This window comes from Vigna angularis, chromosome 2 (assembly GCF_016808095.1).
Source record: "Vigna angularis cultivar LongXiaoDou No.4 chromosome 2, ASM1680809v1, whole genome shotgun sequence".
NCBI lineage: Eukaryota > Viridiplantae > Streptophyta > Magnoliopsida > Fabales > Fabaceae > Vigna > Vigna angularis.
In genome coordinates this window covers 1,782,506-1,925,527 of record NC_068971.1, presented here as the reverse complement: position 1 = coordinate 1,925,527, position 143,022 = coordinate 1,782,506, and the positions used below count along the sequence as shown (strand labels likewise).

The 143,022-nt window shown below is 34.1% G+C and overlaps 10 protein-coding genes across 21 annotated transcripts; 5 read left to right on the top strand and 5 right to left on the bottom strand.

Annotated features, from left to right (window-relative positions):
* Window positions 1-11,461: 11,461 nt before the first annotated feature.
* LOC108328153 (uncharacterized) lies at window positions 11,462-15,491 on the top strand. Of its 4 annotated transcripts, XR_008246860.1 has the most exons (3): window positions 11,462-12,443; window positions 14,206-14,288; window positions 15,397-15,491. XR_008246860.1 is itself a non-coding variant. In XM_017561969.2 (2 exons), the coding sequence occupies exon 1, from the start codon at window positions 11,612-11,614 to the stop codon at window positions 12,410-12,412; it is 801 nt and encodes a 266-aa protein (XP_017417458.1). In that variant the 5' UTR covers window positions 11,462-11,611; the 3' UTR covers window positions 12,413-12,443; window positions 15,397-15,491. The 4 variants fall into 4 exon arrangements, 3 of the variants coding, with proteins under 3 accessions (XP_017417458.1, XP_052728764.1, XP_052728763.1); XM_017561969.2 differs by lacking the exon at window positions 14,206-14,288; XM_052872804.1 differs by lacking the exon at window positions 14,206-14,288 and having other exon boundaries at window positions 15,348-15,491.
* A 1,528-nt stretch (window positions 15,492-17,019) lies between these two features.
* LOC108328516 (protein LAX PANICLE 2) lies at window positions 17,020-25,832 on the bottom strand. Its single transcript, XM_017562393.2, has 4 exons — window positions 24,522-25,832; window positions 24,276-24,326; window positions 24,037-24,109; window positions 17,020-17,633 (listed from the first exon to the last, which is right to left on the bottom strand). The coding sequence occupies exons 1-4, from the start codon at window positions 25,433-25,435 to the stop codon at window positions 17,472-17,474; spliced, it is 1,200 nt and encodes a 399-aa protein (XP_017417882.1). The 5' UTR covers window positions 25,436-25,832; the 3' UTR covers window positions 17,020-17,471.
* A 14,514-nt stretch (window positions 25,833-40,346) lies between these two features.
* Window positions 40,347-42,010, top strand: LOC108328254 (dirigent protein 24). Its single transcript, XM_017562086.2, has 2 exons — window positions 40,347-40,604; window positions 41,078-42,010. Exons 1-2 carry the CDS (start codon window positions 40,347-40,349, stop codon window positions 42,008-42,010), a joined length of 1,191 nt encoding a protein of 396 aa, XP_017417575.2.
* A 2,220-nt stretch (window positions 42,011-44,230) lies between these two features.
* LOC108329210 (histone-lysine N-methyltransferase ATX2) lies at window positions 44,231-57,842 on the bottom strand. 2 transcript variants are annotated; one of them, XR_001832202.2, is made up of 26 exons: window positions 56,885-57,842; window positions 56,218-56,269; window positions 56,051-56,125; window positions 55,688-55,910; window positions 55,013-55,136; window positions 54,777-54,881; window positions 54,072-54,277; window positions 52,613-52,702; window positions 52,342-52,439; window positions 51,739-51,909; window positions 51,170-51,313; window positions 50,731-50,778; window positions 50,498-50,609; window positions 50,353-50,418; window positions 50,211-50,272; window positions 49,972-50,028; window positions 49,220-49,288; window positions 48,942-49,137; window positions 47,375-47,659; window positions 47,150-47,211; window positions 46,987-47,064; window positions 46,553-46,648; window positions 45,371-45,474; window positions 45,092-45,234; window positions 44,684-44,742; window positions 44,231-44,594 (listed from the first exon to the last, which is right to left on the bottom strand). XR_001832202.2 is itself a non-coding variant. In XM_017563317.2 (25 exons), the coding sequence occupies exons 1-24, from the start codon at window positions 57,481-57,483 to the stop codon at window positions 45,093-45,095; spliced, it is 3,264 nt and encodes a 1,087-aa protein (XP_017418806.1). In that variant the 5' UTR covers window positions 57,484-57,842; the 3' UTR covers window positions 44,231-44,594; window position 45,092. The 2 variants fall into 2 exon arrangements, 1 of the variants encoding a protein (XP_017418806.1); XM_017563317.2 differs by lacking the exon at window positions 44,684-44,742.
* Window positions 57,843-78,761: 20,919 nt separating this feature from the next.
* LOC108328942 (importin beta-like SAD2) lies at window positions 78,762-99,211 on the top strand. 2 transcript variants are annotated; one of them, XM_017562851.2, is made up of 22 exons: window positions 78,772-79,154; window positions 79,549-79,681; window positions 79,771-79,858; window positions 80,075-80,224; window positions 81,171-81,333; window positions 83,147-83,331; window positions 83,424-83,597; window positions 91,250-91,395; window positions 91,475-91,598; window positions 91,667-91,847; window positions 92,476-92,635; window positions 92,723-92,764; window positions 92,850-92,968; window positions 93,123-93,321; window positions 94,214-94,345; window positions 95,109-95,212; window positions 95,339-95,518; window positions 96,573-96,712; window positions 96,854-96,993; window positions 97,140-97,300; window positions 98,153-98,279; window positions 98,372-99,211. In XM_017562851.2, the coding sequence occupies exons 1-22, from the start codon at window positions 79,065-79,067 to the stop codon at window positions 98,530-98,532; spliced, it is 3,099 nt and encodes a 1,032-aa protein (XP_017418340.1). In that variant the 5' UTR covers window positions 78,772-79,064; the 3' UTR covers window positions 98,533-99,211. The 2 variants fall into 2 exon arrangements, with proteins under 2 accessions (XP_017418341.1, XP_017418340.1); XM_017562852.2 differs by lacking the exons at window positions 96,854-96,993; window positions 98,153-98,279; window positions 98,372-99,211 and having other exon boundaries at window positions 78,762-79,154; window positions 97,140-97,282.
* A 2,467-nt stretch (window positions 99,212-101,678) lies between these two features.
* On the top strand, window positions 101,679-115,700 carry LOC108329118 (aspartic proteinase 36). Of its 2 annotated transcripts, XM_052873330.1 has the most exons (11): window positions 101,679-102,065; window positions 102,167-102,296; window positions 103,952-104,199; window positions 104,365-104,406; window positions 105,022-105,249; window positions 106,795-106,957; window positions 107,229-107,302; window positions 112,904-112,991; window positions 113,922-113,997; window positions 114,754-114,825; window positions 115,213-115,700. In XM_052873330.1, the coding sequence occupies exons 1-11, from the start codon at window positions 101,818-101,820 to the stop codon at window positions 115,356-115,358; spliced, it is 1,515 nt and encodes a 504-aa protein (XP_052729290.1). In that variant the 5' UTR covers window positions 101,679-101,817; the 3' UTR covers window positions 115,359-115,700. The 2 variants fall into 2 exon arrangements, with proteins under 2 accessions (XP_052729290.1, XP_017418656.1); XM_017563167.2 differs by lacking the exon at window positions 104,365-104,406 and having other exon boundaries at window positions 101,681-102,065.
* A 1,855-nt stretch (window positions 115,701-117,555) lies between these two features.
* Window positions 117,556-126,088, bottom strand: LOC108328075 (putative disease resistance RPP13-like protein 3). 4 transcript variants are annotated; one of them, XM_052873329.1, is made up of 4 exons: window positions 124,762-126,088; window positions 122,267-122,338; window positions 122,105-122,176; window positions 117,556-120,329 (listed from the first exon to the last, which is right to left on the bottom strand). In XM_052873329.1, the coding sequence occupies exon 4, from the start codon at window positions 120,310-120,312 to the stop codon at window positions 117,682-117,684; it is 2,631 nt and encodes an 876-aa protein (XP_052729289.1). In that variant the 5' UTR covers window positions 120,313-120,329; window positions 122,105-122,176; window positions 122,267-122,338; window positions 124,762-126,088; the 3' UTR covers window positions 117,556-117,681. The 4 variants fall into 4 exon arrangements, with proteins under 4 accessions (XP_052729289.1, XP_017417354.1, XP_017417353.1 ...); XM_017561865.2 differs by lacking the exon at window positions 124,762-126,088 and adding an exon at window positions 122,431-122,498 and having other exon boundaries at window positions 122,263-122,338; XM_017561864.2 differs by lacking the exon at window positions 124,762-126,088 and adding an exon at window positions 122,431-122,498.
* A 255-nt stretch (window positions 126,089-126,343) lies between these two features.
* Window positions 126,344-131,347, bottom strand: LOC108329190 (probable protein phosphatase 2C 33). Of its 3 annotated transcripts, none has more exons than XM_017563283.2 (7): window positions 131,196-131,347; window positions 130,857-131,116; window positions 130,410-130,742; window positions 129,187-129,564; window positions 128,982-129,099; window positions 128,295-128,518; window positions 126,344-126,980 (listed from the first exon to the last, which is right to left on the bottom strand). In XM_017563283.2, the coding sequence occupies exons 2-7, from the start codon at window positions 130,863-130,865 to the stop codon at window positions 126,735-126,737; spliced, it is 1,308 nt and encodes a 435-aa protein (XP_017418772.1). In that variant the 5' UTR covers window positions 130,866-131,116; window positions 131,196-131,347; the 3' UTR covers window positions 126,344-126,734. The 3 variants fall into 3 exon arrangements, with proteins under 3 accessions (XP_017418772.1, XP_017418771.1, XP_017418770.1); XM_017563282.2 differs by having other exon boundaries at window positions 130,857-130,962; window positions 131,117-131,340; XM_017563281.2 differs by having other exon boundaries at window positions 130,857-131,320.
* Window positions 131,348-133,384: 2,037 nt separating this feature from the next.
* On the top strand, window positions 133,385-136,240 carry LOC128195643 (uncharacterized). Its single transcript, XM_052873931.1, has 11 exons — window positions 133,385-133,417; window positions 133,503-133,822; window positions 133,946-134,129; window positions 134,217-134,342; window positions 134,442-134,926; window positions 135,020-135,101; window positions 135,189-135,278; window positions 135,363-135,485; window positions 135,574-135,641; window positions 135,964-136,054; window positions 136,139-136,240. Exons 1-11 carry the CDS (start codon window positions 133,385-133,387, stop codon window positions 136,238-136,240), a joined length of 1,704 nt encoding a protein of 567 aa, XP_052729891.1.
* A 2,052-nt stretch (window positions 136,241-138,292) lies between these two features.
* On the bottom strand, window positions 138,293-139,401 carry LOC128195642 (uncharacterized). The gene is made up of 5 exons (XM_052873930.1): window positions 139,143-139,401; window positions 138,921-139,057; window positions 138,723-138,824; window positions 138,560-138,625; window positions 138,293-138,469 (listed from the first exon to the last, which is right to left on the bottom strand). Exons 1-5 carry the CDS (start codon window positions 139,399-139,401, stop codon window positions 138,293-138,295), a joined length of 741 nt encoding a protein of 246 aa, XP_052729890.1.
* Window positions 139,402-143,022: the final 3,621 nt, after the last annotated feature.

Here is a 143,022-nt window from a genome sequence, read left to right as displayed (position 1 = left end):
GTCGCGATTTGAGCTGAATGACGAGCGTTGTTGTTGATGAGCATTGCTATAGTAGATAGAGCAATCGATCTTAGATACTAACCCGTCGGCCTAGATATCATACTATACACTATTTATTTTTTATTAGTAGTTTGTTTAAAATAATACTTTCACATCTAAAAGGTTTTTATTTTTATTGACACTATCTTCACTCTATCATTCTTTTATCATTGATTGGTTTTTATTTCATTTGTAACTAAATCCAAAATTTATATTTGTTTTTTTAAGATAAAATATTCGAGATTTTTCCTTTATACTTCTCGATATAATTTTAAATGCTATTTTCTTTCGTAATTATTTGAGATAAATGATTTAATTTTTTTTTCTAACAAGAGTATGGAAAAAGATGTTGATTTTAACACTGGAAGAAAAACATTATTTTACTTTATTCAAAGTATTTCGGTTTATTTAAAATCGATGTAAATATCAATGTGATCACATTATTGTGATTATAAGAAGTAAATTTTATATGTGGTCATATAATTGTATTTTTATATGCAAGAGATTTTTTATATTTGTATATTTATTTTTTATTTAAAGGTAAAATATCCAAGAGTTTTGTTTTATGGTACACAATATAATTTTAATGTTATTTTTCCCGTAAGTATTTGAGAGAAATAATTAGGTTTTCCGACATAATAGTGTAGTAAAATATGTCGATTTTAACACTCAGTCAAAAACAATATATTACTTTATTTAAATAATATCTGTTTACTTGAAATCAGTAAATATAAATCCGACCCTATAATGTCACGTGTGATGTCCATATATAAATATAAGGACCAAGCTCAAGAGTTTCTTTCAAATTGAACTGCGTTAAACTTTTTTTTATTTAAAAACATTATATTACTTTATTTAAATAATATTACATGTAAGAACCAGTAAAATCCACGCACGTATCGTTTTAATGGAGTTCACGTGTCAAAAGGGGGACTCGACACTCAGATGACGGACGCCAGGTATCAAGCGAAGAGGATCCGGAAATCAGTTAGTGAAAAATAGGTGTCGACAGATGAGGGGACGTTCGTTTTGACGTGGGAAGCAAAACTTGGACTTTCAAAAAATCTACTCCACTCTCTGCATGCACCCTCTTTTCAATTTCTGAAGAATCTCATTCTCTCCTCCTTCTCTCTACATCCTCTTCATCTTCTCTCTAAGAACATGCATACTTTCCCTTCTCCGATCTCCATTCAGCCACCGTAGAAGCACTTCCGGCGTCAAGAGCTTCCAGATAAACCGTTCGGTTTGTGAAACTGAACTGGTAAGTCTTTCTTTTCACTCAGTCATTTGTTTCCTAAACATGCAAACCCAGTTCTGGGTTCTTGTGTTGAACACCATTCTCAAAATAAGTGATTCTGATAGTGTTGGGTTGTCACTTGGTGTAGTTGGAATTGTCGAGCGTTGACGGTAGGGAATCCGGTAGTGGAAATTGTATTCTGCCTCTGGGAACGTTCGTTCACACTCAGAGGTAAGGGAAGCTTATTTAATTTAATTTAGTATGTTTCTTGTGCTGCATGAACGTTCGTTGAGTTACTAAATTAAAGTGAAGTATGATTATTGTGATATTTGACTATATGATATATGATGGTTGTCATGTCTGATGTATGAAATATATGAAACTTATATGATATGAATTGTATGAAGTATGAAAGTTGATTATGATATGAATGTATAAAGTTATGAAACTATATGTTAAGAAATGAGTTTGAAAATAAATGAGTCTGGTATGAAATTTCTCATATAAAAGTGTATGTTCGTTACTGAACGGTCATTGACCGTTCGGTTTTCCTGGTGAACCTAGTTGAAACGGGATTCTTTCATTTGGAGAGAATCCTAGTTGAGGACGAGCGTCCTCGGGTGGTAATACTATGCTTGAGCGTTCAGCCAAGCACAGTTGTATCTGGGTATCCTATGATAAACTCAATATATATATATATATATATATATATATATATATATATATATATATATATATAATGGTATATTTCCGTTGTTCGTAAACACTACTTCGATAGTATCTTATTATATTTATCAAGCCTTTTATTATAAGTTTAGTAGTGCTCGGTCTTACACCTAGTGCTCGTACTGAGTAGTGCTCGGTCTTACACCAAGCGCTCGTACTAAGTAGTGTTCGGTCTTACACCAAGCGCTCGTACTCGTTTCTTGTATAATCAATCTTGATGAAAATAGTGTTCGTCTAACTTCAATAGAATTTTCTTCTCTACTGTGCTCGGTCATTTACTGGCATTCGGATTTCTTGATGTAAAATCAAATAAGTTAAATATTCATAAGTGTTCGGTTTCTTCATGAGAATTCTTCTAAGTATTATTATTGGAATATCTTGAAGTGTCTGTATCAATTGGTTCCAGCATAGAGTCGTAGCCTTTGGCGAGGTCTTTTCAGCGTTCGGTCAGAGTTATCAAGAGTCAGTTCATATAATTGATTCACTTTGTAATGAACGTTCAGTTCATTCGTTCCTTGCTATATCTATTACACTCGGTTTCTCTCTCAAACCGACAGTAAACCTCTCTGTCTTATTCTATTCTGGAACTGGAGACCTATCTGTCTCGTCTCAAGTGTTCGTCCTCGTTCTGAGTGAGGATTGACGTTCGGTATATGGTGTCTTTATAAATCTTTGAACAAGGAGGAAATTGACATGATTAATAATGAAAGATGAAATTGAGATGCGGATTAATGAAAGATGAAACTGAGATAATTGATAATGGAAGATGAAAAGAATATGATATGAATGAAATGTGTTGGAATTATGAACGAGCGTTCCGGGGAGGAACGACTCATGTATGAATATTGGAATTTGTAAAGTATGACTGTGGTAATGCTAAGCTGTCGATTCATCCTGATGTTCCGTGAGTACTCGTCCTCACGTAGAGGGGGTATGTCATGTGTGGGAACGACAAGAGGTCCTAGTCCTTAAGGATACTTTGGACAGATAGGACTAACCTCAGGTGGCAGCTGATGAGAGTATTCCAATTACTACATCACCTGGGTGCACGAACGTCGTAGCTACACAGATTTCATACAGTCCGGACGGTCGGTCTAGTATATTAGGCTTTGTGTGAATGAACTATGAATTATTTTGTTTGGGTGATTTTGTGAAATGTATGTTATGCATGAATTAAATTACATAAGCTTACCCTTTGTTTTCCTGTGTTGTCTGGTTTTGTACGTCCGTCTTTGTCATTGCAATGATCATCCGTGTGGATGTGAGCATGAGGAGGCGAGCTGCTGGAAGAGGCACTGGAAGAAGAAAATTTGGAAGAAATTGGAGTAAAGACCGAACAGTAGGACGTTCGGTCAATAGTCTAGTTATAGTAATGTGGTCGTTCGATCACCTTCATTTTGTTAAGTATGATCGTTCGGTAATTTTCTTTTGTAAACCGTTCGGTCAGGTTTGCTTATCTGGTATGGCTTAATTTTGTAACTCTTTCTGTAAGGTCGTTCGGCCATAAGCGTACGCTCGACTCTAGTGTAAGAATGATCTGGTTTATTATTAAATGTAATAATTCTATGATATAGTTAAAGGCTGTATTTTGGGGATGTTACATTACACAATTTACAGATCATCCAAGCAGTCAATGTTGTTATTAATTTTGATTTTTCCAAGAACTCAGAAACCTACCTACACAGGGTATGCTCTATGCTCCATTTTTGCTTTCTCTCCACTGTGATATTGGTTGTGTTCTTATGGATGTTCTGTTATGCAGATTGGTTGAGAGGTGACTTTCATTCAAAATTCCTATAGATTTCTCATTGGTTTCCATTTATTTTTTCCAGATATAGAATTGAACAAGAACTTGGCACTGAAATAAAACAAATTTCGCACCAATAATCATATTTCTGACGCGCACAAACCTACAAACACAACCAGAGAAATGCAGAATCTTAATTTGATTTCTAAAAATAAAAGCAACACGTGGCATAGAAGCTGACATCATATGTGGGCTCGCCGTTTGTCACGTCAAAGAAAACTTAACGTCGTTCAACTTTAAGGCATAAGAGTTTCAAAACTAAGAGGACTAAAAACATATTTAACCCAAAAATATGTATGGTATATAAACGTTAGGTTTTTTATTTTAAAAGTAATATATTTATTATATTAAATTGAATTTATAAAAATATAACTACAATTTAATATAGGTATTTTATTTTATAAAATTAAATAATAATATTTTGATTGTTTGGAAGAATGTATTTAAGTTATATATATATATATATATATATATATTTAATATGGTATATAATCATTTTAAACGATGTATTATAATAAAGTTAATCAAAATTATGAATTCAAATTCAATTTTAAGTGGAATAGATAATGTATAAAAATGTGAATAATATACTCTACAATAAAATAAATAGATAATGTTGAATAAATTTTGTAAAAATACAAAATGTTAGATGATAAAAACATATAAAGAATAGATGATATAACTATAAATGATAGATCATAAAAAATATCAATGGTAAATTTTGTAGAAGTATAAAAGCAACTATACAAATAAAATATAAAAAATAAATCTAAAACCACAAAGATGGATTATGTAGAAAAATATAAAAAAAATAAACTCTATAAAAATACAAAAATTAAACGTATAATGGACTTATCTACTGGAATAGTCATATTTTATAGTACAAATTTATATTTTAAATTTTTATTTACATTTTTTTTCATAAGTAGTTTAATAATTAATTTAGTGAAAATATGTAACATTTCATTTTAATAGTATATAACTACTAAAATAAAACATTACATAGATGATAACTTACAAGAAATTATAAACTATCTATGAGTGTAACATCCCAAAATTATACAGTCATCAACTATATACTTAGAATAATCACATATATTAATATGTCAAAACAGTTTTAAAGTAAAGGGAACAACAATAACGAAAGTGGCCGAACGACCTTTCATGTAAATAATTTAACGAGCGTTCACAATAAAAAGAGGACGAACGGTTTACAAAAACTAATACCGAACGGCCTAACATTTACAAAATCAGAAAGAGCGCTCGCTCACAGCCGCTCAGTATTCTAGCTACACTAACTAAAAACCGAACGCCTTTACTGTTCGGCCTTCACTTCTACTTCTACGAGATTGGCGTCCTCCAAATTTTCTTCTTCCAGTGTTTCTTCAAGTAATGCCTCTCCGTCTGCTCACATCCACATGGATGATCATTGCATAGACAAGACGAAAGTTCATGGACGAACGACAACACAAGGAAATAACACAGGGTAAGCTTATTGAATTTAATTCAAGCCAAAACATACATTTCACACATATCACATGTATCAAGTGAATCATAACACATACATTCAATTCATCCATAACTCAATCAACATTCTGATACTAGACCGACTGTCCGGACTGTATGAATTCTGTGTAGCTACGACGTCCGTGCACCCAGGTGGGATAGCTGTAATACTTGTCAACAGCCACCTAAGGTAAGTCTGTTCTGTCCAAGTTACAGTTATGGACTAAGACCTCCTGCCATTCCCACGCATGACATACTCCTCTCTACTTGAGAACGAGCACTAACGGAATATCAGGATGACCCGCCAGCTAAGCTTGCCACATTCATACTTTACAAATCTCAATTTCCAACCAAGAGTCGTTCCTCCCTGGAACGCTCGTTCAATTTCAATAATCGTAATTTCCTCTCTTACACCATTCACACATCTTAATCTTTCCTCTTAGTCACACTTTCATTCTTAGTTCCACTTCCATAAAAAGACGAACGTCCAGCCCTCTTTGTAATAGAGGACGAACGTCAATAGATCGATTGGACGAACGCTATTTAAATCAGGACGGACGCTATTTCAATTTAGGACGGACGCTATTTCAATTCAGGACGGACGCTATTTCAATTCAGGACGAACGCTATTACCGCTCGTTTGATAATTACGAAAAGAACGAGCGTTCGGTGTAAGACCGAGCGCTACTTATTATTTACACTTTTTGGACGAGCGTTCGGTCTGAGACCGAACGCCACTTAGAACGTACGCTTTTAGGTCGAGGTTATCCACTGATTCAAAATCATAGAAAATTTGGAGTTTACATAAGATGGGATAATTAAAGTTTATGTTCTAATAATTTGATCAAGAGTTCAAAGGTATATTTTCAGGCTTTCCAAATTCTCACAAACACTCCTGATGTTCACGTTTGGCCGAACGCTCAAACGTAAAGCTAGATAAAAGGGGGCATTCGTCCTAACAAGGAAATCCTTTCCAAATGAAAGGGTTCGACTACCTCAATGAATTTACTATGAATACCGAACGGTCAATGACCGTTTCGCTAATGAATGTTCATTTTTCATATGATTTTCATATTCAATTTCAACATACAGTAACCATATTTTTCAATACAAATTCTCATACATTTTCTAAATCAAATCATAGTATAGTTCATAATTCTCATACAAAATCTCATTATCAAAATCATATAGTAAAATCGGATACTATAATTCATACTCCATAATATTCACAGAACATGCGTCCAACACATTATACATCACAGATCATTCATGCAACACAGCATAACTCAAGAATGAAATTTAATAAGCTTCCCTTACCCGGATTGTGCGTTCGTTCTACGGAAGGAAAACCAGATTCCAGTACACTCTTCTACCCTTAACGTTCAGCCCAAAACTCCTTAAGCTAAAATTACAGAAAACCAATATTGGTTCAGAGAGGGTGCATGCAAATTTCAGAACGAGGCTTGCATGTAGCTAAGGAAGAACAATGAAGAACGTGAAACTTACCCGTTTCAGAATCCAAAACCGTTCGGTTCCAGACGAAGCTCACGGTGCAGGGATCGTTCTCACGGTGCTGAAACGTGAACGGAGCAGAGAATGGTGAGTTGCGGAAGAGAGAAGGAGAAGAGTTCTAGAGAGAAGATGGAGAATTTGGGATTCAGAAATTTTGGGGAAGAAGATGAATCGTGTAGAGAAAGGGGAAGAGTTTTCCAGAAATCAATTTTCTCTTCCCAGGCAGGACGTGCGTCCATTCTTTTGCTGCCACCCGTCTTCCATTAACGTTTTGGAACGTTCCAAAAATGACATTTGGCCGTAGCATGCAAGTGAGTACGTGCGTGTCGTTAATGGCACTGAACACGTGTCCCGGGCGTTAATGGAAGCAGAGTGGTGATTCAGCAGTGAATTTAATGGACGTGACAATGAGTAGCATTTGTAGAAGAAATACACATAGAAAACAATGTTTTTCTTAAGCTCACACCATTTAAGGTGATCATCGCAAAAGAAAAAATACACAAAGACAAAAGTAAGGGTAAACTAAAGTACCAAAATAATATACGTATCTTTTTTAAAACATTAATAACAAACATCCATGTTATAAATCAAGCAACACATAAACTAGTCTCATCAAACTTGAACTTATTATTCGGATAGAAGTATTAATGTCAGACTCATGGGGGACCTACGCTCGTGTACAGTGATGCAACTTGTTCAAAAATAATAATAACCATAACTTCAACCATGATACCATAAAGTCATACACCACGGTTAATCCGTCAAACATTTATGGTCAAAACCAATGATCATAGACTAGGACCTCCTACTACTCTCCACGACATAATCACTCATCTCTACTTGAGATTGAAGTTATTAAGAGTGTCAAGATCATCCCCCAATCTAGCAGCCCCTACTTCAATACATTACACAACATAACAACATAATGATATTCTTCCATGGAATTCCTTTTTACATCATACTTAAATCTACACCTTCCATTTCATTTGAACATCATCATACATGTCTACCATATGTTTTTACCATACTTAATCATATACATAATCTTATGAAAACATTATCATACAATTCAATAGATACCACCAAACAAGTATTAAAGTACCAATTACAATCTCAAAACTTAACAAAAACAAAAGAACACAAACAAAAACTGCACTTATGGCGCTCAACGCGCAACTTTTTAGCACTCAACACTATCCTTACTGGAAAATTGGCACTCGACGGTACTTTCCTGATGCTCAGCCCCAGCACCACTGGAAAGTGGCGCCCAATCCCTGTACCAAAAAATCAACAAATATAAACCTAGTTTTGGTTGACCCTAATACCTATCAAAGTGATCAAAATGACATCCTAGTCATTGGGGATGATAAAAAAAACACAGGATTATAATAGATACCAATTGGATGATTTGGTCAAGAATTCAGGTTCAACCAATCAACCCACAACTAAAACTCATGAATCATGATTATAATGCTTTAAACCAAATTTTTCAATGCATTAACTGGCCAATTAAGTCTTAAATGGCTTCAAGATACACGTTAAACGATAACTTTGCTCCTAAGACCCTTCCTTCAAGATTTCACCTATTAAAACCCCTTTTTCTTAGCTAAAACTGATCCCTTCACTATCCTATTAATAAACCAACATTCTAAGAGCTCATATACCATATTTTATACAATTCACATTAGATTTTGTTTAACTAAAAAGCTACACAAGTCTTAAATGGTCCAGACACCAACCTCAAACATCAGATTTCCCTCCAAAACCACTCTTATATAAATTCACCTAACAAAGCTCTTTTAATATTAGACAAAGCATTTTTTTAATCAAATTCACACAATTATACTATAATACAACATGATTTCAACAAACTCAATCCATTAATTCGTTCAACCATATCAACTCATATTATCACAAATACTTCAAACTTAAAACAAGGTATTTAATTTCCCTTACTTGTTTAGGAACTCAAAGCAGCTCTAGAGAACCCTACTCTGCTCAAAGAGACCAAAGAACACTCACAGATAACGAAAACATGATTAGGGTATACCATTAAAATCATTAATCAGTAGAGAACCCAAAGGAAGACTCATACCACACATGTAATAGAAAGAAATCTCATATGCATTGAAGAACGTGAAACTAGAGAAAGAGTAAAAAACTAACTTACTCTGTTTGAGAAACTGATCAGATAGACTAGAAGATCTCACTGCCAGGATTATACAGGCGGTCTCTGATATTCAAACAGATAAATAGAATTCAAAAACCCTTAGAGAAAAGACATATAACTATAAAAAATAGTTTATAAGGAGAAGATGCGTTTTAAAGTAAAGAAACTCATTTATAACAATTTTTTTATATTAAAACATTTTAATATTATAATAATATACTCTCACTATTTTTAATTCAGTACCATTTCTAAAATACAATTTCTACGTTTTTACAAAATACGATTACAAACTATTTTGACAAATTCATGAGTTTTATTTTGTTGTCATTTTGTTTAAATTATTTGTATGAAGTCAAATTCTATTCGCCAATGTATTAATATCGTCTAATTGACGGAATATGTCACATTGAAATGCATTAACATACATATATTATTGACATTGTCATATAATAATATCTATTATATCAAAATCTGAGTGTAAATTGAAATTCAAATGAATTTGAGATTGAGTATGGAATGAAATGAAATCGAAATTAACTTATTAAATTGGAAATGAATTGTCAAAATGCAAACACGTTTCAATATGTTTAAAAGATTTAAATGCACTAAGGTGACATAAATTTCCACTTTGCAATATACAAAACAATAATTGAACATAATTTCTTCATTGAATGCTAGTATAAAGATTGAATTAATACTTTAATAATTATTTAAAAGATTGAACTAAAAAAATGTGAATAATATATATATATATATATATATATATATATATATATATATATATATATATATAATACAAATAGTATTATTAATATATGAATGAAAAAAATTAAAAAACGCCTGAATTTGTCATGTAAAAAACGTAATCAATCGGGTGGATTCATTTATATAATTTTCGAAAAAATAAACTTTTTAGAAAGTAATGATATAGCAAGTCATGATAAAGTTTTCAACATAGAATAGAAAAGATATAAAGTATATAAAAACAACATAGCACAAACAACATAAAACATATAAATTAAATATAATTACTTCACATATTTTCTAAAGTCCAATGCGTCTTTGTAAAAGATAACGTGCCCTTAAAATGGATTTCTTTTACAAAAATAACTATGAATAGTGAATGTAAATGAAAATGGTGAATGAAACTTAAATAAGGTGAATGTAATGCATGCTCATTACATCCATTACAAATATTAAAAGAAAAAGTTAAATCTTTAGAATCATTCACTTTGAGAAAAGGTACAACCAAGATGGTAACTCAAAATTTGAAAAGATCAGAACTTCAAAAAGAATAATATTAAAGCTTAAAACTTAACATAAAAAAAAAAATACCATTTTCAATATATTTTCAGCTTTTATGTTTTGTTGACCAATGTTTTTTAATTTTGAATACTAACTTCATATAATTAGAGACACAATTTTAATTTGGTTTTCTTGTGGCTTATTAACATAATTTTAGGTTTATTAGTGTGTCCAAACCCTGGTCGAAACCTCATCATTTTCTACTTGATGCATTATAATTGATTTAAGGAATTTTTGAAATTTAGCTCAAAAGAATACGTATTTAATATTTAATATCTCTCGTGATTGTGTATAACTTTTTGTAATTACATAGATGAAGCTCGGAGTAAAAGAAATTAGTTAAAAAGCCAGATACATTATCTGGCTTATATTCACATCACTTAAAGATTTGGAATTTAATTTACATGAAACAATGGGGCAAATTGCAACAACTTATCAAGAATCCCCATCGAATCCTAGTTATCATAACTTGTTGGATAATTTGGAAGTTAATGTGAATATAGTAATGTAATTGCAATTAAGCTCGTTAAGGACCCTCTTGCAATATCATTAAGATTGGTGGGTCATATTTCAACATACTGTTACAGAAAGCAATGTTTCCTCAATCTGGGTGACAAAGTTTGACTCTTCTTCCTTTTCTTCTTTCTTCTTTGACATTATTGTCCAATCGTAACTAACACTCTCTATTTTAGCTCATGCAACTAATATCTTCAAAATGACAACAAAGAATAATAAAATTATTTATAATTATAAAAATAAATAAAAGCAATAATTTTATTTATATGTACATGATATTTTTAGTATAAAAATTTATTTTACTTTTAGAAAATAATAAATTTTAAAAAAATAGTCAAATAAAAAATATTAAATTTAAAAATAAAGTACTTAAAATACATATTTAAAGGTAAAGTTTGAAAAAAAAATGTAAATACGAAATAAGATAGTATATACATTTAAATTAAACAACTTCATTTATATTGAATTTAAGGTGAATAAAAATCTAGGGTTACACCTGTTAATTTTTTATAAGTAATTAAAATTAATTAATTAGTTTAGTGATAATTTGTCAACATTCAGTATAGTAGGTACACAGGTGGCATGCTGGATCTATTTCAAATATTCAATTCAGCGACTTGACCAGAAGACCGCCAGAGTCTATTTGGCTCCATCCACACTGTTCACCAATCCGTATCATAACCATCCAACGGCGCAAAATCTTAGAAGGTGATTGCAGCGTTGCACCCGAACGTACCAGAAAGCTACCTGTCTCCCTTATCCTGCGCACACCGCCCCTGCCACTGTAACCACAATGGCCGAAGAGCCCGAAACTAACCCACCACCGCCGGACCCTCCAATTCCCTCTGCACCGGAGGTTGAGGCGGAAACGGCTCCGCCGGCTGCAGCAACTGCATCGCAGCCGAGCATCGAGATCGCCGCTCCTCCGGCGTTAGCTCCGAAGCGGCAACGCCGTCCGAGCGTCCGTCTAGGAGAGATCGGCGACCAACGTGCCGCCTTACATGGCCACGACTCGCATACGCGCCGTCCGAGCATGCCGCCATGGAGCTGGCGGACTCCGAAGGAATCTTCAAGAACTTCGAAGGCGCGTTCCGTCACGAACCTCGCGAACGGCGGCGAAGAGTTCGGAAGCACCAACAACCGTAGGGGAAAGGCGAAGCGAGGAGGACCAACGGCGAAGCGGTTGAGATCAAACTGGACTCCGCGAGCAACGATGGACGAAAATGGTGAGGAAGAAGGTTTTAGGGATTTCGAACATGATCTTGAACAGGATCAGAGTCCGGTGCACTCGGTGGAAGATAACGGTGTGGATTATTGGCACGTGGATCGGAGCGAGGATCCTAGAGTTAGGGTTTCGGATAACGACGGCGTTGAATCGGAATCGCGGGAACGGAGGAAGAGCGACGGAGTTAGGTCCTGGCTTTTCGAGTTAGGTCTTAGTAGGTATGCGCCTATGTTTGAGATCCATGAGGTCGATGATGAGTTGCTTCCTATGTTGACATTGGAGGATCTCAAAGATATGGGGATCAACGCTGTCGGGTCCAGAAGGAAAATGTACAATGCAATCCAGAAGCTGAGGAAGTGCTTTCCGTGATCGTGGTGTAATGGGATCAAGATGAGTTAATGTATGTATCTATATGTATTATGTATGTGTAGCTTTTCATAGTTTCTTTCTTCTGGTTTTAAGTTGTGGATAGAAAATGCAGTATGTATAAGGAATTTTTTTTATCTATGGTGAATGAACAATAGGGGCTTAGTGATTGTTATTGTCTCTTTTCTTTGTTGAAACTTCTTGTCTGTCCTGTTTTCTTTCCCATTTTTTCTGTGTGATTTTGTTGCCATAATTGAAATATCTGTTTATCTGATCCCATGGTTTCTTTAACATGGGAGAATAATGAATCTGATGCTTGGCCACTTAATCAATGCACCACCCATATATGGTCAATGTAGGTTTCGATCTTTTGTTCAAAGATTGTTCATATGTTATTTTGAAGTAATGTGCAATTTAATGCTCCTGAAACTTCTGGTTAAGTTGAAGAGTGACGTGGTTTTTTGAAATGGAATTATTACGGAATCATGATTTCAGAAATATGTAGAGTCATTAAGTTGCCCAACAATTGATGATAATGATCTCTTGATTATACTAATATTTTTCCATCAAAGCATTCTCTTTTAGAGTAAGACTTCAAGCTGTTACTTTCCCCTGGTTGTTATGAAATGAATTAGTCGTTCATTTTCCTTACTTGCCTTTAAGCATGTATGCTGATTGACTTTAAGCCATGCACTGTGAAGTTCTTGTGCACTAAATTGAATTGCATTCTTTATGTAGCCTGACTTCTTGTTTGATTCTTCCATCTCTTGTTCCCCCATAGACTAAACAACTATGTTGATAAACTGCAAGCTTAAGCATCTCCTCTTCCAGTAGAATTCTTCTGTCTGTAAAATATAAGATTGCTGGCTGGACAGAATTTTGTTTCTGTATACTGATTAACCTTTCAGCTACTCTATATGTGTATGCTAACTATGATACTGCAGTAGGGGGTGATCTTTTTTATTTTTTTATGAAATAAGGAACAGACGGTCAGATATGATGTTGTACTTACAATTTATACTGATAAGATTTCATGATCCTCAGATAATTGTGTTAATGTTTATATTCTGCAAAGTAAATAGTCATAACTTATGGTGGTTGTGGAGGCATCTTTTTTTCCTTTTTTTCTTTCTCATTGTATACTTTGTAATTTTGCATTCTTATGTAAAAAATGACATAGTGGATGGTATATTGTCTATATGTTATGATCAGTATTCCAACTACTTGATCCTTATCGTAACTACATTTTGCAATGCCTTAGCTGGTTTGTGTTTGTAATGATTCAATGAGTTGGGTCATAGTTGAAACCACTGCCACAGTTTGCTTGAGTGGAAAGTCTCAATAGTAGGATCTCATGTGGAAAAATTATAGCCACAGTTTACTTAATACGGGAATTCTAGAACAGGAATTGACTACAGTGCCACTTCAGTTGGCTTCAATCAGATCTTGGCAGTGAAAAGCAAGGGAGATAAGCTGGAAAATGGCTTATAGTGATTAGATTTGATCCGTCTTTTGCATAGATTGGTATCATTTCAGCTACCTTTAACTTTAAACTGGCCAATGTGCTTGTGAAGCTAATCATGGTTTCAAACATACTTTTTGAATTAAGGGTATGTACTCATATTGCTTTAAATGCATTGCACTATATGATAAAACGTTTTGCCACCTAAGAAATCCGTATTCTATTTGATTGATTTAAAACGTTCCACCTTGCAAACAAGTTAAGAATCTATTCAGTTTGCTTGATTTGTCATGACTGATTAAGGTTTACCATTTGTTCTCTTTATTGTTGTTAGAGGTTCCTCTTGAATTCCATTTGCTTGCGTGGTACCCTGTCTCTAATATCCTTTAAGTCACAACCACTCTTGCGAGAATGGAAGTATGTTATCTTTTCTCTCAACTAAGGGGCTTCAATTCTCATAAAATATGAATATAGATGTTTATGATCACCACCCTCTTCTAACATGCTGTGAAAGAGAGGTCCTGGTCCAGTCATTCAAGGTTAAACTTTTTGACGGTATACGTCGGTCTCAAAATTATCTATTTGAAAATTTGAATTCAAGCACCTTTCTTTATTGGTAAATTACAATTAACATCCTTAATATATATATATATATATATATATATATATATATATATATATATATATATATTACTATTATATTAGCCTTCTAACTTAAAAAGAACAACTGCAATCTCTGATATCTCAATTGAATTTTTAAATTAATCACTGAATATTAATTTTTATCCATAAATATATGTTAATATTACAGTTTTAGTCAGTCATTTTTTTGGAGTTTTTGAATAATGCCATTGATGAAATTCACTACCCATCTAAAAACTAAGATGAAAGGGCTATTTCATCCTACATCTCTAAGTATTTCATCGTGCATCTCTAATTTCTTTTTAAATTCTAAAACTGTTCTTACAATTCAAAAACTCCTGCACCCCATTACTTATGCATTCAAGAACTCCTACACCCCATTACTTATGCTTCATCAGATATCGAAATTCTATGAATTTTTTTTTTATTAGGTTTTGAAATGCAATGAAAGATTCTTTTATTCTTTTCATCGAATGAAGAAAAATGTAAAATTATTTTCGAAAATTGGATGAAAGATTCTTTTATTCTTTTCATCGAATGAAGAAAAATGTAAAGTTATTTTCGAAAATTGGAGGTGTAGAATGAAATAATTAGAAGTATAGAATGAAATAGCCATAGAATGAAATCATTATAGGTACAGGGTGAAATAGTCATATGAAAGTTGTACGGGTGTTACTCCCTCCACCTCCCCAATTCTATTATATATTTTTTGAATTACAAAACTAACCTTTTATAATTACAAAAATAACCTTTATACTTTTTAATTTTAATTATTTACTTTAACTCTAAAATCTATATTTTTACCCCTTCTCACCCACCTCCCAACCTTCTCAGATTCTCACCCAAACACCATCATTCTCATCTTCCATTTTTCTTCCATAAGGGTTTTCTTCCTCCTTCAGCGGTGGGCGGTGTGCGACGGTGCGGCGGTGTTGCAGTGGTGCGACGGTGAAGTGTGGTGGTGCTTTCTCCCACAAGGTTAGTGATGATATTTTTAAAAAATTTTTTAAATGTAATGTATATATTTTTGCTCTGGGCTGCTCCTCTGCTTTTTTTTCTGCTGTGTGAGTGTGTTAGGAGAAAGGAAGAAGATAATCAGGAAAAACGGAGGTCGAACATCCGTTTGAATCTGAAACGGATGTCGAGATCCGTCGACGGATGTCGACATCCGTTTCAGATCCAAACGGATGTCCGACCTCCGTTTTTTGCTTGTATATTTAACGGTTGGGTCACGGTTGGGTCGTTTCAATTAGCGTTGTAACTCTCTCTCTTGTTTCGAAAATTGTTTCTGCAGAAAAAAGGGGATAAAGTGAAAAACAGAGTTGCTGCTATGGCAGTGTTTTTAGATTTTGCTGACGGTGAAGGAAGAGAACTGCCCGTACATGTTGATAACAGCCGCACTACTTTAACATATCTCTATTTTCTCTTTTATGACTTGTAACTTTAAGGCATACATGTTTAAATTTTCTAATTTTAATTTATGTTTCCTTGTATATTGATATGAAGTTTAAATTTGCAATTTGAAATAAATTATTCAGATAAATTGCTTCTGATAATTTGAAAAAAAATGGCCCAGTTTGTTTGTCAGAAGTTTACAGCCTTACACGCATTAAACTAAATCAATATTATTTAATTAAAATTAAAAAGTATAAAGGTTATTTTTGTAATTATAAAAGGTTAGTTTTGTAATTCAGAAAATATATAATAGAATTGGAGAGGTGGAGGGAGAAAATGTGGTGGTGGAGGGAGTAACACCCAAGTTGTACACACCTTGTTGTCCATACAATGGGCTTCTCAAACTAGTAGAAATGAGTCCAGTCCATAGTCTTCGTAAACGCAAACGCTCTTAAAGGAAGTAGGACGCTGGCCCAAGCAAACCAGAAAACTAAGGCAAATACTTCCTACACTTCCATAGTTTCTTTCTGCACCCCAATGAATATAATTTTTTTCATTTTTTTAGATTGCGCAATCCTGTCTACATCTTGTTAAGTTCGTTTCAGTATTTACAAGAACTTCTAAACTACAATTGCTAAATCTTTAAAATATTTTTATTATTAATAAGTTATTTTTCCTATTAAAAATAAATGAAAAATTGTACTTTTCTTAATTTATACTGTTAATGCTTAATTTTTATCATTCACGACTCAAGTCCTTAATTTTTTTAATGAAAGGATTTCTACACGTATTTTCCTCTTGAATAACTGTCTTCTTTTTTTTTACATGCCTACTGACCTTTCATCTGATTCTATATTTCTCCTAATAATCTTTTAACGAAAGATTTTTGCTTCCATTAATATATTTAACGAATACCAAACTTGTCTCTATCAACATCGGATACAATGTCGATATTTTCAAAAATAAATTTCAATTAATTAAAATAAATTTGACCAACTAAATTTTAAATGTTGGTGTACATACTTGTAGCCGACACAGAAATATTTTATGATAAATTTTAGATACAATATCATACTTAATCAGAATTAAATTCACTCATCAAGAACCATAATAATCATAATATAAGTTATTTTATTTTTCTCTTTTTGTCTATAAGCAGAAGAAAATATATATAAATGAGAATAAAAAGAGAGTAAAAGGGGAATAGGGTTAGTGGATAAAATTAGATTGAGTTTTGTGCCTGAAAATACATTTGATGGCAATTCCTCACCCACCCCGTCCAACATGGGAATACAATTTAGGGTAATTCTACCCACCCCAACCAAAACCCTAATGGAATAAACACTGTTTTGGAGGGACATATATATATGTGACTTTTTCCATAATCTCCATGTCAATTAAGAAATATAGAAGGGGAAGAAAAATCAAAATAAATAATAATCAAAACCCATTAGAATAGAAAATTAAATCGAAAAAAAAACTAAAAAAAAAAAGAAGAGGTTGAGGAAGTTTAGATAAGTTAACAAGGATACAATTAACAGCATGGAAGTTAATTAGTTGTTCTTAAGCAGTGGTTCTACCATAATGGAGCACCATGACATGATCCGAGGTTGAGGAATCTGAAAGCAAAGATGTTGTGGTGTCTCTGAGACTCCATATGTTATCCCTCACATGCTGCAACGTCAAGAAAGGTAAAAGTTGCTGCCCTCTGCATGTTATCTCTATCTGCAACACTCACATTTATTAATATTACTGTTATTATCATTCTCCATTATCATCTTCCACACACACCATCACGTGGCCACACAGTGATATATCCACCACCACAACAAAACAAATATATATATATATATATATATATATATATATATATATATATATATATATATATATATATATATATATATCTATATGATTTCAAGCAAAAAAGAAATACACAGTACATGCATGACCTTATTGCCCATGGTTAAACTCATTATACATATCATCATCACAACTTTTCATCCAGTGCGTTATTATAACAAATTATACTTTTTATAATAATCTTCATTTTCCTTCTTATTCCATTTTCCCAACTTTTTTTTTCTTTTACCTTTTTTATCTTCATTATTCTCATATACTATAAACCATCATCATGTTTACTTTTTCATATATAATCCCTCATCCCGATATTTATATCTCCCTTTACGCGACGCCTCGCTTTAGCTTGCTTTCAAGTAAAGACTCCACTGTTTAAATCATATATATATATATATATATATATATATATATATATATATATATATATATATATATATATATATATGATGTTTTATTTTCTGATTTCTACCTATCTTATTTCTACTAGAACTTAGACTCGTAATTGTAAAAAATGAAGCATTAATGTGGAGTTTGTAATCCATTGGAGTAATAGTAGTGAAGAGAAATGATGTTGAAAATGGTGATAGAGTTTGGTAAAAATGAAAACAGTGGTTGAGGATGAATATATGAAATCAGAATGAAGTCATGCTTTGTCAGTGGCTTACGTCTAGGGCCTACTTAGGAAGGCATAAGATCTTTGTAACTTCTACTTTACGCATAAGATTGTTCCACACAGGTCTCCACTTTGGTATTTGATTTTAATGTTTGAGAAAAGCAAATTTCTTTAAGGCAAGAGATTCCTAAATCCTTAAGCATGCACGCATATTTGGGTCAGCGGGCAATCGTGGAAATGCCCACCCAACCCACCTTCTCAAAAACTGCCCTATCTTTAATCATTATGGGGGCCCATTCAGACTTTCCTCCCAAGCCATAATCATCATCTCTTAGACTTCAGTCTTTTCTTTTCCATTCTATTCTATATTTCATATTAACATCTCACTGATCACCTCTTTTTATTCTATTAAACTAACATTAACACCATAACGTACAATATTATTATTATTATTATTATATCATGCAACGCTCGATCCATCAACCACGCCGAACAATAGGCATACCCACAATCTAAACTATTCTATCTTTTTATTCTCTTCTTCTTTTTTCCTCCCTTCAAGAGACCTAATCACGCCTTTATATTACTAAATTTTTCATCCTCGTCATGCACGTCTCCATCACGTTGCAACACCCAAACCCTAATGCATGCCACCGTCAACGTTACCACTGCCCTTTTGGTTTTTCATCATCGACTGTGGCTAACTTGTTTCGTCTGTCATATATAAAAACTAACTCCATATATATAAATATATATGCTTTATTTAATATCGTACGACAGGTTTGAACTCGACAAAGTATATTAATAAAGAAGTGATTAAAGTGGCGTGGTTCTTTATATATACTTCCAACTGTTTCTTTTTTAATGGTGCACGGAAATCAGTCAGCAAGTTTTGGTGTTTTTAAGTGAGTTTTGATGGTGAATTGGGGAGATTTATTAGAGTGTTTATACTGTGGTTGGTGGAAGATGCTGCGTACACATAATGCGATTCTTTCTTTTGGTTCCATTCCATGAGAGTGCAGCACTTGACAGTTTGATGGAGCTTTTGAGCCAAATATTCCGTAGAAAAGGAGAGAGAGAGAGAGAGAGAGAGAGAGAGAAAATGGCAATGGGAAGAAGGGCCTACATTTGAAGCGAAAGCGTGACGAAAGAGGAGAGAGAAAATCGAAGGCATGCAGATAGGTATTGAGTGGTGAGAATGACAGGGTCCACGTGTGATTTTGGAAGCCCTAGGATATGATGTTTGAGTTAAATTAAGAACAAATATCTGGTAACCTTTTTGTATGAGTAGTGCTGTCAACTAAGTAGGCCAAGATAAAGATATATCCAACTTTAAGATTATGTGTTTTTACATCTTAAAGTCAATGCACTCTTTATAAATTACAAAAGCAACAAGAAAAAGGGAAAAACAATTAATAAAACCCCTTCCACAATGAAACACATCTTTTTGCTTTCTTCCACTCATTATTCCCTTGACTATCTATTATATATACATATCCATGTTCATATTATGCCCTATATAAAACAAACCACCTTCTTCTTTTCTATTAACCTATATATATATATATATATATATATATATATATATATATATATATATATATATATATATATATATATATATATGCTTCTCCCTATTTCTTACATTAAATAACTTAGAGGAGAAAATTAACTCACAAATAATACAGCTAATCTGGATGTATGCTAATGCTAATAATAATATATACTTAAAATCTTTACAAACTATCTGAAACTTTTCCAGAATTTACGATCAGAAACTGATAAATAAACTGTTTATATATACACAGAAGAAAGAGATTAAGGTATATACATATACATATATATATATATATATATATATATATATATATATATATATATATATATATATATCTCCCTTAGCTTAAGTTATTGGATGTAACACACTCATTATAAACCTAATGATTAGGTCTTTATAGTTCGAAACCAAAATCATGTGTGAATTATATATATGTTCCGGGCGGCATGGGAACTACATGCAAACCAGCTAGCATATTCTTATATATAATTTTATGATGTCTGGTATACAACGGAGGAGTCTTAGGTTGACTTCTCGTAACAAACAAACAAACAACATCAAATTGGAAACCAGCAGCCAGAGAAGTTATGTTGAGTGCGTCACACATTCTAATTAAACTATGACAAACTTATTATATATTAATCTAATGATAATCAATAACCAGCACGTTTAAACTTTCAGTTCACGCAACTCATTCCCAGAATAATCTTCTTATATCAGAAACTAAATTTTGATAGATCGTAGATTTTTTCAGCCGAAAATAGTTTTTCAGAAAAGGTAAGTCGGCACTAAAGTAAATATATGTGAAACATGTGCCAATATATGAGCAATATTCAGACAAATAGCTATCCTCTTTATAACAAGCAAACATAAATTTATTCATTGAAGTAGTTGTCTTCAAATACAGTGTTTTATAATAAACAAATCCCACATACAACTCAATGACACCTCCCTGTGCATCTACTTATACTTTTTTTTAATAAGAAAAACAAAATCCTAACCATATATTTAAATTACTTTATTTCAATATTACTTAATATAATCATAGTCAAAGTTCATTCCTTCACGATAATATATTCTCATTTAATATATATATATATATATATATATATATATATATATATATAGTATAATATAAAAAAAAGAATACGAGGGGGTTGACCGAAAAAGCAACTTGCATGAAAATCTGACGAACAATGGAATGTCGATTTTATGTATTCTGCAATCTCGCATGACTTATTTTTTTAGAGAAATCTGGTAATGCATACCATGAACGTATACGAAAATTTGCGTGCTGGACTACAAAATTAAATTAAACAAATGGGTTTCTGAATGAAAGTTGTAATGCATGTTCGATACATTTGACACTGATGCTTCTGTTTCTTCGTGTCAGTTTGGCATGAAAGGTCTAAGACCATTATTCTATTCGTAAACATGTTCCTTGGTTTTTGTTGTTTAGTGGATAATGCTTCTGTTGTTGCCAACACAGACAAAACTGGTATTCAAGATAAACAAAACCTAAACATAATATATGACCATTGATACATATGCATATATATATATATATATATATATATATATATATATATATATATATATATATATATATATATATATATATATATATATATATATATCACATATTTATCATACATATATTACTCTTAATCCACTCATTATTTTTAAAAACTTATATTTCCTTCTACCTAAACCCATTCCATGTACATTCTAATATCAAACTCAAACGAAATAATTCTTATAAAAATTTGGCTTTTGTGGAAAAATAAATATCAAAGCAGATATTACATACAGATTGTTTTATTTGAAAAAAAAAATCCTATATTTTAGAAGTAAATAAATCATCAATTTTTAGTTACAAGTTCTTTATAAAACCATGTTTAGAAAAGCTTATCTTTACCAAAAAATTAGGTTCTTCGATTGAATTTTAAGGAAAAAAAAAAACGTTTTTGACCCCAAAAATCAGTCAATTCCATAACATAGCAAAGATCAAATGCGATAAACATTGATATTGAAAACACTTCCTGAAAATTCTTGTGGGTAGCAAGAATAAGAGAGGATTTAATACCTAAAATGGCTTAAATCTCCATGATAGGAAAAAGAAAGGTTAACATTTAAAAAAGAGCAAAGATTTAACTATTAAAGTCACTGAAATAAAAGTTCTTGAATATGTTTCTCGTTGCCGAAGCAACAATACTGATGTCAAAGTACGTTGTGATAACCTCAGACGTACAACGACATAAAGAAAAAAAAAATCAATCTCAAAAAATATGTCAAAAATAATTAAAAAGAGTAAAAGCAATGGAAGCTCCTTTACTAATTTTCGTAATCATTCAGAGTTAAAAAATTCACCTTGTTTATAAATGTTTCCATCATGCTAAAACTGAGTATGGTATGATCGACTTAGTGCAAATGATAAACGAGTGGGGTGAGCACCTAATCATTGTACATATATATAGATCTGAATTTTTCTCCTAGGTCATCAGATCTAGTAATTTCAAGGGCATGCATGAATATTATGATATAGATTTATGCGTTGCTTCGTTTTCTCTAAGGATTCAAACCTTTTTTTAGTAATTATTAGGCAACAAGTAGTAGTGGTGTTCGATGATGAAGTGTGCATGAAGTATTATAAAGTTCTGGGTCGACACACTATAATGCGCACATTCTAATAATATCACTCAATGCATATATAGCCTCGTGCACATGTTTCATAATGAGCGTAGATCATAAGTATCTCAAAGTACACCTAAATTTCAATACTAGTTCTGTACACTCTATCATTCAGTTTCCACACAAACTTAACATGCACAATCTCAACAACATACTTGCATTATTAATACTAGGGTTATACATACATATATACATACAGTATATATATATATATATATATATATATATATATATGTAAACCTATTTCTACTCTACAATCTTTGTGCTGTGACAGATGATGCAGACTGGTTATTCTTAATCCTGCTTAGTATATATAAATATGACCTTTTTCTTGTAAATTAAATCCTAGGTTACCAAGGGTTTTCTTCTAATCTACCCATTAGTTTACGGTGTGCATGGCCAACATTTCAGTGATCAACTATCTCTTATCTACACGATGAACATTCTACTAATGTTTAGTTTAAATCTTAATCTGGTTTAGTTCTTCAAAAGATTTCAATTTTTTTAAACAAGTTCCTACACATATGTTGTGTAGACCATATTTAAAGTTACTTTCATGCAAATCAGTGATAAGTCTGAAATCATGAACTACTCGAGCATATACTCGTGGGTGATTATTACGATGATACTGGGTATGTAGAGTATTCTAATCTGCAACAGTGAAACCAATTGCTTCAATGAAACTGACTTTTGGTTAGAAAGAAAATATATGTTATTTTTTTGCCGTGAAGTGATTAATTAGTAATTATGATATATCTTTAATTAAGGTTCTCCTTTTGAACAGTTGCGGTACACCTAACTAATAATACCCCAATTCCCACCACCAAACACGACACAAAAATAGAAGGTTCTTGGGATCCTATGTGGAAGCTCCATATATATGTAGTTATGTTGTGTTGGTGGGATGGACAAAAAACACCATGATTCTAATGAAGTCATGTTACACCATGACACAGAATGAGTATGAAATGTAATGAAAACGGAAATGCAAGACCAGTTTCGAGAAATATACTTCTCACCTGCATACTTTTTTTAATGATTTTAAGGGAAGAAACATATATTTGGTCCATCACTAGATAAACCTGCTTTAGTTCTGCTGTATCTTTCATCTTTCTAACCCCACTAGGTTTCTATTTTAATGTACTTTGGTACTTTTGATGAAAACGTAGTTCTATTTCCTTTTCGGACACTCCTATGTAATCCGCTATGTTCATTTTCATCTCGCTAATTACATGCCTAATAAAGGAGCAACAGATAAATGGGATTAGCAAGGTGCATGAGTAAGAGAGCAACGATGGAAAATCCCTAGCTTTTGCTACTTCGCACATATATATGAGCAGGTAGATTAATTATTAATTTATATATTTATATAAAAAGCTAAAGAGATGGTTGAAAGTCGAAAGTACCTCTGATTCGCTTTCCAGTCTGAGTTTGCTAACCAGATACTTCAATAGCAACCGAACTGTCATCCTTCCGTCTCTGAAAGTTCACAAAGTCAAAAAGAAATGATGAGTTTGCAGCTCCAAATACGATCAAATCATGATCAAAACGACATTGATTGCACACTGACAAGAAAAGCCCCAAGCTGCTCAAGAAAGAGAGAAGAAACAAACAAAAAAAGAAAGAAAGAAAGAAACCCGCTTACTTAATTCTAAGGTAGTTCTTAGGTATTTGTGGCAAGAATGGTTCTTTCGCTCTGCATTGTGCAAATTAAAACAAAGTGAGTTTCATCACAAAAACCCAATTAAATTGCACTAGCCTCGCTAGCTAGATGCATATAGCTAGATATAGCTAGATGCATGCACACACACATGTATTATATAGTGGATAAAAAGAAAATAAAAAATAGAGTACTGGAAACAAGTATTAATCTGCATTTTAATTGGCTTACTGATTCTGAGAGGCTTGTAACATGAACCATATTCCAGAATGAGGTCTTCTGGGAGGATCAACAACTCGAACAGTGACATCGGAGCTTGGTCCTGCCCCGGCCACGTCGTATTGATTAAATCCAGAAGAAGAAGAAGAAGGAAAGTGATGAAAGGGTGTGGGAAAGTAGGATCCTAAGGGAGGCCTGAAAGAGGAGTGACAGGTTTGTGATGAGGAAGAAGAAGAAGAAGAAGGCGGAGGTGGAAGAGGAGTGAAAGAGGACGAAGAGGGCATAATAGACATCGAAGGAGGAAGCAGTGGACCAAATGCCCAGTTCATCATCTCTTGATGACCAAAGGTTGAGGTAATTGGACCACTAGCCATGGACATGGACATGGACATGGAAGAAGGCGACGTCGTTTGATGCTCGAAAACCAAAGAAGAAGAACCACCAAAACTAGACCCTCCTCCTCTCCCGGAAGTCACCACCGGAAAAAACGCCGCCGGCTGATCGAACCTCCGCCGTGAGGGCAGCAAGTCTAACTCCACAGGCCCTGAGGCGATTGTTGTTGGAACGGTTCGATCAAGTTCTTCCTTTGTGCTCGTCAAACCTATGCCTAATTGAAGCCAGTTATTGTTATTATTGTTGTTGGTGTTGGTGTTTGTGTTTGCTCCTTCTACTTCTTCATCCTTTGAGGTCGAACCACAGCCACCAGGTTCAGCTTCCTCGTTGTTGTTGTGTCTGGACGATTCTTCCGCCTCAGCCATGATGTGCCTCCTCACCACAAAATCAGATCCTAGTAAGCAATTGTAGCCTCCTTCAACTTCAATGATCTGGTTCATAGCACTACTCGTTGTCGTGCTACCGTAAATAACATAATCACCACTCCTGTTAATGTTCTGATGTTTCCCGTTTTGAGAAGGAACCATGGTCATATTGAACTCACCCTACAGACCAAGAAACCAAATCCGATGATGTCGAAGCTGGACACGTGTCTGATCTCAGCACAACCCATTAGAAGAAGAAGCGGAAGAAGAAAAAGAAGAGAAGGGGTGTGGAATCTCGGGTTTATATTGTGCAAAAGGGTGAGGAACAGGAGTTGCATAGTGGTCTGCCATCATCGATATCATGATCAATAAGGAAGAGAGTTAACAGTAACAAGACAGCCATGAACTATGCAAATAATCCTCAGTAGCCGCAGCAAGAACAACAAAGAGAACTAAATAATTCTTTCTTGCAAATCTCACTTTCCATTAATTCTCTTTGTTTGGACGCTTGTGGGATAGAACTGTTTGCAGAAGCTATGAGAGAAAATAGAAAGAAAGAGAGAGAGAGAGAGAGAGAGAGAACGAGAGATGGTGGTCTCTCTGTCAGTTGAATAAATAAATAATTTTTTTTTATATTTTATATTTCCATACATGTCTTTCAGCATTATTCTATAACAAGAGTTTGTGTGCCTGTATAATTTGATAATTTTCTTAAACTCTAATGACGATGACTGTGTGATTAAACAAAAAATTATCATTAAGTTGAAATTCCAAATTGTTTAATTAATGATCAATCTCAGAGAAGATGGGGTAGCTTTTGGTATAATTAAATTTTAAAGGCTGATCATGTAAACACAATTCCTCTTGTAAGGGTGACGTAATTATTTAGTTGGGTATTTAAAACCTTGATTATTCTTAATTTTTGAAAAAACGAGAAATGTGATAACTTTCTGCTCTTTTTCAACAACTTTTTTTGCAATGTCTATTAATTAGTGTTTATTTTAATATGGGGGTGAACAAAGAGAAGGGTACTGCCAGCGAACAGTTTTGGGCCATGTTCCGAGGAGAAAATGACTGCAAAGGGACTCACCCTTTTTGTTATGTCCCTAAAAGCTCCTTTTTAGCCCTAATGACCTTCTGGTCGGGTTACCCTAATTATTAACATTTTAAATCCTCGTAAGTAATATTCGACAGACAAAAAATAATAAAAAGTAACTAATATACCTTTTTAAAATATATCTTGATTTATCTGGTTGTTTTGTTTTTCAACTCTAACAACTTTTACAGAGAAATAGTACAACTTTATAATAAAGTGATTTATGTATGCATGAATGAATGGCTTGTTGAAATAAATTTCTTCTTGTTGTTCTCTCTTTTGGAAAAAATATTCGATGGTTGTCATCTTGTAGTATTTTTGCATGTTCATTTTGAACTTTTTTGGTTTATATGTCCGATGTGATCCTGATCAATGGACTTGCTCTGAACATTCAACTGCATGCTTTTTGAATAATGCAACTTTTGAAAATGTTGTTGTCAAAAGTTTACTTTTACAGTGACTCTTATTACAAGTTTTCGAAGAAGTAACTCTAAAGGTATAGTTTTTAAAGAGTGGCATGGCAGCAATACCAAACTTAATTAGCCCACACACATTATTATTAATATTTTAGCCTCATATTGCCCATCCTTTCTGCATAATTAAATGTGTGACACAGATGCTCTTAGAGATCATATTGTAATGAATCTGATCACTGATCATGCAAAATGGCTACAACAAATTGTTGTTTAAACAAAAGGGTATTGAAATACTAAAAAGTCCACATTAAATAAGGAAGCAGCAGAGAGATCAAACAAAGTGCAGTTTTTTGGGTGTTTTGTTGTTATGTGTGTTTTTTTTCTTTCTCTTTTTCTGCTATGGGAATTGGGGAAGGAGAATATAAGTAATTTAAGTGGGAGGGCATGATGACCTACCTGTCAAGAATGGCATAAAATAGAAGGACACATATAATAAAGAAGGGCAAAGGACACATTGGACACAAGTCATTAATTCATTATTAAGATGCAATTATAAAGAAATAAATAGAATAGGAGTTTCATTTGGGCATGCATGATGATGATGGTGTCTCCACACAACCCAAGAATCCAAACACTGCGACGTGGGCTTTTACTGTAAGACATTCGTTGCAAAAGCCATGTGCTTCCCACCCTCCTTGCATCTATCTGTACGGTCTCTCTCTCTTTCTCTCTGTGTCTCTCTTAATTTGTGTGATATGTTCTGTTATATATACTATATTTTTTCTGTTTCTTGGGAGGACCAATATCAAGAGACTCTTCAAAATCAATTTTTCACTGATGTTCCAAACCAACTCTATCAGACACTATCGTTAGATCAATTGTTACAATTGAAGTATATATGGTTTGTGTTAAAAAGGTATTCTGAAGGATCGAAAGAAAAAGAGATATTTAAACTGTTCTTTATCTTTAACTAAACAATATGAAACTACTGAATGGAACATCTGATAATGCTAATCATATTGATTTCATATTTATATTTCAATTTTCAATGTTTAAAGATGAACAATGAGCTTGGCTGAACATTGCTGAAAAGCTGGTCCTTTCTTTCCAGCCCATATAGAACATGGTCTCTCTCTATATAAAGCAAAACAGCTTTATTTCGAAAGAAAATTTCAAAGGGTGAGGGGGGTCAATCGACCAAATTCCCTTGCTTAAACTATGTTGGAAAATTTTACAAGTTCCAACTCTTACAGAAGGTTTTGGAGAAATTCTCAGTAAATATATAGAGAGAGAGAGAGGTTTATCAGAAAACCTTGCACGCATTAAGTGTATAAAATAAACAGTACATGGCAAAGAACTTGTGTTGATTAGAAGATTTGGGAAAGTTGGATATGTACTAGAGTTTATATTTTCTCCCTGAGGAATTGAATCTTGATAATGATTAGTTTGGTTTTGTATGTGATGGTTGTATGAAATGCTGCAACCTCATTTTTTCTACAAAGAAAAAGCGTTTGCCAAATGGAGAAAATAAGATATAATGTGTCATGCGCTTATAAAGGCAGCAACCAAAAGAGATGAGAGGCGTGACCTCTGGTGGCAGTGCATGGATTGGAATCAAAGGGACACTTTGTTCATGATGGCGATATGTTTCTACCCTCAAATTTCACCCTCAAGATACATGCATAATATTTTACTCCAAATCAACAACTCAAACCATGTTATATCAATGCAATGTGTGACAAGGGTCAACACATCACCGTAATAATAACGATAAGATATTGTCAGTTATAAACCAAATTTTCACGAATTTATGTTAATTATTTTTCAAAATAACCTTTTACTATTGAATGTATTTTATGTTTATATAAATATATGTTCATATATTGTTTTATCTCATGTGTTTGTATCCTAACAATATTTTTTTTTAATTTTGAGTATAAAATATAAATCGTGAGTCTCATTTTGATTATAAAAATGAAAAAAGAAAGAGGAGGATCTCCACTTTACCACCTAAAATTCTTGCTGGTAATGATGTAAGAGTATATTTCATAAGCACAAAATCTTAATATATATCTTTAAGTGTGGACAAACTAAGTTAGACGTAAGTCGTTAATTTAAAATAATATATAGTAGCGACCAATTAGGAGTTTATTGGTAAAAAAGTTGACGCTGAAAACAACTCCAGATTAGGAGTTTGTCTCTTTGTGTTTCTTCTTCCTTTATTATGGCTTTTCCATTTTTCATCATGAGTTTCTTCCATCTGTCCTTTTGTCCAAAATTTTACTGACCCTTTTCAACATACATAAGTTGCATTAATTTACCATGAAAAAAGAAGACACGAGACGATCGAAGAAGCCATGAAATGTCAAAGGAAGAGAAAATAAAAAGGCTTTTAGTAAATATATATATATATATATATATATATATATATATATATATAGTGAGCGTATACGTAATAATCATGCATGGGATGGTGGCATGACTTTTAGTAAATGAAAGAGATTCCATGGGGTATGTGATTTTGATTTAGCAGGGTACTAAGGGAAGGGGACCAAACAATGATAGCATTTGCAATGTAGATGTTCCCATTAGAGAAAGTGGGTTAGCTAGAGCCATGGTGTCTTTTTCCCACTTTCAAACATGAGTGGACAATTGAAGAGAGACAAGTTTCACTGTATAAATTGTTTTTATATCTTCAAAAACAATTATCTTCTTTATTATCGTCATCATGCCATCATCAATACGACCATCATCACCAACTCCATCCATCCACACAAACACATACATAATAATACATTACAAGACAACATCAAGAGTAACAAACAATACATACATGTCTGTCTACTTAGGTTTTTTGTTGAAACACTTAATTAACCTCTATAGTGTTAGGGCATTGACTGTTGACTTTTTGAAAAGAGAGAGAGAGTTGCATGTGCATGTGTTATGATGAGTGGGTATGTCAGTGCATGCATGTGAGAGTGTGGGGGATAACTGTAAGTTTGGGAAACCGAGAGGGAGAAAAGAGAATATTGCATGGGTTATGGGGGGTTAAAAATTTGTCAGATTCGTGTGCACGGTCCACTTTTAGGCTTTAAGATATGTAGGAGTGCCATGCCATGTGATATCCTAATTTATAGCCCTAGTACTTTCAATCCACTCTTCAAATTTTAATCATCTCTCTTTTTCAAATATGCATCTTTTCCAAATCATTCACTACAATACCCTAATCACACTCTTCTTCAATCTATGTCACCACATTTTCTTCTCTTTTTCACTTATATACGCTTAAGATATAAACAAAATCTCATATAAAATAAACTTAAATTTATATATACATAAAATATCTTTATTAATAAAAGATTTTATATAATGATATTCAAAATAAATTTGTGAAAGTTTAGTTCAGAATAGATAATATTGTAAGATTTACGATGTGTGTTGACCCTCTCTACCAATAAGTACTTTTCTATTGCATATATTAGTATCTATTCTCAATACAAATAAGTACTTTTCTATTTCGTATTGTTTAAGCCTTCTTTACTCGTGTGTGTTTTCTTTGCCATACAACAAGTACTTTTGTATTTCATCTTCTTTAAGCTTTTTCTTTCTTTCTTTTTGGTTTGGTCGAGGGAAATAAAGTCAATGAAAGGAGGACATAAATGTATGAAAGAAAAAAGTTCATCATTTCTCTTGGATGAAACGTAGGAATGAAAGAAAATGTTTAGTGTCCACTAAAAACTTCCCCACCTCTCTTCAAGGAAATCATGAGGAGACTGATTACTCTATTTTGTTTTTTTGATCGTAAAATTAATATAAAACTAATTGTAATAGTAATAAGAGTATAAATTATAAATCTTTTAAATATACATTTTACCTAAAGAATAGTATGACATTTCTCTTTTATGAAAAAGGTTTTTATAGATCATTTGAAAATATTTCATTCAGTTTGTATGATAAAGTAACCAGTTGTTATTTTCGGTTTTACCAAGAAACAAAAATGATTGAGTTCTCAACTATATTTTAGAATGATTCTTGTTAAAGATTGATTTCTCATACCCGTTCTTTAAGAAAATTTATTTTTCTTTAAACATGTAACGATTTGACCCATAAAAAATAAAAAAGAAGCTAAAATAAAAGTAAACTTATTCAGATTTATTATAAGAAACTTGGAGTTAGCTCACCAAATGGACTGTTTGACAAGATAGGTTGTAAAAGCCAAAGGACCTGAATTTCTTAGAAGTACTTACTTATCATTATCTTACTCCATTTAACTTGTAAAGATGGATCAAATCGGTTTATTTTTATTTCAACATAAACAGATTTAAAAAGGTTAAAATGAAAATATAAAATCTAATAGTTCAGATCATGATTTCAAATGCCTTGTCTAGTACACCATGTCAGACTCAATTAGTCCTTTTTTTAGTCTCAATTTTGAGAACTCAACATAGCCTTTAGTAGTAGAGTGGCTCAAGTTTTAAGTTTTTCTGTGTCTATTTTTTTACTCTGATATAAGCTGAAATATAAGTTATGACATGACATTTTAATGTTATGGTTGGTAAGTAAACAAGGTCTGCATAGTGAAGAGAGAAACTCTCAATTTTTTTGCAATAGTTTGAAGTGAAAATTCTGGTTCTGCCCACCTGAAACATGATTCAACAGTATAACAAACTGGCACAACTTTCTTTTATATCCTTCATTGAGATACTGTTTTTGGGGAAATGATAATGGTGATAACTTTTGTGGTATTTTTATTAAATATTTAGATTTAAAATTGATTGAGAAGAAGCAATATTTAATTAAAAAAACTTAAAAAATGTGCAGATATTACGAATGAGGCATCCATCATCCATATTCTTTGTTTCTTTCACTGTGGCTCTTGGGAACACGGAAGTTAGAAAAATGATGATTGCTAGTCTAATCATCCTACACACTGCATAGTGCACACATAGCTTTGAAAGTGAGAAAATAGATACATATAGGGCATGTCCTCCACTGCAAACTATGCAAATTACAGACCGTATTGTCATCACCATGCATGCACATATAAATATAAATATATGTATATATATAAAATATTATATAGAGTTGATTAATAATGGTGGAGGAGGAAATGACATGGCCTCCAAGTCAGTCATGGAAGTAAAGATTCTTCATCTTTTATAGAAAACCATTATTTCCCTATACAGTGCGCAGCGTAGCTTCTAAGCTCAGCAAATAAAAGGTGCAAGACACTTCTAAATCAAACAAAACATTTTCTATGAATTTGCACATCCATATCCAAATGCACTGACAAACAATATTGTTGGGAAGGAACCAGATACAAACAATCAAATTCACCATAAACATTATTCATTGAAAACAACAGAGTCTCAATATCAGCAATAAAAAGTATATTAGTTAAAATATTCCAGCTAAAAATTTATATACTTAAGTGGCAGAAATTAATAAGTACAGCAATATGAATTTTACTGTCTTAATGGGTAAGAATTTTCAATAAATAAGTAAATTCATTATACATCAAAATTAGGTTTACCTTTTCATTCATATAAATGTAAATGTAATAATTCAAATAGCATCTTTCACATATACATAACCAAGAAATAGGTATATGTAAAATTTGCACTGCACCTTGTAATATTAAAACTCTTTTGACTTTGCAATTAGAGAATAATTAATACAAATATACAATGTTTGATTAGATTCAGATAATTGATATATTTACCTTCAAACAAAAAAGTACAAAAAATTTATATATAAAACTAAACATCAAAATATAGCTTTCGAAACTTGATGTATAATCTAAATTCATGTTTAGAATCAACATCTAATAGAGGAATTTAAACTTTCTAAAGGTCTCAGACAAGGAGATCCTCTATTATCATCGTTCTTGTTCTTGTTCCTTATTGTAGTCGAAGGTCTAGGTTGCAATTGTTAGACAAACCGAAATCAAAGAACTTTTGGAAAGGATAGAAGAAGGTAACCCAAAAAATTGCAATTAGTATGTTACAATTTGATGATTATAGTGGCTAAAAGCTAATTTAAAAAATATTATGACTATAAAGAGCATCTTAATATGTTTTGAATCGGCGTTAGGACTGTTAATTTCCACAAAAGCAAGTTAGTACGTATAGGAGTTAGCAAATAATGTTTGAAAGGTTTTCAATGGTTTTAAATTGTATAATCATGAATATATCATTCAAGTATTTAGGTATTTCAACAGGAGGAAATTACAGAAGGAAATTACAATGTGAATGTGTTAAAGCAAGGTTAATTATAACCTTTATTAGAGGGTTAATGGTGGCTACTGGAGAAGAACACATGTGGAAAAAACAAACTGTACTAACTATTATTTGTCCTTCAACTTTTGTTGAATATAATAATCATTGTTATAATTAAGAAAAGCTGTAAACTAGGTACTGTGACATGAGTACAATATTCTGTGCCATGCTCTTTTCTTTCCCGTCTGTGCAGAGCCTACAGTGCTAATTTTTCATTTCTTTTCGGATGAGAGGAGTACAAACACAAACACAAACATGGTGTCTTTATTGTAATCCTGTGACAGAGACTAGTCTGTATATGGGTGTGGTTGTTTAGGGTTCATGATATCAATAAAGAAAATTGAGATTAATAATGGTTATTTGAAACACGTAAAATTTTTACATTTATTTAATACTATCTTTTATTACTTTTGTATTTTATTTTTTATTGAAAAAATACAAAAAATTATTTTTTTACGATTATTTTACCTATCAAATGAACGTAAAAACTCGCTTGAGAGAGAAAGATGCCTTTTGTAGGTTTTTGTTGATCCCATTTGTATTGGGTGATGGAATTTGTGGGCTGGTTTTACTCATCTTCCAGGGTGAAAAGGGGGCCAACTTTCTATAAATTCCTCCTTTCGGCTTACCACTTTCCATTGTTGCATGTCCCCTTAGAACACAAGCAAACCCTCTTTCATCACTTCAAGAATATTCTTCTTCAACTTTTCTTTTTTAATCTTTTCTCGATCATTATCATTACTCATCTTATATATAACTATTTCTCATCTTTCTATGTATTGGGCAGCCCCTCCGTTAGGAGGGACCAACATTCTTAAAACCAAATGTCTACTTCATTAATTAATGTCTGTCCTATTAAACCCTTTCACACATATTAACCATTATGCAAATTTAACTTAAAATTATATAAGTGAATGTAAAACTAATTTATAGAAACCTAATTTTATTAACTAATTTTTATGAGTTGAATAAAGTTTAACATCTACTTCTTAGTACGTTAGGTCAGAATTTTGGATATATTATTCTATCTATTAACGAATCATATCTAGTCTTACGCCAAAATATGTATTTTAATATTATGTTAAGAAATAAACTTTAAACTTAATTCAGTCATATAAAATGAAATTTACATTCACTTGTATCACCATATAGATTTGTAACAAAAATCTTTTCGTATGAAAGTGGCTTACAACTTCTTCTGTTTGTAGATAAAAATATAAAAGTCAAATAAACTTGCTTTGCTTAGACATAGGGTTTTCCCTTAAATCATTTGATATAAAAAGATATGCATATGAGAGAGAGGGAGAGAGAGGGAAAAAAAAGAAAGAAAGACAGCACGCATATATATAGAGGAGCATATGGTGAATGCTGCCACAAACTCTGCTAACTAGAATTGTTCTGTATATCCATGACTGCACTGCAGGCCACGCTTGCTGAATTTTTGACAAGCACAAATATATAGGCATTTTAAGAATATTGCAGAAAGGAAGATGCATTAACATATACTGTAATATATAACTTTCAATTTACCAAACAGAAATAAATATACTTCCTCCTTTAATATGCATCTCATCAAACCCTAAATATTCCCTTCTTCTTTCCCTCTTGGATGGTTTTTTCTTCTATATCTTTACTTTTTTTACGAGTACTAATTATAACAAGTGGTGCTATTAGGGCATAGAGTTGATTTTATTTTAGTAAATGTTGAGCAGTGTTCTTTAACATTGGTTTAATGAGTAATTTTAATGTATTTTCATCATGATCTTTAATTAATTCACCTTAAGATGTTTTTAGAAATTTTGAAGATGCAAAACATAGACGGTAGAGTTACTTATAGTTCTAGATGTTAACATTGAGAAACTGTATCTATTCAACCCAACAAATTTATATATAAAATAAAAATATAATTGCTTTTAGTTTTTTTTCTAAGAAAAAATTAAAATCAAATTATATTAACATTTTTAACTCACTCGCATAGTATCAACTTTTCTATTCTTGGACGGTTTTTTCTTAATAAATTCGGTAGTATATTTGGATTTATTTTTAATTATGCTAAAATTGTAGAAGGCAAAACTAGTTTTTATTAGGTCGAGTGGTTTTTTCAAACAATTAACCTTAACTTGAATTATTTAATGAGCTGTCCAATCGATAATGAATAAACATTACTAACTTTATTACTGATGAATTTAAAAGTAAAGTATGATTACCTATAATTGTATTATGATTTATTAAAATTCTATTCCAAAATTTATATATACTGATTTGAGATTAAAAACTAGATTAAAATTTTATTTAAAAATCTATAAATTCGTTTAACTGGTTGTTCCCATACCAACTCGTGTAATGTCAAATCTAAAAAACCCTTTATTCAGAAAGTGACTCATCCATGCCCAAGTGCCTTTATTACTCCTAATTTGTTTGCTAATAATAAAAAGAAGACTAACAACTCTTCATTCATTTGGGATATGTAATATATGTTATGAACAGTGTTATATAATTTTATTAGCTACAAAAGTTTTTCCAAACCAATACATGAAATCACATCGCCTTCAAAGTTTTTCCAATATATCATATAGATATTTATTTTTATCAGTAAAGATTGATAATATTTGTGAATGCTGGTTCAGGAACAAGACAAAGATTAACTATTGAGTGATAAATTTCACACATAAAAAGTTATGATTAATTGAAAATCTTACATCAAATAGATAAAACTAATTTATAATATATAAATAGATGAAAATCTCGATTTATAAATTGGTTTTGGAGGATTGAATTGGACTTCGGTCTATTTCTTAACATTACTGTCTTTCTGATGTGGTGTGGCTTTGAGTATAGTAAAGACTCTAGCATTGCGTAATTAGCAATTAGATTTAACAGAGAAATAAAGCCATGTAAATAAGAATTGGAGAGAAAGCAGAACCTGTAAAACAAGGATATGTGAAAAAAGTTACAATCAGGAATGCTAATTATCTGTTTTTTCGTGATTCAAATATTGTCTTCTAACTATTGTACAGGATAAAGAGAAGAAAACCCTTTAGTAACATTAAAACATCGATAATGTAAGGTTTGATCATTATCAGAATGATTGTTACTGGGATTATACCAGTACTCTCCAAATATGTGTTACTCGGAGAAACATTTTGATCATTATCATTACAGAATCAGAACATGTAAGGTTTGAAGCACCTTCAATACTATCAATGATTTGAGTTTCATCAGAATTATCAACATGATCAATAACAAGTATGACAGGATTAAAAAAATTATAAGTTTCAGCAGGGATATGATTATCTTTAAAAGGAAAAATGTTTTCATGAAATTTAACATCTCTAGAAATGAATATTTTTCTAGTGTTCTAACTATCAATAGCACCTGTAACATCCCAAAATATAGTAATTATCATAGATCAGAATTAATTACAATTAACAGTAAAACATGCAGTCTTTACAATTTACAGAGTTCAAGGTTCAAAAGCCGAACGGCTTGGATACAAAAAAATAACGAGCGTAACACAGAAACAGGAAAGTAAACTAGAACGAACGGTTTTACAAAAGAATTAACCGAACGTCCAAATAAGCTAACATTTACAACCTAACATCTACGAGCGCTCTAATCAAAACGAAAGACGGACGTCCTACTGCTCCGCTTTCACTTCCACTTCAACCAAGTTTTCTTCTTCGATCACATCCTCTAGGATGGCCTCGCCTTCTGCTCACATCCACACGGATGATCATTGCAAGACAGGACGAACGTACATAGACAGCAGGACAACACAAGGAAAACGAAAGGGTAAGCTTATATAGTTTAAGTTATACATCAACACATACAATAAAACATTTCATTCCACACAAACACATAGTTTAACATATAACATCATGTAGCATCTATATATATATATATATATATATATATATATATATATATATATATATATATATATATATATATATATATATATATATATATATATATATATATATATATATATATATATATATATGACGAGCGTCCGGACTGTATGAACCGTGTAGCTACAGGCGTCCTTGCACCCGAGTAATGTAGTAACTGGGATACACTCAACAGCTGCCACTCGAGGTTAGCTCTATCCAAAGTACCCCTAAGGAATAGAACCTCCTGCCATTCCCACACATGACTACTCTCCCTCTACTTGAAGACTACTCTCCCTCTACTTGAAGATGAGTATCACGGAATATCAGGATGGACCAAGCCAGCATTAGCAATAACCACAGTCATACTTTACCAATTCAATATCCAACATATATGAGACGTTCCTCCCTGGAACGCTCGTTCAAATTCCATAATCGTATAATCATGTAATATAGTGTTCACACGTCTTAATATTTCATATTCATAACATTTTCATTCTATGTTCCACTTTCTTAAAAGGACGAACGTAAAAAGCCAGATCTAGAAGAACTCAATAACAATCAGGAAGACTCCAGAGTAATAAGACCATTTTCATAATAATTTAAGTACCAAGAGGTCAGGTTGACTCAACTTGGACGAAGATACCTTAAGAAAAATACTTAACTATATTGAGAACATTTTGTTTAAAAGGGGTCGACTGCCAGTCAATGACCGAACGCGCCAATATTCATTTACTAAGTATTTTGGACGAACGCTATTTACTTGCGTTAAGGAATCAAAGATAAGGACGAGCGTTCGGTTTAAGACCGAACACTACGTTAAAACGAACGCTAGGTAGATGACCGAAAACCAATCATGACGAACGCTTGGTACAAGACCGAGCACTCTTTAGGACGAACGCTTGGTATAAGACCGAGCGCTATTTAAGACGAACGTTTGGTTTAAAACCGAGCGCTATTTAGAACGAACGTTCGGTATAAGACCAAACGTTACGTATTTTAAAGTTAAGGTATTTATATACAGCTGAGCTGAACTGAACGCTCAGACATTTAAAATCGGGACGCTCGTTCTCGAACAGAATTCTTTCCAAATGAAAGAATTTCATTCTAAGTTATTTCCAGGAAACACGAACGGTATAAGACCGTACGGTGATGAGCGTAATTTATCATAGGGAGAATTATCATATCCAGATTTTTCAACTATCTTAACTTTAACATTTTTCATATGATTCATACTTTATAACTTCACATCCAATATTACTTTACAAACTTTAAGGAATTCATCACATTAATAACTCATTCATTACAGTAATAATCCATTTTTCATACGTATCAAAACAACATGCAGTTCAACCAAATCAAAATCATATTCCATAACAGTGATCGTTCATAACAGCTCACTCATCATACTTTTCATACATGCAAACCAGATCATACAACATACAAGTATAAATTAAACATATAAGCTTCCCTTACCCGGATCGATGAAGGAAACGTTCTAACACAAGATTTTTGGTTCGTCCAGCTAACGGTATTCTACCCTCAATGCCTCTTGACTCTTCTTAAAACAAATCTAACCACAGAAAAATGAATCCTTTAGATTACACATTTGCATGCAGCCAACAACCTGGTTTCCAGAAAACCTAAGGACGAGCTACTGAAGGAGAACTTACCAATTTCAGTTCTTGAAACTGTTTGGTCCAATGTGTAGCTCTCGGTTCAGCGAACGTTCCTACGGTGCTGAAACGTGATCGGAGAAAAGCTTGGTGAGTTATAGTAGAGAGAAGTTGGGAGGTTTTAGAGAGAAGTTGGAGAGAAATGAAGGGGTGAGTTCAGAGGTAGAAGATGAGTGCGTGCAGGTGAGAGAGATTTTCGAAAAACCAAAGTTTTGTTAATTTCCACGCCCCACGGACGAGCATCTCCTCTGCTGACACCTGCACTCCCACTTCTGAATTGGAAACTTCTCTCGTGACACATGGCGTGCGTGCATGCAGTGTTTGGTGCGCTTTTAAAGCCCTGAGCGTGTGACGTGGTGCGTTTTCCAGTGCAGATCAGAGTGGTGTATTAGATTGGTGAGTGGGTTTTAATGGCTGAGTATGGAAGTGGCGTGCATTAATGATGATGTGACAAAAATTATCATTGCTAATTATTAAGGGTCTCTACTTCTAATTGTGCAAAAGGTAATTGAATAATAGTACCATAAAATGTAGTGTTTTTTTTTTCAGAAACATCTCTTTCATGCACCAATTGGTGAAGTAGGAAACGATTACTGCACATTACAACCTTTTTGTTTTAAAAGTTAAGTACGTTGGACTTTGAAATTGCATTTGTATGGGAAAGTGAAAACTAGGCAACACTAGCAATTGCTTCTTTGGTGCTAAAGAAAAATTGCGGAATTGCTGGCACAGACATAGATCCCCTTATCACACCTTTGGTAGGGATTGCAATGAAGCATATTTGTTCTTAATCTATATATACAAAATTTCTGTACTGTAAGACCAATTTAAAATCAATTTTAGTATCAACTTTAAGATATCTTTGATATACATACGATATAACACAAGGAAAACAATTAACACATTACAAAACATTTTTTTTATTTTATATTTAATAGATGATACATAAACCAAACAAAATAGTATAAAATTTACTCTAATATATTTTTAGTAATAATTATCTTATTTTATATAACATTATAAGTAGTTTATATATTCTCGTCTATTATATATATTATTGTAATATATTAATAAGGTATTATTATATTATAATAGAGTTAATGATGATCATAACAAATAAAACATAGAAATCAACTATATATCTTATTAAAAAATCAAATTACATTTTCTTTTACAACTTTTCTTTTTATTTCAGAGGAATACTTGTTGACTTGCAATATTCCTTATGTTCCTTCCCACTTTTTTTTTTTACAGACGAAAACTGCATTAATCAATATCATTTTTTCTCAATTCATGAATCAAAGTTGAATATAATGATATATCCCGTCCTAATGGTATGTTTCAAAACAAAAACAGATACTGAAATCTTGATCATTAAAAATAGACGCAAGGTTGTCACCCCTCCAAATATAAATTTTGTATATTTAACTTTAAACTATCATCATTTTAGTCATGTAGTTTTGTTAGCAACATATACCTATACTAATTGATGAGGAGTTGTTTTAACTAAAACATCCCATTACAGACCAATATTCAACCACTCCATAATAGTTTTTTCTTTCCACATTATATTCTATCTGTTCCACTTTAAGATTAAATACATACCCTCTTCTTGTACATGTGTGTATATATAACACCCCGAATCATTTTCATCAATAACAAATCTTCCTCTCAAATCATAGTGAAACAGATCCCCCACCAGTACAAGTTTTTTGAGAGTAAAATGGCCAATGTTGAACACAATGGTAACACTTGGCAGAGCACCCTCTGCCTTTTGTTTCTAACCACAACCTTTCTTATTGCCAACTCTGCAAGGATCCTTGATGAAGTAGAACCCCAACCCCAAGCCATAGGTAACTTGGCAGCATCTGGAACTGCCAATCCTTCCTTCATAACAGGTCCAGTCACCACTTCACCACAGGCAGGTCCTGCCACCACTTTGCCGATTAACCAAAAACCTGCAGCCACAACCACACCACTGGTAGGCAATGAATCTAAATACTTTTATTCATTTCACTAGTGAATGTGATATTAATTCAAAACTGGTACTTCTGTATAATTTATATAGATATTTTAAAAAATGTTATAAAATTTAAATTTAGTTTACATCTCTCTAAAGAAGCATGAATAAGAATAAAAAAAGAAATGTGGAGGCATTGTCCTTTAATGATAAAGAAAAAAAAAATCTTTATAGATGATTTAAACAAAGGTATGAGATTGAATTATTATAGATAGCCATTTCTGAATATGATAATCATATGTATAGTTTCTAATTGATTTTTACTAATATCCAAAAAAGTATGTTTTTAATTTAGATTTAAGAAATTATAATTTTTTATTTATTTTGTTTTTTTTCATAGGTAAATATTTCAAAAGTATCTTCTGTATATTTAAGTATAAGTATAATGGTTTCTTCATATCTAATGTATTAATGGTATTCACTCATCATAACAGGTAGGACCTGCCACCACTTTGCCAAGTGGCCAAACACCTGCAGCCACCACCATCAGTCCTGTTGCTACAGAAGATTCCGGAGATGAAGATGACAATGCAGACCCCCCAGTTCCGGAAACAGAAGCTCCAGCAGAGGACATTCCTCCTGTGGCAATTCCTACTCCAGAAGTCGTGCCAGCTATCCCTAATGCAACACCTGTGACACCAAATCCTGTGGCAAAAGAGGCATCGTTCTCTTTCTTCATGCATGACATCCTTGGGGGGTCACATCCATCAGCAAGAGTGGTGGCAGGAATTGTAGCAAACACTGATGTCACTGGCCTACCATTCTCCAAACTCAACAACAACCTCTTCCCAATCACTGGAGGAATCCCCTTGGTCAACCCCAAGCTCAATGGCATCATCACCAATAACAACCTTCCAAACCTTGTTGGCCTCAGTGGTACACAATCCTCCACTGTGTTTAAGAACAGTGGCACCAGCAACACAGTCACTGGCAGCGGCAACCAGCCATTTGTCTCGGCAGGTAACCTCCCTGCAGGGTTCACCATTCAGAAGCTCATGTTCGGATCGGTGACAGTGATTGATGATCAGTTAACAGAAGGGCATGAGCTAGATTCTGCTGTGATTGGAAGGGCACAAGGATTCTACTTGGCAAGTTCATTGGATGGCACTAGCCAGACCATTTTGCTGACCATTTTGGTGCATGGTGGCGAACACGATCAACATCACGAAGGATTAGAGGATAGTATAAGTCTCTTCGGGATTCATAGGACAGCTTCAACAGAATCTGAGATAGCAGTGATTAGTGGAACTGGGAAATATGAGAATGCAAAAGGTTATGCTTCACTTGAGACCCTTCTGAAGGAAGACCAGCACACCACCGATGGGGTGGACACCATCTTGCATTTCAATGTCTATCTCACTGAGTAGAAATTATCTGCAATTGAATTGCTTTCATATTTGCAGTTAAGTTTGACTTTGTGTATGCTTTGTTCAAATTGGTAATGGCTACCTTAATGCTTGCTTAAGTTTGAAATATAACTCATTCTGCTCCCTTTTTTTCTTATACCATCACTCCGTATCTCATTTGTCAGACTATCACCTCATAGTAAAGAATTATCATCGTCTTACTTTACTAATACATCATTTAAGTTTATTTTAACTTTGATACAGTGAATGGAAAAATTATCTATTTTTCTGATGTTGATAATTGAGCAAGATTATCATTAGGTAGAAGGTTCACCTCAAGTTTATTGTTCTCCTATTATAGGGAACTTAATATTATGAAGTACAAAATAGTGCGGAGTGACAAGATTTAGCACCAAAACCAAATACTATGTCATACAACAGTTGCATGCAAAATTATCAGTCTTAGAGAAAAAACTTCAGTTTGGAAATAATTGGCACACTGAACTTATTTGTGGTGATAATCAAGTCAATCTTTATACATCTGCAAGGGTCTTTCGTGAAAGAACTAATGCATAAAAAGTTAGTCATTCTGTGACAGAAATTCTTATTAGGAGATATATTAGTAATCAACTTGAATTTATGTTCACTGAACTTTGGAAAGGGACTTGTGTATTTGTGTTAACTTAAGGCTCACTAAAGAAAAGAGAGAAAACATAGCTGTCATGAGACTGATATAAAAAAAAAAGTACAATGAAAATTAGGAACCCGTTATCACCTTGTCATAGCAAAAATGTCAAACAACACCATAGAACAGTACATAGTAGATAATGAACAATGAAGACTTGGAACTACTTATAGATTATAAGGTGCTTAAAACAAATAACAAATTTGAAAATATTTTCATATATTAAACAATAGTTGTGGGAAGATTTCAATAAATCTATCCACAAATATCTGTAAAGAAAAAAATAAAAATTTGCATAAAACTTAATATAGGAAACCTCTGTAAGTAATTGAATTTGTTTGAATAAACTTTTCGAAAAACACTCTTTAGAAGAAAATCTAAAAATAAAATAAAATAGATCTGTCAGTAAACTAATTTTGTAAAATTTTCTATATTAGTTTATCCAATATCTAATCTTAAGTTTATGCATAAATTTATTTTAATTATGATATTTTCTTTTTATTATTTTTTCAAAAGTACTTTAAAAAAGTTTATGCAAACAGACTTTATATATTTAAGCATTACGTTAATTTAAGTTTATATAAAATTTCACTTTATTTTCCTTCTAATTTTACTATTTGTAAGTATTTGTGGAAAAGTTTATGATAGACATATGATAGAGTTCCTCTCATAGGGGACAAGAAATAATAGGTATAGAAGACATTACCACAAGGAAAATAACAAATATCTAGTACAATAAAAAAATGCTAGGAATTTTAATCAAATTCCAACTTATATCGCAACTAAATCAGTTAGTTGACAAGAAGTTTAATTGCCAAAAAGTATTGACTACAAGAATTCATAAATGGTCACCACCACTCCTTTAGAATTTAAAATTTCTCAAATCAAGATCAATTCCAGGAATACATACCTCTATTGAAGCATTTTTTTTTATAAATCGATCTTGAACTTTCAAGCACCTAAGTGCAAATGAACAAGATCTACTGAATCAATCTTCCACTCTTCAATTAACAAATCTAGATGGTGTAAAATGCCATCACAGCATCAATAGAAACTGAGTTTAACATTACCAAATAAAAAAAGAATTATCAAGACGATTAGTGAATTAGCCTTGTATATAACCTAACAATCACCAATTAAAGTTCAGGTCTCATTTATAATAAACAATTTCTAAAAGCACATGAATACATGTAGTATAAGCCAAAAATGTATATGTATTCAGCTTATTTTATAAAACTCAAGGTCAACCAAGAAATTCCAACTTCAGAAATTTCTAATATGAACCATTATTCTACTTTTAAGACTAAAAAGGTTTAATATAATTCTTTAATCTCAAAACAGACAAAAATAGTAAATAAACAACATATATTAAGCACTTCAGTATTATTTAATCCCAGTTTATTGCCTAATTATGTATTGAGCTTCGTATAAATACAAATTTTGATTTTGTATTTAGTTTGCATAATACTAATTTCTATGATGACTACTCAAACTAATTATATATACAGATTTTGTCATACCTAAATTCCCGAGGCAACGACACATTCAGCAAGTACTTCCATTTGAAATCTCAATTTCTTTTCATTTTTATGAAGGTTTGATGTAATTACAACTGTACCTATCCAATGACAAGTTACAATATCTCAGCAAGTTGGTTGAAGTTAAACAGCCGTAATTGTGGCAATGAATTTCAAATGAAACATTTGTAAAAAGTCTGGTACATCTTTCCAATCATTATAACCAGAACTCCAATGGAAACCTCCCCTCAGTGGGCTCAGTCGGGGTTATGATGAAACAATGGGAAAAATCAGATGTGCTATGTACAACACTGTCCTTTCAAGGAAATGGTAGAATCCATGACAGAGGTTGGACAAACAATTCATCTTCAGAAGGAACTTACATAATATAAGAGTTAAAAATCTGCAAAAATAAAATAAAATCAATAAAGGAGAAAAATAAATAGCAAAAGAAGCAAATAGTTAATTCAAAAATAAAACAGATCTAATTACCAGATTCAATGAAATGTGAGGTTGAAACAAAAATGAAATGTTCTAATTCAGAGAAACCTCTGCCAGAGAAAAAAAAATAATTCAGACCTAAACTAGGATAAAAAAAAGGAAAAACAAAAATAGTAGAGACAAAAACACAAGAAAGATCGGTGAGAGTTTAAAATGATTACAAGAGAGAAGTGAATTAAATAAATAAAAAAACAAACTGATAACGAGAAGAGCGAATTTAAAAACGTAAAAAGATGAACCAAAAATAAAAATGATAAGTAAAAAAACTGCTAAATGGTCGTTGTAGAATCATCAGAGGGTTACAAGAGTCACGCGGAACTACCAACCAGATAAATTACAGCTATTAACTTTGAAATTCAATATTGACAACTTCAAAGACAAGAAATATCACTATCATACCTCATTCTCCTCTCCAATCTATCAATTCCCTTCGTGGTGCATAAAGGGTAGCAGCTCGCTCTTCTGCTTCCGTATCGTTTACTATACCTCGGCACTTTGGGAAGCCACAATAACAAGCAAGCCGTTCATCAATTGAGAAAAATCTGTCAAATGAATAAAAGAAAGTCAGCACAATATTTGCCAAATGTAGTGGTACCCACAACTAATCCCAACAAAAGAACAAGTTTTGTATTATTTTTTTGTGTGCCGAAAAAGTACTCAGTTAGAGAAGAGGGAAACCTATAATCATATGTAAGCTCTTCCCACTGTTTTATGTCCCTCTTTGCAAATATTATAATATGCTCGTCGCCATTAACACTTATTACTCTTGAATAGCAATTTGGCTGCATACAAACAAAATTTATACAGGTAAGCAATTAAAATAAAGCTGCATGACTTCTTCAGTAAATAAGCAAGTTGAAACGCAGTATTTCCAAACTAATGTCAACAGCATAGTAGTCAATTCCATATAGTGGCGCAAAGCAGCTATACATCAGGTAGCAAGATCAATGGTATTTTTAAGTCAAAGTACACATTACATCATTTACACTACACGTGTATATATGCTGAGAAAAAAACATAAAAGTAAAGATATTCATAAAGGATGGATGAAGCCATTAAATCTGATGCTTGCGAAGATCATACCCAATTAGAATAAAAAAAATAAAGGGTGGAGCTCAGAAAAACAGGAGAGCACAGAACCAAAAACAAACATTCTCATACTGAGAGGATAAAGAACAGAGGGTAAAAAAACATTGTAAAAGTCAGGGGTCAACCACAACAATGAAATCTTGAGAGGGAATAGCTGGAAAGTAATGTCTGGTGTCAGAAATCTAGAGAGAGAAAATTGGATCCTCATCAGTGAGTTGGGCTGCAGTTTCTTGCTGAATGGTCAATGCAAGCAAGTTTGGAGTAGGTTCCAGAAATGGAGACAAGATGCCAATATTGTCCCCACAAAACAGCACCAAATAACACCATTTGGTGGCATGAAAACTGAGAATACGGTTTTATAACACACAATTAACTACTATGGCCAACAGTAGAACGGTGGTTGTAAACTAGCATATACCAGTATTAACCAAAGCAACAATATACTTTCATGTAAAAGAGAAACTATGTAGGTTAAAGCCTTTGAAGATCTTATCAAACTGTTCCACAATCAATGCAAACCACATTATCAAAAGTCATTTAACAATGCTACAAATATGTCAAAAAATACGCATATCTTAAGTATCTCAAGCATACAAACCCCATCCTAAAAATTAGAAACTCCTGCAGGCTCCAGTCATCAAATAGTAAGATAAAAAGGGTACATTAAGCGAATTTCATACATCAAAATAAGAACGCGTATTAGAATGGCAATGATTAACAAGCAACACATGAAATCATGAAAAATATCAAATTAAATTAGAAAGAACATACTGCACAAGAATGGTTTATTAAATGAGCAATGCTTCCTGCTCTAGTAGCATCAATGACTCGTTCATCGTCAATCCGAAACATATATGTTCCAGCACCCTGCATAAGGGAAAGAAGCACGGCTTACTACATCCTTTATAAGAACCTACATAACAATCCAGAAGGTGCAGACTGATACTATATTGTTTGTAGCAGAAGGTGCCATAGTTGAAACATTCTTGCTCATGTTGACAATCAAAAGTTCTAAGATCCACTGTCTATTTTAGTTGAAGATTTTAGAGCTATCAGAATTATGTTCCCTTTCATCAGAAGCTTTATTAGCTTGAAATTAATATTAATATAAGCTATTAATATTTTGCATATAAAGTGCTTGAAATTGATGTACTAAAATTGTGTTCCCTGCCATACAAGCTCATTCGATAATTCAGAATACTTACGACCAATGAATTGTATATAAAGTGTTCTCTCCGGTCAGCTATTGGTGGTCTAACAAGTTCACCAGTGTATTCAATCACCTGAATAAATAAAGTCAAGATGTAAACCCTTAAATGTATAAATGCTATAACAATAGATAATGCAAATGGAAAATATTCCCCTTACCATGTCTCCACCTTTATGTGGATGCTTTGCAAAGATGCCAAATCCATGAATTCTTGATTTCCCTTGAAAAAATCAAACATTCAATTTAATGTAAGTCAGGGTCACTCCATAGTTAAATCTCAAACCACAACCCTGATAAGATATAGTGAACTATGCAAAAGAGTAGACAATTCCCCTTTCCCCGACTATTTTCAAAAATATATATATTGACAGAACTATTCCTACCAAATGCAAGCCGCTTCCGAAAGGTTTCCCTCATGTACTCATATTTTTCAGAGATAGAAAGTATGTTGTTAGATGTGTCCATCAGAGATGTTCTTAGCCTTTGTTGGCTACAAAAAAATTTGGAGCAGACTCCTCTGCCAGAAGGCTCTGGGTCATTTAATGATCCATGCTGGCAGTATCCACCTACTAAGTAAGGCTGATTCTCCACGAACAACCGTTTCAATGATGCAGCTGCAAGTGCTTCAGGTTCCTTTCGACCTCTCCTGCCAAAGTAATCATATGGTTCTGCCAAGAATAAAGACAAACATTATTTAATAAAATTATCTTTAAAATATTGTAACAGAGCTAAAACGTGATACCCATCAAGTGGAAAAGGTGACTCATTATGCATACCCATAACCCAATCCAAGACATTATCACTTTGATGTTTTCAGTGGCTCAAACACATTTTTGTACCAAAAAGATTACTAGATAGATTACAGGTGGCGAGCATTTTGAAACTATACTTAATCCTGATTCTTAGGAGATGTGAAATTGTTTTGACATATCATAAGCACATCCTCCAAATCAAAAATAATGGGCTAGAGGGTTTTTCAGCCTCTGTGTAACTTAGGCCCTTCTCTTAGGGTCAATGTTCCAAACTCTAATCCACTAGCATTGTTGAGATTATTGCATCCAAGGTATTATCCACTATGACATTAGTTTTGAACCTCACAAACTTTGTGCTTAAAAGAAGAATATTTACAAAATCACCCTTAGCCTCAATTCTTAAATGATATGGAATCATTTGGGTGCAATGGAAACAATGCAATTACGTTAACCTTATATAAGTATCTTATTGGCCTCTAGCCAAGCATCAGAATAATTAATGCAAAAACATCCTTAACCAAAAGATATAATTCAAATCTAAACCAACCCAAAAACAGAGTATAACAAGCTCGACAACTAAGAACTTTAGCAAGAGATGCAATAGTATTTACTTGTACAGTAGCAAAAACAACCCGTTCTATAAATTGAGAAATGATTGGTTTTGAGATTGCATGTATTCATCAGCTGATTTTGCCAAACTCAATAAATGGGTGACTTGGAATTGATCTTTAAAAATTACACTGCCCTAGGGCATTTTACACATCAGCTTGGCTACTCTGCCACGCTGCCCTAGCACACAACTATTTCCCTTTCCAGATGGATCCAAAAACTATTTAACAAACAGTCAATTGTAGACCCAATTAAATCAAAAGAAAACCAATTTCAAGCAACGTGATTTGAGTATGCCTGCCAATAGTCCAGTATGAATCCAAGTATGTGATATGCTAATCACCACAGTTTAAGTTAAATTGGAAAAATAAGTGGAACTTAGCTAAAGATTGTATACTCCAAAATGATAATCATGAACAAGTATTTGTATAAAATAAACAAAGTAACAAGGCAACAAGGCAACAGCTAATTAATTAAAGATCACTAAACATAATTTCTATTTTTTTTTCTCTTGCTTGCTAGAGGTTAAGCTAGCAAATAATATGAAAGAGATAATTTGTTTTAGTAAAACAAGTGTCAAAAGTCATACCACTTCGAGCACAACCAGATGGATTGGGCGGTGGTTCATAGTCTGAACATAGACCAGATACTCGAACTATACGATCATCAGCAACAGAATGTTCATTGGACGGTTGCCTATGTTTCTTGCAGAAAGAGAGTAAGCGTATGCACTGATCTTCATCATCGTCAACAGAAAGCAGATAGAGCCTATCCTCATTTTCAAGCTATAAATAAAAGAGTAAAAATAAATAAATGGGCAATGACATATTTTTGAATAATAAATGTGTCAAGTTGGGAGATAAATACCTCAACACAGAGACCAGCAGCACGTGCACAGAGTGGGTGATATGCTACTCGACAAGAACTATTTGAACACTGCAGAATTAATATTGGAAAAAAATGCAATCAAAATTTAAAAAACAAAACAGAAATCTCTTACTGTAACAAATGCTAGTTAAGAAGCTGAACATACATGCATAAAGACACGTAGAGTGGCATCAAGTGAGAGTAAGACAAGCTAATATTGACCCCTATAATTGATGTTCAAGAATAATTGTACTTGTAATCTTGGCCATTTTTATATATTTGTAGTAGTAGCTACTAGAGCTCAAACTTATTATACTCCCCAAAACAATAATTTCAAAAATTAACACTGAAATTCATACATGCTTTTATTGTCACTTAAGGGTGTTGATTGATCATTTGATGTGTGTTAAGAAGTTGACTTATAAGCCGGACATGTTAAGGTGAGGTTTGCAATTCTCACTTATAAATTGGCTCACTGTAGTCATTTTATATATTCGGAGTAGCTACTAGACCTCAAACCTATTACACTCCCCAACACAATTTCAAAAATTAACACTGAAACTCATACATGCTTTTATTGTCACTTTAGGTATAATAAGGGTGCATTGTCACTTTAGGTATAAGGGTGCTAGTTGATCATTTGATGTGGATTGGAAACAGATTTGCTAATCTTGCTATCAAGAGTATCCTACCTATTGACCAAGAAAATTCTAGCTTAAGCTACTCTTTAATTTAAAAATTAGACGACTTACTTGGATGCAGGCACCATAAGATACACCACATATGCTGCATAGCAACTTCCAGCGGTCCTGTTCAGATACAGAATTAAAAGGAAAGCAAATAGAAATGCAGTTTGTAGTTATAACACTCAATGATAAAATCATTGACACGAGCAATTTGGTAAAAAAGAAAAACTAAGATGTTTGTAGCCAAAAACTTCAAGACAAAAGCTAAACAAAAGAAAATAGAATAGTTAGAAATGAAAACCTACCTTACTGATTCTACTCAAACCATCAATAGGCTCCATTCTCTTGACATCAGCTAAACAAGTTTCTGGTAAAAATGTCAACACTTAGAAATCATATCCAAATTAAGGAGTAAAAAAGAGTAAATAAATTCATACACAAACAAACCAGGTATCCACATGGCACAAGCCAAATGAGCCCACCGGCCATCTGTAGTAGGCTTCATTGCACCACCTAGAACAAACTCCATTAGATGCCAAAGACATACAGTTCTACTTATAATTCAGTGATATATTAAAAGATTCCAGCATACCTATGAGTGGACATAAGCAGCAAGGTGGAGGCGGAGCTCCTGAACGACATAAGTTGCATAACCATAGCACCCCATTAACAGGTTCTAGTTCTCCATAACATCTAGCATGGACCTAAATGAACATCATAACTTTTGGTTCAAAAACAATAAATGGATGGAGTAGTACAGTTCTAATGATACATACAGCGGTACCACAATGAAGGGCCTTGAATAAAAAAGTTACAGAGCCATACCATCATTCTGCATTTGTCACACTGCAGAAACAGGTTGTTCTCATACTCCTACAAGATAAATAACTCCCATTTAGCAAGCAAAACATGAGGTAAAGAGGTAAAATTATACGCAAACAAACAGCATAGGTCATAACATTTCTACTTTGTCAGAATGAATTTATATCTTGGAGAAAGGAGAAATACAAATTGAACAAAAGAGCATGCAATCATAAAAAACACAAGCAGGAGCTCTAAAGGATCGAAGAAGAGGAAAACAAAAACCCTACCTCGTCCATGTGGCACACATTGCAAGGGAATAACATTTCTATTTCCTTAGAATGGATTAAAACCACAGGAGAAGGGAGAAACAAGAGACAAAAATTGCAACTAAAAGAGCATTCAAGTGTCTAAAACAACAGGCAGGAGCTCTAGAGAATTGAAAAGAAAAATGAAACTCTACCTCATCCATGTGGCACACGTTGCACTTATCGAGGTCAAACCAGTTAATATGAACTTGTCTATAACCAAGAGGCAAGTTATTATGTCTTTGGGAACCTAACTTGCCAGATGAATTCCTTGAAGAGATTTTGGATTTAGACAATCCCTGAAAATATCAACACTTCTTTCAGTGAAAAGAAAGCATCAGGTACACAACTTGAAAAGTATATGTACTCCAGCAAAAACGCTTGGTTGGCTCAAGAACTTGAATATAGTATAATGAGAGAGATGAAACTAAGCAATAATCATATGCAGCCAATAAAAAAGAACCTTAGAGAGAAGAGAAGCACATGACTAAATCGTTCAATGCATGCAAAAGTGACAACTTGGTACAGCAACAACCATGTTCTATCCTACTATATGAATTGATAACACCGTTCAGCTATATCAAAAACAAAACACTTTACAGCTTACTATGTCTTACGTGCAATAAATTATAATATTTTCAGGATAATTCTATTAGTTTCCAAATTATTGACTTTAGGCTCCAGATCAAAAATAAAAGAACTAACTTATAATTAAAGAACATACCTGTATAAGTTTAAGCACCTTAGGATTGGAGAAACCAAACATATCAGACCCAGATGCGTAGCCCCTTTCTACCCCACCTTCAGCAAGACTGCCTTCAGAAGCATTCTTTTCCATTTCTTTTATCTTTTTGAATATCTCGTTCCAACAAACAGATGGAGTATTACCGTTGAACTGGAGAAAGCATTCATCATAACATGATTAACACAAGACATTGGCATTAGAAATCATCATATAGTATCTTAGTATCTTTTGCAAGACAAGGAGAAACTAGGTCAACAAGTAGGGGAAGTTTGTTAAGTAATTTAACAACTAACAAATAAACATATAAATCCTGCTATTAAGCAGGCAAACAGCATGCCACCATAGATCTTAATTTCTGTCGTCAGAAACAAAAAATAACAAAAATTTTAAAAGGAAAAGGGCTGGCGTATGTCAGAGATGGTGAAATCAATATATTTAAAGGGGATATATATCCCATAAAATTAATATAGAATTATAAACATTACATGATTTACAATCAAACTATCAGAGAAACAAATGTCTACACTAGAAAATAATTTCTTATAAAGCAAAAACAAATCAACTCTTATACTAAAAACCAACCTGCTCGCCGCCATCAACTGTCACTCTAAATAGAGGACGAACTTTGGACTCTGGATCTCTCAACACCTCCATCTTATAAGAAGCAAAAACTTCTGGGCCTAAACAACAAAAAAAGCAGATCATGGAAGGTAAAAAAACTATAAAATCAGAACTACAAGAATTAAGATACTAAATATGAAGAATATGACATGTTTGACTGAACTTTTAAAATAACAACCAAAAGAATATGATAATTCAACATCCCAAACAACAGCAATAATAAATGTTTCACCAGTAACTGAAGCAAACTTCCTCACTGCTGTGTACCCTTCAGGCCAGATAAACCTTCCATCTCTGAATGCAGAATCTTCAACTATTTTTCCTGAATAAAAACAAAGAAGTTCTTAACATCCCTTTGGTTGCACTGACCATTCGGCAACTGCCAAAATGCCAATAATCTAGAAGTAAAAGGGAAGAGCACAAAAGAGAAGCCACCCTCTTTGCCTATATAAAATTAAAAAATATGCATGCAGTAAATCCAGAGATCATCTATCAGTCATTGCATTATTAGAGACCAAGGTAAATTTTGTTCAGCACACTGAACAGTACAACTTGTTCACCCTTGAATATAACAATATTAAAGAATATAAATTTGATCCAATGTCAGCATAAAAGTCTGGACACTGCCAATAAGCAAGAAGATGCCACACAATTGGAGTAGCTAAAACATCTCACTATCGAAAACAAATGAAAAGATTTTAAATACATGGCATCACAAGATTGATTGTTAGATTATGATGCATATCAACTAATCAAATTATATCCAGGTACAAAAGAGTTCTCAAAGATCAAGCCTTTTGTTTGGAAAAGGGTACTTAGAGCATATCTCCAATGGAAGCTGCTTACAGTAGTTCCTCACGAATAAAAGCATTTTATTTTAGTGTGGGTTCTATACACGAATTGCTTAAATTTAAAAGAGTTGCTTAGAAATAGAAGAAAGTTGCTTACGTAAGAAACTCTCAACACTTTATAAGCAACTCGTATGTGGAACTCACATTAAAATAATATTTTTGTTTATAAGCAACTAATTGATCTTAACCTTTTTAAAAAAAAAATCCTTGCAGCTGGTTCAAGAGTCTCCTCGTATCTGTGTTAGCACTTTTAGCAGAGGGTCCTCTGCAAGTTTTGACATACTATCAGGTTGTTTTTCATTATACAGTGAAGAGTTTTGGGTAGTGTATTTGATTGGAGTATAATATTTGAATCTAAGTGTGTCTATACCCAAAACAAGTTATGAAAAAAGAATTAGGACTTTATTTACTATTTGCATTCAGATCATAGCTGTTTCAAGCAACTAGTTACTTTATACATGCAAAATGATAACGACAAGAATCACAGCATTCTTGAAATGTTGCCTCTTCTATCTAATATGTAAAGAAAAAAAGTCAAGTCCTCGTAATCATTTTTTTTCTATCCAGTACTAACTAAAATAACCAAGCTATTTATGTATCCAAGGAAGTACTTCCAAATCAATAATTTATCCTATGAAAGGAAGATTACCGAGTTGAAGAGAGCAAACAGTAAAAGGTTGTGTTTTTTATGGTTGTCTTGGAAATCACTAAGGAAAATTGGAAACATGACTATATTGCACGATTAATAAAATAAGGATTCAATCAGGTAAAAAGCGTTTGACATGGAGAAACTCTTGGGAAAATATAAATATTTAAACAATGGTAATCAAGAAAAGTTACCAAGGCTTAGAATTTGGAGGTCTCCTAATTCGTAAGGAAAATTTTCAACAGTTTCCTTAGCCAATAAAGTCCTCTCGCCTTGTAAACAATCATCGCCTGAATCTGTACATCCTCCTTCCTCTCTACTTACATTGTTACAATTATCTGCTGCACATCTTTTCTGCAACTCTAGCATTTCCAAAGGAAGCTTCTGTTCACTTAAATATCTGTTTGAGAAAAATAATTGCAAAACCAACAAATTTGAGCAACCATGTTCAACTTCAAGTACCAATGCCTAGAGAGATTAGAAAATACATTACGCAGAATAAAGGCTTAGCTCGTTAATTTTAATTAGCAAATTATGTATGAGCACAATTCCTTATTCACCAACTAAAGAACACACATAATATAGTGAACTTCAAGGAATTTAAGATCGCATATCAAGAAGAAAAAAACTGAAAACTTCAAATCATTGTAAGGTGATTTCAAAATAAAAATAAGTTTATCAAACTTGCTTCATCAGTTTAATATGAAATCTTCATATTCCTCAATGCAAATATAGTAAACACTCAATCACATTAGATAAATTATAATAAGCTGAAACAGCAAAACATTAATTTTGCCTAATAAAAAGGGAAAATCATTTTATGGTTCACAACTTTTGATGTTCTATTTAACAAATATGATAACAGATAAAGAAAAAAGAAAAGGCAAGATTAACATTACCTTTTTGCCTCTTCTAAACCTTCAATAAAACTATGTTTCTTGCATTTTGAGTGTAGATCGGTAAGAAGTCCACTGAGAAATGATTTCACCTGTTGCAGTCTAACCCTAGAGAACAGGAAGAATATACAACAGAGATACACATCTTAAAAGGAGGAAAAATCACACAGTATAGAAATAAAAGTCTCCCAGTAAACATTGAAAACCATATTATCCTTAATTTTCACAGAATATCAAACCTTGCAAAGTCATGGGTGCCAAAAAATTGGACAGGAACTGATCTTCCTCCCAAACTCGTCTTTAAACCTTTACAGTTGCTAGCAAGTGATTCCTCCAAAACAACAGCTGGCCACATTGCATGGCCTGCAACAAAATAATAAAAAGACACAAGCATATATGTTAAAAAATTAACAAGACCTAATAGTGACTAGAAATGCCAATAATAAAGAAATATGGTAAATTGAAGTAGACATAGTTTGATCTCTTGAAAATAGTGTTTAGAAGAAGGATGTAAAACACTGATAAGATTAAAATTTCTTATATTCTGCTTTCTTCTATAACGTGAGTTTTGTTTTAATTTGAGCTTTGTTTTCACGTGGAGGAGGATAGACAGCATATCAGCCTCCTTCAGTATGATGCCAGAAACAAGTTAATAATTTACCATATTAAGCTCAATTTTACTGCTTGAATCAGAGAACCATGGGATAGATTGAATACCTATCTACTTCAGTATGATACCAGATACAAATTAATGATTTACCATATCACATTTAAGTACAAATACCAAATCAACGCAGCAACAATAATAATTTTTTAAAGTGATGCACTAAAATTCTAAAAGATAGGACGTCAATTTAAATAAAATTTTCCACACAAAGCCATGCAAACAGAACAAAACAAGATTGAGCACAGACCTGTTAGCTTAGCCCATATGATATCCCCAGGCTCAAAGTCTTGACAATCATCCAAACTTGCAGCCATTGCAAGCATCTCTTCAACATCATAATCAGAGACATTGTTGTCACGAACTTTGGCAAGATTCAATTTTAAATGTTTCACCTCATCACGGGAAACATGGAATCTAATATTTTCATTTGAAAGAATCAAATTTTCCTCGTCTCCATCATCATACTTGACCTGCACATAATTATTAATGAAAGGATGAAATTTCAAACAACTCCAATGATGTCAAATACATAGATCAAAGATGCACCAAATTTTTCACTCAAAGCTATCCATATCATTCAAGTAATAATTTAGATAATTAAGGGCCATACATGATGTATCTTAGTTTCCTTGTCATAACCTCTGACATAGCCAGTGTACGCTTTCAAATCCATGGGCCAAAAAACCTGCAGAAAACAAGGTACAACATCAAAAAACCGTAATTACATGAAAAAACTCAATGGAATGAACATGCAATGTAAAGGTTACAAAACATAACCTTGCATCTTAATCCAACAAACACCTCGGGATCAGCATTATCAAAACTCAACCTGCAGCAAACGCAATTAACAATCATGTAAAGCTTCCTTCTACCATAATCACAAACCCACAAAAACAAAAACATCACAACCTATCCACCACAGAACTAAGCATTCCACTTCCCCCCTACATACTAACTAAATCACAACCTTATGAAACTCTAATTCCTTCCGTACAAACAAGCACTGCATTTGAAAATAAATAATAAAGCAAAAAAAAAAAAAACCAGAATGTTTCTTTCCCGCAAGCGAGATCTAACGATTAAGATTTTCCTACTCACAACAAAACACGAAACAGAAACTCAAGTAAAAGCTCAAATTCCCGGAACATCTATTTGGACCAAGGTCTAAACCAGAAATACCATCTCAACTAACAGAATTCCTAAGCAGACCCCCGAGGAACATTTACTCAATTAATATTTCCACTCCCAACAACAACACCAGAAGCTGAAATTCAAGCAAAAGCTCAAATCCACCGAGATTGTATTTCTTAAGTCCAAACAGCAATACTTTATTTTTACTTAAAACCCAAAAAACTCCAGAGCAGATCCAAGAACACCCAATTTCCACAAGAACAACATTTTATCTCGCAATGCGCCCAACAGAGAGTAAGAAGAAGTAAATTACCCGACCCATTTTTTCACAGGGCGAGAATCGGGCGAAATTTTCGGCAAATTCTCCAAGGAACCACACTTAACATTCCCAGCAGCACCAGAATTCCCAAATTGGTTTCGGCATTCCCTCAATCGAGGTCCGTCAGCATCCCCAATCGCAGTGTTCAAATCCACACCCAACCTCTCCAACTCAGTGCTCCCAATTTTCCTCTTCTTCAACAACCTTGTCTCATCCTCATTCTCGTCCGCATTCACCTTGCCCTCGGTTTTGCACAGCGCCGTGGAAGGGGAATGCCTCTTGCGGCGGCGCGAGTAGACGAAGAGCAAGGGAGGCTTGGAAGAAGGAGGGTGGGAGGAGGAGGATGAGGACGACATGGTTTTCTTGTGGTCGTGGTTTGTGAAATGATGATGCGCGGCGAGAGTAGTGAGTTTTCGAGCCTTGACCTTCTTGGACATGACGTTGGAGGAGCCGCTGGCCGTGACGCGGCAGGGCGACGTGGCAGAGTAGAGGTGGTCGAGGGGAAGGTAGCGGATGGGCGTGCCACGCGTTGTGTGGACGTCGATGGTGGCATCGTCGTCGGCACCTCCTCCTTCCTGGAACGCCGCTGCCATGTGGAAGGATATGGAAATGGAAAGAAGGAGCTTGGCTAGGGTTTTGGCGATAGAATGAGAAAAGAGAGAGAATTAGAAAGTGGTGTGTTGTGTGTGTTTGATTTGGAGGGAGAGGGTTATTGCCCAAATTATTCTGTTTCCCGCCGTGTCGAAACACACACTCACTCCTCACACTCTCTCTCTCGTCAGAGTGAGATTGAGAGAGAGACACAGCTCTTTCCGCACACAACAACAATAAAAGGTTAAAGAAAAGGAATCTATTATCAAATAATAATCACTGCAAGATTATATCTGAAATCTCCTACACACTGTCTTCGCCATCGTTTCCACCAGCAAGTCTTCTTCTTCTCTCCTCGGTTTGTGTGAATTCAATTCTTTCCTCAATATTTTTTTATTGTGTTAAATTAAATTGATCCAAAATTTAAAAAATAAACTAATTTACATTTTCATTTAAAAATTAAAAATATATTTAACCAAAAATATATAAATAAAAAATAGTTTATTTGGTAAAAAATTATTTTCTTAAATAAAGGGACTTCTTTGTTTTAGGATATTATTGATGATTAATATGTGTCATGGAACTTTTACCATTTTAGTGGAATTTTTTTTTCTCCCTAATTATTTTTTCTCATCTCGTACGGGGACCCAAAACAGACGCTTGTCAGTAATTATGTTCTTATATTTAAATAAAACTAATTAGTATATACATTAATTAAAAAAGTAGTTAATATTATTAATCAAATTTTTAAGAAAAGCAAACTATCCTTTATTAAAATCTAATAAAAAATCATTAGAAATAGAATACCAAATATTTCAAGTATGTGTTCGAATAATATCTTTAAATAATATAAAATTGGTGTTTTTACAACTACAATATAAAACTAGTAAAACTTTGTTAAATAATATGAAATTTGTTAAGATTTGTTAAATGGGATGGAAATCGTTAAGACTTGACTATATACAGTTTGTTTAATAACATAATGCATGAGAGTTTTTCTTGATTTATATTTTAATGCTGAGATTGTAAATTGTCTGTGGTTTCGGTATTTTTAATTAATATTTTGTACTGAAAAGTGGGTTTTTATTGTATCATTGTTTATCTGTCCTCCGTGCCTTAGCTAAGATTCCATTGTTTTTGTTACATAAAATAGGCTTTGATTATTTTTGTACTTTTTCATGTTCGTGGAGATGGATGAAATGTCAATTTTATTTTTATTATTGTTTTTATTTTTTATTTTAATGTTTATTTTACTCGTTGGGCTTTAAATATTGCATTTGTTTTATCAATTTAACATTACATTTCGAAAATATCATTGTGATGATAACATGGTTATTAAATTTTGGATTAAATATGTCTTTCGTCACTTAAGTATCACATTATTTTGGGTTTAGTCCCTACTCGAAACTTTAATGGCTTTTAGTTTTTATAGTTTTGAAACTATTACTACTAATCCTTAAAATTGTATGGCGTTAAATTGTCTTTGACGTGGCAAACGGCAAACCCACGTCTCATGGCACCTCCCTTGCCATGCTTCTTTCTGTCTTTATCAATGGATCAGTTTCTCTTCAAACTAGAGAAAGTCAATGTCATTCAAACACAAAACCTCTTCGTTGCCATTTCCAAAACCTTTCTCATTCTCGAACTCTACCTCCTCCTCTCTTGGCTCCTCACGCACCTACCCTTTGCCTTCGCCTTCTCTGCACGATTCGTCTCTCACTTCCCCTTGCTCATAGTTGCTTTTGGTTAAACCTACCCCACCAGATGATGAGATAATCATGATCCATCCTCAATTAGCTAATGTTGCACACCAAACTGGAGAGAGAGATTGACAGAGGGAGAGAGAGACAAAGGGAGGGGGACACCCAACGTTTTATGAAAAACAAAATGGGTTATATAAGCAAATTTGCAAGAAGATGATAGTCAGTGTGTGATATTGTTCCACTCTTAATGTTTCTTTTGGGTGTTCAGAGGTCAATGAGGTAGAAACAACCTGTTATAGAAAAAGAACAAATTTTCCCATCTCATTCACAATTCCTCTCAGTGGGTTTGATTTGGTGTGATAATTACCCCATGCTCCTCTTCCACCTCTTCTTATTGTTATCTCTTCAACTTCAACCTTCACGGATATCCACAAAAAAATAATCTTTTTGGTTGGACCACTCCAGTTCAAGCATAGCGAAGCTCCTTTCTTGAGATATACCAACTGGGTTTTGTGCAACTTTTCTCTTTTGCCTGGTGAAAATAGCTTAAAGTACCAAACTTTATGCGCCCGAGGGGTGGACTGTGAGAGAAATTTTGGGGTTTGCTTCAATTTCGCTTTGCAGTTGAAGGTGCTTGGTGCTTCAGTTCTTTGAATCTTCTGTTCAAGCTCGGACTTGCCTTGAATCCTCAAGACTATTACTTTGGTGAATTTGGCAAGTATGTTTGTGAATCGTAAGCCTCTTGCTTCGAATGGTAGATTACCATTGAATATGTAATCTTGGAAGGTGAACGATGTAAGACCCAAAATAATTACGATCAATATTATTTTGTTTAGTTTGTAAGAATCTCTTGTTGAGTGACAATATTCATAAAATCATTTATTACGTTAAAAAATATTTTTTTATGAATCAAAGTTAAACTAAGTGATATTATTTTGAATTAATTATTTTTCAGGAATTAAATGCGGAATATGTTAAATAACAAAATTTTCTGATATTGTAATTGACATCAATAGGCAGTAACATTTTTCTCTTCAAAGTTCATGCTTGGTTACATTTTTTTATTGCCACTTGTTGGTGTTTTCTGAAAATTATTTGTGCTAAGTCATCTTACTAGTAATAGAGGCTTATTGAATGGACGTTAGACTTAGCCATTTAAACACTAAACATTATTTTATTTTTTTCTTAAGCTAAGCTTCCCTATGCAATAATTTTCTTAATAAACCGTACCTTACTCTTCTATTCCTCCATAATGTCCAATTATGTTTTGGTTTCCCCACACAAATAGCAGTTATTTACTTTCCAACATAGCATCTTGACTTTCTTGGTTTCATGCACCAAAAGAGACAAAACATGAAATGAACCATGAAATGAGAAAAATGAATCTACGGGAGACATGGAATTTAATTTATGAAAGTTGGGACCCATTCATTTGAAAAACTTCTCCTACCAATTATTAAGTGAATTCTATTTAAGAAATGAAATGGGGGGATATCAAAGGGCAGAGGAGGAGAACGTGAGTTAACTAAGAACTTTCGTCAAATTGTGAATTTGAGAGCAAGCTAAGTGAAAAACTAGCTGTGGACTAGAAGCAGTAGGAGTGAAGGATTTCTTACTGGACTTGAGGTAGGGGAAGCTAAACCATCTCTTAGATATTACAATTTCATATTTCATGATCATGAATCTAATTAGGAGCATATTGGAATTTATTAACAATAGCTATCTGTCTACTTTTGTGAATCTTAGTCTCCTATTGTTTTCTATTTTTCGAGTTACCTTAGTACACTGTCCAATTCTACTTCATTTACCGTTAGATGTAGCCAAATATTTGATATATGGGACATAAGACATATTAATTTGCTTTGACCGTTCGGATTATTATTCTATCATCTGTAGTTAGAGAATTAAATTCCGCATGCTGGAGTAATTTGATGAGTGCTTTATTTCTGCTACTAAGTCTCTACGGTAAAACATACATTCCCACCTAGTGAACCGTTAGATTGACCTTAAATTTTTATATGTGGACCATAAGATATATTATTTTGCCTTGACCGTTCGGATGGTTACTTTGAGGCCTGTACTTAGAGGAATAAATCTCGCATGATGGAATAAGTTAATGATCACCTTATTTTCTGCTACTAAGTTCCCTCGGGAAAACGTAAATGCTAGCCAAGTTAACCGTTGGATTGATCTGAAATTTTGATATATGGTTTGTAAGACATCAATAGTGAATTCGACCGTTTGGATTAGCCAAATAATGTCTAAAGGTGGATATATAGATTTCTCATTTTGAGGTATTTGAATTTTCAGCTTAGTTCTATCTTTAAACCACGTAAGGAAAATTTAAGAGTTCCACTTCATCAACCATTGGATCGAACTGAAATATTTATTACAGGTTTTAGATATATATAAGTTTATTTTGACCGGTCCGATTTTCAATAAGAAGTCAGAAGCTATAACAATTATATATGTAGTATTCCAGTATTATTAAGTGTTTGATAATTTGGATTTTTTTTATTGTACTTTTGGAAACTGTACTGCAGTTAGTAAAGTGGTATAAAAAAATTTAGAATTTAGTGGTCAAAGAAATAATTTTGAATCTAGATTTCAACCAAATAAGAATCATCCCATTTGGAATTCTGTGGGGAGAATAATGAGTAAAATAGTGAGTAAAGGTCATCACTGAAAACTATAAAAAACGTAATTAGAACGTTAAAATCGGTACTGCAGTGGACTTTGTGGTCTAAAAATTTCGAATCTGGTGTCTAAAGAAAGATGTTTGAGTTTAGAATCCAATAAAACAAGAATCAACTCATTCAGAGTTCTGTAGAAAAATTTATGAGTAAAACACTGAGCAAAGGTAAGATTTGACAGCAAATTGTCTTGAATGTGATTTTTGGATTTAATGCAATTTTTGCATGAGATTAGTTTATTGAGATTTGATAGAATAACCATTGATGATTCTCTAGTATTATCGTGTATAATCAGTAGAGATTTATGTTTTATCTCGGTAATTAAAAGGATAATTCCTTTTACCTGAAAAAGGCGATAGGTGGATTCGAGTCTTGTTATTTTCCTCTTACGAAGGAATATGGATGTCTTACCTTAAGTTTCTCTCTCGTGCTGAGTATTGTGCTTGGTGAATAGATGTTGATCACCAAAGTTTTTACTCGTAAGACCTTGAAGGACAAGGAAGATATGTCCGAAGCTGCGGGTGGAGGACGACTCTTATCCACGGTTCATATGAGGAACCGGTGTTGATATATGTTTATCAAATTTATATGTGGGATAGAGCCGAGATAGGTCCAATAGCTGCGTGTGAAGGGCCAGTGTCCATTAGTTGTGTGTGAAGGACAAAAATCGATAAGTCTAATATCCATGTGTGAGGAATGGAAAACAAAGTGAGACTCGTGTCCATTTATTTTATACGATATAATATCAAGATATAACATTTAATGTTATTATTTTGTTGTTTGAAATGGGAAAAACAAGTTTATTTATAACTTATGTCCTTCTGTAATTGGTTAGCTCACCCTATTTATGTGTCTACGATGATCGTATAACTCGTATCGTTACACGGGAGTAGATGATGTTTCAGGTAAAGTTGAAGAAGTTTAGTGCGAGGATGCGATGTGAAAACCTCTATGGGATTTTAGAACATGTATTTTAAATTGTGAAATGTGTGGTTTGTAATTTTAAAGAGTTTTAGTATTTGGTTTGTACTTCAATAAATACTCTTGAAAACTTTGACGATATTATTGTGTAATAATATTAAGTGTTGTGACTTTAAATGTGAATCAATGCTTTGTTAAAAAAAAATAAAAAATATATTTACTGTAATACTCTAAAAAGGGGTGTTACAAACGAGTCTCTGCATAGGTCTAATTCTCCCAGGACATGTAGGAGAAAAACCTTTCTCCTTTGGATCTTTGGCTTTGTTGCCATAGGGAGTGTTTGGTTCATCTTGAGTTTCAAGATTAACTATTTAGTGAACAAGGAGAATGAAACAATTTGTGAGAAGAGAGCAAGAATCTTGCTACAACGGTACAATGTTAGGAGACAGAGTTCGAGAATGGGAAAGGTTTTGGAAATGGCGACGAAGAGGTTTTGTGTTTAAATGACGTTGACTTTCTATAGTTTGAAGAGAAATTGGTCCATTGATGAAGACATAAAGAAGCACTAAACGTGGCACAGGAGGTGGCATGAAACGTGGGTTTGTCGTTTGCCACGTAAAAGAAAATCTAATGTCATCCAATTTTAAGGATTAATAGTAATAGTTTCAAAACTATGAGGACTAAAAGCTATCAAAATTTTGAGTAGAACTAAATCTAAAATTGTGTGATATTTAAAGGACAAAAGACATATTTAACCCTTAATTTTTTTTATTATTATTGTTTTTGTACTATATTTTATAATATATTATTTTATTTAACATTTTTGTAAATAAATTTATACTAAACATTATTATTATTGATTTTGACATCTTAACTATGTTTACTCAAAAATAAATCAATCATTTGATATCAAATGAAATATTATTAAAATAAGAACAAAATAAAAAACATGGATCACGCTATTATACAAATAAAATTATATCTATTATTAAAAAATCTAAATAAATTTATACTAAATTATATTTATTGTTATTTATCAATAAAAGACAAATAAAACATTTTTTGACAAAACTTTACTCACGGGTAAAAAACTTTGAATTGCATATGTTTTTGAAATATTGTTCATTTCTTAAATTAATTTTATACAAAATTTAGAAAATATTTTAATTTATTCTAATAGAATTTAATATATGTTATTATTTTAATAATTATTATGAAAATTATAATAGTAATAATAAAACTAAAAATAAAAATAACTATAATAATAAGTGTAACATATTAAATAATACTAAAATAAGTTAATTATTTGTTAATTTTCAATTAAAAATAAAATTTTAAAAATATATTAAAAGTTAATTTTCGAAAACCATTTAAATTTTCAAAGAAAATCGTAACCTTAAATAATTTTTCGATATATATTTTCGTAAGAACAAAATCAGAATTCGATTTCTGAACAACCGAATTTTAACATATTTTTTCAAAATCTTTAAAATAAAAAAAAATGAGAATTCGATTTTTTAAAAACCAAATTTTGAACTTTTATAAAACCATACTATTCGTATAAATATTAGCTACAGTGTTATCTACATAAATTAAAAATAAAACTAGGTTATTTAAGAAAAAAAATAAAAAAAAAGTTCATTTCAACAATTTTCTCAACTGCATAACAATAAGACAGTGAAAGAATAAACGAGAAATATTTCCCACTACCATCATACAAAAAACACATATATAACATAAAGTCACACTTATTTTTTAACCTTCAAATCAATAAATAAATAAACATACAACAATTTAAAAAATATATATAAATTTTAGTTGGTGACACGACATTAAACTAAGTTTTTTTTTTTCAATCCACGCATTTCATGCAAGAAAAGTATTTTTTTTCTAACCTTTTGAGAAAACAGTATCATCCATAATATAATTAGACGCATTTTTATTATCATTAACCATATGAAAAATCACACTAAATTACAACAAAAGAAAACAAAAATGGAATGAATACCTATCCAAACTTAGCTACCAAAAAAAAAATTAATTTTATTTAATCAAAATAAAAATTTCTAAAAATTTTATATATACAAATGTCATAATATTGTGGTCATTCTAGACATGACAAGTACATTTACCTACCTTTTTCATTGTGTAGATCCTAATACTTTTAACTAGGGTCTTTTATTCTCTATACAAACTAGCATTAAAATAAAATTGATAAATATATAAGGGCATTTATATACATATGTTCAATACCATTTCATAACCCTTAATTTTAATAAATGCATATATATATATATATATATATATATATATATATATATATATATATATTTATTTATTAAGGTAATTTAAGAGACATGTTGTTTACTTATTTATGGTCGTGTTATTCTTCCCTACCATACACTGGGGAACTTCATGACGAAACTAAAAAAAAAAAAAACAGACTGGAAATCAAATAAAAAGAACTAGTGACCAGTTAAAAGTATCTTTTTAATCAAAGATGTCATTTCAAAATCCATTATTAATGCATATAAATATACTGTAGAGGAGTAACATGTCATATCAGTATAATTTACATTATTAGTCTTAAGAAATAAAACCAATTCATAATATATATATATATAAGTGAGATATACATTCATTTTACAAGCCAGTTTTATGAAATGGTATTAGACTTAAAAAATTCATTTTTTAATAATTCTAAAAAAAATAAGAAAAAAAATGAATTGATTTTGATATTCATATTTTGGATTTATTTTGTTTCAGATAGGTTATTAGGTTATAAAAAATATATTCTAGAGACTATATAATACTAATGTCATCGTATATAAATACAACGTAAATACAGTATTTTATTTATTTATCTATTGGAATAACATATGTGTAAGGTCCTGGAAAACTGTATGGGTTGTGGGGCCTTATTTTCTGAGGCAACCAGGCTCAAAGGGCCAAAGGCACCATGACCTTAGAAGGCGTTCCTTCATTCTCCAACTCTGAACTCATTTTCCAGTTACCCTTTTCTCTCTCTAAACTCAGTTCCATTATCCTCTTCTTGCTCTGACTTCTCTCTACTTTTCCACCACTTTCCACCGTTGAAATTTCAAATAGGTGGTGTGCTCTCGTTCACGGAGTTGAGAGCTTCCCTTTCATCCGATTGAAATTCTGATTTGGACGGGTAAGTCAATTCCTCCACTTTTCTTGAACCTAGGGCATGCAACTCTACTGGTTGCATGCAACTGGTGGTGCCCCATTTCGATTTTTGTCCATTCTAGCTCTAAGAGCTGTGTTGTCCCCACTTCAGTGGATTGTAGGGTCTTGTTGGATGCTGGATGTGTAGCTATCAAAGCCTTGCTATTGTTGTGAGTTGTACTGTACTGTAACCACAAGGTAAGGGGAGCTAAAATACTTCTTTAAATTGCTTGTATGAAATGTATGTATATTGGATTCTGAATTGGTGCACTATTTGGAGTTGTATTTTGCGTTTTGAGTATGTTGTAATGTATGTGTTGATACATGAAATCCATGAAACTATGTTGAGCTGTTTGGAATTGATTTGGATGGGTTTGAATTGCTATAATTGACCAATTGGAAGTGATTTAAGTGTGAAATTTGGTATATTTTTGGTTGGATAGAAATTTGGAGTTTTGTGGTTTTTAGGTCACTTTGAGAGGAAGTGAGGTAGTGATTTTGGGTATTTGAGGTCTAAAGCATGATTGGGATGTTGAGGCAGTCTTAGCCACTGTATTGTGACTCGTTTGAGTCACTAAATTGATCAAAATAAGTGCAAAGTAGTAGATTTGGATTTGGGTACCTAAGTTGTGGCAATTGGTGTTTTAGAGTTGAATTTGAGTTTTAATCACTTTAGAATGGTAGTAGGAATGTTTAGAATCATTTAGATAAGTCCAATTAAGTCTAAAACAAGAATTAAGGGTGTTAGAAGTTAGTAAAAATGGATAGAAATGGTACTCTAGAGTCTGGTTGCAATTTTGCAGAATTATGTAGAACGTGATAGCTGACCATTCGGTCATGCCCTGATTTGGCCGTTCGGTCAGGTGTTGATTTGACCGTTCGGTCATGCCCTGACTTAGCGTTCGGCCTTATTCTGCTTTGAGTGGTCGGTCTCTTTAGCCTTACCAGTTCAAACCATTCGGTCATAGGTAGCGTTCGGTCTTGATGGTTCTCGGTCTTGGTACCATTCGGTCTTAGTGGTACGTGGTCTAAATAGCGTTCGGTCAAAGCTCATAGCGTTCGGCCAAAGCTCTAAGTGTTCGGCCAAAGCTCTAAGTGCTCGGCCAAGTTCAATAGTGTTCGGCCAAAGTTTGTAGTGTTCAGCCAAAGCCTTAAGTGCTCGACCAAAGCTCATAGTGTTCGGTTCCAGCCTCTTTTGCTCTTGTTTTGGGTTGAATTAAGTGTGTGGGATGATTGCAATGCATAGTATGATCGTGGTAATGTTATTATACTGAAAGTATGTGAATGTATGAGACCTGTTTGGTGGTTGAATGTAACAAGTATGTGTAATGGACGTAATTCCATGGATCTCAAGGGAGGTCACATGGTGGTGCCCTATGTGTAATGGACGTAATTCCATGGCCTCAAGGTGAGGATTCATGGTGGTGCCCTCAATGTTTGGAATGAATGTATGGTAGCTCAGTTTTGGGGGTTTTCCTGACGCTCCAATGGTCTTTCATTCTCAAGTAGAAAGGATTGATTCATGTGGTGAGGAGTAGTAGGAGATCCTAGTTTTGGGTGCTTCCAGTATGACCCAAGGTGAGTGATAACAGACTAACCTCGTGAGTGTGGTAGGGTGAAACCCATTGACAATGGCTTTGCAAAGCAGTAGAGGACACCACGAGTGCATAACCCGCCATAGCTCGGCAATCATTATAGTCCGGACGAGTCAAGTTTAAGGGTAGCAAGTCAAGTTTGCATGGTCTAGTATCTGTATTTAACTGTCTATTGTGTATGATTGCTATAACATGACTTTTATATCTAGCTCACCCTTGCTTGTGTGTTTGTGTTTTGCTTGGGTATGCTTTCTTTTGCAATGATCATCCATTTGGATGTGAGCAGAGGCGAATGAGGTGCCTCTGGACCAGGCTTTGGAGGAAGACGATGTTGCTGCTTAGTCTCCTTAGGGTTCTATTATTTTTTATTTTTTGTATTTGGAATTACTATTCAGTTGTTATGAATCCACCTGTGATTCCCACCCTTTTGAAATACTCCATTTGCTTAAGTTCTAAATTTCCTGATTTTGGGATGACTGTAAGCTTAACTTTATTTACAGTCTATTCTAACTGTTTTCTCTTATTTAAATGTAGACTTACTATGTTATATGTTCATATATAATCTGGGATGTTACAATATGCACTTATTTTATCTATATATATATATATATATATATATATATATATATATTTAAATCAATTGTCAATAAAAAGTGCTAGTCTGTGTAAACAAGAGTTTTAATAGATACACGGTATTAAAAAAGACAAATATTCGATTATAATAAAATACAAAGTAAAATTATTTATCATAATACAATATTAAATTGTTATTTGAAAAAATAAGATTGTATGCTCGTGTTATTAAAAGTTATCAATAAACTTCAAAAGAAAAATTAGTTTAATTCAAGATTTTGTATATTCAAATCCAACTATACAAAAAATATATATCTAGATCGTATTTATTAAAAAGAAACCAAACACTTGTTACATTCCTACCAACAATTCGAGTGACACCTAAATACATTTTTATTATTATAATTAATTAACACTGTCAATGTAATTACCATTATAATTAATCACAACAAATATTATTACTACTTAATTTGTTTGAGGTTTTTTATTTATTTTTATCACTCTCACTGTTATTTTGATATTACCGTTATTATTTTTCATTAATTTTGTCACAACTATTATGACTATTATTATTGTAATTATTATCCTAATACCACAATTGATTAGGTCAGGTAATAAAAAACAAAACATATTTATTTTTATTCATATTTAGGACTTGTTAATACCCTTATTCAATAGTATCAAATCGGGTTCGTAAGGTTTGTTTAAATAATACCTAACAAACATTGACTAAATAAACATAACTTAGAATTTTAAAATACACTAAGAGGTATAACGTTTCACATGTCACTGTACCAGTCATGTGTGTTTGATTTAGTTACGGAGGTAAATGATTATATTATATAATTTTAATTTTTAAATAATTATAGTAAAAAATTATGTGCATTGTAAGACCTTTGAAATTAGTTGTAATTAAGATACTAGATATTTTTTAAATAAAATAATTTTATGTATAAATGCTACAGTAAAATGCTATAGTAAAATACGTATAGTGCTACAATAAAATATGTACAGTGCTACAGTAAAAATATCTCATGAATCATGTGTTGCTACAGTACTGTTATAGGGAAAATGTAGTACAAGCTACAGTACCGCTACAGTAATTGTAGTACAGCTACAGTAACCCCTAACTTCAACTATAAAAAGGGGTGAGAAATGAAGTTTAGGGGAGGAGAGTGAAATTGAGCAAGACTTTTGTCAAAAATAAAGAGATATTAGGACTAGAATCTGAGTCGTAGAAAAGGTAGCAAGAGTTTGTGAAGAGGTGTTCTTCATTCAGAAAGGAGCGAGAATCAGGCAATGGAAGCTACTCTTGAATCTTGAGTATACAATACTTTGCTTTTGTCTAATCCTAAATCTTGAATATGGAGTATTTTGTTTCTGGATGATCTTGAATTTTGAACGAGAACATGCTTCTGTGATGAGATCCAAGTTTGATAGTTGTAAAACGTGATATTGATTCTGTTATGCTAATTGTACGTTATTGTTACGTAGAACATTTAGTTGTTTCTTTTGCAATTTTGGAAGGACGAGAAGTTGTCTAATCGGCTCTACCAGATTCAACTTCTTGTTTCCTCAGACCTTGTATTGTTTCTTATCTCTTTATATTGTATTTTTGGAATGACAAAAAGTTGTCTAACCGGCTCTGCCAGATTCAACTTATTGTTTCCCCATACCTTTTATTTCTTATTTATTTATATTGTATTTTGGAAGGATGAGAAATTGTCTAACCGATTTTGCTAGATTCAACTTCTTGTTTCCCCATAAATTTTATTGTTTTATCTATTTTTTTATTGCATCTTTCTGGAAGGATGAAAAGTTGTCTAACTGGCTCTGTCAGATTCAACTTCTAGTTTCCCTGAATTTTTATATTTAGATTATTTTTTATGGTAGAGGAGCTAAATTATTTTTTATGGTAGGGGAGCTAGATTATTTTTAATGGTGGGGGAGCTAATTCTTTCTTACATATGATATTTATACATGTTATGATCATGAATATGAATTATGAACATGTTAAAATTTTGGTAATGGTAGTTATCTATTCACTTGTGTAAATTTAGTTTTCATGATTATAATTTTCTTATTTTCGAGTGAGTGTGGTAAAACATTTCATTTAATTGTTTTTACTGTTGGATTTAGCTAAAATTTTAATATATGAATGCTAAGACCTATTTCTTCACTTTGACCGTTCGGATCATTAATTAAGAGTCTGTACTTGGAGAAATAAGTTTTGCATGTTTGAGTAAATTAATTACCCTTGTAATTCTGTTACTGAGTCCTCTCGGTAAAATATAGATTCTGTTCTATTTGACCGTTAGATCAACCTGAAAATTTGATATATGATTCCTAAGATATATTACTATAATTTGACCGTTCGTATCATTAATTAAGAGTCTGTACTTGAAGAAATAAGTTCTGCATGTTTGAGTAAATTAATTACCCCTGTAATTTTGTTACTGAGTCCTCTTGGTAAAATATAGATTTTGTTCTATTTGACCGTTAGATCAACCTGAAAATTTGATATATGATTCCTAAGATATATTACTATAATTTGATCGTTCGGATTAGTAATTAAAAGTCTATGTGTTGAGAAATTAATTTCGAAATTTTGAAAAGTATGATGAACACTATATTTTTGTTCTTGAGTTATCATGGTAAAAACTTCAGATATAATTCATTTACCGTTACATTGAGCCCAAACTTTAATATGTAGTTCCTAAGACATGTTGATGTATTTTGGCTGATCTATGACCTTTGATTGGTTAAATTATGTTGAGTTATACTCGTTACAGGAAATATGAGTTTATAATATGAAATATGATATTTGGCAATATGTTTACTTTATTTTGGATATTGACACGAAAATGGGTTATTGTCAATTTATGATTAAAGAATGAACATGATTGAGTTAGGTGGATAAGAGGATATGATTTGTTGATTTTATGAAATGTTTGGGTGAATATAAAAAATCATTAATTATGAAATGATGTTTACTACTCGGAGTAGTATATTTGGTTTATACCATGAGACATTGATATGAGCAGAGTAACACATGAGGTTTATGAAAGCAGGCAAAAAGTGGTCTGACCATAAGGCTTTGACATAAACATATTGTTCCTAAGTCTTATAAAAGCAGGCAAAGAGAGGTTTGACCATAAGGCTTCGGAAAGTAAGACATAGTATACAGGTAAGGCTTAAGGAAGCAGGTAGAGAGCGATCTGACCATAAGGCTTCGTGAGTAAGCTTGGTAAACTTGTAAGGTTTATGAAAATGAGAAAGATGGTTTTGAAGAAGTTAAGAACAAAATGAATTAATGACATCAGGATAATTGATTGAAATATTTATATTATAAGTAAGTTTAATGATTGTATGGTTGGCTTACCCTTATTTGTTTGTGCTATGATCATATAACTCATGTTATACGTGAGCAGATAATGTTGCAGATGCGGTTGAAAAAGCTTAGAGATTATGAGAGATATGCTGGGAAAAACTTTCAGAGATTTTTGTAAAAAGAATAAATTTGCATTGGAAAAATATGTTGTGTAAGACTTATAAGTTTAATTTCGAATTTATGTTAAGTGGTGAAGACTATATTGTTTAAAGTTTGTAAGTTTGGAATGATACTTTGGATGAATTGAAATAAAGTTTGGTTGTTTATATTAGATATCGAATTAATTTTGTCTTTACTACCAGTAATACCCTTTAAATTATTTGGGTGTTATACTCACCATATTAATTAGTCGTGACTTGTCTCTAGATGCTTGAATTTTTTTTTTAATAGCTTGATTTGAGATTTTTTGAGTTTGGGAATTTTAAATGATTTAAAGATCGAACATTCATTTAATGATGTTATGACGAACATAGAAACATGATACTTAAAAAATGTAATTATTCGTCTGGTTTTATTTTTATGAAAAATAAATTATATTCATTTATTTTTTAACAAAATTTTAATTGCGTCTTAAATTTTGTAAAAATGTGTCGATTAGATTACTTGAAAAAAATTACAATTGCTAATATTGGTATATCACTTGTAAATATGTGATTGTTTTAATTTTTTTCTCTAAAAAATGTTGTTACCATATGACACGTGACATTAACAATATTAATCTTATGTAGATGACAATATCACTTGTGAGTACTATATCACTTGTCAGTGCTATTATTAATGTCAAATGACAAGACAATGATAATGTTACGTGTTAATGTTGGTATCAAGTGGTATGTTAATGTTACATTTAGACTTTGATCTAAATTTAGTCTTATGTATGTTTCTTTAGTTCAATTTAGTTTTACCTTTTTAAAATTAAACAATATTATCTCTCCAGATTGAAACTAAATTTGTTATTTATATGAATGTTATATTTATAATTTTACTAATATTGTCTTTGTAATATATTATATTACTATATATTATTAATTCAAACATGTTTTATAAGAAGAAATTAATTAATATCATTTATAAAATGATAAATTAATTAATTAAGACCAAATTTTATATATATATAAATGTTAAACTAATATTTATATTAAAATTTAGTGGTAAAAGTCATGATTAATAAAAATAATCTAAGAAAAAATCAATTTTACTAAAAAAATATCAATATAACATGTATACAAATAATAAATCTAATTTCAATTTAGAAAAAAATAATATTATTTTATTTCAAAACAAATTGAATTATATATATATATATATATATATATAATAAATTGAATTTGATAATGATACATAGTATTGTTTAGTTATATAAAATTCATACCATGTAACGTGTTATTAACATTGCTAGTATTTCTTTAAATAATAGATATAATTTTAGATATTTTTTAAAAAGTCATGACACAATAAAAAAACCTGAAAACGAAAATTAACTTGAAACTTAGTTGACCAAAATATATATTATATAATAGGAATAAATATAATAGCGTGACTATTCCTATGTTAAAGATTGGTTTGGTAGTTGTTTCGGTGAGGTTTGGAAGTCCCTAAAATATTCCAGGATGTTTTGAAAACCGGACGATTCTTGATGATTGGACGGATATTGAAGACCGAGCAGACTGGTTGGATGTGGGACGATTACCTTATTGTCTCATAATCTAAGTTGTTCGTTCTCTTTCCCTCTTCTCCAAGTCGTGCGAGCGGGTACCTGTCAAAGGCACTATGACGCTCAAGTTAGTAAAAATGATCGAACGATTATTACTACAAGTGATGCATGTGGTGTGCATAATGTGCAACCTCTCCTGAAGTCATACCTGAGACCTTTGTTTATACTAGTTGTAATGGGTTTTTACCTTTCTTGGGCCTAATGACGGCCCAACCGCACCTTAACCTCCATTAGGAGCTTAATGAACTATTATAGTTTGTAATCTAACCATGTGGTCGACTGGTCTGATGGATGGTCGGCTGGTCTGATGGATGGTCGGCCTGGGCGGTCGGTTTGATGGACATCCTATATGGTCAGCTTAGGAAAAGTTGTTCGACCTCGGTGGTCGGTCGTCCTGAGAGAACCGTTCGGTTCATGGAGCTGGAAGGACTGTACGGTCTAACGGGTGGTCGGTCTGGGTGTTTAGTCGGCCTTTAGTGGTCAGTTGGCTTTAGAATCGTTCGGTTCATGGAGCTGGGAGGGCCGTAAGGTACATAAGCCCCCCAAGCCCGAGCATGATTTTATTATGCGAAGGGGTTATGTTCAAGGCCTTCCTGATACGGACGAGCTCTCCTTTGTTCGTTGATAAGATGACTGGCCGAAAGTTTGGAAGGGGTCGTACTTGTTAGAGCGGCTACAACGAAATTGTTAGCGTGGAATAACAAACCAAGAGGGTTTTTAATACAAACGTGTGCCTTTTAATTTCTACTCAATTAAACTTACCAAGCAAATAATAAAGACAAATAAAGAGAGTAAGGTTGAGAGAAATTTGCACAAATGATTTTATCCTGGTTCGGATCTTACCAATCCTACGTCCAGTCGCTTATCTCAAAACAAGATAAACAGTTTACTACTCACAAAACAATTACAAATTACAATCACAAAGAAACAATTTGTAAAAGTTTAGAAACCACCTCTCTTGATACCACAAGAGATGAACCTGCACCTCCTTTGAGTCTTCACAAAGGATGAACATCTCCTCTGAATACTTCACGAAGGACGAACTTCCTCTTCTGAACACCTCCTTAGACACACCAAGGATGAACCGGCTATTTCCTCAGTCACCGTAGCAGCACTTCACCAGCTCCACAGAAACGAGTTTCACAAGCCGAACAAGAACACATAAGTCTTAATGATTTTTGAGTACTAGAGCACAAGGGAAGAGTTATTGTCGATGGATAAGGAGAGCCTATTTATAGACTCAAGCAAATACTCTTCCATTCTTCATAACTGGCCATTTAACGCTTTTAATTGATTAATATTATTGTTAATCGATTAAAATGAGTACAACGACTAGTTTTCAAAAGTCAGAAAACTCCAACGGTCATCCATAATCGATTATTTTAAGGATTAATCGATTAACTAATCGATTAAAATAGGTAATAATCGATTATTTCCATGTCAGTTGAGTTTTTAGCACCTGCAACGTTTTAATCGATTAATACTTGATTTAATCGATTAAAACCGTGTGTTTTTTTATTCTGAACAGCTAATACAAAGTATGAAAGTACAAGAATCAAAATCTACTACAAATCTAAGTTCTAAACATTAAACTACAATTATTACAAAAGCTTTTTATAACAAAAACAAGTCTTCAAAGGATCTTCATGAATCTTGATATATCTTGACTTGATTTGGACATCATCAAAACTTCATCTTCATCATTTTGCTAACAGTACTTTCGCCGACCGAGCTAGATAGGCTACTGATCCTGCTTAAGTAACAAGTCATGAAGGTATGCAAAATGTTTTGGTGGGGTTTGAAGGTCCCTTAAAACATTCCAAGATGTCTCGAAGACCGAACGATTCTTGATGACTGGACGGACATTGAAGACCGAACGGGTTGGTTGGATGCCAGACAGTTACCTTGTTGTCTCATACTCCAAGTTGTTTGTTCTCCTTCCCTCTTCTCCAAGATGGGCGGGCGGGTACTTGTCAAAGACACTCCAACACTCAAGTCAGTAAAAATGACCGAACGGTTATTACTATAATTGATGCATGTGGTGTGCATAATGTGCAAGCTCTCTCGAAGTCATACCTATGACCTTTGTTTATACTAGTTATAATGGACTTTTACCTTTCTTAGGCCTGATGACGGCCCAACCACGCCTTAACCTCCATTAAGGGCCTTAATGAGCTATTATCGTTTATAATCTAACCACGTGGTCGGCCGGATGGATGGTCGACCTGGGCGATCGGTCTGATGGATGTCCTGGGTGGTCAGCTTGGGAATAGTTGTTCGCCCTTGGTGATCGGTCGGCCTGAGAGAACCGTTTAGTTCATGGAGCTAGGAGGACCGCACGGTCTGATGGGTGGTCGGTCTTGAGTGGTTGGTCGGCCTTGAGTGGTCGGTCGGCCTGAGAACCGTTCGGTTCATGGAGTTGGGAGGGTCGTATGGTACATAAGCCCCCCGAGCCTGAGTATGATTTTATTATGCGAAGGAGTTATATTCAAGGCCTTCCTGATACAAACAAGCTCTCCTTTGTTCGTTGATAATATGACTGACCGAAAGTCTAAAAGGGGTTGTACTTTCGTCGATCGAGCTGGATAGGCTACTGATCCTGCTTAAGTAACAAGTCATGAAGGTATGCGGTCGCCGACTTCGGTGTTGCCGACTGGGAGACGAGCCGTTGAGGCTGAACGCTCGAGGCCAAAGTTGGCCGAGGGTTGAGGCCTTGGAGGTCGAGAAGTGGAGGCCTATGCAAGGCTGAACTGTTGAGGCCTTGGAGGCCGAGAAGTTGAGGGCCTTTGGAGGCCACACTGTTGAAGAGATGAGGTGTCTCTAAAGCAGACATTGGAAGGAGGAGATGTTACTCAGTAGTTAGTACTATATTAACTTTGTTTGTAGTTTTGTAGTAGTTAAATTGTATATAAAAAATTAAATTCCATGGTTATTTTCGATGACGGTAAAATTTATATTTTATATTTTAGTTTATAACTGTTATATTTTATCATATATATGTGATAACTCTTAATATATTATTTTATATTATATTTTTGGATGTCATGACACAACTTAAATATAATATTTGTTTCTTTATGATGATAATGATATTTTTAAATATTTAATCAATGACTTTCGTGTCCACTTATGACTTTCTTATGAAACTATTAATTTTTAGAAGTTCAACTTTAAGTCAAAAAAATCTTAAGAGTAACTGGTTCAAATTTTATAATATTACAGCGTAGATGATTTGTTTTGAGAATGACTTTGTTAATATATGTGTCACTGATACATGTTTAGAGATTTGTGTTAGGTTGAATGAAAAAAATCAGAATAAATAAACTAAGTCAAATTTGTTCATATTTATGTTATTTTATAATTAAATATATAATTTTATGCATAAGAAATGACTAAAAAACCAATTTCAACCAGTTTGATAACTTTATATCTTCTGTTGAATTTATAAATTATGTAGAGTCAAATTTGTTTAATTAAATATACGAGAGTTTTAGACACTAAATAAGTAAATTCTTTCTAGGTTTTTATATAATATTCTCATGGTTAGTGGCTCTATAAGTAAAAAATAAATAAAAGTAGAATGATACACATTAACTTTAATTTTTTAAGAAAAAATAAAGTAAAAAATAAAGAAGAATATTTTCAAATGAATTTAAAAAAATTATCTATGTCACAATATTAGTTTTTGTAAAAAATTTAGACATACGAACACTTTTGATCAAATGTTTGCATTTATTTAATTCGTTTAAAAAGTCAAGTATTGGTTGTATAAGAAAGTTTTTTTCAAACTTTAAGAAAATAAGTTTTTAAAGGCTAACTTTGATTTATCTTTAATTGTTTTGTTATTTTGATTTATATATAGTATTTATGTCAATATAATGTAATAAATAATTAATTATAATCTATTAACATTTAAATTGAGATAAATGCATATGTATCAATGCAAATATACGATGGTATAGTTGTGATATAAGGCGTAGTGAGCAGTGGAGACAATTGTTTTCAAGGAGATAATAATATGTAGTGAGCAGTGGAGACAATTGTTTTCAAGGAGATAATAATATGTTGAAATTTCAAGCATTAAATTCATGACTTTTGAGGAAATAAACTTTATTCTACTAAAATTGTATTCACATTTAGAAACCAACATTTGTATTTTTTTTTTTGTGTGGAGAAAATTGCATTTGTATATATTTCAGTTCTATACGAAAAATGAAGTTTTATTTTAAAAAGCTTTTGAGAGAGATATGTAAATGTATATAGTTATTAGTGTAGGATTTAATTTAGATGTCTAATTAAAAAAATTTACTTCCACTTATCTCTAAATCTATTCAAATAAACAAAAAAAAGATTATCATCAAATCTTTTCAATTACTCTTTCTCAAATCCACTCAAGTGAACAAAATATTTAATGTTTTCTATTATGAACACTCATTAAGAATTCACATATAATCTTAATCCAATAATAATTGAAAAACGAGATCCACACCTTGCTAATTCAATAGTAATATGGTTTATGAACACAAGAGAGGGATAAATTATAAGTTATTGTCCATTTTTATTTATTTACCGTACTTTATAATTAATTTTTCTCAATTAACGGATTAAAGTTAATAAATGAAATGTTTATCACGTAATTTTTTTTGAGTAAACTTGTCTTTTCACGATTTTATATCAATATATAATCATGAATTAAAAAAATATTAATGAATTATTTTAGATTTAATATATTTTATTTTTTAAACTTGAATGCAAAGTCAAATTCATTTTTATTTTAAATTGGGACATTGATTCTCAAACTTAACAATGGTTATAATAATTCTAACCCACCAACATTAAATTTTGTAAGTGTTAAATAATGTTTTAAAATGAGATTTAAACTAAAATTTATCAACTAACGTAAATAATTTAAATGCTAACAACGTTAAACAAATTTATATATATTATCTTTTAAATTTAAAAGTCAAATTATATTGTCAAAGAAAATAAAACATAGTTTATCTAACCATTAATGATTATATTTGTTTTGATATTAAAATATTAATATTTTATGGAAACATATTTTATCTTTTATGGTCATTATGATTATACTATACTTATTTATTTCACATGAAAAACGGTTGAAAGATATTAACTTTCTAAGTTTTAACTGAATAGTTTAAAATAAAATATGAAATGACGTATACAAAGTTTAGTAATGAGTTCTGTAATTAGGTGGAGTTGGCAGCCAACCCATCAAAGCGGCAGCTTCCTGGATGAGAGTCGAGAAGCGTGAAAGATCGTCCAACCGCTACAAACGTACGCACCAAACACCAAAATCACCAACGGAATTAAGAAATTACTCATTAACGGTTTAACATACGTCAAAGGTTTAACCTATCCCGTACGCCTCTAACGTATCTTCGTACCCAAACAAGCCGCTAAGTGTCCAACTACACAAGCAGAGTATCACTTCATATATTTATTTTTTATTTTATTTTATTTTTCTCAACGCGATGAAAAGTACTTCCAGCTAGTAGTATGAAGATGGTTAAAAACCCGTAAACGTAAACCCTAGTAGTTTAAATAGCCTCCAGCTTTTCCTGTTGCGCTCTCTCTCTCTCTCTCAACGCAACTCAACATAACACAAATCGGAAGCCACTTACTCTGTTCGATTCTCGTTGGTCTCTTTATCGCTCGCGCTCTAAACCCTAGAGGACGCTATTTCTAGGGTTTATATCTGAACTTGTAATCGCTTTCGTAATTCTTGGATTGCGCGCTGATCGGAGTTGTAGCGGAGGTTTTTTGATCGAATTTTCGGTTCCATGGATCTTCCCAGTCTTGCTGTTATACTCCAAGCCGCTCTCAGTCCCAATCCAGATGAACGGAAAGCTGCTGAGGAGAGCTTGAATCAGGTGCGACTCCTTCCGGTTCTTTAATTTTCTTTCTGATCAGAGGTTTCATTGCTTTGTATTTACTTGATTCACTTCCGGTTAGTGCTTAAGAAGTACGGATAGTTGTGAAACGTGATGATTCTTTTAGTGTCTTCCTCTGTCGTTGGTTGCTAATTGAATTTTGGTGTATGGTTGTCAATTGAATCCAGCACTGCTTTGATTTGATAAATTTAAATTTGGCTGTGTTTCTTGATGATCTTTTTCAATCACGAGCTTGTTTATGTAGTGAAAAACATCGGACTTTGTTGTCTGTTGACATGGGCGTCCCGGTTTGCGGTTGTAATTGAATGTATCAATGTTGCAGTTTGTTGACTTATTTTAACTTTTATATGCTTGTTGTTGAATTTGCATACAGTTTCAGCATGCGCCTCAGCATCTGGTGAGGCTGTTGCAAATCATTGTTGACAACAACGTTGACATGGGTGTACGACAAGTGGCTAGTATTCATTTCAAGAACTTTATTGCGAAAAATTGGTCTCCTCTTGATGGTATGCACTTTTGATCATTTGTTCAAATTAGATAATGAAGTGGGATGTTTGCTTATCGCATTCTTTATTTTTGTGGGTTGTTTACGTAGAAACGCAGCAGCAGATTTCACAGAGTGATAAAGATGTGGTGAGAGATCACATTCTGGTCTTTGTAACCCAGGTTCCTCCTCTGTTGAGGTATGATTGTTTTGGTGCCTCATATCCGGTGGCTATTCTTGTATATTTTGATGTGTTGTTTTCTTGCTGTCATGTCTCTCTTTACCTTGTGGGTGATGACAACTAATGAGGGTTTAAATTATGTGCCATATTTCTTTCTCTTTTAAACAACGTTTTGTTTGTGTTTTTTTTTTCCAATTCTCCGTTGTGTTGACTTGGCGTTCCTTACGTCTAAAGGGTACAACTTGGCGAGTGCCTTAAAACAGTTATACATTGTGATTATCCTGAGCAGTGGCCACGTCTTCTTGATTGGGTGAAGCATAACTTACAGGATCAACAAGTCTATGGGGCATTGTTTGTGCTCCGGATTCTTTCAAGAAAATACGAGTAAGTTTGTGACTTCATATCTATTATACCTTAACTGGAAGAACCAGGTTGATGTTCTTACCCAGTTCTGTTGGTGATATTTTCTCACTATTTGGTACTTTGTCCGTTATTATCAATAATTGTACTTTCATACTATATGGAAGTTCCTGTTTGGTTTTCATTTTTTATTGTACGGTTACAGTGCCATTTACACGCAAATAGGTTGTAGTATGTTGCTTAGATCATTTCGTTGAACTATAAATTTGTTATATATGCATGTGTTGTAGGGATAGAAAAAAGGATTTAATAAGAATGTGGAGAAAGATTCAAATCTAAGAGAATGAGAAACTCTAATAAAAAATGTCACAAAAGGGGAAAGATAACATAAAAATAAGAATGAACTATACACTTGTTTTGCATGTCGCCTAAATAGTTGTCTGCTTTTCCAGTACCAAAAGAAAAGTTAACAAAGAAATGATTAGCAATAATTATTTTTTGAATGTTAATTTCATGATCATTTTGAGGTGTTGAAGAAAATGAATGAGGATTAAAATATCACCACAAATTTGAGATGTTTCATTAAGTCTGGAAAGGAAAATAGAAAAGACTAGAGTTTACAATGTTTCAAATGGAAGGGACAAACCTCATTCCATGCGTTTTGGCCAGTATGATTACTTTTCGATGTTCATTAATAAGATTTGAAGTTTCCATTTCAAAAAAGTTGTTGGAGGGGAGACCCTGCTAAAGTTGACTATGCAGGTTTCACAATGGAGAATAGTTACTGGCAAAGCTAATAAATATTCTGTACTAATAACGTGGTTAAAAAAATTTCCATTTCAAAGTATTACATTTATGATTTTGCAAGAGCTCATATTTTCAAAAGTACCCTGTGATCCTTAAATAGTGGTCCAGATTCATTAGTTTAGTATGTGTTAGGTTCACACGCACTTTTATTTTTTCTTTTCAGGTTCAAGTCAGACGAGGAAAGGGTACCAGTTTATCGCATTGTTGACGAGACATTTCCTCATCTTCTCAATATATTTAATGGCCTTGTCCAGATTGTTAATCCATCACTTGAAGTAGCTGATCTAATCAAGCTTATCTGTAAAATATTCTGGTCTTCCATTTATGTACGCTCTCTCTGTCCTCACATGTATTCTTAAATTAACGAGTTTATTTTATGCATTATGCTGTAGATCAAACCTTGTTCAGATTCATGTTACTTCTATTGATAGTCATTATGTAAAATCTGTGATTATTATTAATTAGGGTGTACAATGCATTCTATTTTACCCAAGGTGGTCAAGGCTGTCAAATTTGAGGGGGTAAGTGTGTTTGGATTAATGTCTGGAAGTGTTCAGGCATAAGTTTGCATATTTCAAAGCAGTGAAAGGAGAAGCAACTCCCTAGTGACATTGAAGTTAGTGTGCATAATTTAAATATAACTCTTTTCCGATCACATCCTTTAGATTGTATTGGACTTTTAGAGTTTACCTAAAACAAAAATAATAGTTTAGAAAAAGCCTAATCACAGTCTTCGAATTTCAGCTTAAACTCAATTTACAAAATCGACTTGGATGTGAGTTCTACCAAAATTTGTAAGCTCTATTTAAAACATAGCTTTATTTGATTTAGAATTAAAGACTGCCCTTGAGACCTCAACCAACTATGGCAACCTCCAAAAGAGGTTTTAACTAAGGCAACTGCAATTAAAGTGATTTTCCAATAACCCCCCTCTTGCCTAAGGTTAATGGCATGGAACATGGCTAATGCAAGTGGCTAAGCCATCTTAGAAGTTGGGCTCAACTTTAACTTCATGAGATTTATTTGGAAGGTGAGGATTGTGCATGCTTTGTAAGTTCTATTTAAGTCATACTTCTAGTTGATGTAGGATTAAACACTACTTTTGTTGCAATTTAGTCATCCGCTAAAGAGGCCATAATTAAGGTGGCTAGGGGTGACCACAATTAAGGCCACTTTCAAACACTATTATCAACACAAATAATAACATCTTACATAATAAGTGTTCAGCATTCTAGCTTCATAACCTGAATTTTGTATCGATAGAGAACCTTGATCCCCAATCTGTTATCAAAGTCTTGAATAGGGAAGGGGACAAACAGAAGAATGAAATGAATTCTCTGGTAATTTAAGAGTCTTGGGTACCTGAATTTTATTGGCAGAGAACCTTAATCCTCAATCTGGTAAGTGTTGAATAGGGAATGGAATTAACGAACAGAAGAAAAGAATGAATTATCTGTTGATACAAGAGTCTTGGAGCTCTTCTCACCAGCGAATACTCAGATACATGATATCCTTCTCTTAGTTGTCCTACCTTTTTATGAGTTCTCCCCTTTAACCTTACTGATAAACTAACTGCAGTTAATCAAATCTTAATTAGAATTGATGCGCTGCCTTTCTTTTACAAACAACAATGATACAATTCTGTTAAATTTTAATTGAAATACATGATACCCTTCTGTTACTTTGGGGTAATGCCTTTTAAGAAAATGACGCTTTATTCTCCACTGTATTTTAGTATCTTTTCATCCGTTGCCATTGGGTTTATATTGCCATTAAATTTAAATAAGCAAAGAATAGAATGTTATTGTGGGATTGTTATATCTCTAGTATCATGTTTTCCTCTCACGTCAAATATGAGGTGGAGTTAATGTGATCAAAAGTTAGAAGAACAAAAATAGTCAACACTACAGTCCATTTGAATCCTTGTCTAGGAAGTCTTTATTTATGTGTTTGTATCTCAATAAATCTTTGTTTCATTTTTTTTGGTTGACCTGGTCGCTGGGGATAAAATGAAATAAAGGAGAGCATCTTTTACATTTTGAGATAACTTTTTCGGCCACCTCATTTATTTTGATGCTTCTCACCTCAAATTTCTGATAGTTGACATGTGAAATTATGGATTTTGTTGAATTTATTCAGTTGGAGATTCCTAAGCTGTTGTTTGATCAAAATATCTTCAATGCTTGGATGATGCTTTTTTTAAATATATTGGAGAGACCTGTACCCTCTGAAGGTCAGCCTGTTGATCCTGATCTTAGAAAATCATGGGGTTGGTGGAAGGTCAAGAAATGGACAGTTCACATTCTAAATAGGCTCTACACTCGGTATGTTTAGGTGTGGATTGATTTATATATAAAAGAATTTTTGTCGTTACTTATTCTGAATTTTTATGGTTGTTTAAATTACCACATGACAGTTTTGGAGACTTGAAGCTTCAAAACCCTGAAAACAGAGCCTTTGCCCAAATGTTTCAGAAGCATTACGCTGGGAAAATCTTAGAGTGCCATTTAAGTCTATTAAATGTTGTTAGAGTAGGGGGCTATTTACCTGACAGAGTTATCAACTTGATTCTTCAATATCTAAGCAACAGGTGGGTATCCTTTGCAGTCTAATTTTTCACCGTGAATCATATTATATAATCATATTCTAGCCTACTTTAATTAACTGTGTGCTTTTAATTCTGATCAATGCCACACATCATTTGGTAAATGCATTTTCTTTTTGACTTGGTTTGGAGATGCAATATAAAAACCATTATGGTCTCTCCACCTTACAGGATTAGCTTTTAGGATTGTTGGTTCATGATATTTGAGCTTTTTTTGATCTAGGGGTGATAGGAATAAGAAAAGGTGGTTAGTGTATGAGAGAAGGAATAAGTGTAACTGACTATAACGAACTAACTGTCTAGGACAGTTAAGGGGGGAGCGTGTAAGATTGTATAAATACTGGCTGGTTAGAAGAGTTATGGGTTGTTGATTGTTTAGATTGTTAACGGGTACTTACCTGTTGAAGAGGGTTAGGCCTCTGGGTGCTGTTTGTACAAACCGTTTACTGTGAATACAATTGATTTCTTCCAATCTTTCTGTGTTTCTTGGAGTGAAAGTGAGCATTGATATTAGGTTCCCAAGTCTGGAACCTAACATTTGGTCCGACCTGCCGGATCCCCAATCGGAGTGTCATCGCACGTAGAGATGGAGGGAAGAATGGTGTAGTCGAAGGGCACTTAGAGGCGGTCGAAGTGGCAATTGCAGAGACGAAAGCTGATACGGCGGCGATACGCCAAGACGTCCAGGCAATCTTGAAGGCGCTTGGAGAACGTCACAGCAATAACCACGGGAAGCAACAGGGGGAGAGTGAGTCGTCGGTGAACGATAATGGTGGTGGTCCAAACGGTGGAGGGGGAAGAAATGGAGACGGTAACCAAGGAGGTATGAGCCAATGGAGGAAACGAGTCGAATTACCAGTCTTTGAGGGGGGCGAACCTTGGGTATGGATTGGCAGAGCAGAGAAGTTTTTCGAAGTACAGAAGGTGGCGGAGGAGGAGAAACTGGAACTGGCCTTTATCAGTATGGATGGCTACGCCGGAAGCTGGTTCCGATTCTGGCGAGAGAAAACCAAGAACTCTTCTTGGGATGGGTTGAAGAGAGCTCTTGGTATCCGTTTTGGAGGAGGAACACGAGGAACAATGTATGAAAGGCTGTCAACCATACGACAGTCGGGACCGGTGGAGGAGTACATACGCGATTTTGAAGTTCTGGTGGGGCAGACGACCCAGATACCCGAGGAGCAGATCATGGGGTATTTCCTGTTCGGTCTGAGGGAGGAGGTGGGCGATCATGTCCGGTCACATGATCCACTGGATTTGATGACCGCCATGCGAGTGGCGAGGGATGTGGAGAAATTATGCACGAAGACCGGAGGAGGGTGGTTATCCAAGAATCAGAATTCTTGGGGGAAGGCGTCGGGTTCGGTGACGGTGCGAGGAGGAACGGCGGAAAGTGTGGGGTCTGTTAATAAAGACGCGACACAGGGACGGAATAAGGGGCTGGCTACCAACGGCGGAGGTGATCAGACTATTCGCAATCTACCTTACCCGGAGTATCTTAAACGGAGGGAAGAGGGTCGTTGTTTCAGATGCGGCGGACCCTTCAGCCCCGGCCATCGCTGCCTAGAGAGGGGCCTCAAAATGCTAATTGTGGTTGAGGAAGAGGAAGAGGTCGAAGGCGAAGAAGTGTCGGAGACGAACCTTGCGACAATGGAGTTGTCGGCACTGTCCGCCGGAGGGCTGACGACACCCAAGACAATGAAGTTACGAGGACACATCGGACAAAGAGAGGTAGTAATTCTAATTGATAGTGGCGCGAGCCACAATTTCATTGATCGACGGTTGGTGGAGGAACTGCGGATGACGGTGACAAAAACACAGCCGTATTTGGTGAGTTTGGGGGACGGGCAGAGGAAGAGAATCAGTGGCTGTTGCGAAAAGGTAGCGTTGGAGATAGGAGAGGCTCAAGTCGTGGAACGTTTTTACATCTTCGAGCTCGGAGGGGTGGAGGTCATCTTAGGGGTAGAGTGGCTAGCAAAGCTTGGGGAGGTGACGGTGGACTGGAGAGTTTTAACGATGAAGTACAGACAAGGAGACAAGAGGATAACTGTACAAGGGGATCCCACGTTAGAGAGGAGGGTGGTGGGCCCCGAAGCTTTAAAAAAAATAGATGAGGTGGCAACATGTTTTTTGGTCTGGGAGTTGGGCTTGTGCGAGACTCATACAAGCAGCCCAAAGTGTTCGGGCCTTACTGAAAAACAGAAGCAGCAGATGGGGGATTTACTAGAACAACATGACGTGGTGTTCACAGAGCTTGAGGGGTTGCCACCTAGCAGGGAGACGGTGCATCAGATACACCTTAAAGAGGGAAGTGGTCCGATCAATGTCAGGCCGTACCGATACCCACATGTAATGAAAGATGAGATCGAGCAGCAAGTTTCGGAGATGCTCCGATCGGGGTGATCCGTCCGAGCCATAGCCCGTACTCCAGCCCAGTAATTTTAGTCAAGAAAAAAGATGGCAGTTGGCGTTTCTGCATAGACTACAGAGCCCTGAATAGAGCGACGATGCCGGATAAGTTTCCCATACCGGTGATAGAAGAGCTGTTGGACGAGTTAAGGGGGGCTTCCTATTTTTCTAAGGTGGACTTGAAGGCCGGGTACCACCAAATCCGCATGGCCGAGAAGGATATCGAGAAGACGGCGTTCCGCACACACCAGGGACATTACGAATTTGTCGTGATGCCTTTCGGGCTCACCAACGCGCCGACAACATTCCAGAGCACTATGAACCATCTCTTCAAGCCCTATTTGCGGAAGTTTGTGCTCGTATTCTTCGACGATATACTGGTCTACAGTCGAACCTGGGAGGAGCACTTGGAGCACGTTGGGAAAGTCCTGTCAACCCTGAGACGGGATCAGTGGGTGGCCAATCGGAGGAAGTGTGAGTTCGGGCAAACCCAAGTCAAATACTTGGGACACATTATCTCTCGCAGAGGCGTGGAGATGGACGATGAAAAGATAAAGGCGGTGGTGGACTGGGAATGGCCAAAATCAGTGAAGAGTGTGAGGGGATTTTTGGGTTTGTCGGGGTATTATCGAAGGTTCATCAGGGACTACGGCAAAATTGCCAGGCCTCTAACGGATCTATTGAAAAAAGGAGGATTTACCTGGAATGAGAAAGCAGAGGAGGCATGGCAAACGTTGAAGACAGCCGTCACGACAACCCAGGTATTGTCCCTCCCAAATTTTCAGCAACCCTTTCACATTGAGTGCGATGCGTCGGGCAAAGGGGTTGGCGCTGTATTGATGCAGGGGAAGAAGCCGATAGCCTTTTTCAGCAAGGCCTTATCGGAAGGAGCTCTCAGCAAGTCCATTTATGAAAAAGAACTGATGGCTCTGGTATTAGCGATCTAGCACTGGCGTCCTTATCTTTTGGGACATAGATTCATAGTCCACACTGACCAGAGGAGCCTCCGGTATCTCTTGGAGCAGCGTATCACGACACAGAATCAACAAAACTGGATAGCTAAATTGCTGGGATACGATTTTGAAATCATATATAAGGTGGGGACTACCAACCGAGTGGCAGATGCGTTGTCCCGAAGAGATGAGGGGGTGAACGACGAAGATAAGGAGTTGTCGGTGATAGCCAGGCCCTATTGGCAAGATTTCGAAGAAGTAATGAAGGAGGTAGCTGAGGACGAGAAACTACGTAAGGTGATAGAAGAGATAGAGGTGGACCCAAATTCTCACCCAGCATACACGATAGAACATGGAAGACTGCACTATAAGGGGAGGTTGGTGTTGTCGGCGCAGTCTTCGTGGCTACCAAGATTGATGGCAGAGTTTCACCTAACGCAGATGGGGGGTCATTCAGGAGTTTACCGGACGTATAGGAGGATAGCTCAGTCCTTATTTTGGGTGGGGATGAAAAAGGACATTACAGAGTTCGTGGCTAAATGTCTTGTGTGCCAACAACACAAGTATTTAGCGTCATCACCGCAAGGATTACTACAACCCTTGCCCATTCCGAATGCAATATGGGAAGAGCTTAGCATGGATTTCGTGGTGCGGCTGCCTAAGTCTCAGGGGTACGACGCTATTTTGGTGGTGGTGGACCGACTGAGCAAGTATGCCCATTTCATACCACTCAAGCATCCTTATTCGGCAAGGACGGTGGCTGAGATTTTTCTAAGAGAAGTAGTACGATTGCATGGGATTCCAAAATCCATCGTGACCGATAGAGACCCTTTGTTCTTAAGCATGTTCTGGAATGAATTGTTCAAAGGCCAAGGGACGCAGTTAAAAATGAGCACCGCGTATCACCCGGAGACAGACGAGCAGACAGAGGTGGTGAACCGGGTGTTAGAGGGATATCTCAGGTGTTTCTGTTCCGAGCAGCCGAAAGGGTGGATGACTGTGTTATCGTGGGCGGAGTTTTGGTATAACACATGCTATCAGGGGGCAATCCGATGCACCCCTTTTGAGGCTGTTTACGGGCGAGCACCTCCCTCCTTGCACAGATTCATTCCTGGCGAATCTCTAGTGGAGGCTGTGAATCAAGAGCTTCAAACCAGGGACGAAGCTTTGAAACAATTGAAGTTCCATCTTGAGCGCGCGCAAGATCTTATGGTGCGACAAGCTAATAAAAAGAGGAGGGTTGCGAACGTGGCAGTAGGGGACTGGGTGTATTTGAAGATACGACCCCATAGGCAATCCTCGATGCCTACCAGACTCCACCCAAAGCTATCAGCCAGATACTTTGGGCCGTTCCGGATAATTCAGATGGTAGGGGAGGCAGCCTGTAAGCTGCAGTTGCCAGAGACAGCTCGAATACATCCTGTGTTCCATGTTTCACAGGTGAAAAAGGCAGTAGGAGAACATCAGGTGGAGAGGGAGTTACCACCGGACCTGCAGGCAGAGGGGCCTTCGTTTTGGCCCATGAAAATTTTGGGAAGGAGGCAGAGGACCGAAGAAGGAGGAAGTGTGCAGCAGGTGCTGGTCGAATGGCAACAAGGAGGGCCAGAAGGGGCCACTTGGGAAGATGAAATAACAATCAAGGAGCAGTACCCTGATTTCAACCTTGGGAACAAGGTTGATGATGAAGGGGGGGGGGGGGGGTATGGTATTGATAGGAATAAGAAAAGGTGGTTAGTGTATGAGAGAAGGAATAAGTGTAACTGACTATAACGAACTAACTGTCTAGGACAGTTAAGGGGGGGAGCGTGTAAGATTGTATAAATACTGGCTGGTTAGAAGAGTTATGGGTTGTTGATTGTTTAGATTGTTAACGGGTACTTACCTGTTGAAGAGGGTTAGGCCTCTGGGTGCTGTTTGTACAAACCGTTTACTGTGAATACAATTGATTTCTTCCAATCTTTCTGTGTTTCTTGGAGTGAAAGTGAGCATTGATATTAGGTTCCCAAGTCTGGAACCTAACAAGGGGTCTAGATTGCTGCCCCCATTCTTCCAATAAAAAAGTTGAAATTCAACAAATGGCAGGTGGTTTTATGCATTATCCATAATTTAAAGAGCTCTTGGCTTAGGGAATGCTGCTACTGAGGAAATTGTAAGAACCGTTATGATAAAGAAAACTGAGATTCTCTTGATGGTTCTGGTTCCAAGCCTTTGTAAAACTTGAATAGAGTTTGCCTTAGTTTGATAACTTTGATGTAACATATGATAGCAAAAAGCATTATTATTTAAGGCACACGTGACACTGAATATTGGCAAAGCGGGCTCCATAGCATCATCCACGTCCTTGATATCTAAAGTCAACCATGAATTTAGGAGGAGCCATGAAAGGCAGTAACAAGTGATTTGGTGTCCTGGTTTTGTGCAGTTTTTGATAGAACAACAGTATAGCTCTCTTCGTTTTGTAAATTTGTTTTGGACAGCAAACCTTAAATTAGATTTAGATGGGCTGCATCCGCCGAAACTTTATTTAAAAACTTTTGTAGACAATGCACAAGAAGTAAAGCTTAAATTTCTTCAATTGGTAGCAGTTCAAACTTACTTTCAGTGACAAAAACGACACAATCATAGTCTTGAGGCAATCCTTAAAATAGCATTTATGTATTCTTGGTGAGAGTTGAAGTGGGACAACCAATTAACGCATTAACACCAAGAAGAAACTCTGTTATCAACCAATCTTCAAGGATAAGATTTTTGGATTGAAGTTCATTGCAAAGTTGTTGAGGACCACACATTTGTTTTTGAAAATAATCAGGAACTTTATCCCAAACATGATAAGAATTAATGCTACCTAAGACTATAGAAAGAAACTAGTGTGATAATGTTGATTAGAGCGCGTCAACACCATTTGATCTTGCTGTTAAGTGCTATAGGTGGGATTGTTTTTTCCAGCATCATGATCAGCTTCGGTAACAAAACAAAGAGGAAACCATGGATCAATACAAAGTGTTGGAAGACAATGCGGTTTAATACACACAGCAAGAAGTTGTAGTTATCAAGGTTCTTTTAGGTTTTGGGGGAAGCAGCAGAGGATGGGGAGGGAGGAGGAGGAAGATTGCCACACAAGAATGTTAAAGATTTGGCACCATGTTGAATTGATATAGAGAAAGAAGATAAATAGCAAAAGAAAGAAAGATGGAAAGAAGAAACTGATTCTGTAGCTGTATATGAGGTGCCTGCGACAGAATATGCAGAGCTCTTTGTATAGAGTTAACCAGCTGTCGTATTGACAGCCATACAAAAGCTAACTACTATGCAAAAACTGACATCTAACTGATTAACATCGATATAACTGTTGAAGTAAAAAAGTACTAGCACATGTAGGCGTTGGCTGTTCTCTTAAGTTTTTATTGTGCAAGAAAGTAAACGGCAATAGTGTGTTGCTCGGTGCAATTTTGGGGTGGGGGGTATGGACAGTTGATGGGTCCTGATGTGTTGTTGGATATGTGTATCCTTCATTAACTGTCCCACATAATTCTGTAAAAACTGCCTCAATGACCATTATTCATAGAAAATAACTGATGGCTAGCGATAATGGTGGGGGTGTACATAGGATGTGTCGTTATTTTGAAGTTTGTGGTTATTGAAGATTTTTTGTCTCTACAAAGACAGGTGCATTATATTTGTGTGATTTCTGTGTTCTGCATTATATCCTATTTTTTCTCAAATATCAACTGATATTCTATCTGCAATTATAAGCATGTGGTTGCTAAGTTAATGCATTAAATAAATCCCGCTCACAAGACTTATTCCACGGTTTCTACTCATCATAAATTCAGGATTTCGGTGAACTTTTTCAAAAACTCCTATAACATGAGCCTAGTAAACATTAAAAGGTTTTAAAAAAAAAATTTAAATTCTGTGAAAGCCGTCAGACTTCCGATTATATGAGGTGCTCATTGCTTTATTAGATTTTCAATAAGCTAAAGGAGGAGTAGATGCTTGACATTGGAATAGAGCATCTTTGGTCATGGGGTCTCGAGGCTTTGTACATATAGCTGTTACTATGGAAATGAGAGCCCTATGTGTGATGCTTTTATATTTCTGCTATTGGTTCTTTATGAATGTATCTTTCTTTCTCATTCCTGAATGTCAAATCGGACCAGGAAGAAAGTTGTTATTGTCTATTTGGATAGAAATCATGAGTTGTTGAGTGCTATATTTGGTGCCACGAGATAGCACATACTAATTATTTCTCTGTAATTTTGGCATCACATGCAGTATCTCAAGGAATAGTATGTATACTCTGCTGCAACCACGGCTTGATGTCCTTCTTTTTGAAATAGTGTTCCCCCTTATGTGCTTTAATGATAATGATCAAAAGCTTTGGGATGAAGATCCTCACGAGTATGTAAGGAAAGGCTATGGTAAGTTGCCCTGGTGTGTATGGAAACAGTATTTCAATATGCACTGGAATTTCTTATAGCTTGTAATTCTCTGTTACAGATGTTATTGAAGATTTGTATAGTCCTAGGACTGCTTCCATGGATTTTGTGAGTGAGTTGGTTCGGAAACGGGGGAAAGAAAATCTTCAAAAATTTATTCAATTTATTGTTGAAATTTTCAGAAGGTAATGGTTTACTGTTAGAATGAATAATCTATAATTGGGTGCAATATTTATGATTTGCTGTGCATTAGGTATGATGAAGCTTCTGCAGAGTACAAGCCCTACAGACAGAAAGATGGTGCCCTCCTTGCGATTGGGGCACTTTGTGACAAATTGAAGCAGACTGAGCCATACAAGTCTGAACTCGAGCGAATGTTAGTGCAACATGTCTTTCCCGAGTTCAGCAGTCCTGTTGGCCACCTTAGGGCTAAGGTAGGATTTCCTATTATAGTTTTTATTTTTATCTCCATATATTGCCATGTGATGTAGGACCTTTTTTTTATTACCATTCCAGTCTTCTAAAATACAACAACTGAGCTTTATTTATAACCAGGTACTCAACAGCAATGAAAACGAATTTAACTATACTTGACTAACATTCTTCTTCTATTCATATTTACATACTGTTACCCTCCACCAAAAAAGGATACAATGCCCTCAAGGGTCTTGAGCTTCATGTGGGATTATAAGAGGAAGATAATATCTGATTAGTCCCCAAAGTTTTCTAGATCTGCTCCAAAGTTACAATAACAGGATCCATACTTCTAAGTATCTCAACTTATGCTTCGTATAATCAGTAGATCTGAGCTATGCAGTGTTGAGTGCTTTATATGGATGCAAAAGGATCACACAACGGGCATATTTGTTTAATGGCCCAGTTATCATCCTTACCACGGTTGAAAAGGGTTTTAGGCTGTGATTCACGGTGTTCTAAACTAAATAAATGAAGCATTATTTGCAAATGCATAGGTTTATTTGATTTCGTTTAAGTTATTTTAAAACTTATTCAGATTATGGAATTATTGTGTAAAGTACAATTTAATTTTTGTTTGAAAAACAGGCAGCATGGGTTGCTGGACAGTATGCCCATATTAACTTTTCAGATCAGAACAATTTCCGGAAGGCTTTGCAGTGTGTGGTATCCAGAATGCAGGATTCAGAACTTCCTGTGCGTGTTGATTCCGTTTTTGCTTTGCGCTCTTTTATTGAAGCTTGTAAAGGTGGTTTTTAGATTCTCATTATTTTTTGTAATTATTATGAATATTTTTTTTCTATATGCTTATTTTTCTCATGACATGTTTGTGCAGATTTGAATGAAATTCGTCCTATTCTTCCTCAACTCCTTGATGGTACGAGGGTGTGAGAATTTTGTTTCTCTCCAGAATTATTATTTGACTTGCTGAATAAGTTTTAACCAAGCGAAATTTTATCCAGAGTTTTTCAAACTTATGAATGAGGTTGAGAATGAGGACCTTGTGTTCACATTGGAGACTATTGTGGACAAGTTTGGGGAAGAGATGGCCCCTTATGCACTTGGGTTGTGCCAAAATTTGGTAATATTTCTTTTCCTTTCACAAATTTTTTAGAAATTATTAATTTTTAATAATTTCTAGAAATTATTAATTTTTAATAATTTCTAGAAATTTTTAATTTTTAATAATTTCTAGAGGTAATGTGAAAGTAACTTAGTTTTATTTTAAATAACAGGCTGCTGCATTTTGGAGGTGTATGAACACTGCAGAAGCTGAGGATGAAGCTGATGATCCAGGTGCTTTGGCTGCTGTAGGTTGTTTACGTGCTATTAGTACAATACTTGAATCAGTGAGCAGGCTTCCTCACCTTTTTGTTCAAATTGAGCCAACTTTGCTTCCTATAATGCGCAGAATGTTGACAACTGATGGTCAAGGTACCTCTCCCCATGCTGCTCTCTCTCTCTCTCTCGTGACAATCTTTGTCCTACATTTTTCTCCAATGTTATTTTGTGTTTTTGTTATGTGTATATACACCTCTTTTCATTAAGCGTTACAAAAGTTTTGGAGAAGAGGGTATCCTGCTTGAACATAAAATGACATTTTGCTGCACAAACTACAAAGAAAACGGAATCACTAATTGAGCAAAGCTTCTAAAATCTCTCAGCATGTCAGTTAGGAAAAACTCCTTAAAAAAGACTATAGGTGTTTTCTACCAAACAAGGCCAAATGCTTTATCATATATCAAACAGTTATTGTGCTACAACAACCACTTTAAAAATTCTAAGTTTCAGTCTCTGACCATATACACCAAAGCATTTGTGTATTTTGCACATTCCCACAAAATAATTGTGTTATTCTGTCTAGACCATTGAAGCTAATCATAGAAAACCAGTCCAATTACTTTAGAATTCCTTGTTGATTAGCCAAAATGTTCCAAGGAAAACCCATCTTGCTCTTTTTGACAGTTGTCCAACCATACAATTATTCTTGTTGTTATGCCTTATGTTGGTATATTTTTTCTTTAAGAAATAGGCAATACTAATGGATTCTGGTAACCCTTCTAATAATGTTTCATAAGACTTTAAGATGGATGTATGAAGTAGTTGATCACTGGAGGAATTTTGGTCTTCCTCTATATGCTTAGACTTATTAAATGAATGCAATGCTGAAAAACTTGTTAAGTTTCTATATATTTGCTTCTTTAATTTCATGGACCCTGTATTTGTGTTAGTTTAATTATTAGTTTGTGATATGTAAACAATGGTTTGTGTATTTTAATTTTGTTTGGATTTTCACTCATTTCTACTATCTTCTATGTGTCTACAGAGGTTTTTGAAGAAGTTTTGGAGATTGTATCTTATATGACTTTTTTCTCTCCAACAATATCGTTGGATATGTGGAGTCTTTGGCCATTGATGATTGAAGCACTGGCTGATTGGGCTATTGATTTCTTTCCAAGTATGATGGTTCTCAACAAATTTTAACTCTCTTTTTCATCTGCTAATGTTGTAATACATAGTTTACATAATTTGTGAATGGTCTATTTTTTCCGGAGACAAGCTGATCTCTTTTAACCAGAAGATGAACACAAACAATGTACTGTTTACAAAACATCTATTAATAAAGAAACAAGCTAAAAATACGATGCCGACAATTTTTTTTCAATGCAGGAGCAAATTAATGTACATTCCACGCTGTTTTTCTTCTTTACAAAATATAAGTGAAAATGATTCTATCAGTAAGTGTTGTATTTCTTCAGAACTCATTTTGGAACAACCCATTGTATAATAACTAAATTCATATACTTCTCCTCAGACTTGTAATTATTGGTCTTGACTTTAAAGTTAGAAGCTTGTGGATTTAGCCTTATGCAAACATGTGCTGAATAGTTATATATTTATTACATACTGTTTGTCTTCAAATTTCCTTTGCTTGACTGTGATGATTGTCATCCATATCCTTTTTGCTTTCAATTGGTTAGCGGTTTTCTGATTCCTTAACAAAATGGGTGTTTATTACTTTCATACATAGACCTGGTAATTGGTTTGATACCTGTTTTGGTTTTCTTACATTGAACTCGGGTCTCAAATATTTTTTTTCTTTCTCTTTTCAAGACAAGCATATTTATAATCTATCTTATCTTGATCTGGTTGGAAATTTTATCCTCCTTCTATATGATATTGTTTTTGGCAATAATTTGTTAAGCTTTAAACTTCGGCAGATATTTTGGTTCCCTTGGACAATTATATTTCGAGGGGAACTGCTCAATTCCTTTCTTGCAAAGAACCGGACTATCAACAGAGTTTGTGGAACATGATTTCATCTGTGAGTTATTTTAACCCCATTACTTAAAGCATCGACTATTTGGTTGGAGCCTGGTGGTTTATTAATTATCATCATTATTTTTTATGTTATTACTGAGCTCTCTGTGATTTTTATATTGTATTGCAGATTATGTCAGATAAAAATATGGAGGACAACGATATTATACCAGCTCCCAAGCTTATCGAAGTTGTGTTCCAGAATTGCAAAGGACATGTGGATCACTGGGTTGAACCATATCTTAGAATTACCGTTGAACGCCTGCGTCACACTGAAAAATCATATTTGAAATGCCTTTTCATGCAAGTGGTAAGGGGATGTTATGTTCAATAGTTATATTACACGAGTGAAGTAACAGATTTTTGTGCTCGTGGGCTATAATGTTCTGAATATCTTGATTGTGCTGGGGTCTGTTGACTTGGAGGTTTCATTAAATAATTTTAGATTGTGGTTGAAAGATATCTTTTGAATTTCCAATTTATTAAATGGGGGTGGCTTATAAAAAGTAGGCTAGGTATTTTTGAATGGTAGTTTTCTCACATTCTATTGAAATGAGTAAATTGAGTAACATATAAATGAAGAAGACCCGCAAACCTAATGTCATGTGAATTTTTTGTTTGAGTGTGATGTCATGTTCTCCTATGTAGTTGGTTCGTGATTCACTAGTGAATATCTTCTTGGTGTTTCTCCTCCTTGGATCTTGTAAAAGTGGTATTAGAGCCAATGTTCATGGTAGTCGGATAAAATGAGTAGTGTTAATGGTGAATCTTGGTGCGTAGCCCTTGTATCTGGTAGTCAATCTAGGTGGTGTGTTGCTCTGGGGTAAATCACAACATAAGAGTCACCATTGATTACTTATGGATGAGTAGGAGCTTCCACTTTGGGGGTGTTTATAATGTGGAAGAGACTCATATTTAAGGGGGAGTCCACAATGTGGAAGAGACCTACACTTAATGCGTAGTTTGTTGGAGCTCAAGTGTGAGTTCAACTCTCTCATTGCCTTAATGTTTTATATTAAGTGTAGTGTGATGTTCTGTTCTATAGTTATTTCCTGACCCGGTAAATGTCTTACTGGTGTTCTCTTGCTCGGATTTTCTAACAAATCTGTCCTGAGAAAATGTATACCTAACTCTTTGTTAACCAAATATGGATTGTACTTCCTTGAGTGCTATGATTTCTAGGTTTTTTTATTTAAAAATGAAGAAATAAAATGTAGGGATATTGTTAACAAAATCTGAGGCCTTTCCTCATCTTCCAATGGGTTTAGTTTATCTGCTTTATGTTTGCCCACGTTTTCAAATATTATTTGTCTCTCTGGAAATGACATAAAGTAATTCCTTCTAATAGGAGATACATTTTTCAGATTGCAGATGCTCTTTACTACAACGCAGCACTGACTCTCAGCATATTGCAAAAGCTAGGTGTTGCATCAGAAATCTTCCATCTTTTGTTCCTGTTACTGCAACAAGTTAAGAAGAGTGGAATGCGTGCTAATTTTAAAAGGTTTGTTATGTTTACCTTTTGTTATCCCTTGTTTCCATTTTACTTTGTATGTTGATATTGTGCTTCCTTACAACAATATATAGATTGTCTAATTACAATTTGAATGTGTCTTGAGATGGAAAACTAACAACGTATGTGCAGGGAACATGAAAAGAAAGTATGCTGCCTTGGTTTGACATCATTACTGGCACTCCGTTCTGATCAATTACCGGCAGAGGCTTTAGGAAGGGTGTTCCGAGCAACTCTTGATCTTCTAGTTGCTTACAAAGATCAAGTTGCAGGTCTTATGTCTCCCTTGTCTCTGTAACTAAGTTGTAACATTCATGGGGGTTAGATTAATGTCATTTGTATCTGTTGCTTGGCCTAAACTCCTCACAGTAGTTGTTTTATAAGTGCTTAATTTTCATGTATTTTGTACTGATTGCAGAAGCTGCTAAGGAGGAACAAGCTGAAGATGATGATGATATGGATGGTTTTCAAACTGATGACGAAGATGAGGATGGCAGTGGTTTTGACAAAGAAATGGGAGTTGATGCTGATGATGGGGATGATGCTGATACTATCACACTTCGAAAGTTGGCTGAGCAGGTATCTGAAAATGATGGTCTAAAAACATTTGCTTGCTTATAAACGAGTTCTATAGTATGTCTGTATGCATGTATAGAGGATGTGCAAGATGGATATTCTAGTAGTTCATCCTCTGTCCAGGTCATCATTTAACTTTGTCCCGAAGTATTCATTGGATTTTGAATCCCAGTTAGTTAAATTTGAAATTTGGACTACTGAATTTAAAAAAGCGTTCATCCTTATGTGGTTTGGTTTTTGTTGAATTGTAGTTATGCCTGTAAATATATTTATTATGAAGTTCAATAGTCAACTAAGTGTAGAGAACAAATGAAAAACCTAAAGATTAACGTTAAAATAATTTTCTATTTGTTAATTTTGAAACCAATCTTATATTTTAGCTGTTGTTTTTGTCGAAATATTTTATTGTTTACATTGACCATTTAGGCTCAGCAGTCTCTTGTTACACCTGCTGCCAATGTATAGTGCAGCATTTTTTTTCTTTTTATTCTCGATACCGATTTCTTTTGCTTTAAGGTCTGTGCACCTAGTAAAACATTATGGTCCATGTAAACACCCGGGTTCACTGACTGATCCTGTGAAAAATGCTGGAGATAGGATCATAGCTTCATTCAGTAACTTGATAAAAACTAGCAATTCTTTCTCCAAAATGAGTTGAACAAATGAGCGAAGCCGTGCCCCCCTCCCCTCCCCCCACCCACAAATTATTGTACTTCATTTCATCTTATAATTATTCATAACACCGGTGTTATACTTGGTTTAGTCTTATAATTATTTGTTGGGTTACTGGTTTTTATTTATAATTTATTGTTGAATCTTTGAATTTTATTTTCATTCTGCATCTGTTGGATGTAGGCGAAGTCATTCCGGCCCAATGATGAGGATGATGATGATTCAGATGATGACTATAGTGATGATGAAGAGTTGCAGTCCCCAATTGACGAGGTTGATCCTTTTGTATTCTTTGTGGATACAATCAAAGGTAAGCTAAAATGTTTAGTGTTCCCCATCGTCATCATAATTCTCGATGTCATCATGTGACAGACTCACCTTACAAAATAATTTTTACTGTAGTGATACAATCATCGGATCCATTGAGGTTTGAGAACCTCACCCAGACACTTGAGTTCAATTATCAAGCACTCGCCAATGGCGTTGCCCAGCATGCCGAGCAGAGAAGGGCAGAAATTGAAAAGGAAAAGCTAGAGAAGTCAACGGCTGCTACAACTTCCTAAGATTCTGAGTGTACATTAGTACTGTTGCTTATTTTATTCTCAAGTTCTCAGATGTTACCCATTCTTTAGGAGAGAATCAGAGGGTCGCCTATATTTGAGGCATTTGTCGGCTTTGTGATCGCCAGTTGGGGTTTGATCATGAAGAGTTTGCAGTTTTGAAGTGCTTGGAGATCTCTGCAACGAAGCCCCCATTGATGACTATGGGGAGGGGTGATGCATTGAGGAACTGTGGAGTTAGCGCTTTCTCCAGGTTTTAGTTCAACTTATTATTTGGTGCTTTGGGCTGTGTTTTTGGAGTAAAGTGCCCATTCTTGCCAAGACTATGTTGCCCCCGCTACCCCTTCTTCCCTTTTCCCTTTCGTGGGCTCCTTTTATAGTCACCATCTATGTGCCAACCGTATTTATGTTTCATGGATACGACGAGTTCTGTAATATTTGTCGCCTGTCACATAGACAGGTATGTAGGGTCGCCAATTGCTTTATTGGTAATTTTTGGTGAGGGATGATATAAAAAATTTTGTTTTTTACACCCTTTTTCGGTCATTATTTTGGGGTTGAGAGTATAGTCCATGAGTATTGATCAATGTATCAGTTTTGGGTTATACAAAGCTTTTCAAGGGTCCCATAATGCAGGTTGTAAAACAGTAAAGTTCATTCATTATATAATGTTTTATGGGAAGAAGCAAATCAGCTCGGTTCATTATATACAATATTTTGTTTGCAATTACGATTATGCAACGCCAAAAAAATTGTTTTCATCAGTGTATTTATATGCAATTGTTTTAGACAGCTGAAATCGATATTTTAGTAATGTTATATAGCGAACCGTTGGAAGGCTGATATTTTTCATTGTTTTATTTGGTAAACTTGTGAGTACTATAAAGTAAGGATTGACTTTCTTAGTATATAAATCAAGATCAATCTGTGTGTGAATAATTCTAAGTACGTGTAGGAAACGGTGGGCTTCATATCGCTTGTCAAATTTCCAATAAACTTAAAGAGGACTTTTCCTTCACACGTTCACATATCTGAACTTTAAATGTTATGTTTGAACTCTTTGAACATTTAAGATCGAAAATCCGTCAATTTTGTTTATTAGTCATATGGACACCGTGTATGTAATATTGCATCTTCATTTAATGATTTAAAACTCTTCGAATTGTTCACTTTTTCTCTGCCGTTGTATACTCATTAAAATATAATGTTATAATAATTCATGCCTTAAAAATATATTCGTACTTTAGTCTTAATTATTCACCTAGTTACCTCAAAATTATACTTACATTGGGCACGTATAAACTTTTTACAGGGTTACACAAAACACAAGAACTTCAATCATAAAGGGGAAAGTAAGCCACCTTTGCTTTTTTGAGTACCAGAATGTGAGTCAATTTGTTTTACACAACTCAACCATTTTTTTAATACAAATCAATTTGTTTTGATATATTGAATAGTTATACAAAACTTAAAAACTAAGGTAAAGAGAAATTTAAATCTATTTTTATCTTTCAAACTTTAAAACACTTTTTAAAGATAAAATTATAATAAAGTTTTAAGTTTTAAAGTAAATAATACATCGAATATAGTTATTAACTATAATGATATTATCTTAACAGACTTCAAATTAGAATATTAATGTTATATGTCATAAAGAAAATAATGTTTCATATATAAAATCTTATTTTTTTCTTAAACACTGATTGGGAATTTGAGTCTCACATCCTTTTGAATCAAAGTCATTAGAATCAAAGTCAATAACTAATTCTTTGTTCAACTTTTCAAAAATAACTTATTTTGCATATTTGTTATATATTGATATACTTTTCTATTTATAAAAATACAAGATGATGTTTATCTGTTTAACTATATATAAACAAGTAATCACAAACAAAAAATAATATTATAAAAATAATTTATATAATTAAATAAACAAATAAATTAACCATTTAAATCATTCAAATACTTATCAATAACAATATAGTCTTTAAAAAACAAAAATTATCAACCTATATAACTAAAAATAATAAAAAATTATAATAAAATGGTAGCAAAAAATTATAAAAAAATATTATTAGAGAATTACAGATAGGTAATATATGGTCTACAGTTATTTTCTTCTCTACAAGTAAGTAATATATCAAGATTTTGGGAATATTTATAAATAAATTATATGTTTTGGTAAAGTATGTTGTTGAATAATATTTTTGGATAAAAGTGGTATATTTTAAAATGAGAGAGAAAATAAAAAAAAAATTGTAACATTTATAAAATGTATACCATTTAGAAAGATCAATTGAGAGTTTTATAAAATGATTAAAATTATATTTTATTCTTATATGATTTTTTATTACTCTATAGCTTCCTAAACAATTTGAGAATCTTAATTTTCTTGTCTTGTTATTTTTTATTTTGTATTTACTTGTTATTAAGGCCTTTACGAACAAATCTTCCCCAACAAAACAAATCATAATTATATAAAAGGCTACATACATAAGCCTATAGTACAAGATTAAAATTATCTCTGAAAAGAAAATACATATTTTTAAATGCAACAGAATACTTTCACAAGTTTTTAAACTTTTAATTAATCTCTTTATAATTCTTTAATCCGAAAAATATAACATTTTAAACACTAACTTCTGACATGAATTTGATGATAATTCAAAATCTGTTATTAATTTGCTAAAAATGACAACATTTTCATCAACCAAAAAACAAAACTTTATTTCAAACAATCTTGAATCGTATCAAAACAAAAAACCATTTTTTAATGAAAAGAATGCCATTTTTATAAGGATTTGTAACGATTTTTAATGTATCCTTGACATTAACACGTGATTAAAAGCACGTTCATTTAAACTCTAATAATCTAAAACCTGTTTATATTATATCCACACAATAATACATTATTTCGTATATTCATAACTAAATTGTGTCTAACACGATCCTAACATTACTCAATAATGATTACATTCTACAATTAATAAAAGAAATTAACCAATAAATAAAAACTGAATTAAAAATATAAAATTTTTAATTATTCAATAAAAGAAAAAATTCAATGGTACTCAATTGAAAATACAAAAATAAAAAATTAATTAATTTTTATTTTATAAATATTGTCATTTTTATTTTCTATCACCCACCAATTGGATTCTCCATTCTCGTGCGGGCGCGTGGACCCCAATCTCCTTTTCCTCATTCTCCCCTCGCTGGAGTCTTCTTCACTCTCCCAACAAACACAATACCTTGCGACGCTCGCTGCATCGCGTGACAACTACGTCCATGGAGATGCTTCCCGGGAGCAGAAGAACAATCTTCGTCTCCGCCTGCGTGTGGCTTCTTCTGTCACTGTTACCGTCGCTGTCACCGGCGAGTGTCGTTAGCGCCACCCACGGTGTCTTCAACGTCAAGTGCAAGTACCAGGAGCGCACCCTTTCTGCCCTCAAAGCCCACGACTACCGCCGCCAGCTCTCCCTCCTCGCCGGAGTCGACCTCCCCCTCGGCGGAAGCGGCCGCCCCGACGCCGTTGGGTCCGTTCGTTGCTTCTAATCAATTCCTTCCTTCCTATCTTCGAATTTGATTCGATCATCTTCTGAACTGATTTGTTGTGTTTGTTGTTTTTTGTTTGTAGGCTTTACTATGCTAAAATTGGGATTGGAACTCCTCCGAAGAATTACTACTTGCAGGTGGACACTGGCACTGACATTATGTGGATCAATTGCATTCAGTGCAAAGAGTGCCCCACCAGAAGTAGCCTTGGTGTAAGCTTTTCATCTTTTTAGGGTGAATACCCAGTTTGGTTCTTGATAGTGTGAGACGTTATCATTTAGTCTTTGAAAGTAGTAGAATTCATAAAAAAAGTCTTCGAAAACGCAATCTCATTATTTTAGTAGAAAATTAAAAATATCTTATAACTTAAGGGACGATATTAACATAGTTTTAGGAACACAAATGATAATGAATAGTTGAGTTTAGAAACTAAAGTCTCAATGTTGAGATTTATTTTGAATTTTCGTACTTTTAAAAGTGTATTACACTTCCGGGTAGTAAAATGCTGGTTTATCCCATGTTTTTAGTTTAGCTTAGTGTTACTTTACTGCCTCCATCACTTGGCTAACGTGGTTGCGCCTGGGTTTATTTTGTTTCTGTGCATTATAAAATTATAATTGATTAGAACATGAGTTTATAAGATTTAATTACTCATTTTGTCCCTATACATATATAATCTTTACATGTTAGCTCCTACACTTACAAACTACAAATTTTAGTCGCTAAGTCGCTACATGTACACTTTTTAACTAATTTTTTTCTTTATACACTCTTAATTCTAGTCCTTGCAGTTTTGGATTACAGAGACTCAACTGGATTAAAAAGTGTGTGTAGGGACAAAAATGAGTAGCTTCTAGGTGTTGGGATTAAAACGTAAAGATGTGCAGGTACAAGGAAATCAGTAATTAAAACTAAAATCTAGGCATTATGTAGAGTTTTTACAATACTCGCCCTTCAGAAATCATGCTAGGAATGATTTTAAAGATGGACACTATTACTTTGACATCCAACAAGTTTTTCTACACACACTTTACCTTACCCTTCAATCTCTCTCTTTCGAATTTGGATTCTGTGCTGGGTTTTCCTGTGCTGTGCCTTCAAAATACATTGATGGACGCCTATTTTGATATTTTAAAATATATTGAAAATAATTTTGATGTACCAAATGCTCAATAGAAGATAACACCAAAAAGCCCAGCAGAGAATCTGGACTCGTCTCTTTCTTTACAAATATAAAAGTTGACTTTTTTAATGACTAAAATTCCCCTAAAAGTGGGTTGTCAACCAATGCATTGGAGTCAAAAAATCATTTTCCTCAGAGATAGGTGTTGTTAAAGTCTACAAAATTACCGTACATGACAGTTTCTGATTGGTTGACAAGTAAAAGCCTTTTACACTGTCAGGGCATGCACTATTCTTACTCTTTGAACACAGGGTTAATGTGGTATTTTTTGGGTTCACTAAGTGCTTGGTTTGTAACAATGTAGAAATCTACATTGACTGTATGTTCACGGTGAAATCAACATAAAAGCAACTATTTGGTGCTTCAGAAAACCAATGAGTGCAAATCAACATGTTACCAATTACCAAACACACTATAAGTAGTTGGAGCCAAAAAGAATAAAGCACACAAGGGTGCTTTTTTTTCTTTATTACATCCTCTTTAACATGCCAAACAGTTCCTTAGATGCATTCTAGGTCTGCGAGATGATCATTCTCATACCATATATAATTTTTTATTGTGCCTTGGTAGCTATGTGAGTCAGTGTTGTCTTTTTCTGTCCTTGCCATGTATGTTCTAGTTGTGTGCCTCCTCATGTTAACATTGATGTTTTTATTCATTTAATTTTTTTTTTGTGTATCACAGATGGACCTTACACTCTATGACATAAAGGAGTCATCCTCTGGTCAATCTGTTCCGTGTGATCAACAGTTCTGCAAAGAGGTAAATGGAGGTCTTCTCTCCGGATGCACTACTAATATTACCTGTCCATATCTGGAGATATATGGTGATGGGAGCTCAACTGCTGGTGACTTCGTAAAGGATATTGTACTTTACGAGCAAGTGTCTGGGGACCTTAAAACTGATTCAGCTAATGGAAGTATTATATTTGGGTGAGTTTTCATGTGGCAGTAATGCATGGTATTACTTTTAATCTGTTGCTGCTATTGGATATTAATTCTCATAAGTAATGGACTCAAACCATGCATGCGTGTTTATAGTAATTTAACCTGATGCTTTAGTTGCAAACCTGAAATACCATAATTTCTCATATATAGATATTATCTTAACATAAAGTGGATGCACTGGCCAGTGTGCAGGTATTACATTTCAAAGTGTTGAGTTTGATTTTTTGTTTCACTACAAATTTGGTCTAAGCCCTCACCAAAGCCAAAATTGATGTTGGTGCCTGGGAAAATACTTGGCTTTGGTTGTAATTTTCAGTTGAGTAAGATTAATAGTGAGAAGAATGATGACGTTTGTACTTTTTGCAGTGTTCCAACCTGGAATTTACTGTAAGTTTATTAGCTAAGTTGTGTTATGTGAACCTTAGACTGAAAATAAATTTATGTAAAAGAGTATTGAATAATTCAGCAATTTGTCCTGTCATTGATGTATCATCAGAAACTATTTTTGTGGATTATAATTTACTGTATTTTATCCTTTTTAGGTTTGGGAAATGCTAAACTTGAATTTATTATCTTTAACTGCTAAATTTTCAGCTTTATCAAACATACTGTAAATAAAATGGTTTAGTAAATACCGAGGCTTTGAATAGAACACCTAAATATATGGAACACTCCTAGAAGTGCCTTTTCTAATACCACCTGGATGTGATTCTGGAGGCACTTAGGTTGTAATGGCTTCCTGGTGATTATTATTATGTTGGATAATTTAATGTTGTGCTATTTATAATTAAAATGAATACTTTGTAGGTGTGGTGCTAGACAATCTGGAGATCTAAGCTCTTCAAATGAAGAAGCACTTGACGGAATACTTGGATTTGGAAAAGCTAATTCTTCAATGATTTCACAACTTGCTTCTTCTGGCAAAGTGAAAAAGATGTTTGCTCATTGTTTAAATGGAGTAAATGGAGGTGGTATTTTTGCTATTGGGCATGTTGTGCAACCTAAAGTGAAGATGACTCCATTATTACCAGACCAGTATGCCATTCATTTAATACATTTCGGAATCAGATTACTTTTTCTTATGTTGTTATTAATAACTTTTTTGGGGATTAATTCTTTAGTTTTCTTATCATGTTTTTGTTAGTGTCCATCCACATTATATTTTTTGCAGATATTGTAGTATGTTTTGTGATCACAGAACACCGTTTTTTTATCTTTAATTTGGGCTAACTTAAACTAGCTCATGAGGCAAGGATTTCCCAAACCTTTATAAGCTCTACTTTAGCCATATCCACAGTTCTGGAATCTCAATAGCTTCCATTGATTGTCACACACAAATAGTTTCTGATTCACATTTTGGCTTGTTGATTATTATCATTAGTGGTTTATATTGCCTAAGTTTACTTTCTCGAAAACTTAAATTCCATGTGTATAGTGTGACTATGCAATTTCTTTTACACAACTAAGCCAGATCCTTCACATGAGTTCTGTGTTACCATAGAATCTATACGATGCGTTTGAATCACTAAACCTTGCATCTTGTTTACTTAACAATACTAAATGCATCTTTCTCTTTTCTGTTAGTCTTGTTTGATTTTAGCTGTCTTATCACATGAACAACATTTATCTATAATCTAGCTTGTCCCCTCTAGATGGTGATTAGAGACTTCTGGTAAAGACATTGGTGACATCTCTCAACATCTACACTCTAAATGGTGTTTGTAGGCTTTTTTGGTTTAAAAGATTATTTGATGTCTGACGCTAAAGGTATCATGGGTATTTAGTATGTAAAACTGTAATTTGAATGTGAAATGAATCTGATTTTAGTTGATCATGGCTGTTGGATTTTCTAATGGTGCAGAAGGAAGTGAAGTTTCATTGTTTTTCGGCAGCTTTCTACTATAAAAGCCATAACATTATTCCCCCATATTCTAAGCAGAAAACTAGACATCTTTGATAAACGTTCATGTCCATGCTTGATATGCTGGACTTTGGTCAATTTCTTTATGAACAGATAGTTATGTTTACTATTATTAGAATTGACATCTGATGGGCTGAATCAACCTTGGAAGCTTTCCCAAGTCATTATAAATAGTATTTAAGCCATAAATGTAGGTACTGTTTGGCCCAACTTTTCTTTTGGCTTTTCTTCCCCTTAAAAGGAGAAGTTTAGCCAAACACAAGCTCTTAAAAAGATGAGGACCTTAATTTTAATAAAGGAAAAAAGGGAGGAAAAATAGCTTTTAAAAAAAAATGCTAACTACAGTGGTTTTTACTAATGAGCTGCATTCCTTAGTCTCCTTCTCCCATTCTTCCTGAACTAATTGATGATGTGGAACAATGAGCGAAATCTTTTTGCTTAGGAGTTTTTAAGATATGACTACCAAACAACTTCTACTTTTTTAAACTTATTTTTAGCTTTAACTTTAGAGTAGCTTTTAAGTAAATAGTAAGTTGGGTCAAACATAACCTTAACTAATGGGATCTTAATAAATTTGATACTTATTGTCTCTCTTCTAAGATATTGGTTTACAGAAATCTATATTTTGAGAAAATATGACATTTAAACATTTGTTTCAGGCCACACTACAGTGTCAATATGACAGCAGTTCAAATTGGCCAAACTTTCCTTAGTCTATCAATAGATGCTTCAGCACAAGGGGACGGAAAAGGGACAATAATTGACAGTGGTACAACCTTGGCCTATCTGCCTGAAGGGATTTATGAGCCGCTAGTATCCAAGGTAAATAAAAGTGTTGTAAATATCATAAACATTCAGGAGGTGAAATATGTCTAAATTTCTTTAAATAATTGTTTTCCTTTCTCTTTATTATTATTGTTTCCTTTTTATGCGGTAGACATTTACCCTAGAAAAGGGAGATCACTGAATGTACAAAATACACAATCAATATACAGTTTCCTTTTTTTTTTGACTGAAAGTCTTATGTTCTGTACACTACTAAATTTACATAACAGTTTATCATACAGTTGTCTGAATTGCTTTCCCTTGTTAGATCATTTCTCAGCAAACTGGTCTAAAAGTTCAGACTCTCCATGACGAGTATACATGCTTTCAATATTCTGAGAGGTATGATGCATATCGTGTATATTCATTAATCCTCATACTGTACTCATACTATAGCTGGGGGTTTAACACTTTTTTTTTTGTTGAACACACATCTGAAAAGACATGTGCATGCATGTATATTGCATGTAAATGGTGTGTTGTTGTTGGCTGGGAACAAGCTCAGGTGTTTTGGTAGCTTACTTTGGTATAGTTTCTTTGTTGTATGGTTAGTTTTGGAAGGAAGGGCCTAAGTATTGTGTTTTTGATAATGGTGGTTATTTCCAAACTGTTATAGTTTCTCTTAATTGCGGTATTCATGGTGCGTGGCATGTCACAAAAATGGCAGGGAGGCGAGTGCTTGTCTATTCTTCCTATGGTAGAATTTCCATTCAACAATGTGTGGTAAAGTAATAAAAAGATTGGAGGAAAACAGATCAAAAAGTGGTTTTGACAAATTCTATTCTACTTTGATCTCCTTTGAAAATTTTCTGGTGATAAATCTTTTCTGAAAAGGGTGAAATCACCATTAAGTTAACCAGACCAGCTCCTCTACTATGAACTCTGTTCTTCACTCACTCATTTCATGTTTTGTTGTTAACTGGTCACCATCCTTCAATATGGCAATTGTAATGCCATGTTGGCATTGTTTAAGCTTTCTGTCATGAGCGTTGGCTTCTCTACTGGTTGTTGGTGTTTGAACCTATATTCCCGAATCTTCTAGTAGCTTTTTTGTGGCATAGCAAGTTTTCCAGGATAGGACCGTTCACTTTCCACTTCTAAATTGCGCTTGGAAAAATTTTCCTGTTCCCTTTCATAGATTTTCCAATTTGGTAGATGTCTTATCCTTCTATTTCCATTTTGGTAGATGTGTTTTCCTCTTGTAGGCCACAGTAACGATTGTATGTTCTGAAATTTCTTCTTACAATTCTGTTGCTGGTTTTAAAATATTGGTTCGCTAATTGTTTTATGATATTTATTGATTAGCTAATTCTTACCTTAATCTGCGATACCTGGTTTGTGGTTTTATGTCTTTGTTGGTTTGCTCTGTTGTACTGAATTCTATTGCTTTTGTCATTTTTTAGTGGTGTCATCTTTAGACCTTGACGATTTCTTACCCTCTCTCTGTATCTTTTTTTTTTTCTGACAATTTTTTTCTTGATGATAACAATAATAACAACATTAACGTGCAGTCTATATTACATGTTAAAGGAGTTTGTCTAGGAAATCTTTAGGTTTGTAGTCTATTTGCCATTTCAAATCTTATTCTTGTACTAGAAAGACTTTTGGAAACCACTCAATCACTAATTAAAGATGACCAGTTTACATGATTCATTAATGTTATGCATTGAAAACAACTACAAATTAATACATTATTACTGTGCTTGACATTACATTTTTCAGAAATTATGTTTAGTGGTTATGTTTTTGAAATATTAAGTTCTTAATTTTTTGATATTTTAGTCATTTCAACATGACACTGTTAATGTAGCAATTATGCAACTGTTTCAATGTTTAAAATATTTTAATATAAAAAGTCTAATTTTCAAGTCTAATATAGCCACAATAACACACTTTATTACAAAAAGTTAAACAATATTGCATCATATTATTTGAATTTTAATGTTAAAAGTGTTTTAAATATACTCCTTGTAATAAAACAAATTTGTTCCATTTTTCATTATTTATGGCTTCTAATTTTATTAGATTTCTTTTCAAAGGAGACATCCCATCTCTAGTAGTAGTTAAATACAATTTTTTTGTAATCCACATTGATGAAGTATTCTAATTGTTTTTTTGCAAATTCTCTTCTTAATCCTAATATACCAAAGCTTTGTATTTTATTTTTGTTTTCATTTTTAAACAATCTTAGCTAGTCTTGTTTTGTGCTGTGTTCAATCTTTTTAAACGATTCATGTCACAAATGAATTTAAATATTAATATAAAATTTGAAAATTTGTTCATTTTCGTGTTAATCAATCAAACAGTTCTTGATCTCAAAATGGATAATTTAATAAATAGGTACTTTTTTTGAAGGTGTTAGTAGATACTTTCATAAATATCTCGTGATTTATATTCAAAACAAGATTCAGTTTTTACTTCAGGAACATTTACAAAGTGAAATCAATTTTATCTGCTTATATTTTCTGAATTTTTTAGGAAATAGATATCATATTACAAGATTTCATGTGAACCTGTATGCAATATTATTTCTAAAGTATTCAATAATTATCTTTTTTTAACTCATTATGTGTTAGGTTTCCAATTTAGAAAACCTAATTTCCTCACAATACTCAAACTCACAACAGCACAGAAACAAGAAAGAACAAAGGAATAGAATGAATTTCTCTGTGAATGTATTTACTATAACGTATAACGAAATACAGAAACGGGAGCCTAATCCCCCTCAACAAGGTTCAAGACCTGTTTTCACAAAAGTATATGGCTAGCTGCCTTCTAACAATGAATAGAACTCTATTTATATAAGCTTTCCTAACCGCTCTCTCAGTTTCCCGCCTTTCTATCCTCTTACCTTAGATCATATCATTACACCCTGCTACAAAACAACCTTGTCCTCAAGGTTGGAACAATGAAGTTTGAGCCCATAGCATTGTGATATGGTCTTATCATAGGAAGGGAACCCTCTGGCTACTCCCTGCAACTTACTATTTGGAGGCTTGGGTGGTGGTCGAAATGAGAAACAGAACTTATGGGACCATTTTCGTGTCTGCATTATTTCCTTGAAGGCGAGGAGCTTCTTATTCTTCCCTGTAAAATAACTTCTTATACCGTTCAATTCTCTTCTCATTATCTTTGTACCGTTCGACTCTCTTCCCCCTATCTTGATACCGTTCGGCAATCTTCCCCCTATCTTTATACCTTTCGGCTCTCTTCCCCTTATCTTTATACCGTTCGGCTCTCTTCCCACTGTCTTTATACTGTTCGGCTCTCTGCCCCCTATCTTTATCTTTATACCATTCGACTCTCTTTCCCCTAACTTTATACCGCTCGGCTTGCTTTCCCATGCTTTTCTACCGTTCGATTCCTTCCCCTTGCCTTCAATCGTTCGGATCATGTTGGTTTTCTTCCTCTGCTCATCCCCCAATCTCACCTGGTACGGTTGGGTATCCTCCATGGGCAAACCCAATTCCTCTACCAGACCCTTGTCTATAAAATTAATCAAACCCGTATCCTTTAATGGCCAATACTGTTCGGTTCCATATCAAACCGTGCATCTTCCGGACTGACCCCACACTCTTGGCGGCTCCCGATCGGCCTGGGTGATTGGCCTGGAACGCTCGACAACTCCTGATCGGCCTTGGTTGTTGCACATGGACTCGGACCGCTCGGCAAAAATCGATCAGCCTGGGTTATAGCGATTAGCCTCGAACCGTGTCACCTCACTGCTCGTTCGTCCCTCAGACGACTGGTCTTCTATGGCCTCGGACTGCTTGGTCAATGATGGGGAGACCGTTTTGGCTGTAAGACCGTTCGGCATGTGACTACAAAGGTAAGACCGTTCGGTTCCGGCCGTCATCTCACGTTCGGATTCAGTGGTTCTCTCCCGTTTGGGTCCAGCAGTCCTCTCCTGTTTGGATCCGGTCCTCCTCTCCTTTTCGCCTTCTTGGAATTCTTCAACATCCCTTGCGATTCGCATCGCCACCATCAAGTCTCGCGGGTCATGCGGTCGGACTTGATTCCGTATGTCCTCTTGCAATCCCGCCAGAAAATATCCTAACAGCTGCTCGTTCAGCACCCTCTTCGTTCGACCCGCCCATATCTTGAAGTAATGTACATACTTGTCCACCGTCCCCGTCTGTTTCGATGTCGCTAAACGCTCAACAATGGTTCCAAACCTTACCACCAACGCATCCTTCAATCCTGCCCACGACTGGTTCTTGGCCTTCTCCCTCCAGAATTGGAACTAGTACCCCACGCTACCCTCCATACTTATGTATGCTAATCGGACCTTCTCGTCCTCCGATACCCCTTGTAACTCAAAGAATTTCTTTGCGCGACTGATCCAGTTCAGCGGATCGATCCCCTCGAAGACGGGTAGCTCCACCAATTTCCGCCCACTGTTTTGACCCTCGGTACGTTCGACTTCCCTGCCTCCTTCTTCGTCTTCCTGTCTTCCGCCGACGTTGACAGGTCCCTTTTGTCGCTCCGCTGCTAGCTCCTCACCAACGGTGCCCCCATTTAGACCGCCAAACCTCCTCGTCAGAGCGTCGATGAACGCTTCCAAGTCAGATGCCTGGTTTTCTTTTGCCAGACGCGGAACAAATATCTCGCCAAACCTCCCTCCATGCATGTAGCGACGAGCTTCATCTTCTCCTTCTCCGTCACGCTCTTGAGATCGAAGAATTCCTATGCCTGTGCGATCCAGCCAGTGGGATCCACACCTTCAAAAATAGGTAGCTCAACGCACTTCCTCCAACTGCGTCGAACTTCTCCTCCGTCCTCTTCCGATTCCTCCTCCGAGTTTTCCGGCGGTCGTCGTTCGCGTCCAACATTGACGGAATCACGACTTCCTTCGGAGCTCCGATGTTGGTTACTGGTTCGTCGTTCACGAGTGCGGCTAAACGATTGTAGTTTGCAAGTTACCGCTCTCAACTCTTCTACCAACGATTCAATCGATATCAACCTTCCCTCCATTCTTCTTCTTCAGACATGCTCTGTTTGCTCCTTCGATGAAGATCTAGCAGGTCGGACCAATTTGTTAGGTTTCCGATTTAGAAAACCTAATTTCCTCACAATACTCAAACTCACAACAACACAAAAACAAGAAAGAACAAAGGAATAGAATGAATTTCTCTGTGAATGCATTTACTGTAACGTATAACGAAATACAGAAATGGGAGCCTAATCTCCCTGAACAAGGTTCAAGACCTGTTTTCACAAAAGTATATGGCTAGCTGCCTTCTAACAATGAATAAAACACTATTTATATAAGCTCTCCCATCCCGCCTTTCCTAACCTCTCTCTCATTTTCCCGCCTTTCTATCCTCTTACCTTAGATCCTATCATTATGTGTGGTACCTGATAATAATTCTTCATTTTACTTTTAGAAACAGTTTATATCTACTTCTAGATAAATAATTTTTTCATTGGGTTATATTATGTTTCATTATTTTTTTCCTCATATTTTGATTCATTAATCTTTTTTAATAATATCTTTGGTACTTTCTAAAAAATTTACGATTTGAAAATACCACATTTATTTAATTTAATTTTACGGTTCAAGGTGCAGGAAATATGCTGCTAGTAAGGTAAAAAGGCATTTGTCTCCCACACTGCTATCGACTATGTTAAGATAAAATGTATTTTTTCGTTAAGGTGTAAACTTATATTATTTTTGGAGACTTAACCTATAAATTGTGTCGCATGATTCTAATAAATAATATACGAACTCTGCTATGACTTCTGGATTTGACTGATGCCTTCCATGACGTTTCGTCAGTTGAAGTTACAATATTTTGTAGATTTAGTTTTATGAACTTTCTCATTGAGTATGTATTGTTGGAGTGCTTTGGTAACTGGACTGCCCCCTTTGTATACGCTATGCCTTTATGTCTGTATCAGTTTCATTCACGGATGTAATGGCTACTGTATTTATTGTTGCAGTGTTGATGATGGATTTCCAGCTGTCACATTTTATTTTGAAAATGGACTCTCGTTAAAGGTTTATCCACATGATTACTTATTTCTCTCTGTAAGTATATTGCAAGTCTACTTGATCTTTCTTTTGTCGTGGTATATGTGAGTTTTATTTGGCTTGTTTTTGGACCTATTGTTGTCAGCCTTCTGTCGTTATTTGTTGTTTATGCCTCATTTTGGTTACCCCTTTCTCAAGTATAGGGTTTAGTTGTGTTTGGGTCTGCATTCCAACTACAATTACTGATTATAGTTTTAGAATGCCTGTCTGTAGTATAGGATGAGACAGAACAACACATAACTTTGGGTTCTATAATCAGCATGACATCTTTTAATTAATATTTTGAATTTGTTTTTATGATCGTGCTTTTGGAACTCTGGTATTTGCTACTTGTGCGTTTCAATAATGTCATAAATTTGTGTAAAACACTTTTCTGTTGAATGTGTTTTGGGTGGATTGCATTTGGACAAATGATACTGTTGTTCACCTAAAAGTAATTTTATTGGAATACACTATTTGGATGTATATACCCTGTAAAAAGAATTTTAAGTGTGAAAGTAAGTTTATCAAAAAAAAAAAAATACATTACAAACTGGTCTAATTCTTTTGTCCCCAACTATAACCCAACTCATCGTGCCCTAACAGTAACTGTATTCTGGACTTAAGTAAGTTAAAGTTGCTTCTACCTAAAGTATCCATAGTGCATATTAAAAACCATTTGTATTCCATCTACACCGGACTTATTTTGGAGTTCCGGAATGAGTTCTGGAGTTGCAAGTGCAACACAGACAGGATCATCTTTTCTTAGCCATATTAACCATTATTTTGTCATTTTAGATTCTCATAGTAGTTTTTAAAATTATTTTTCAAAACACTCGGTAATTAATGTGCAGTACTTCTGAGCATTTTTTTTTATTTGTCAATGATTTTTATATTCAAAATCTTTATATACCATACTATGAACTAAATACTGATCTGCATCTGCAGGGAAATTTCTGGTGTATTGGTTGGCAAAATAGTGGGACACAATCAAGAGATAACAAAAATATGACCTTATTAGGAGGTATTCTCTTCAAATCTTTTTCTGTACCTGTAAACATTTGCTGCTAATTTTCTGAACACTGCTTCCAGCTTTAGAATGAGTCTGCCATAGCCATTATAAGAGGGAAGAAAGGTTGAATTTTGTAACAGCATTTTGGGATGTAATATTTTTGAACCTGATTAAATCTGATGTCTGAAATAAACAAGACAAATACACCGTAAATGCATATCGTGTAACATATTTTGTGGGATAACTCGAGTTTTTTGACTGGCTCTCTATTATTTGATCATATATCATGACATGAACCTCTGAATGGGCCAACTACTTTTTCCTGAGGTGAAACCTGACCACTTGAAAGTGAAACTTGAATTTTTAATCAAACAAATGCGTTTTCTGGTTCATTTGGTGAATTACCAAAACAATAAAGTGCTGGTGGCCTTCTCCTGTTTATGTTGGGATTTTACTTTGGGGCCTGGGCCTTTAGCCAGATTTTTGCCCCGCTAGTGTTGAATACTTTGTGCCATACCAACTTAAATTCCCTATTGAGTCTGATGTGGAACAAATGTTTATGTACTGGAGATAAAATTGCTAGGTACTTTACAACCTAAATATTCTGATAAATGTATTATTTTACTGGTGGAAGAATTTTCCTGGTAATTTTTTTTTTCTTGATGTAAATTATAGCGAAATTATTATCAGTAATCATTTTGGATCTCCAGAATGTTTGCTTTCCATGACCTTACTCTGCAGCTACATCTATATATTTATTTGTTGCAGATTTAGTGCTTTCAAATAAACTTGTCTTCTACGACCTTGAAAATCAGGCTATTGGATGGACCGAGTACAACTGTGAGTATCATATCTTAGTTCTTCATGATATTCACTAGTTTAAATATTTTAATAATGAAAATGAAAATGAAAATATAAAATATTTGTAGATTTTTGTGGAAACATCTATAATGAAAGTAAAAGTAAATTACGTAGACATTTCTTAATGTTTTATTTTTTTTTTCAGATTCTACATGATACTCTCTTTTTTCTTAATATTAGTTTAATTTCAGATTGGTTAGTTATGTATAATAGATGAGTTATACATAAGATGATTAGTGGGTTATAAAATAAGTTTACTTTTAAGAGGGGCCAAGAAAATTTGAAGAAATGAATTTGAAATGACTTGTATTATTACTTGGTTTTGATAATTGGTCATTTAATAATATTTTGGATGGTGTATCTCAGGTTCTTCAAGCATTAAAGTGAAGGATGAGCGCACAGGAACGGTCCATTTAGTTGGTTTCCACTACATTTCTTTTGCATGCGTTTTAAACATCAACGCAATGATGATCTTGTTTCTACTTGCTCTGCTACATACACTGGTTTATTGAAACAGAACAGCAAATACATATACTAAAGTCAAAATTATGGCAACAGGATTTGGATATAGAAAGGACATAAAATGCCAAGTGAGAAATTGAGTTTTCAGGAACTTGCATGATTTTTAAATGTAATCTTCAAGGGAGACTAGGACACTGACCATTGGGAACCTTCGCTGTGGGTCAAATTTTTCATCCCAATCCCCATGGTGAATATGTAAATTACATCCACCAATTGTATATGTTATTAGACTTAGCTTCGCTCTCAATGCCAAATGTATAATTCTCATGCGACAACCTACGCATGTAACGCAACTTTTAATTGCAAATATTTAAGTTAGTTATTGTTGACCATTCTTTGCTAGCTATTGGATTTCTATCATATTCAAATAACACATGTCTATAGAACCTTCAATTGAAATTCCTTTTTTATTGAATTTTCAACCTCATGTAATAATATTCAGGATTTCACTCACTCTATCACTCCTTTAACCGTTCTGTTTTCATGAGATTTCATTTGATTAAACAATTTATTCAATCTCTTACAATATTTATTTGAGCTATCTTTTTCTTTCATTATTTTCATCATCAAAATCTCTTTTAAAATATTGAAGCTTCACTGTTTTTAAATTTGAATTAATATTTATATTCATTTGAATTAGTTATTCTATTAGTTTTACGTGACTTTTCAAAATAAGATTTTATACACAAACAATTACCTATTTTATTATGACAATCAATTGAACATCTTAACCATGGTCATAATTAGCAACCAAAATAAGGATTAGAACCAAAATGAAAAGGAAAATCTACTTAAATTGTTATATTATTCTAAGTCACTTCCTTTTGTTACAGAATAATTGGAGCACTTTGTAAGTTGTTTTCAACTGAAAAGCTACTTGAATAATCACATTCTCTAGTCCAAAAGGTATAATTTCTCTCTTCTTTTACTCTTCTTAATTGGTACCAAAACCAAAATTCTAAAGCTCCCTTACCACATCACAAATTGTTTAAAACTGTTTTCCACACTGTTCTAGTGCATATCATATAAGAATCTTACTCGCAAGGTGATAATTGTTTCTACTATATGGCTACTTTTAATTTCACTCACATGTATCTAAATCTATAACTCTTTAAAATACAACAAAATAAATAAAAAATAACAAATAAATCAAAAAATAAAATAAATAGATAAAAAAGTAAAATAAGTTTCATGTACATGTGAAAGTAAAATAAGAAAAAATAAAAAAGAAATTAAAAATATCAAAGGACTAAAAAAATTAATTTTTGATCCACTCTAATTTTTTTTATTTAATTTAAATCATTTTAAAGTCAACCTCACTCACTTCAATAGCTTTTTTCTTATTCAAATTTTTGGTAATTAATACAATGCATTCTTGTAATAGTGGTATTAATAGTGATATTAACACCGTCACACTAACACATGATAGTCACATGATAATAACTAAACAAATTGAAAATACGTATCTGACACGTTGCTAATGTCAAATATAATAAAAATGATTAATTTTACAAATAGAAAAACTTAATTGTATGAAATAAAAATAGGACCTAATTAAATAATTCAAACGAATTGAGGACAAAAAAAAAATGATTTTAGTCTATGTTTTATTTGAACTAGGAAAGAATGAAGGAGAAAAAAATTAAATTATTCCAATAAAGAGAAATGACTAAAAATAAAATAAAAAATTATATTATTTAATATTAATATTTTATTTGTTTGTTATTTTGATGATAGTATTTTATTATTATAAAAATATTAAATGTTAATAAAATCATTAATTATATAATTTAACATTATTCATATATAAAATAAATACGAATAGATATATATTATATCGTTAATTATAGTACTATTTATGAAATAATTCATCATATTAAAAATTTTTAATGCAAATCTTTTATCATGTGAAGAAAAAAAAGTTGAGTGTTTCTTTCTTTTTTTCTTTTCGTAATTATATGTATTATTTTTGAAACTTTATTTTTTTGTCTTGCTTTCTAACTTTTCCTCTACACACAGAGAGACTCGAGAAAAATGATATTCTGTTGTATTGTCTCTGATGATCATGTTGATATGTTGGTTACGTACCAACTAATTTTTTTTTTGTATTGTCTCTGATTAACTTTCATGACCAATTATATGTAAATAAATTAAAATTATTTCATTCTTGATTTTAAAGACGTGATCAGGCACCTTACAAACTAAAAATATAAAAAATACAATATAATATAAATAATTAATGTGATAGACTACTTTTTTTTTATTTATCTCATAAATCAAATAAGTCATAATTTTCCACTAACTTGCATCAAATCAATACTCCTCCTCTGAGCTAAGTAAGTTCTCATTTTCCAATTTGATTTTACAATTGTACTTGACCTCCACAATTTGGAGGCTGCCAGCCAATTGTTGGGAGGGTCCCTCAATATGCACAAGTTGCAAGGTTTCCAATGACCAAAGCTGCTGGGGAAGTTCAAACAAAATAGGACATTTTATAATGAGCAGATGCCGAAGACGGGGCATTGCGCCTTCCTCTAATCTCCATGACTTTACCCCTACGCCCTTCAAATGAAACACTTGAAGTTCATTAAACTCTCCCTTGCCAATATCAAGATTATGCGGTTCATCTTCCGGCATTATGTCTTCATAAAATTGCCTATTTACTACTGCACCAAATCCATAGAAATTTTCTCGTTTCCAAATATTGGTTTTTTCTAGTTTCAAAATTTGAAGGTTAGGAAGCTGACCTAGTGTCTTCATGAAAGACCAATTCAAAAAGTTTCTAAAGGTTATCTTGGTAAGTTTTGATGGAAGCACATTCTTGTCTGATGAAAGTTTTGGAATCTTATTTATTTTTAGACTACCAAGATGATTTAGGCGGTGTACACTTGATAAAAGGTCTACTTCATTACCACCCTCAGAAAAAGGTGACAAAACTAATTTTACCAACCTAGGAAACGTGCCATTGTTGATCAGGGACTTAATTGCTGAACTCCGACCGCACAACCAAAGGCTTTGGAGATTCTCCATTCTAGTTCCTTCAGGCAAGACTGGACACTCTCCCCTTCTCAAGTAAAGACGTCTCAATCGTTTCAGCTTCCAAATTTTACTGGACGCTGTGTATTCGTAGTTTACATCTAGTGTTTCTAAATTCCATAGGTTGCATACACAAGCTGGAAGACTTGCGACTATTATTTTCAAGTATCTTAAATGAATCATCCTCTTCAAATGGTAGGGATCCAATGGTGAATCAAAACCATGAATAACCCTAGCTAACATCAACCTTTTCACCAAATCATTCACATAATGAAGCCTCCAAGTAAAAATGAACACAGAACGAGTGCTTGGCATTGATTTGTCAAATGACATAGCAGAAATATTAGAATCCCTTTGCCACTGCAAGGACAATCTACGGGGATTGGTATCACTCCAGGTGTCAATATTGGACTCTCTGCAAACATCCATAAACTTGCAAGATTTTCTCTCTGATATACAGAAATCACGAAGAACATCATGAACCTGACATATCTTAACACCCCCATCAGTCCTCCTACGAGTCACTTGCACTAAGCTTCGATCCACCAGCTCGTCCAAGTAAAAATCACCTACTTCTTCGGGTTCTGCGTTTTCTTGTGATTGTAAGAACCCTTCTGCTCCCCACAATCGGATCACTTCTCTTGCACTGATCTCGTGGTCTTCAGGATAGATTCCAAAATATAGAAAACAGGGTTTTAATGTTGGAGGCAAGTTGTCGTAACTGAGCCTTAGTATATCCATCACTTCACTCTTGTCCGCAGTAGAATTCCAACTCATCTTCTTCATTCTCGACCACTCTCTTTGTGACTTCTCCTTCTTTGCAAAGAGTCCACCTAAGATCACAACGGCAAGTGGTAAACCCCCACAAGTTGCTTTGACAATGGATCTACCCAAAGGCTCTAACTCGGAGGGGCATTCTTCACCTCGAAACACCTTCTTACAAAATAGTTCCCAACTTTGATCTTGGGTGAGGAAAGGAAGTTGGTATGGAGAAGGGGTTCCTGCATAGCGTGCAACAGACATTTCACGACTTGTGATCAATACTCTGCTACCTTTGTTGTCATCTGGAAAGGCTCCTTTTATATCATCCCATACCCGTGTTTCCCATATGTCATCAAGCACTATCAAATATTTCTTCTCCTTCAACCCTTTGGCTACCTCCTCCTTCAGACCCTCCTCGCTTAAATTTTCAAATCCAGAAAGATTTAAGCTCCTTAGGAGACTTTGGAAAAGCTCCTTGGGCCTGTAATCGTTAGACACGTTACCCCATGCACGACAAGGAAATATCCTCTTCACATTGTCCTTGTTATAGATCTTACGGGCAAGAGTGGTTTTACCCAATCCTCCCATTCCGACTATAGAAGCAACATTAAGACACACATCATCTTTTTGGAGTTGTTGGATGACAATGTTGGTCTCATTCACTAAGCCTACCACATCTTCTTCCTCAACATCCATCCTCCTTTTGCGGCACCATTCTGTTGCAACTGCTTCTTTGCTTTGGAATTCACCTTCTTTGATGCCATACCTCTTCTGGTTTTCATAAATATCAACGATACGACTCCTGATCTTCTCTATCTCAGCATCGACTTCATGGGGCACAACGAGTTTTTCTTTGAGGTGGAATAACCGACACAGTTTGTTTCTACGTTTGTGTTTGGCGATGTTGAGAATGTAAGTGTCCACCACATCTTCTGCTTGGTGGGCGACATCTCTTATTTGCGTCACCACTTCTTTCACCACTGCATCTTTGTACTTCCCCTCTGAGCTCTTGATGAATTTATTCATGAACTTCAATTCATTACTCAAGGACTTTATTTTCTCTTCCACACCAGAAAGGAGCTTTATTTCACTTTCAAGTAGTTGTGACAACCTCTGCACCAGGAAGCCAACAACACTGTCTGCCATTTTTGTTATCTCTGTATCTGAGTACGAGCATTCGTCAATTTACAACAGGGAGTAATAAGTAATATCCATTTTTTACATTTATGAAAAACATTCTTATTCTCAATATGTGGGTTTGTGATTTATACCTTTGAAACTATCTCTTTAACATGCAAAGAGAGAAGACGAAAAATACAATAATGATGAATTCTTGATCACTATGTTTCGTAGACTCATTGTTTAGGTTATCCAGAGTTATTTGAAAACTTGATCTTGCCTTATTTTGTTTAATATTATATTAAATTATACAAATTTAAATAAAGCTTGGTTAATAACGAAATCAATAACATCTTTACCAAATTATAAACTATTTAACATAATTGTTACTTTTAGACATGAAAAAAGAACTTAAGGAAACGCCATAATATTAAAGTATAATATTTTTCCTATGATGTAATGTTTAAACTGTGATTATCATGCCAGTTTATTTAAAATCCATTTTACAGTACACCTTTTAAGAAGGGGTGTCAATGTATCTTTCAATAAGTTTGGTCATTCATTAATTTTTTTTATTTGCTTTCATACAATAGCAGTAAATTATAAAAAATATAATAGTAATAATACTTACAAAAATTTTAATATTTACATACACTTGAATTAGTTTATCTATTATATTTTTAAGGATATTATGACTATTGCATAACTTTTAAAAATAAGATATTATACACAAAAAATTATCTATTTTACTATTACAATTAATTAAACATCTCAACCATAGGTATAAACAACCTTAATAAAAAGAAAAGCTATTTAAATTGTGATGTTTAGGGTTTAGGGAATAATTGGATCACTTTGTAAGTTAGTTTCAACTAAAAAGCTACTTGAATTATCATATCCTATAGTCCAAAAGATATAATTTTTCTCTCATGTTTTACTCTTCTTAATTACTACCAAACAAAATTTTAACAAATTGTTTAACATTGTTTTCTACACACAGATCTTGTGATTATCGTGTGTGTGTGTGTCTATATATATATATATATATATATATATATATATATATATATATATATATATATATATATATATATATATATATATAAGGGTTAAATATGTTTTTAGTTCATAAATTATTGGTCGTTTCTGATTTTCGTCCCTCTCTTAAAATAAGATACAATTTGGTCCTCATTCTTTTCGAAACATTCGTTTTAATCCTCGAAAACTAAGACCGTTAAGTCCTCATTTAGTCAACAAAATAAGGACTAAAACCAAAGTTTTGAGGACTAAAACGAACTTTTCGAAAAGAATAAGAACCAAATTGTACCTTATTTTGAAAGAAGGACGAAAACCAGAAACGACCACTAGTTTATGGACTAAAAACATATTTAACCCTATATATAACACTACAAAAAAAATTAAATGATGTTTATTTTTATATAATTGAAGGTTAAAATCCTTATTAAGCCATTTACCCTAATTAAAATTTTTGGCAGACAAATTTCTAATGTTTTTCCTAACTTCTAGAATCACTAACTAATATTTACTTTTAGTTTCACTAATCTATACAGTTCATATCTCAAATTTGTAATGTAATCTTTTGAGTGTTTTGGTCCATAATCTAAAAATTGTTCCTTCACAAGTAAACATACACTTTTGTTTACACAACAATTTTGTTCACACAACTTTTACAGTTTTCATCATTCTCAAACATTAGTTTAGTTCTTAAATCATTACTTTATGATGAACTTTACAAATCATTACTTATATAAAATGAGCTCATAATAGCATATTAGATATGAAATAACAGTGAACTTACCTCTTAGATACAGTGGTCGAGTTTCACCTTCTTCACTTCTTCACTTTTTGTGCATAAACAATGCTCTACCTCCTTTGCCGATTCAAGTAACATTAGGGCAACAAAACTCAAGTTACGTAATGGTATAATAAATTTTTATATATGCATGTCATACCTACCTACCTTAAAATTCGTTTTCTTCTAGCAAGCTTCAAACTCCATATCCTTCCAAAGATTCCAATGTTATGGATGTGCCTACAAAATATACAACATAATAATCATACTTTAAAGTCACCATAGATTTAAAAGTTTCTCAATAACATAATACAAGTCGATGCAACATAAACCTGATTCCAAATCATACGCCAAACAAACACTTCCAGTTCTCGTGTTCTTACGGATTAAAATGGAAAATGTGAACAAAATTAATGCAGAACTGAAGAACAAACATGTATAAATAGAGAAGGAAGTGATTCTTACTTGTGGAGGAGATATGCTTACATGTTATGTTAAAGAAACATAACTTAATAATTAGGCAATTCCTTTTCTACATGTTGCAAATAACTTTAGGGAAGTATATCAGCCTTTATTAATATTGCATCAAAATGATTTTATTTTATTTTTGGATTTAAATGTGATTAAATTCATATCTATTTAATTTAGATAATATTAGTACTAAAGTTGAAGCTATCTTATTTAATAGGTTTAATTAAATTTTAAGTATATTATAAATTTAAATATTTTTAATTATATTAGAAAAAATATTTTACTAGATATTCATTATAGTTTTTTTAGTTGGGAGAGACACCTACAAGTTATCTACTCTAACATTTGCAAAAGGAATTACCTAATAGTTAATTCTCAGAAGTAGAAAAAGAAATACCAAATACATGTAACAACTACATAATCACTTATTAGGTAATTAATTTATTTTAAATAATATATTCGTTTTGTAAGGACATATTTTCCTCGACAATCAAAGTGAGTAAAACAATTAGAAGAAAATTTACTTTTAAAATAAAACTATTTTGTGGTTAATTTAATTAGATTTCAATAAAAATATAAACAATTTTTAGTTATTAAGTGTTTTAATAATGATTTATATCACTAAAAAAATATATTTCACATTATTTTTGTCGTTGACAATATTTTTGTAATGATAAATCTTACTTGGAGTTTGGCATTTGCCAATATTTATGTCTTTTTAAGACTGGTTTTAAAACGCATATTATTATTATTACATTTTGATTTTGCTAATTTATTATGTATCCTAATTTATTATGTATCCTAAATAGACAACTTACATTGTAAAATATAAAAATCATATGTTAATATAACGATTTAAAGAGAAAAGCAAATGGAGGGGAAAAGGAATAAAAGTGTTAAAAGATAGAATATTTAGAGCTGAAATTGGAAGTTAAGGATAGAATATTTAAACATAGAAAGAAGAGGAGGGAAGGATATCTTAGAGTTTAAATATAGAGTATATGGAGAAGTATAAAAATACCTTATGTAGGATTTATGGTGGTAGAGAGATAGGAATAAGAATAAGCTCATAGGAAGATAAATTGGCTGAATAATTGTCTACTTGAAATCGAAATATCTGTTATCCCCTCAACAATATGTTGGAACCACCTTCTTTAACAATCTTTTCTACAGTTTTTCTAGTTCACTAAAATACAATTTTCTAATCAACTTGACATATGGATTAATACACCGGATAGTGTTAGATACTAATAATACTTATCAATTAACCAAAAAAAAATAATTGTATTGCTCATCTAGTTATTCACATAATATATTCTTTTAAAACATACATGTAATGGTTAATTAGATTATCAGTAGTAATGATTCATTAAACTTCTAATGCAAATTAAAGTTGGATTAGGTTGTTATTAGTTCGGCGAAATGTAAAGGGTCATTACAACTATTATTAATAAAAGACTCAATATAACTTTGAACACAATGCACACAATATATATTTTTAACCATTCGAAACGGTCATTTAACTGACTTAAGCATTAGAGTGTTTTCTACAAGTATCTTTTTACATATTTTGGATGAAAAGAACAAAACGTAATCAAGCTTCCCAACAGCTCGGCCAATCTCCTTAGTAGCTCATTTGATCCTGTGTAGTCATTTATAGTGTTCGGCCAAATCTACTACAATGCTACTCAACCATCTTCAATATTGAATTTGACCTTATGACCCCACGCCCCAAAACAGCTACATAATAGAAACCATGCCTATAGCTACGTTGGAGGCTATTATATTCATATGAAGCAAACAAAACCCACTCATCATATTTAAAAAAAAAAAACTAATTTTTTCTTCAATGATTCAACAACTGACTCAATCTCCAGAGCACGAATATTATTAAGTGTGACATGGAATCCATACAATGTTGTCTAGTAACGGATTTTTTTTTTAAATATAGAGTTAAAATGTAGTCTCACCGATCCAGAATAAATTTTTTTCAGAAACTGTTCTCAAACGAAAAAGAAACCAAAGAGATATATCAGATAAATGAATGAGAAAAGGTCATCAAAGCACTGTAACAGACATAATAAGAACCAAAAAACACTATAGAAAACAACATAAATAAACATGTAAACGAGGTGACATTGGGGTCTAACTTCATATCACATATGATTAACAACGAGAGATTATGAGCTTACAAGCAGTCGTCAATTTCACATGTTGAAGGTTGTTCGCCAATGTTTCAGAGGGCAACAGAGCATGCACTTGTCGTAAGGTAGCTAAGGACCAGAGTCGTTGAGGAAGATCGTTCAAGTATTCACAGGCTTCAATGAGAAGATGTTGAAGATTTGGCATTGCACATTCGTCTAATCTCCAGCTTCTCACTTTCATTCCTCTCAATCTCAAACACTTGAAGTTGTGGGAACTCTCCTGCACCAACATTAAGGTCCAACAAAACCTCAGAGCATTGCCTTCCTATTTTCAAAATTTGAAGGTTGGTAAGCCATCGTACAGTACTGAACAAAGAGAAGTCAGTGCCCACACGTATTTGTTTCCAGGTTATCTTGGTGAGATGATATGGAAAGTCATTTTTGTGAGGTGGAAGTTCTAGAAAGTCAATTATTTTTAGGCTATGGAGATTGCTTAGTAATTGTTCGTGGGAAGGACGATGAAATGGATAGTGCAAAACAAGCTTTCTCAATCTTGGAAATATGTCATCGATAAGCATGTCCCTGTTCAGCATGAACACCATTCGTCTGTCAAAAGCCCTTAACCACAGAGTTTGAAGATTCACCTTTCTCTCTCTATCTACTTCTGGTACCTCATCTCCCCCTCTCAAATAAACATGTCTCAGTCGCTTTAGCTTCCAAATTTCACTCGAGACAGTCTCTTTGTATCTTACATCTAGCGTTTCTAAATTCCTAAGGTTTCCTATTGAAGCTGGAATCTTTATGACATGTGTCTATTCTCAAATACATCTTTAAAATCTGGTTTCTTTCCTCATAGAAAAGTGCTTTTTATTTAAATTATTCGAGAGTAGATGACTTTTAAAACCTTTTGTAACATTCTTTTCTACACTTTTTCTAATTCACTAAAATACAATTTTCTGATCTACTACTATTAAATGAATCTCTCCCATCCACTACTCAAAAATTATAATTTCTTATGAATTTTAAACTAATAAATAGTAAATAAAATATTTAAAAGTATTATAAAAAATGCCCTAAGTCTCCAACGTGTAAATCATCTTCACTTAATTCCTATCTCTTCATTTTTATCGAATCTTATGTAACTCACTTTGAATAAAACAGGTTATTAATATTTTCAAAATTAAAAAATGGGTACTTTTATAACTCTAATAGTATTCAAAATTCATACATAAATTTTATGTTTTAGACATATCCTAATTAAAAAATCTTAAACTATAAATACAATCCCCCGAAGACAGTGCATGGCTTTACCGAAAAAAATAGAGCAAGCCTTGTATGACAAAAACATTCCTTCCATCTTGTTAAAGTCGTGTAAAAAGATAAATCAAAATCATAAGGTAAATACAGTTTTGCTTTTGTATACATCAAAGACAAATTTTCTTCACAACATATTTTTTCAACACAATAGAATCACACTGGAAAATATCATTAATCTCTGACAGCAACCCAACATGGAGGTACAAAAACCTGACTCAAAAAGGTCCATATGAAATAATCCAATTCTATTCAGTTCTCATGTTTTCACTGACTAAATTGGAAATATGAAACATCCTAAGAATGAGGCAAAATGAAAAACGACAGATTGAACAGACTATATAATATGAATCTAATGACTTGGATTTACAAAAACTCCAAATCTACCAAATATACAGAGAAGGAAAATGACCTCCAGCAAAAAAATAGCCCGGTACCCCTTTTCCTCCAGATATGAAATATATTTATATATAAGCCCCCCTCTTTCGCCCCTCAAATGCTGTCGAAGGAAATGAAAGATAAATAATGAAAAGAATACTGGCAGAAAACTACCGAAAAATCATCAAAATAATGATCCTTTCTCTTTTGACTTTTGCAGCACAATTTTCCAAACCTTCTCAATAAAACCAGCAAGGCTTGGGAGAGACACGGTACAAAACTTGTGCTATTGGAGCTGTTTTTCAGCTTCCGTTCCAATTCCCTTTTCATCAAGATAAATCCTCAGATTGGTCAACAGATGCCTCGGATACCAACTTGCCTTTGGTATCATTTGACTTGAAATCTGTATCTGGATCAAAGAAGAGGCAAACCGCGGCACAATCATCAACCTTGCAAAAAGGATATTTTGTCCTCCATGCCTGAACAGCTGACTCAACCAGTGCTCTAGCAGCAGTAGACCGTGGAGCAGATGCTACAATGTCCACGACTTCTTCATTTGATAAAACATCCCAAATCTGCACAAAGGAATCATCAAACAGGTTAACAGTTAAAATATTTCCAGCTATGAGATAACTCCAACTGGAAACTCTTACTCTCTCCAAAATCAGAAGCTCAATGGCAGGATGCAATATATGCTATATATGGTTAAGGAAGAAAGTTCTCGAAGGTTTCAGGGGAAGCTCATCTTTATAATATCATTAAGTCAGAGATTATTTTAATCAACATTCCGAAGGGTTCAGCATATTCTAAACAATTTTGCAATTTTTTTTACTTCTAATATGAGTTTCTTTTGCTTTTACAAAATGCCACAGTAATTTTCATCCATTTAATCAAGTATATCACAACAGAAAATTATATCTCATATAACCCAGTTAGGTGCAAAAAAGATGCCAGGATATATCAACTGCTAGAAAATAGTCTGAAACATATTTAATTGCACAATTTGGAAAATATAAAATTTCAAGTTACAACATAACAAGCACGATGAGGGAAAAATAAGCTGCAACTTAAAAGCAGGGGGCAAAGAAAAAGGTTATCTAATATTGATGTAAACAACAAGCTTCTCCAAAAAGCTCAAGTATTTAAAAATTCCAGTTCGAAAGAGGGTAGAAATAACGTGCATGTCTGTATATAAACATGGGTTTGAGATACAACTGAATAAAGAATATGCATTATTGATCAAGCTTTTGATATTTAGAAAGTTTGGGGTTAACTATTTACATTAGTAATAATTACTACCTCACTTCGACCCTAATGACCCTGTTCAGAAAATTTGTTTCCCATTTTACAAAGGTGCATTAAATTGTTTTTCCTAAGATACCGTTATTGATCCGCTTTTACTAAAAAATTAATAAATATCTGAAAAGAATGGGATAAAGTTTTATTATCATAATCTGATTTGAAAATACAAGTACTAATGAATATCAAAGTTCTAGTAGACTAATTTAGCTATGAATATGACAAATAAAAGTAATTTTGGAAAATAGAAAAATACTAACTAATTTGTTATTTTCAACTAAATTTGTTAAAGGACGTGAATTAGTTTAAAGGATCTTATAAATAGGGACAGAGGAGTAGTAAGTTTTACGTGATAAGTGGTTAGGTTAAACAGTACGATTTCAATTTAAAGGCAGTAAACTTACAAATTTGGTTTTTCAGCTAACTAAACGTTGCAAATTGCAGTTCAATTGCTATTTAGAGTCCTATTGATATTTTCATTCTAGAATTGGCTAAGTACAAATACGATTTTGAAATGAATCTGTTTCAACACATGTAGATCATAGAAGACAAAAAAAAAAAAAAAAAAAAAAAGTCCCTTAAGGCCTTACCCCATCTGTCGCTAGCACAACAAACTCATCCTTCTCGGTAAGGTGGTGATATGAGATATCTGGAACAGAAATCAATCCAAAGTCTTTCAGGCAAAAGTCTCCAAATGCACGAGCCATAGCAAGACCAGGGAAATCAGAGTTAGGCAACCAAACTCGAGCCACCTCCGGTTCATTGTGAAGGGAAAAAACCCTTCCTCTACGAAGCCTAATTCTCTCTTCTTCCCCTACGCATAAACAAGCTCTTATCATCCATACAGAGATATACCTCATTGACTGATGTAGCAGAAGTCAAAACAAATGCCAATTCATAAAGAAAATAATAATAATAATAATAATAATAATAATAATAATAATAATAATAATCTATTTGTTAGTTTCCTTTTAACACGACTAATGATAAAACAAAGGGTCTGATTGTTTTCTTTTCTGAAAACTAATTTCTGTTTTTTTTAAGTTAAAATACTTCGTTCGATAAGAGTAATTTTTTTAAACTGCTTTGAAAACTATTATGTCTTTTCGGACTTCTAAAGTTAAGAAGGCAGAGCATTTCTTTCACGTCTTCTCCCCACTTCTGCTTTCTAAAATTAGATTTTGAAAAATTAAATAGTTTTGAAAAACGAAAAACCTTGGAAAGAATTTAACAAAAACACACACTGCGAGGGACGGAGGAGAGAGAAAGAGATGTACTTGGAAGATTTGGCTTAAGGTCAACGGTCAACTGAACAGCAATAAGAGAGTCATCGTGATCTCTGGTACCCAATATAGCTCTCGAGTCCCCAATATTTCCAATAACAAGGTCCAGCCCCTGAAAGACCATAAGAAGTAAATCAAGTGTAAAAAACAAACAAGGAAATAATCAAGAAAACAGTACATTGTAATTTATATTTCTTACTTGTTTGACCAAGGTAACTGCTGTAGTCCCACTACAAAAGCAGTCAATATCAGGATGCATTTTCAGTTCTTTGTCCATGAGCTTACAAGCTTTCAGATAAGACTCTTTCAATGTCAAAGTAATATCTGTTTCATCAAGTTCATGATAAGTGGGGTAAGTTTTCTCATCCACCAGTCTAAATCCATTCCCTTCAGATTTATAACTTCCGTTGGCACTGCTATGATCACTGACTCCATCTCTATTCTTATGATGCAAATCCCATTGGGCATTAAGCTTTAAAGGAAAAGAATCCCTAACTTTCTTCGCAACTTTGTGGCCGTAAGGTCCGTGACCATCAAAAACACCACAAAAAATGGTGTCTTCCTTGGAGCAAAAGTTCTGCACAAGGAAAATAGACAAAGTTTTGTGCACACTATCAACATATATAGCATTAGTCTTATAGCCGACTGTAACAACAAAACTGTGAGTATCTGAAAACTAAGAAGAAACTATAAAAGATGCGTTATGCACACTATCAACATATATACCATTTGTATCTGAAAACTCAAAAGAAACTATAAAAGATGCGTTAGTCTAACTCAAACACAAAAATTAACTCGAGGAGAGGGGACATTTCTAGTTTTGAGTATTTCGGCCATGTTTTTAGCTGATGTAAGATATTCTTACAACATAATAAAAACTAGTTTCAGTAAAATCGATGTATCCCATCCAAATTGTGTTGAAGTGGGATGAGGTGGAGAACACAATTATCTATTAGAGAGAAACAGATGGAGGAATTGACGACGTGACATGACACTACTAACTACCTAAGAAGATTGATGAGTGTTTGGAAAAGAAATAAACACAGCTACAGGTCAGACAAAGGTCAACACGGCTCCACATATCAGCTCATATTTAATCCAAATGCATTGAAGAAATTATTTGTTTTAAAACACTAAATCATGCACAATTGATCGAGCTGAAAGATATGCTAAATAATAAAAAATAAAAAGGCATCACTAACCCCTTTATTGATTTTTAAAACAAACAAGAAAAAAGAAACTTGTAAATAAAGCAGAACACCTCAAGGTTCGCTCCCTTTCGAATATATAACTTTTTAACTTCCAAAATGGAGAAAAATAAAAGAGCCTTCATTTCTATTGCCGCAAACCGAAAGTACACGATTATACAAATCCAATGTTAAAGGAGTAATATCCCGAAACAACATGAGGGAAGGGGCTAACCTCCCAAATAAGCATAGCATCTTGGTTGATCCCTTTTCTTCCTTGCTTACAAAACATGGATGCAACCTCGCTTGACCCATTCGAGAACATCCTCCCAGGCACTCTGAAATCAAAGGACGAGGAACCCCTCAACCTCCTCCTCTTCCCATCCGTATTGGAATCAGAAAGAAGAGGAGGGGAGCTACCACCAGCCCCAACCTCCGAGATGCACGATCCCATTCCCAGTGCCCTCACAATGTTCAGAAAACACTCGAAACCCGCCAAACACTCCGAATCAGAACCTCTGGGCTCCCCCACCATATCCGTCCCATACCTATTCAGAACCTCCACTGCCTGCCATCATCGTCATCATAACCATTTCAAAAAATCAAAAACCACAGCACAACATGTCCAGATTCAGAAACAAACACTATCAAGCGCGAAAAAAAAAACAATTAGAAATGGAACCTGAGTCATGATTGCAATGAAATCCGATTTGATTCGAATCAAAGCGAAGTCAATAGCGTATCCACCTATGCAGTAGTTTCCTTGTCGAAAAGCGCGTGAATCAGAACTGAAAGCGCGTAATTCAAATACAGTAAAATGAAACCGTGAAATCAGAAAAAGTGAATCGAGACTCTCGATCCAGCGCTCTCTCGCTTTCTCCTTTGATTCCGTGAAAATCACTCGCGAAAACCGATAACCGAATCGAGGAATGCAACAGAAACCTGGAAAAAAGATGAAATGAAACCGGCGTTGGTGTTGGTGTTGGTGCTGATTGTGAAAAAACGAAGAGGGCAGCGCTACCGTCACGAGCGGGTGCGTCACCGGCAGGTGGTGATGGCTTTGGACCAATGGATGAGACAAGAAGACAGGCTTTGTTTCTCCGCCACGAAAAATAAGGAATATATTGGTTGAGGCAAAATAAGAGAGTGGATCAGAACGACAACGTGTAATAGCAGAGTCTCAGATTAAAAAAAAGGCAAAAATAAAACATGGTTGTGACAAATAATGCTGACACGTGGCTTGGACGGTGCCGATGATTCCGTTGTCGGAAGTGGATGGATAGGATTATAGAATCATAAAAACATATAATCATTACCTAATATTATATTAATATTATTTTATATAAGTAACCCATACTACTTAACTGAAAAATGTAATAATAAAAATTTTCACTCCACACTTTAAGAGGGTTTCGAGGACAAAGATTGATCCAATGATTTAATTTTGTTTAAATTAAGAAAAAAATTTAAATGGTTGACTCCTTGGATATTGATTTTAAAATTTAAAATTTAAATGGGATATCTAAATAATCCACTTGTAAATATGAGTTGATTTTTTATTTTCAAATATTCAAACAAAAATTAAATTAATTTAAATAAGAAAAATGTAGTTAATATTAAGGATGAAGATGGTGTAGTTGTCTAGGTATCGGTTCAAAGAGAGCGTTGAATTTCGTAAATAGCTAAAGTACGTAACAACTCTTCAATTGACTAAGTTCAATGTTGTTTATCATTACAAAAGAAATTATGATACAAAAGAAAAAATTAATCAAATGTGTTGAAGACCAAAAATAATTTTATATTAATTACTGTGTATAAAACAATGTTAAGAATATGTATCTTAATTGTGATATATTTACCTAAAAACATGGTTTTTAAATACTTTATTTGAGGTTCAATTATTGACTATGTAAAGGACAGAGACTTTACTAAAAAAAATTATGCAATACCGTCTCCAAGTTTCATTTATTAATCTGAAAGATTGGTCTTTTTCGTTCTATCGTAAATTAATACACGAGTGAGACGTGACTTTTATGGGTTAAAATGAAAAATAGTCTGAAACAAAAGTTGTTGGATAGTTAAAATATGAAAAGAAAAAAAGGAAGAACGATAATTAAAAAAAAATCAATATATTTGGAGTGTGGATATACATCATAATTAAAACACTTCACGTCACTTTTTTTTTCTAAATTTTTGTAGCTTTGAGAGTTTCGATCATAAAGTTTTTCTAAGTCTTTATCATTCCTTTTCTAAAGTCGTATATTTATGAAATGTACTCGATCATATGTATATATATACTCCAACACTTAAGTTAACTTAATATAATTATTCGAATAATAAAATAAAATTTTAAATTCATAATAAATGCATTCTCATATTTCTTTAATTGAGACTCTTATTTAAAGATTTCGATATCAATTTATAATTAGCATAAATTTAATCATACCTCAATAAATATATTTTATCTATAAATTTAAGGAAAATGATATTCGAACAACCAAATTTGACAACATTTGGACACAGCACACGTGTCAGCGTGTGAGCGGCCCACGTTTTGGTTGGAAAAAGCTGCTGCAATCTGAGAATTTCTGATGAAACCTGCTTCAACGCTGACGTGGCGAGGACGGGCACGGGCATATTGGGGTGTGCGTTTCAAATTTGAATTTTATTTTCTCACTTCGTAGACAGAGAACCGGCGCGAACAACCAAAACGACTTGTGTGACCTAGACAGAGAGACGAGAGAGTTGGAGAAAGGAGGGATCACGAGCGACAGAGAGACAGACCGAGTCCGCGCCGGAGTGCCGCCGTCCACTGTTGAAGGCCGTGTCGGAGAGATCGAACGCCTCCAGCCCGTTCCGTTTGACGGCGCCGCAGCTCCTTCGTCGAGCGCTCGACGCGAACACGACATCGTCTTTCCTCCGTTCCGGCCCAGCGACTTAGGGAGGCGTTGAAGGTGTCGCATCGTCCCAGGTGGTTCCGTCCCTGTCCCGGAGTGCCGCCGGACGTTCGCCGGAGTGTGGGCTGTCACACATTTGTCCAAAAAGAGGGGTTTTCCGCCACACGTCGTCTTCACTGAAGGTTGGTTTGCTTTTTGATTTTTCAGTGGAATTAATGTTGAATACATGGATCATGTTGTTCTGTTACTCATTTTTATACAAGTGTTGTGGTTAATCTTACATTGTTGCTGTAATTCTGTTCGATTGGTAGTCATGGATTGCAATAACGAAGAAGGTTACAAGAATGTAAGTATATTTAACCATACGAAAAGTTTAAGCTTTCTTTCAAAACAGGGTATAATGGTTTTAATTGTTTGAAAATGAATTGTAGTTGCGGTTGCGGGCATGGAGTGACACAAAACCGATAGTGGACCTTAATTCCATACTACGCGACAGTCATAGGACACGGATCGAAATGACTCCGTTCAAGTGGTGTGTTTATATGAACAGTCCAATTGACTTCTGCACTCCTTTATTGAAGGAAATGGTTAGACGTTGGGTTAGCCGCAACGAATCTTTTGTTTTGAAGCAAACAATGGTACCATTTACAGTAGGCGATGTTTGCATGGGTTTAGGGTTGGGTGTTAGTGGTTTAGATGTAAATTTTGATGATGACTTTGATGCTGTTGTTTGTCATCAATTTTCGTCAAAGTCATTCATTGTAAAAGATTTCATACATAGGATAAAGTTGTTAATACAAAATAATGAGACTGATGTTGATTGTGTTTGTCGTTTGTATATTTTAGTTTGTTTTATTGTTTTCTACTTTCCTAGACATTCAAAGGCAGTTAGTAACATGCCTTTTAGAGTATTAGATAACATTGATAATTTGTACGAATATAATTGGGCAAAAGCTGTGCACACATTTGTCCTAAATAGTTTAGGAAATGCTTCAAGGAAGATAAGGCAAGGTGACATAAGGGACCTCGGTCTTAGTGGGAATGTTGCCGTGTTGCAGGTAAGAAATTCAAAATTTGATTACGTTTGATGTGGGCATAATTTGTTTATTATATGATTAATGTTTTGGTTAATATTTGTTTTTTAGCTATGGGCGGTCGAACGTTTGGGTTTAGCGGACGGTGCACATGACATTGTCTTCCCGCGAATAATGAATTGGCGTTCGCTTAAGTTAAGGTGTAACAAAATAGAGGAATTGTTTAAACGAAAAGAGGTAAGTTAGCTGTTATTTTAATTGACATTTTTTTGATATGTACTACATGAATTGTGTATTTTTGTTATTAAATGATTACTTACATAAGGATGTTTATAGATATGTTGGGAGTGGTTTTTGCGGGACGAGGACCGTCAAAACTCAATGATTTGTGCGGCCCTTCATTTGGAAGAAGGGTCAATAGCGGAAGATGATGGAGATGAGTTAGGGTTAAGTTGGGAACAAGTGCTCATGAAGAAAATTGAAGACAACCAAAGAAAAATGGTTGCAATGGATAAAGATTTAAGAAGTTTGGCTACATTGGTCGGTGTTGGGAAGGAAGATTATGAGAAAGGGAATGATGGTAAAGAAGAGGATGGTGATGTTCATGGTCATGGTGGGGCAGGGCAATGTTTTCAAACATTCACGTATAGTGATGTGGGTGGTTGTTGCTCAGGACTGAAGGATGACATTGAGGACGTTATGGATATTGGACCTGTTGTAAGCACTGTGCCACTACATGATGACACTGACGATGATAATTTATTGAATGTAAATCGAACAGAGTTGTACAACATGGTGATTCCGTTTAAACTTCCTTGGAGGTAATGAATTTCTCACTTTGACAATTCTTAAATTCCATTTATTAATAGTGTGATGATGAAACATGTTGACTTATGTCATATTTTTGTTTGAAGGGTTGTTTTTGAAATTTCCGGTCAAACATTTGGAACCCAAGAGTGTTATTCTTTTGGACCTAGGATGCAGGTTGGCAACACGGTAATAATGAAATTTGATGTGTGAATTTATGATTTATTTTATATGTGATTTGAATTGTATAGTATTAAGAAGTTGTTGGTTGTGTAGGGGATTTTGTTTGCCACATCAGTGTTCATGTTCTTTGAAAGAAGAAGCACTGGAGTAGTGAAAAGGATATGTTTTAGTCCATTATATGCGGTAGGTTAAAATATTAGTTGTTTTATGGTCCTAATAATCTATTAACATGAGAAATGAAAAGCTAACCGTGTCACTTCCTTGCAGACCCATGTTTTAATTGAGTCAAGAAAGAGAAAGAGTAATCGGAAAGTTTGGACATTGAATGACTACTCTCACTACTTCCAGTCTAATATCATCGGATTTGATGACATTGTTAATGCCGAATTTGTTAGTGCAATTACATTTCATTTAAGTTATTTGGAGAGTATGTTTATGGTTATTAGTAGTTGATGGTGTGATATTATTTTTGTTGTAGTTGTTTGTCCCAATTATCCATGACGGCCATTGGTGGTGCTACGCTGTGAAGATTCCATCATTGGAAATGTTTGCACTGGACTCTTTTGGGCACAAAAGAAAGGAACGACAAAAGATTGACAATGTCATTGTATGTATAGTAATTGATGTTTACTTTGTGATTCCAAATTTATAAGGGAAGTTTGTTGTTTCGAGGCACATAATCTTGCATTGCTTTTTGGACATTTGTTGAATTGTGCGGAAGAGAACAAACCATCATTGGAGGTACTTGCATACTCCAATCCAACCAAACAAGTATGTTTGTAATTTTCATTTTTTTAAGTATAATATTTTATTGTATAATTCATATGTTAAATATGATAGTGACGTTGTTGGACTTGTTTTGATGTAGTTTTGATTGTGGAGTAATTGTTTTGAAAATTATGGAGTTGTGGGATGGCATTGACAAATATGAAAGAAAGACAATGCCCAGTTACACAACTGTAAGCTGTTTATATTTCTATGTTGTGCGTCGTTGATAAAAATGTTGCATTGGATTAATGTTTTGTGCATTATTGTGTTGGCAGGAAGAACTACAACAAGTTAGGGAGCATTATGTATGTCAATGGATTTTGGATGTGGACAACGTCCGGAGGAATGAAGTCTTGGAAGATTTAGGCATGTTGTAGAATGTAGGGGATTAATGATGTTTGAACAGTTGTTGATACATTTTCCTTTATGTATTGGTTGCACATCCAATCTGAATTTTGAAAATTTTGAGAAGGAAATATATTTGGTAGTTCAAATTAAGTGATTTGAACTTATTTGACTTTCACGTGCAAAACGTTTTATCCAGGTACGTATTGGTCCTGTGTGTCCAAAGAATTGTGCCAAAGTAAGGACTTATTTTGACTTTCGTAACAGTTGTGGTCCTGCAGCTGGACTGTTACGGGAGAGGACAGTGGCCGAACGATTGAAAGGGAGGAGCACGATGAACGAACGAGAAGGGGAAGACAAAGACAGTTGTGCGAGCGGAGCGAGGACGAGCGTCCTGAGCGAGTGGAGGTAACAAGGAGTGCGGACGAGCGTCCTGAGCGACGACCGAGGACGAGCGTCCTGAGCGAGTGGAGGTAACAAGGATTGCGGACGAGCGTCCTGAGCGACGAGCGTCCTGAGCGAGTGGAGGTAGCAAGAAGGGCTGAACGAGCGTCCTGAGCGACGAGCGAGGACGAGCGTCCTGAGCGAGTGGAAGCAAGATGGGCTGAACGAGCGGAGCGACACGACATTAGGCACCCGTAAATGACTGTGGTCTACGAAGTTGACCTTTGTGTGCAAGAACTTATACGTAAGTCCCCACTTATTTACCCTGTGGTACCCCTTCTGGTGGTGCAGTATAAGCGTTAGCAATTGAGCTTCCAGTGGCACGAATTTGTTAATAAATTAAGAAATAATTGTTTCCAAATTGATGACAAACAGAAGGAATGACATGTGAGGACATTAGGCACCCGTAAATGACTGTGGTCTACGAAGTTGACCTTTGTGTGCAAGAACTTATACGTAAGTCCCCACTTATTTACCCTGTGGTACCCGTTCTGGTGGTGCAGTATAAGCGTTAGCAATTGAGCTTCCAGTGGCACGAATTTGTTAATAAATTAAGAAATAATTGTTTCCAAATTGATGACAAACAGAAGGAATGACATGTGAGGACATTAGGCACCCGTAAATGACTGTGGTTTACGAAGTTGACCTTTGTGTGCAAAAACTTATACGTAAGTCCCCACTTATTTACCCTGTGGTACCCCTTCTGGTGGTGCAGTATAAGCGTTAGCAATTGAGCTTACAGTAGCACGAATTTGTTAATAAATTAAGAAATAATTGTTTCCAAATTGATGACAAACAGAAGGAATGACATGTGAGGACATTAGGCACCCGTAAATGACTGTGGTCTACGAAGTTGACCTTTGTGTGCAAAAACTTATACGTAAGTCCCCACTTATTTACCCTGTGGTACCCGTTCTGGTGGTGCAGTATAAGCGTTAGCAATTGAGCTTCCAGTGGCACGAATTTGTTAATCAATTAAGAAATAATTGTTTCCAAATTCATGACAAATAGAAGGAATGATATGTGAGGACATTAGGCACCCACTTATTTACCCATTGATGACTGTGGTCTACGAAGTTGGCATGTCTGTGCAAAAAGTGAAACTTAAGTACCCACTAATTTACCCATTGATACCAGTGGAGATCATTAAAAAATTGTTTCGAAATTACGTAGAAGTCGAACACATTAGCCAAAATTTAATGAAAACAGCATGACGGAAAACAGAATGTGCGTAAATGTTTAACAAGAAAACGTTCGCATCAGGGACTAACAAGTTTCCTTAGTATGTCGTCTATTTCGTTTGATGAAGTGGGGTTTTGTGGGATGATTAGGACGGACGACTTGGTTGTTGGGTATGTTGTCCTTGCATACAGGCCTTCTAGATATGAATTCAGCTCAATTTGTTTGACATGAACGATGTCGGATGGATCCAATAGCAAATGCTGAAAGCAAAGCAAGGGTAGGTAAGGTGGGTGACAATGATGTCGAACGTAAATTATGGTTATTCATTTCTTTCAATTGTGAATAGGTAACCTTCATTGATATTGAAATAAGTGCATACAGTACGTTACAAAACATAACTAATATTTATGTTAATTAATGCTTGAAATACAAACATAACGTCAATTTGTAAACGCTCATCAATCTTCCATGGTGGTTGTTGTTTTATTATTAGAGCGAGAAGGACAAGCCTTTTCAGATGGACCAACATCTTTGTCTTTGTTGTTGTTTTCGGCACATGGGTTGGGTCGAATCACAGGTCTTGATGAAGCGTTAAGTAGTTCCTCAGTTGGAGGACCTATGTCAGCTTTGAAGACCTACACATTGGTTAAAATCAATTTAACAATACGACGCCCGTACGTAAACAACAAAATAATTAAGATTTACTTATGAGTTGACCATATTACCTTAACAACGTTCCGGACTGTTATATTCAAATAGTAAATCCTGCCAAAAGGACTCAATGCACCAACCTGTGCGTAAAGACATGTATAACATTTTAAAACAACGAATAAGTTCACGTGGTCCATGATTCTTAAAGGTTATAATTAGAAGTTGTAGTTGGTTTACACTTTGCAATAATAACACAGCACCAACTCCTATATCGGGCCCAAACTCTGGATGCAGAAGGACTTTGTTGTGAACCGAAGCAGACAATGAGGTACTTTGATCCTGTTAGGAAGGAAAACCAAAGAAGTTAACATACCACGCTTTTAACAAAGTTAACAATGTAGACAGTGTGGTAGTTCAATCCTGTTAGTGATAGACCTTGACAACAATTTTCATGTCACCCAATCCATTTGGGTTGCACTCTTTAACAATGCATGCTACAAACGGAAGGACATGCATTGACTTAACGCGTTCTAGCTGGGTGACGTTGTTAATGTTGCCATCTTGTACAAGTCCTGCAAACAATATCATACCATTCTTATTCAAAACATTAAACATTTAAACTATATAACCGTGTCCACTGATTATGAAAAAGTTCACCATGGTGTTTAATGAACTTCTCAGCCCATATCCAAGGATTAGATTTGAAATCTCGATCAAATGTTGCCTTTGCAATGTCATTAACAAATTCCTGTGTTGACTTAGGTTCATCTGTTTGCCTGTTTAGCATGGCCGCTTGTACATTTCCAGCAGGTCCTGGTATCAACGTTGCAGTTGAGTTGCACTTTTTTAAGAATGCTTTGAGATCACTGTCGTCTATATCAAGTCCCTCCCATGGCTCCATTCTTTCAAACTGCATCGTTGAAAACGAATTAGGTTATGCATGGCCCAACGGGAAAACAATAAACTTGTAGTTAAAGGATAAGCAACTGTACCTGACGTCGAAACTACTTTGAAGAGGTATGCCAATAGGAAATCAAAAGCTGTATTATATAGAGGAATATAATATTATAATATTGACTTAAATGGCCATAATTACACTTCAAACTTTTTTCAAACAACTGACGCAGGGATAACTTAACAATTGAATAATCATATAATAATATTATATTATTTTGAAATGACGTTTGTCCAGCTAAAACCCTTAATTGGCTTTTCATGCAATTAATGTCTAGGCGTTCCAGCCGATGGAGTTTCCCGCCCATCCACGAACTTCCATTTAATGCAGTATAAAGCCAAATAAACCCGGCCTTTTGTCATTAATTTGTTTGTTCGCATTACTCACCTTTTGTCATTCAAGAATTACAGTGTATGGCCGAAAGCAACATCTTCCGTGTATGAAGTTGGTAAGACATTGAAGAGCATTTAATCCCAGCAAGTTGTTCAGACATTGAAGAGCATTTAATCCCCAGGAGCTTGGCCGTTGGACCTTGGTGGGATATTGAAGGCCATTTATTGAAGCGGTTGTGAAAGGACGTTCCTTCTCTTAGTAAGTTAATGTTTTAGTGATTTCAAATGTTATGCCTTGTATTAAACAGTTATTTTCTGGTTGATTGAACAAAGAAAAATATTGGCTTTTGTTACAATATTGTTTGAAAGTTGCAAATACAACAAATTTGTCGTTATGAGAAAGTGTGGGCATGAACATTAGTGGTGCCGGAATATGAAATATGTTGTTGTCATGTTTTAATGATTGATTTCATTAACCTTTGACGTCCATGTGATGTTGTACTAGGCGTTGCTTTTGAATGTGTTTGTCACGTATTATGGCGTGTGAAGAAGTAGCTTGTGCGGTGAACAACGATTCCACTGAGAATGTGAACGATATTGTCCCTAAAATTCATATGTGGTTTGATACAATTTAAGAGGTTAAAAGTTTTTACACTGACTATGCTGTGAGGAGTGGTTTTGGTGTTCGGATAAGGACTTCTAGGAGAAATAAGAACAACGACTTAATCTTCCTTAAATTAGTTTGCTCTAGGGAAGGGAAGTACCTAACTTCCATTGCTCCAGAATGGAAAACCCAGCCAACTCAGAAAAACCAATGTCCAGCTGGAATAACTGTTGTTATGAAAGAAGGAAGATGGCAGGTGAGAACAGTTGTTATTGAACACAGCCATGACATGTGTCCAAATAACTCCAACCTTATACGTGGTAATCGAAGAATTAATATGCATGTGAAGCACACCCTTAATATCAATGATAATTCTGGTGTTCGCATTAACAAAAGTTTCATATCTTTGGTGAATGAGGCCGGTGGGTTTGAAAATATGCAATTCGTGGAACGTGATGCCCGTAATTACATTGGACAGCAGAGAAGAACTCTTTGTAAGGAAGGTGATGGCCAAACACTTTTAAGATATTTTTCAAGAATGAGAGAATTAAACAATGATTTTTTCTATGATATGGAAATGGACGACGACAACCGAATAAGCAGTGTCTTTTGGGCCGATGCACGAAGTCGCGCAGCATGTGTAGATTTTGGTGATGTTGTGTCGTTTGACACAACCTACCTAACAAACAAATATGATATGCCATTTGCACCATTTGTTGGTGTTAATCATCATGGTCATTCAATATTACTGGGTTGTGCTTTGATTTCTGCAAAGGACACTAGGACATTCACATGGTTATTTTCAACTTGGCTTAGATGTATGTCAAACAAGGGTCCTCAAGGTATCGTGACTGATCAATGCAAGGCAATGTCCAATGCCATAAATCTTGTGTTTCCAAACACAAAACACCGTTGGTGCTTGTGGCACATAATGAAAAAAATACCTGTGAAGTTGCAAGGCTACAAATGCTATAAAGCAATCAAAAGTGAACTTAAGAGGCTTGTGTATGACACAGTCAGTTATGAAGACTTTGAGTTAGGCTGGGCAAATTTGATGTCATGTCAAGGGTTAGAGAATAATGATTGGCTAAATTCATTGTATGCAGATAGACAACGATGGGTTCCTTGTTATATGAAACATCAATTTTGGGCGGGAATGTCAACTACCCAACGAAGTGAGGGCATGAATGCATTCTTTGATGGATTCATAAATTCAAGTACAACACTTCAACAATTTGTGCAGCAGTACGATAACGCCCTGCGACAAAAAGCGCAAAAAGAACTTGAGGCCGATTTTTCTTCAATGAATACGACTCTACCATGCGGATCTCAATCTCTTATTGAAAGACAATACCAAACCGAGTACACACAGGCCAAATTTGTGGAAGTTCAAAACGAATTTCGGTCACGCATGAACTGCTTCATTAAAAACATGACAAATGAAGGTACAATAACTAGGTACACTGTTAAAGAAGACGTCATATGGGAGGGTGACTGTCGTTCAAAATTTCATGTAATAGTCTTTGATCCTGTGACAACCGACACTCAATGCAGTTGCCAACTATTTGAGTTTAGGGGAATCTTGTGTAGACATTCGTTATTGGTCCTAGGGCAGGAATATGTGCGTAATGTACCAACAAAATATGTTTTGCGTAGGTGGAGCAAAAACGTCCATAGAAGACATACTCTCATTAAAGCATCTTACACCAACAACATTGAAGACCGTAAGATGCAAAGGTACCAAGCTTTGTGTAAGCGTTTCTATGACATCGCAGAGGTTGCTTGTGATTCTGAGACTGCATCTGATAACTTGTTTTCGAATTTAAACTGTATAGCCAAAACTTTGGGTGTATGTACATCAACGACATTGTCGATGGTCAATGATGCCTCTCACATGGATGGACGTCTGCATTGTAATGAAGACGTTCGACCTAGTTCTCAAATTGACGGCTTACTTGTGCGCAGTCCTGTAGCTGTCAAACGCAAAGGCCGACCCAGGACAAAAAGGTTGCAATCAACAATTGAAAAAATTACAAAAAAGAAAAAGTCCAATGCTACTAAAACCAAACATGCAAGGAATTCTAATGTCAGTAACAGACACACATTTCGTTTGTTTTGATGTACTTTCTTAGTAATCAACTTCATTGATTTAAACCTTAACTACTACTCTTATTTCAGGATACAAGTAACCAAGACATAACGGACGTCCACAATGTTCAGGAACTTCCAAATGAGGATATGTTTGAATCTCAAGTCACCCAATCAGAATTCATGTCTTTATTGACATCCGGAGAATACATCGTTCACAATGATGACTTTTCACCAAATACTTATACACACCTTTAACCCATGCACTGTGGGTATAAACTTATTTTTTGGGGTATGAATAGTGTTCAATATTATGTGTGTCCTTACATTGAAATAAATAACATTAATGTATTACTTGGTTACATTTATTTTTCATGAATATGGTTACTAACGAATGTTTAATACCGAACCGTGTGTTGAATACCGAACGCTGTCCACATGAATTCGCATAACGCTAAGCATGGACACCGAACGTCCTCCAAAACGAAAACGTCCTCCAAAACGAACGTCAACGAACGAGCGTCAACGAACAACCGTCAACGACCGACCGCTAAATCA

Bases quoted from the DNA above. Each gene is read 5' to 3' on its own strand.
- LOC108328254 (XM_017562086.2), top strand. From the start codon at position 40,347: ATGGCCAATGTTGAACACAATGGTAACACTTGGCAGAGCACCCTCTGC. The intron at 40,605-41,077 runs GTAGGCAATGAA...TCATCATAACAG, and splicing joins CAGCCACAACCACACCACTG to GTAGGACCTGCCACCACTTT.
- LOC108329118 (XM_052873330.1), top strand. From the start codon at position 101,818: ATGGAGATGCTTCCCGGGAGCAGAAGAACAATCTTCGTCTCCGCCTGC. The intron at 102,066-102,166 runs GTCCGTTCGTTG...TTTTGTTTGTAG, and splicing joins GGCCGCCCCGACGCCGTTGG to GCTTTACTATGCTAAAATTG. The intron at 107,303-112,903 runs GTATGATGCATA...TTATTGTTGCAG, and splicing joins TGCTTTCAATATTCTGAGAG to TGTTGATGATGGATTTCCAG.
- LOC108329210 (XM_017563317.2), bottom strand. From the start codon at position 57,483: ATGGCAGCGGCGTTCCAGGAAGGAGGAGGTGCCGACGACGATGCCACC. The intron at 49,289-49,971 runs GTAAGTCGTCTA...TTAATTCTGCAG, and splicing joins CTTATGGTGCCTGCATCCAA to TGTTCAAATAGTTCTTGTCG. The intron at 47,212-47,374 runs GTAGGAATAGTT...GATTTTTTCAAG, and splicing joins TCGGAAGCGGCTTGCATTTG to GGAAATCAAGAATTCATGGA.
- LOC108328942 (XM_017562851.2), top strand. From the start codon at position 79,065: ATGGATCTTCCCAGTCTTGCTGTTATACTCCAAGCCGCTCTCAGTCCC. The intron at 79,682-79,770 runs GTATGCACTTTT...TTGTTTACGTAG, and splicing joins AAATTGGTCTCCTCTTGATG to AAACGCAGCAGCAGATTTCA. The intron at 97,301-98,152 runs GTATCTGAAAAT...TGTTGGATGTAG, and splicing joins TTCGAAAGTTGGCTGAGCAG to GCGAAGTCATTCCGGCCCAA.
- LOC108328075 (XM_052873329.1), bottom strand. From the start codon at position 120,312: ATGGCAGACAGTGTTGTTGGCTTCCTGGTGCAGAGGTTGTCACAACTA.
- LOC108328516 (XM_017562393.2), bottom strand. From the start codon at position 25,435: ATGACCATGGTTCCTTCTCAAAACGGGAAACATCAGAACATTAACAGG. The intron at 24,110-24,275 runs GTAAGCGGGTTT...GTGAACTTTCAG, and splicing joins AAGAACTACCTTAGAATTAA to AGACGGAAGGATGACAGTTC. The intron at 17,634-24,036 runs GTACTTTCGACT...TGAGTGTTGCAG, and splicing joins GACTGGAAAGCGAATCAGAG to ATAGAGATAACATGCAGAGG.
- LOC108329190 (XM_017563283.2), bottom strand. The intron at 129,100-129,186 runs GTAAGAAATATA...ATGGTCTTTCAG, and splicing joins CAGTTACCTTGGTCAAACAA to GGGCTGGACCTTGTTATTGG. The intron at 126,981-128,294 runs GTAAGGCCTTAA...TCCTTTGTGCAG, and splicing joins TTGTGCTAGCGACAGATGGG to ATTTGGGATGTTTTATCAAA.
- LOC128195642 (XM_052873930.1), bottom strand. From the start codon at position 139,401: ATGCAGTTTGAAAGAATGGAGCCATGGGAGGGACTTGATATAGACGAC. The intron at 139,058-139,142 runs GTGAACTTTTTC...TATTGTTTGCAG, and splicing joins GAAGTTCATTAAACACCATG to GACTTGTACAAGATGGCAAC. The intron at 138,825-138,920 runs GTCTATCACTAA...CCTTCCTAACAG, and splicing joins ACATGAAAATTGTTGTCAAG to GATCAAAGTACCTCATTGTC.
- LOC108328153 (XM_017561969.2), top strand. From the start codon at position 11,612: ATGGCCGAAGAGCCCGAAACTAACCCACCACCGCCGGACCCTCCAATT.
- LOC128195643 (XM_052873931.1), top strand. From the start codon at position 133,385: ATGGATTGCAATAACGAAGAAGGTTACAAGAAT. The intron at 134,927-135,019 runs GTAATGAATTTC...TTTTGTTTGAAG, and splicing joins CCGTTTAAACTTCCTTGGAG to GGTTGTTTTTGAAATTTCCG. The intron at 136,055-136,138 runs GTAAGCTGTTTA...TTGTGTTGGCAG, and splicing joins CAATGCCCAGTTACACAACT to GAAGAACTACAACAAGTTAG.